At 34.7% G+C, this 125,863-nt stretch overlaps 2 protein-coding genes, 1 long non-coding RNA gene, 2 other non-coding genes and 2 pseudogenes across 6 annotated transcripts in view; 3 read left to right on the top strand and 4 right to left on the bottom strand.

Moving 5' to 3' along the window:
* LOC125061827 (glycerophosphodiester phosphodiesterase GDPD6-like) overlaps window positions 1–2,414 on the bottom strand; it is a 2,721-nt gene extending 307 nt beyond the window's left edge. Inside the window, exons 1-2 of one of the 2 annotated variants that reach the window (XM_047667439.1) lie at window positions 2,260–2,414; window positions 1–951 (exon numbers count right to left, since the gene is read on the bottom strand). The exon at window positions 1–951 is cut by the window's left edge and continues 307 nt beyond it. In XM_047667439.1, the coding sequence (XP_047523395.1) occupies window positions 1–951; window positions 2,260–2,292 (984 nt within the window). In that variant the 5' untranslated portion in view covers window positions 2,293–2,414. The remainder of the gene's footprint in view (window positions 952–2,259) is intronic. The other variant, XM_047667441.1, reaches the window with a different exon arrangement.
* A 12,308-nt stretch (window positions 2,415–14,722) lies between these two features.
* Window positions 14,723–14,835, top strand: LOC125061968 (annotated as a pseudogene).
* Window positions 14,836–15,013: 178 nt separating this feature from the next.
* Window positions 15,014–15,132, top strand: LOC125061969. Its single transcript, XR_007119120.1, has one exon. It is a non-coding gene; the product is annotated as a 5S ribosomal RNA (ribosomal RNA).
* A 17,720-nt stretch (window positions 15,133–32,852) lies between these two features.
* Window positions 32,853–33,697, bottom strand: LOC125061923. Its single transcript, XR_007119107.1, has 2 exons — window positions 33,121–33,697; window positions 32,853–33,056 (listed from the first exon to the last, which is right to left on the bottom strand). It is a non-coding gene; the product is annotated as an uncharacterized LOC125061923 (long non-coding RNA).
* Window positions 33,698–43,373: 9,676 nt separating this feature from the next.
* Trnas-gcu lies at window positions 43,374–43,455 on the top strand. The gene has a single exon. It is a non-coding gene; the product is annotated as a tRNA-Ser (tRNA).
* A 20,418-nt stretch (window positions 43,456–63,873) lies between these two features.
* On the bottom strand, window positions 63,874–102,728 carry LOC125061918 (pair-rule protein odd-paired). Its single transcript, XM_047667559.1, has 3 exons — window positions 102,612–102,728; window positions 96,967–97,729; window positions 63,874–65,130 (listed from the first exon to the last, which is right to left on the bottom strand). Exons 2-3 carry the CDS (start codon window positions 97,652–97,654, stop codon window positions 64,520–64,522), a joined length of 1,299 nt encoding a protein of 432 aa, XP_047523515.1. The 5' UTR covers window positions 97,655–97,729; window positions 102,612–102,728; the 3' UTR covers window positions 63,874–64,519.
* Window positions 74,548–74,667, bottom strand: LOC125061966 (annotated as a pseudogene).
* Window positions 102,729–125,863: the final 23,135 nt, after the last annotated feature.

Here is a 125,863-nt window from a genome sequence, read left to right as displayed (position 1 = left end):
TGGGTGAACTTTTAACCCGGCTGCATGAGCATCTTTCACAAACGTAGTGGCTTCTCCAAGTGTATTATCATCATTCCTAGGTATAACGTATGATTTATCTGGTCCAACAGCGTATGCATATTTGGCAACTTCTACTAGCCCTTCTGGTGTAGACATGTTTCCATATGTAAGATTAGTGCCAAGAATTACTTGATCAGCTGGTTGAGAGCTTTTATCACTTTCGAATAGTTGTAATAAGCGCAGATTTGTAATTTTCTTTAGCTCCTTTAGATTGCCTACTTCAAACGACTGGATATAGGCGGGAGAATCCTGGCTTGTATAACCATTACTGTGGAATGTATCTACTACTAATTGTTCCATCGCCAAACCAAGATTCTTGAAATGACTGCCATGTTTAATCTCAGGATATATACCGACGGATCGTTTTTGTGAGATTTCTATGCTTTTAACTAAATCAATGATTTCCTGGAATGTAGGAACTTCGAATACGCCATCCATGCGCGCATTGCCGGGCCTTATATCTGGAATTCGTTCGATAGCCCTAAGTGTTTTGATTTCTGCAAGTGTAAAGTCTTCAGTAAACCAACCACTTATTTCTGCACCGTCTACAGTTTGAGTTTTATGTCTGTTAGCGAATTCTGGATGTTGTGCCACGTTTGTCGTCAATCCAAGTTCGTTATCGTGTCTCGCGATAAGGGCTCCGTCTTTTGTCATGACTAAATCGGGTTCAACGTAGTCTGCGCCCATTGTAATGGCTAGTGCATATGAACCAAGGGTATGTTCTGGTATATACCCACTGGCACCTCTATGTGCTATGACAGTTGGCAAACATTTGTCGGGATCATTGCTTGATGATGTCCTCGCTATGATAGCCGCAGACGTAGAGACTATAGTTAGTCCTCCAATTATTAATAGAATCCATCCTGTACGCGCGTTTAATTTTATAGTCTTCTGAAAAAAGAAACAAGGCAAATTATAATCTTTCAACTGTATAAAGCTAAGCGTGCGATTCTCAAGGTCTTTAAAACCCGCTTTAAATGCATATGGTCAGGAAACCGGTACATTTTAAATTCAATTCAACTTTTTATTTTTTTATGTTACAGTAGGCAAACGAGCAGGGTCAATTAAGTACCACCACCGCAACTGCAACGCCAAGAACTAGCGGGTATGCTGCAGACCTATTAGGGAATGGTACGCTCTTTTCTTGAACGAGCCTGGCACATGATATAATGGTTGTAGCTCCTTCAAAACATTTTGTAAAAATTGGCGATTGTGACGTAGAGTTTATTGTCAGTTCTCGTCCGTTCAACGCCCTATGTGTTATCTACATGAATAAATGTTATTTTGTTTCTATTTATCAGTTCTAAACTAAAACACCCTACATGAGATATTACTAAGTAGAAAGAAAAATGCCACAAGCAAACATTAAAAATTAAAACTAAATATACACTTAATTAAGAAAGTAATACACAAAACGACAGTAGGAAGTTTGTTGTGAAATATATCAATATTTTTAACCAATATAAAAAGGCATGAAATATATATCAGAATGAACCTAGTAGACTAAAATTACGATGGCTGATGGCGACGTAAAAAAAATATTTTTTTTTAAATGAGAAATAAAGTTCTTTCAACATTATTTTGAGGGCTGATTACAATGAAATAGTATATAGAAATAGTAAAGTCTTACCGGACTTCAAACAAAAAATAATTGTATTTTAATAACGCTCTTATGTTGTGTTGTGTAACGACAGACTGACATACTTTTATGTTAACCCGTTTGAATACTTAAGAGAAAGTACCAAAGATATATGTTTTTATATCCAAATATATCGGATATATTCGGTACGTTTTGCTGGTAATTTTTTCTACTAAACAAAAATTTCTGGTATTTTTTTTTTGAAACACTTATGTTTACTTCAATTTTAGATAAAAAAGTTTATAGTAGTAGTTTTATAGTAGTAGATTTAGTACTATATATGATGTGGTAAATTGTTATATATAAACAAGTATTATTCGCAATTTTAACGAGTCTTATCAATAATACATTGTTACACGTTTTTTTACGTAGAATTTTAATTATGATAAACGTTTATAGAGACATCGTGACGTTAATTTGCAAGAGTTTAACTATACAATTTTTATTATTATTCGTTCTTTTTCCTGTCACAAAACAGTCTGTGTTTGCTCTCGTAAATATAAATAGGAAAACCTATGCGCATAATATAATTGTGTTACTAATAACTTGAATTTACTCACCATTTCAGTTGCAACATCCGATCTTTTTGGCATTTACTATCGCACTATCAAATACTTAAACTGTCAATTCGGTTATTTACAGACGCAAACAAAAGTATTTTGACAGACGACTGTTAAAAGCAAGTGAACAATGGCGACTCAACGAGGAAAAAGGCCAACTAAGTTAACTCTGTTGAAAGAATTTGCGTAATAATGTTCAGATAATTCTTAATGTCATTATTAACTCGTGTTTTATCAATACATTTCCTTTTTTATCTAGTTTGGTTTATAAATTATTATTTTTTATTAATGTTACCTTTTTAAAGGCCGGCAACGCACTCGCGAGCTCTCTGGTATTAAGTGTCCATGGGCGTCGGTTTCACATAGCTTCAAGTGAGCCCGTGCCCGTTTGCCCCCTGTTCTATAAAAACAAATACCTTAGATTTCATTAATTATAAGTTTCGCTTGCTCTTCTACTACTATTATTTTTTTAATGTTTTTTTTATTTTTTGCTTAGTATTATTTATTAATATTATTAATTCTGGTGCGAAAAATTTAAATAAACAATGTCTTGCTTCGGCTGAAAGTTGTTTGTAACATTTTAAATCAATGGGAATTCATTTCATATCGAGAAAATAAAGAGCAAAGGAGACAATTTTACTATTAAATACTTCCCTTTGAACGTGCAGTGGTAGTGTTCGTTTAAAACTACTTTCTATACAAAATCGGGCAACATTTGATGCTGGGAACGGAAAAATTCAATTGAACAATATTTTTCGACTTCGCCATGCCGGACCATAATATTTCGTGGATATTTCCGACTTTCAAAAAAGTAAAATTTCGAAATAAAAAAACCGTAAATACTAGTTTATACTCTGTATATGAATGTCCTATCAATAAAAGTAATAGGTTATAAAATTACTAGTGTTTAATGTTAGAAATTAATCATAATCAGATGATTAACATTATTTTCTTTACCTTTTGCTTTAGCTTTAGCGTTAATTCAACATCTTTTCTATTAAAATATAATTCTGGCAAATGTGAAAAATTGTAAAAGGAAAAAATCATGATAAATTCAACGCTTGTCTATAAGCGCCATATTGTCTTAATTTGAATTAAGAATAATCTCCGGGAACAGATTAACCGCGCATATAGTGAGGGGTACCGGGTTCGATTCCCGGTTCGAGGGCAAGTTTTAATTTAATTTAAAAATTTGTTCTCGGCCTTTGGGAGGGTTGTGCGGTACCGGGCGAGTGCCTTAACCGTACATGGAGGACATGGTCGAATTTACATTTTTTAAAGGCAAAAAGCACGAATTTTAAAAATCTTATACTTGACGCTGGCTAATGCACAAACCGTGCCAGAGCCCTAAAAAAGAGCCGCGCATATTTTCCTTGTTTTTTAATTTGAATTTGAAATAAAATAATGCTAAAATAAAAAGCATTTACCGAACAACTGTACAATTCTTTATTTAACACGCAAGATAATATTATCTATGCTTAACTTGACATTTACAATTTTATGGTTGATAAGTGATCGCTGTGTGACTCAATCTGCGGTGTCTACGTGATAGAGAATATATAGAAAATGAAATAGTTTTGCCCTTGACGAAACTAGGGATTGATTAATACTACGCTGAGCTACTAGGTTTTATTTTCATTATGAAATTAAAAGTTAATAATAACAAAATTTACACAAGACTTCATTACTTACACTGCTAACTTTTACTAATATTATTATTATTTTCTAGCAAGTATTATTACAATCCTTTTCTTTCTTTTTTGTAGCGTCTGAGGCGCAAACTAGCTGCTGTGGTCTCTGGCAGAATGACCAGCGCTGTGGAACATTCTGCTCCTCAGCATAATGCTCAGCCAGGGCCAATTACAACCACAATAACACACATTACACATTTGAAACGAACCGAATGGGAAAAGGTTTTTTTTTATATCTCTCATTATATTTTATATTTTATTTTTTCTTTGATTATTAGTAATTAATGTTATGTCTAAATAATGATTCGTTTTGTAGAGAAAATAATGCTTTTTGAAATCAATAAAACGTAGTCATAGAAAGTATATATTTGAAATGATATAAATCACAATATATCTCCGCCCTGTCCTTCAAGCGACTGACAACCAACCGCGACGACCAAAACGAGGTCCGAGTTTCGCAGAAGTCGCCCTAACGCTAGTCACGGGAAAAAGCCCATTCTGAGTTGAGAGCTGTCAAGGACCTTCAGGCTCTTGCGAAATTCCTTAAAAAAAATCACAATATAAAGTGTTCTCTTTAAAATAAATATAATGTTCTGAAATTTTAGCATGACATAATTTCTTTTTTTTTGTTTTTTTTTTCTAGTAGACTTGTGAAAAAGAGAATGAAAAATTATTTTTTTTGTCTTTGTTTTGTTTCTCATTTCTCAACCATTCAATCACAATGTGCCACGCTATTATTGTATCTCAGTTCGTATGATAGATTTCGTAATTTATTTATGGTTTAAAAAAATGTTATGTGGTGAAACACAAATTGGTGACAATTTTGAATCTCTCCGTCCACCGAGGCGTCGAAACTAAATTAACTATTTGAATTAATTATCATTTTTTAAATTAAATCATAATAATATAAATTATATTTTACAAAAACTAGCTGACCCGGCAAACGTTTGTTTTGCCATACATTATTTCTAGGAAACATATTTTAGTTCAATAAAAAATAAAAATACCTATCTACCATGATAAAAAATAGAGGTTGATCGTAGAGGGGTGACAATTAGAGATTGTATGTATTTTTGTATGATGTACCATAAAAAATTGTCTAAAAATACATTTTTGTGTAGACCCCCCATATCACTTTGGGGGTTGAAAGATAGGTAGTAAAAAATTTTATAAGAATCGGAATAATTCATGGGAACGAACATTGTGACACGAGAATTTTATATATATAGAGATAATCCCTTTGTATTTTCGCATATGTTAGCAAATTATCATAGATTAGTTTAATTTGTGGTTTTGATAATGTAAATAAGTATTATGATAGCTATTATCTGTAGGTGTGTCGGAATTTTATTATTATCGCCGAGAGTAGGCAAGAGACCTACCTACCTACCTACCTAGAGAGTACTGGCAAGGGCCGTGCGATTAGCGTCCAGCGTACAAAGTAAACATTTCTTTGTACGGACTCACTTCAGAAGGAATAACTATTTACCACCACAACTAAGGTATAAAACCCTACTTTCGGTTCTTAACTCTCCTGAAGATAATGACGCTCTTGCGAGCCTTCTGATAATGTGAGTGTCCATGGGCGGCGATATCACTTAACATCAGGTGAGCCGTCTACCCGTTTGCCCCCATATCTATATAAAAAACTACACAGCATTATTTAATTTAAAGTCCTTAACAACATTTTATAATATTTGTTACACATATATAATATTTGTTTTAAAGTTGTATGTATAAATGAAGCACAAATATCTGGTCACCCACACAGGGATGTTCCTAATGGGGGGTAGCGTCTGTATGACCAGACCATATTTAGCCTACCTTTTTAGTAGCTACATACCAACATATGAAATATTTGCATTAGATGGTATAGTAAAAAATCTCCATAAAAGCTTTCCTCAGAGTTAAAAAAAAAAAAAAATATTCGAATTGGTCCAGCTGTCTTCGAGTTGTGCCTAGCAACATATGTATTTACGACGTATTTTTATTTATATAAAAACTAGTAGACTCGACCAAGCGTTGCTGTGGCTAAGGTTTTTGTTACAGATGTTAAATAGTATCTTATGTGAAACGTTGGTACTTTCAACACAGCGCGGCGCCATCTGTTAGAATTGTGATTTGTGACTGTCAAATAATAACAGACAAATAATTAGCAATAAATTAAAATTGCGACTATAATTTGAGATTTAAACTATCCTATCTCTCAAGTTGGATCGAACTGCACATGGTGTGCAAATTTGATTGATATCGGTTCGGTAGTTTAGGAGACCATTGAGGACAAACATTGTGACACGAGATTTATATATATTAAGATTAAATAATAGTAATTAAGAGAGCCTGCTAAAAATTGCATAGCAAAATGACATGGAAGTGTTCTTTAAATCTTACAGGCGTTTAAAAAATAGCAGACTGTCCATGCGAGTCACCTAACAATTAACATCAGAGCCTTCCAATTGTTCTACTTGTTATAAAAAATATCACCTGCCACTGCAAGAAACATCAATTTGACAGTAAGGCGAAATAAAAAATAAATACTTTCTATTTATTTATTTATTAAAATACACCACAGCTGTTTTATTTTCGGTATTTGCGTCGCCAATGTTGTGTGTTTTTTACATAAAAATTATCACTAAAACGCGCGCCAAATACTATTGAATCATAGGGTAATTTAAAACGATTACGACTGGTATTACTCTTAAATAAACGCTTTTATTAAAACTGAACATCCCTTGACAAACACTGCCCCCTGTTGACACACGGATTTGATTTGCTAGGGTTACCGCATCCGAGAATTAAATTTTTTCTTTAATATATCTGAATTTCGTTAAAAAGAACTTAAATATAGTAGTATATATTAAGTACCTTTTTTGATTTTTCGCTGTAAACATACAGAATTCTAAATAGATTTTAAGTTTAAAGCCATTAAATATATATTAATAATGTAGAATATAGTGTATGTTCATCACATTCTGCCAGATATGAAAATCATCTGATGTTAAGTGATACTGTCGCCCATAGATACTTTCAGAGCCTGAGGGCTCGCAAGTGCGTTGCCGGCCTTTTAACAATTGGTACGCTCTTTTCTTGAAGGACCTTAAATCGAATTGGTCCAGAAATACTTCAGTGGGCAGCTGGTTGTGGTCAGGTGATACGGGTGGAATTATGTATTCTGCCTCTACGTCCGATAAAGAAACTTTGATGTAGGTATTAATCCGAACAACTTAGTAAAACAGTTTTAAATTTATGCCTGTGGCAACCCTAAATCTTCCCTATATCCCTTGCAAAGTTCGTTTGTTTTTTCCACCTTCCCTCGCGTCCTATAATCCCAGTAGATGAAATTAAGTTCGTCGTTAATCATTATCGTAAGCTTCGAATACGGAATTAGACATTGATTATGGCAAGGGTGAATTTAGACTTTATTAGCTCCACAGATTTAGTTTATAAAGATTTCATTATTTTTTGGCAAAGGGGGAAGATACAGATTAACGTCTACATTCTTAAATAAAAATAGGCTTTATCCAAGTTATATCACATAATATGGTGCGTAGATGTATGTAAGTAAGGACCTCCTTATATATTATGAAATTGACCTTCTGTCGTTCTAGCCACTTTGACCTCAAATATCTTCTCTTTGGGTAGGAATTCCAACTTCAATTTTTCTCGGAAAAAGTTAATTTTCGCTTATAGCTGTATAAACTTGTGAGCGTTTGGTGGACTAGTGCCTGATGATTACGGCAGATGTCAGCAACTGCAAACCATGATTGAAAAGCTAGCTGTTATACAATTAAGGCTGGTCAATCTCTCTAGGCCACTACTGCTTTACGACAATGCTAGACACACTGCACAACAGACTGCTACCAAATTAGAGGAGCTTTAATTGGAATGTCTAAGACCTCCACCATACTCCTCGGACCTTGCTCCAACAGATTACCATTTTTCTCAAAATTTTGATAACTATTGCAAGGTAAAAAATTCAACTCTGATTGGGCAGTCGAAAACGCCTTCAAAGATTTTATTGTTTCCCGTCCGAATGTTTTTTTTAGTAAAGTGCATAAATAGTAACGGATTGAATATACTCTATTTAAAAATTCAACTTTTTGTTCCTCCTATACAAAACGCCAATTTCATGTGTAAGGACCCAGTATTATCTATGTTTTATAATTATTATTTATTTATTTTGTAAATATATTTCATATTTACAATCAAGTATACCTTATTTACAATTTATTAACCTACAAAGTAATAGTAAAAATTGTTAAAAGGAAATCAAAACAAATTTAAAAAGTTTGGTCCCAGTGGCAGTGTACCTTTAACGTTGAGCCAGGAATGTACCAGCTCTGGGGTCACCGGTACTTTCTACTAGGCGCCAACTTAAATCTTTAATAAGTGCCTGTGCACGTGAACCCCACGGCCCAAGAGTCTCTACTCCAAAGGGTACAAAATCTAAGTTGGAGGAAAGACTCTTATATTTGGGCATCACAGGTTAAGAATCTATGGATTATTTCAAACTCAAACTCAAAATATCTTTATTCAAGTGGGTAACCAAGTACACTTTTGAATTGTCAAGTTAAATTAATTGTAAATTTACATTTACTACCAGTTCGCAAGTCAAGGGCGTAGAGCGGGTAAGAAGAACTGGCAAGAAACTTTCCGCCACTCTTTTTAATCGCTAAGTATTGTCATACAAATTGTTTGAACTGGAGCAAGTCAATCCCAAGGATTAGGATCATTTAAGTATTCCTCAAATTTATAAAACGCTTTATTGATTAATTGCCGTTTAACGAGGGCTTTGAATTTATTTAGTGATAATACTCTAATTTCGCTTGGGAGTTTGTTCTAAAAACGAATACAATTTCCATATAAGGAGTGGTTTAATAATACATGGGTAAGAGCTATATATGTGAATACATTTAAAGAAACTTGCCTGTATCTACTGAGGGATCCAACACGGCTGTAGGTGCCTGCATGTTGCAACACGATGTATTAAAAAAATTGTTACACCATATCAAACTATTTAATCACCTTCCCAGAAGTTATAGATCACTACCGTGTTCACTTTCAAAGGGAAGGTGATACGATTTTTAAAGGCAAGGACTATTTAGACCATACGTTTTAAGAACAATTATAAATAACTGAACTGTATTGATAATAATAATAAGATTTTTTTTTTTTAAGACAATTCACACCAATTGATCAATAGTTGCTAAGCTGGTGAAGCTTGTGTTATGGGTACTAGGCAACGGATACACATACATATTATAGATATATATACATATAAATACATATTTAAACACCCAAGACCTAAGAACAACACCAAATGCTCATCACATCGATGTTCGCCTTAGCCGGGGATCGAACCCGGGACCCATGGATTCGCAGTCAGGGGTACTAACCACTAGACCAATGAGTCGTTATTGGCCAGAATAATAGCCTTTAATTCAGATAAATTTAAATACGTTTCTATTTAAGTTTTCTTTTAGTGTGCTGCTATTTCTTTAATGTGGTCTATCCACCTTCTGCTTACCTTCCACGTTCAATTAACTACCAAGTTATTATGACATAATAATTAATATGATATTTGCATGCGTATTATATGGCTGATTGTGCGTTTTTTTTATAATTAAATAATCTGATTGTACTATCGTTGCAAATGAACGAGTTAACACAAGACTGTTACTAGAATTTAAGTTCTGTTTATTATATTATGGTCCCTTAATGTACATGCCCTTTGGGAGATATCCCCACGGGCTGTAATCGTGTTAAGTGTTGTAAACAAATAAATTGTGGTATTGTAATTGTTTTAAAGCTCCCTCGTGTCTAAACAAATTATTTAATTATTGTTCTATTAAAGTGTTATATTTGGCTTGTGTTTTGCGTTTTGTTTTTATGTGCTTCTCCTACTTCTGATAGATATTAAACGGAATCGAAGCCATTTTAATCGAATATATAAAAATCTCGTGTCACAGTTTTCGTTGCCATACTCCTCCGAAACGGCTTGACCGATTTTGATGAAATTTTTTGTGCTTATCCGGTATCTATGAGAATCGGCCAACATCTATTTTCATCCCCCTAAATGTTAGGGGTAGTCCACCCCTAATTTTTTATTTGATTTTTTAGACAAAATTTTTAATTTCTATTTTTTTATGATACAACATACAAAAATATATACAATCCTCAATTTTCACCCTTCTACGATCAACCCCTATTTTTTATTATAAATGATATACATGGCAAAACGACGTTTGCCCGGTCAGCTAGTATAAGTATAAAAACATAATATATTTTGATGCTACTTGTGTGAACACGCTAGCCTCACCTCCCTTCGGACAAGCGATAGCCGGGGCGGCCGCAGAGCAGGCGGAAAATAATAAACGGATCAACTATAAGTCTTTCCTCCAACTTTGATTTTGTTCCTTTTGGAGTAGATACTGTTGAACCCCACTCAAGTGCATAACTAAAGTTGGTGCCTGATGGATAGTACCGGTGACCCCAGAGCTGGTGCTTTCCTCAACGAATGATTAACGCAATACTGCTGCTGCCAGCATTAAAGGTAGTATTCGCATCGTCCAAGTAAGACCTGGAGCTACAAACACCAGTAGACCGTAACGAACTACAGGATATCTTAACAAAGCACATACTGAACCTAGAACGGTTCTGTGACAAAATTATTAGTAAAGGCAAGAAAAAATTAAAGAACGGGTCCCGCAAGCAATTGCGCCCCGGCTCGCCCATGAATATTTTAAATAATAATATTACCGGTGGAGCCGAGGCGTAACTCGAATGAGTATGATTTTATTTTACTTTATTTTTAGGAAAAAGTCCCTGGATTCTATGGCAGAGGAGTAGGTCGGAAAAAATAATAATTAAAAATAAAACACCATCATACAACACAGTCGAATGTATTACTTAGAAGTTTAGAGTAATTTTAAATTAACAAATAAATAATATATTATTAAATTATTATTAAATTAAATAATATATGTAAAGGGAATAAATTTTTAGTATAAAAGTTTTAGCTTTATTAGATTAACACTTAAGTAATAAAACATACACAGACACACACCCACACACATACACATAATTTACGCATACACACATACCCCATGTGGTTTCCTTATATGCGTATTCCTATAAGTATTGCAATAATGATTGTTTATTCTCACTAGATTTTTCTCTACTATATATTGTATTGTATAAGACCTTCTGTCGATCCGAAGTGGTGGAGGCCTGATGACCTGTAACACAGGTACTCCTTGAGCAGGCATCAGTCTCACACAAACTAGCTTTTTCCCTAAACAGAAGTAAGATAATTAATTATTTATAATAGTATATAACTGTCACTTGTTTATGTCCTAAGTTTTTGTGAGAAATAAATAAAGATTATATTATTATTATATTATATACAATCAAGTATACAGTATTTACAATTTTCTTAACCTAAAAATGTATAAATAATCATTGTTTTTCCCTTTTGTCAATGTTAGAACCTTTATGTAAATATTATGTTCCTATTCCATCTTCGGTGTTTAGTGTAATTGTTTGTCATACATAAATTTTGTTAATAAATAAATTATTATTACTATATGAGTATTTGTGTGACGTGAGGCGAGCTAATTTGTAGTTGCATGTGTGATATGACCCATATTCCCCTGTTGTATGTTACGCTAACCGTAACAAGACACCGTTGGTTGGAATCATTCTTATCAAGACACATTGGTACGTTAAATTTAGTAATGTCTTTCCACCACAGTACTCAGAAAAAAGGAAAACAAAAGTTCGTGCGCAAGTTCATTCTAGATTTTTATCTGTGAAATGTTTAGATTGTCACATAGTCGATGGTTTACTCTTGATGTAATCTATGGTTATTATTCACTGATAGTAGAACAAAATCGAAAATAGTTTTTATCTGTGATAAAATTATCCGATTATAGGTAGTCTGCTTAAAGAAAAAAATTTGTACAGTTATCCGATTTCTGGCATTGTTTTTGGCAAATGCAAATTATAGTGCTTTTCATGAAAGAAGTCCCGCGGCGATTTTTGGAACTAAATTTGACAGTTCGGCAATGTTGTCATTCGTCGATGTTATCAAGTTCGTTTGTTGTGGTAGATTTTTGTGAATTTTTAACTAGCTTAGTGCATTTTAAAGATTGATTACAATGCCAAAAGTTGTAAAAAGTTCGGCCGAGAAATGATATTAAAGGTGAAAGAGTTCTGTGAAGCGGAACATAAGAATCAAGGTGTTTTAATACCACTAAACAATGTTCGGAAGAGAGTTGCCGCCATAACAGGTACTTTTTAGAGTTGCCATTTAATAATTTATTGCTGTATTGATGGGACTTTTATGATATAAATTAGTTTTTGCGACAAAATTGAACAAATACATAACGTGATGAAACTAGGTAAGTGAAATTAAAATACATATTACATAAGCATTATAAACTTAAAGTTATTATTATTTTTAATTGTTCATAATTTAATTGCAGGTGTGTCAGAGAAAACTGTAACAAGAATTACAAACGAAGGTATAACAGCGGCGTGTACTTCGAAAAAAATTGTAAGCCAACAATTATGCAATAAAACTCTGTATTAAAAATTGTATTGCTTTTGTTTAGCCTATTTTCTCATCTTTTCCCTTTAAGTAGGTAGAACACCGCTAATATAAGTAATTAAAAATATACTTTTTACATAACAGAAATATTGTTTCATCGAAGTATGCATAAAATAATATTATTTGATAAATTACATCTCCTAAATGTAAATAAAATAGGTAAATTTCTTACTCATACATGGCAACATTACGTCATGCGATTGCAGCGCCGCGTCTGGGGGACTTCTTTCATGAAAAGGACTATATAGTGCTTTTCATGAAAGAAGTCCCGCGGTGATTATTGGAACTAAATTTGACAGGTCGGCAATGTTGTCATTCGTCGATGTTATCAAGTTCGTTTGTTGTGGTAGATTTTTGTGAATTTTTAAGTAGTTTAGTGCATTTTAAAGATTGATTACAATGCCAAAAGTTGTAAAAAGTTCGGCTCGAGAAATGATATTAAAGGTGAAAGAGTTCTGTGAAGCGGAACATAAGAATCAAGGTGTTTTAATACCACTAAACAATGTTCGGAAGAGAGTTGCCGCCATAACAGGTACTTTTTAGAGTTGCCATTTAATAATTTTTTGCTGTATTGATGGGACTTTTATGATATAAATTCGTTTTTGCGACAAAATTTAACAAATACTTAACGTGATGAAACTAGGTAACTGAAATTAAAACATATATTGCATATTACATAAGGATATAAACTTAAAGTTATTATTATTTTTAATTGTTCATAATTTAATTGCAGGTGTGTCAGAGAAAACTGTAACAAGAATTACAAACGAAGGTATTGCAACAACAGCGGCGTGTACTTCGAAAAAAATTGTAACCCAACAATTATGCAATAAAACTCTGAATAAAAAATTGTATTGCTTTTCTTTACCCTATTTTCTCATCTTTTCCCTGTAAGTAGGTAGAACACCGCTAATATAAGTAAATAAAAATATACTTTTTACATAACAGAAATATTGTTTCATCGAAGTATGCAGAAAATAATATTATTTGATAAATTACATCTGCTAAATGTAAATAAAATAGGTAAATTTTTTACTCATAAATGGCAACATTACGGCATGCGATTGCAGCGCCGCGTCTGGGGGACTTCTTTCATGAAAAGGACTATAGTAATGAATTTGACAGATATAAATGCATCCTCATTGTTGGTATTTTAGGGGGGAAATTAATAAAACTGATGAACGTGAAATGATCTTTCGTCAGAAATCGAATTTTTAAGATATTGACTTATGACTACATTGTTCGTTATCTTTAAGTTCAGATGACTACACTACAAAATAGGAATCATTCTTATCAAATATTTATCTAACCTGTAGATAAAAGATAGACCGCAAGCGTGCCTCATGAATGATTAAACAGTGATACGCAAACACATTTTGTTTAAAATATAAATAACCATTCTTGTAGATTGATATTGTATTAAACATTAATTTATTTATATATGTGTTATGAATATCATATGGTTATGTGTTGGTCGTTATTTAACCCTAATTACATCACTTGCCCCGGAGAACAAAGTCGTAAAAGCAAAACCAATTTTTACACGCTTTTTATTAGCTTCACCTGTATGTATGTATGTAACCAACTCCTTCGGACTCGATTTTGACCCACTTTTAACGGACAGATTTAATTCAAACTTTGCGCACCTGTCAAAGATCGATGACAATGCAATAATCCGAAAAAAAAAATTAACTAAAAAATTAAAAATAGTTAAAAAAAACTAAAAAACAAGCTTTTAAAGCACATCAAACTAAAAAGTGAAAAATAATTCCTAATTTTGGCTGAAAATGGTAATGAACAAAAAATACTGGTATTATTGTGAAAAAGCGTGGGTTGCTCGATACAGAGCGCCTATTTATTTATTTTTTAAATAAAAGAAGGTAATGCTATTACTAGGAAACCTGAAGATGAGTTATGGAATAAAAGGGATAGCGGGGAAGGATTGGAAAATGGTGGCAAGGATAAGAGATACTGGAAGAATTTGGAGGAGACCTTCACTCCATCGGAGGTCGTTTACTAATGTTAAACAGACATGGACTTAATATAATCCTAATTATGTGGTACTCGAATACTAGCTATTGGAACGAAGTTCCTTATCGCGCGTTGTGACAGGGGGCTAGACGGAAAAAATTCTTACAAAAAGTTGTCACGACACTTTTTTGCTATTTGCTATTGTAATACACCGGTTCTCGTCCGATCACCGAAGTTAAGCAACGTCGGGCGAGGTCAGTACTTGGATGGGTGACCGCCTGGGAACACCTCGTGATGATGGCTTTTTTTTGTAGTGATAAGAAACGAAAATTATTTTTGGAATCACTTAACTAAATTAGTCTTGTTGGAACGAAGTTATCGAGCGTTGCGAAAGGGGGCTAGACGGAATAAATTAAGACCAAAAGTTGTAACGACACTTTTTGCTATAGTTGTTATATTTTACATTTTCGATTGAGCTATCGCTAACGTCCATACCACGTTGAATACACCGGTTCTCGTCCGATCACCGAAGTTAAGCAACGTCGGGCGAGGTCAGTACTTGGATGGGTGACCGCCTGGGAACACCTCGTGACGTTGGCTTTTTTTTTTCGTCGTAAGATTGGTGTCGAGAAAATCTATCATACTGTTATGATACCAACTAACATATAAATTAATCGAAAGGAATTTCGTTCCATCCGGGTGACCCTTGACACCTCTAAAGTTTTTTTTATTTACACCGTTTATAACCGAATTCAAGTGACCTACAGTGTATTTTTAACTTAGAGCGTTAGGTGGTTCATCTGTTAAGTGATACATTCTTAATGCCAGAGTAAGTGAAGAATTAGTAGGTTCTTTGGCTGTAGGTAAGATTTAGGGTCTAACTTGAATCAGTGGCGGTATTACCAGTATGATCCCTCAGAAAAAATTACCGATGACTTTCCCCTCTCGCCTGTCATTCTAGATTCGGTGTAGAAAACTTCCATATTTGCAAAATATTCTAGGACAATTGTAGAGGCAAGGGCGGCAAACAGCCTCTACCTTGAATTTTGTTCGTCACTCGAATTGTCCATCCACCACCAAAAATATTAACTAGTCAAAAACTCAAGCCTTAGATTTAACTGTTACTGAGAATCGAACCCGCTATTCCCTTTTCTATCGTGTATTATGCCGCAGTAGGTTTCAGCAGACTAAAGTTTTTTAGGTTCATAATTGCGTACTAAAGAGAATGCAATAAATATTTTTAACTCGAGATAAACCAGAAGTGATTCAGTTAAGTGGATAATAATAGGTGGGATGGTCAACTCGGGCGTGGCAACCACGCCTCAACATGGAATTTTATTTTCACGGACCCTTGGAAATGCAATTAATTATTGAAATGTCAATATTGATTTTATCAAGACTGTTTTTTTTTCGTATGGTTTTGTTCCATATCTTCAAACGGCTAAAGTTTGGGAGCGGATTGGAAAAAGGTTCGGTAGAATACTTTGCTGATAGCGAAATTAGAGAATATTCACTGAATAAATTCAAAGCTATCGTTAAACGTTAATTAATCAATAAAGCTTTTTATAAATTTGACGAATATTTAAATGATCCTAATCCTTGGATTTGCTTCAGTTCAAACGATTTGTATGACTCAAAACTTAGCGATTAAAAAGAGTGGCAAATGTAAATTTAGTATTAATTTTTAATATTTTCTATTGACGTTCATAAGTGTACTTGTTTACCTATATGAATAAAGTTATTTTGAGTTTGAGTTTGATAATTGCAATCACGATGACGTCATCCACCGAAACGCGCTAACGAAGGATTTCCCGTTAAATACAACTTCTGTACCTTAGCCACTTAAAGCCAATTCAGATTAGAGTAGAAAACCCCCTTTATTTGCTTCGTTTTTCGCTTACTCCAGTGGGACTCCGTCCTGCCCTTCAGACGATTGACCACCCCACGAGACGCGTCTCACAGGAGACTCCCATGTACCTACTAGTCGTAGAAGAGTCCATTTCAGGCAGAGCTAGGCTCACGAAAACAGACTATTGAGCTGTCTAGCTACAAGATTTTAAAAAATAGTCTGGAGGCAGTCAGTGGTGAGACTGGTCGAAGATACCTTTTTTTTTATGGCTCTGGCACGGTTTGTGCATTAGCCAGCGTCAAATGTAAGATTTTTTTTATAATTCGTGCTTGCCTTAGAACTTCGACCGTGTCCTCCATGTACGGTTTAGGCACTCGCCCGGTACCGCACAACCCTCCCAAAGGCCGAGTACAAATTTAAATTAAATTAAAACTTGCCCTCGAACCCGGTACCCCTCACCTAGCTGCCACTTAATAAGACAGCTAGGCTATGATGCCCCTGAAGATATCTTTAGGTTGGAGAAACAGTACACCTTCATCCTTAACCAAAAATCAAAAGATTCTAGGTTCAATAAATGAATAGCTATCCGACATAAATTAAATCATTGTTCGGTCAGTGCCGATACAATCAAATCGAACAATACCTATTGATGCCATACACAAAATAATTATCTGTGAAAGCGTGACAGACTAAATTAAAACTAATGTCAAATATGGGTTATTAATTTAATCTTATAGTTCTATATGTATTTTTACTTTACTGCATATGCAGTAAAGAAAATCCGACAGTTTACTGATGAGGACACGGCTAAAATTGTGTATCATAGCTACTTTCATAGCGTTATGTCGTACGGCATTTTATTGTGGGGTGCTGCTGCAGAGGTTCAATCCATATTTGTGCTGCAGAAGCGGGCTGTTCGGGGTATTTGTTGTGTTTCTCCGAGGGAGTCGGTACGGAATAAGTTTAAGGAATTAAATATTATGACACTATCTGGTCAATATATTCTTGAAGCCTTGTTGTATGTCCAAAAAAATATAAACGATTTTAAAACAAATGGTGACTTTCACCAGTATAATACGCGAAATAGAACTAATTTGAGTGTACGACCAACCAGGCTCCAAAAGATAAATCACTCCTTATATGGAAATTGTATTCGTTTTTACAACAAACTCCCAAGCGCAATTAGAGAATTATCACTAAATAAATTCAAAGTCCTCGTTAAACGAAAATTAATCAACAAAGCTTTTTATAAATTTGAGGACTACTTAAATGATCCTAATCCTTGGGATTGAATTGCTCCAGTTCAAACAATTTGTATGACAATACTTGGCGATTAAAAAGAGTGGCGGAAAGTTTCTTGCCAGTTCTTCTTACCCGCTCTACGCCCTTGACTTGCGAACTGGTAGTAAATGTAAATTTACGATTAATTTAACTTGACTATTCAAAAGTGTACTTAGTTACCTACTTGAATAAAGATATTTTTTTGAGTTTGAGTTTTAAATGTACATATACACAAGAAAACAAAACACGATAATATGCTTCAATTTGTGCATTGGCCTTATCGCTTATAAGAGAGCCAAGAGTAATACGGAGAAATAAAACTCGTAATTATGTTTATTATAAAATATTATAAACGAAGAGTATTAGTGTATATTTATTTCAAATTTAAAATAAAATCTTTTTTCTTGTTTCTTATTTACGACGGTAAAAAATAATGCTTCCCAAATTACTGCCAGTTCTCAAATCAATGGCGCAGAACGAGAAGAACTGGCAATACTCCGTCAGTCTTCTAAGTAACCTGGATGTTTTTTATATGTTTGTAAGCACCTGCAACAATTAAATAACCATAATAATAAGTTAATAAATTATATTTATGAACAGTCATTGAATGAATTGTTTCTAAAGGTAATCCAACATTTATTATGTTCCCTTTCGATTTACTTTTGGGCCGTGGGGTTCAAGTGCACAGCTCGATCTTTATCGAGCTGTGCACTACTTTCAGTACAGTTGAGCAGTACTTTCTACCAACTTAAATCTTTATTTAAGTTGGTAGAAAGTACTGGTGACCCCAGAACTGGTGCTTTCCTCTAATAAGTATCGCAATACAGCAAGGAAATGCCAGCATTAAAGGTTTACCACAGGGACCACACTTTTTTAAACTTCATTATTATTTTATGTAGGTTAAGAATATTGTAAATACTGTATAGTTGTTTAATAATAATAATAAAAATTAATAAATAGAAAATTAGAACCAATTTAAAAAGTTTGGTCCCTGTGGCATTGTACCTTTAATGCTGATATCTCGCTGTATTTCGATATTTATTCGTGAGTAGAGTACCTTAAACGCTAAAAATATACATAATTAGATGTCATATTATTAAAAACTAGAACTGGAACTATAAATCAATTTATTATCAATACATCACAATGTTGTCGGGCCCTTAGGGCATAAAATTTAAAGACTCCAAAATACTTCATTATCCGTGACAATCGACTATCAATCATCCAAAAGCTCGCAAAACAATAATCACATTATCATTCTCCCATAATAACTAATGCGTTTTCGAAACGCATAAAGAACCCGCTCTTTGAATGTTTTTTTTAAACCCAGACGAACAATAAAACTATATTTATCAAGTGTATATCGGTTTGACATATTGTTAAAGGCCATCACGCATTCGGAGAACGTTTTTCAACTCGCAACAGTATTATTAGTAGAAGTTTTAAATCTAAATTAAATTTAAACGTAAACTAATATTGCTTACAAATTATTGAACAAATGAAAGTAATGTCTCCTTTCAATAAACTTGCCTTTATGTTCGTCTTCGTTGATAATCATCAACCTTAACAGTTACATACACAATATCTGCACTAGATATAACCTTATAAACAAATATTCACACATGAATGGCGCCAAAGCGCTAATAAAATTGTAATAATCCATAGCCTATAGAATTGCGCGCGCATAGTAAAAAATAGCAATAAAAACTCCTTGGATACTAACGTGGAATTGACAATAATGCTGAATTGTTTTAAATTTCGAATTTTGTGTATAAATTATAGAATCGTTCCGACGTTCATAATTCAAATGTTACGATACCTAAACGATATTCGTTTAATTAATGAACCATTTTGTCTAAACACGTAATTGTCTCGGTTTAATAATACAGACGCCAACGCTATTAATAATGCTTAGAATGAATTTTTCGAATTCCCAAATGTCATCCAACTTATTAACCGACTTCATTTTTTGTTTTGGTTTTATTTGTTTTGAACGGGCGTTTTGGTTTTGGCGCGGTCATTTCGTTTTTGTTTTTTTTTGTTTCATGCCAAGATGAAATATTGTTTACAGATAATTACTTATCCTCTAATAAAGTGTTCTATGGAATCTCTTAATTATTAATATAGGCATTTTACAATAACTTCCGAGTGTTATAGGAATACTTTTAGCTTAGTGGTTGATAGGCGACTCTCATTCGATGGCAGGTCGTGAGTTTGATGCCCGGTAGTTCAGTGTTGAATTAACAGTTGCTTATGGTGAATCAAAATATCCTAAGATTGACATGTAGACCCAAACGCCAACGTGTCAGGCACACAAGGCTGAGTAGTTGTAAAGAAAGGTTGTTGCGGCACTGGTTTTTTAATTGTCTTTTTATCGTATACATAGTAATAAAAGTAAAATAATATTACAAATTTTAGATGGTCATAAACAATTTATTGATTATATGGCTATGGATTCCTTCAGTTAATATATATTGCCAGTATTACCATAGGCTATGGTAACACTGGCAATATATAAATGGTCCAAGGAGATTTTATATTTTTTGCTATAGGTGCGCCATTACAATTTTACATAATGTATGCCGTGTATAACCGTACATAACTTATTAACTAATTTTATCCTTAATTAAGTTTATATCGTAGGTATTCCTGGACCAATTTAAGGCGTCTAAGGATTTCCTTACGATGTTTACCTTAGTACGAACGAGTGTTAAATGCGCACATTGGTGCACAGTTGGGGATCGAACCTACGGACGTACTAAATTTTAGGTATTTATTCTCATAATGCTACAATATTTTTATATCTTCTTAGCTTAACAAAAAGCAAAAAAATATTTTAATTTTATTACTTTATTCCTGTAACATAACAATCAAATATTCAGTATTTACAATTGTCTTAACCTACATAATAAAAATAATTAAAAATGAATAAAAATAAAATTAAAACAAATTTAAAAAGTTTGGAGGCTGTGACAGTCTACCGTTTACATACTTATTTATTTTTTTGTAACATTTATATTTACCATAGTTATCATATATTTTATAAAAGATAACTTGTAACATATACTGTAGATATAGCGTTATGTATGATGTGCTGAACATTAATAAGTTTAATATCTGTTACTAAACCACTTTTAGAAGTTAATTATTCGTTATTACACAGCGTTAATAATTATAATATAAAAAATCTATTCTCAAATAAATTAATAAATGTAGTTTACGAAGCGCGTGATCGATAGACCTGTAGATCGGATCTATAGATCATATCGACGTGAAATGGAATGCGTGAGTAAGACAAAATATAATTAATGATTTCACATCAAAAATCGTTTTGCAGACAACTTGGCGTCTTTAAACAAAGGGCAATTTTTAGAAAAAGGTTCTTTTTTAACACAATTAATCATTCGTGTGCATTCTTATATGTAGATCCTATTGTTGAACATGGACCTGAAAAGCCTTTTGTTAAATTAACACCTGTTTCGCTTAACGGTTATTTATTCACAAGTTCTAAAACAACGTGTATGTATAAAATGACATCACAAATATTACACATACACATCAATTATATTAGTTAGAACATAAGCAAGCTAGCAAGGGCAATTAAACAAGCAACATATAATAACTAAAGCTAAATGAAAACTAACAAACATAAGTTGGAAGAATGTTGTAAAATATATCAATATTTTCATAATTGATAACTAGATCAAGTTGTAAGAGCGAGATAGGCTATTTATTGGAGCATAGTAACAGATTAGCGAGCCGTAGGTACGTATAGATACTTTTACGACGAAAGGAACATTTAGCAAGTAGGTAAATAAGTATGAAAGTTAAATATTTAAACAAATAAACTAGATCAATGAAGTTACGTCGGAGTTTTAGAGTATCTAACTTGGAATAATCCAAATGAGCCTCATACGTTTGCACTTGACCATGCAAGTGTAGACGATTCTTTGTTTTTAAATTATTTTATTATTATTTATTACTTAAGATGTCATTTTTTTTATGATTGGACAAATTCACACCAATTGACCTAGTCCCATGCTAAGCTGGTGAAGCTTGTGTTATGGGTACTTATATATACATATTGAAACACCCAAGACCTAAGCACAACACCAAATGCTCATCGCATCGATGTTTGTCTCAGCCGGGGATCGGACCCGGGACCCATGGATTCGCAGTCAGTGGTACTAACCACTAGACCAATGAGCCGTCGAACATGTGGAACATGGTGTAATGGTTGCAGCACCTTACAAACTTTGTGTAAAACAAAAAAACTTGCGTTAAAAAACGTTCTAAAAATCCTTAATTATTAGAACGAATACTAACACAACTAAAACTCTTATTTAGGAAGGTAAACTAAACATTTATTGCATGGATTATGAATCATGAAAATATGATTTAGTGGAAATGTTACTGTAAAAGCTCGAACTCGACATGAGTTGGTAAATGTAAGAATTTCTGAAAATACGACGATTTTCTCGAGCTTTTAACATTCGAATTCAGTATATGCTAGGTTTTACCACTGTTCGCTAGTAGATGTTGGTTTTAGGAATAAAACAATTATTTACTTTAATTAACTATTAGACAAAACAGGTACATAGTATTATAAAGGTATCATATGATAGTAATACCAACTATAAAAACTAATACCAACTTATTTAAATTGTTTTGGAAAAACACATAACGTATATCTCTGAATATCTCAATCTCTATCATATCTATCTAACTGAATCAGTAGTTCTCTATTTGGAATTTACGAAATACAAATATAATGCTTACATAAGCTTATGACATGTTTTGATTTTCAACATTTACCATGCCATTAATGTAAATCCTAAGATTTACCAACGGAATGATGGTAAGGCCCTTTCTCCACTGCTCCGGTCCGGCGTCGGATACCGGAATGAGTCATGAGAAAAATATCGGAACGCCGGATTGCGCTTCTCCACTATATCCGATCCGACAATAATCGATACTTGTATATTTATCATGCAACACCTATATTTACTAAAACCCAAACACTTTATTTTATTAATAAAACGTTCTAAATTCTGAATATATATTGCCCTGGCTAGTTTATTACTTTTTTTATATTGTCTATCTTAAAATATTGTAATCTACTTAATAAATAGTTCACTACTACTGTAGTATAAAAATATAAATAAATAGCAACATAATTTGGTTTGGTCCAGGTTATCCAGATTCTTTCAAATAAACAAACTATAAATAAACCTGTGAATAATAATTTATAACCTCTTGGATACTTGGACCGATAAAACACCGCGTTCCGATCTAGCAAGTTATCGGATCGTTAAAAACCGGATGCCGGAGTAGTGGAGAAGTACGTAAGTACTGTTGTGAGTTTCTAAATCGGATCGGTAATTAACGTTTGCCGGACCGGAGCAGTGGAGAAACGGCCTAAGAGTTCGAATCGCAAACCTTTTGGGACATTTACCATTAGGAATTGGTAGATCTTAAGTTTTACTGGAATATGTTAGGATTTACTGCAGTTCGAGCTTTTACAGTAACAGAAACATTATTCGCTCCAGATGTTACAGAGCTGCCCATGACGCTCATACATCATAAAATTAATTTTTTTTCATTAAATAAGCATCTCGGTGAAGGTCGTTGTATATCGGGATCTTATACTATCTGACATGGGCATCACTTAACATCAGATGAGCCTCCTGCCTTATTAAAAAAAACTACGTTGTTTTTGTGTCGGCTAACTTTAATTATGTAATAATATCCCTTATTTACAGACGCAAGCGATTGCTAAACAAACGTTTTGTTACTGCATTTTTAATCAAACTTATTAATTATCAAACCTATAAACATACACAAAAGCAAAGTCATAAAGAGTTAATTGAAAAAAAAGTCGAAAAATCAAAAACTATGAATTATGAAACATCTTCCTAGAAGATACAAGCATAAAAAAAGCAAATATGCGACCATTTTTTTCAACTGACAACACCCGACGTCAGGTTTTTGTTGCCCGTTTTGAAAATTAAATTATAGGTTATAATTTTAATATGATAGGTGTGTAATAATTTATCTAGGATTGTGAGATCTTATCGCTTTATGATTGTCTATTAAATCTTTTTATTTTATCTATGCTCAAACGTCACACATGTTAAATGGATAGTTGAAATAAAAATAACCTACGAGTATATTCTAGTACAGTCGATAAATTACATTAACTTTATGTTATTATATTTAATATTAGTACACAACTTCGGTGAAAGCCTCGTAAATAGACTGCTAAATTTTTCTTGCTATCTCTTTCATGTTTTCTTCTCTTCTCTGGTGGTCGTACTCTCCACCACAAACGCGGGCAATGTGACCATATTCACTTTAACTTATTTGAGTTTAACACGTTCGTACATGATCAAGTTGACAAATAATTAAACTGGATTATAAATGGAAAATTAAATGATTACTGTTAATTAAATATACACTGGCGAGACTGACATTTAGATGGAGGGCTTAACATCAGACATTGCTGAAAAGAAACGAGTTCAATAGGCTTAAAAATAAAAATTATAATACCACTTAACCTCTTCAACCAGCTAGCTGTTTGTCAATCGTGTCCAGCTTCAAAGATTACCAGCAGAACTTTATCCTCAACATTCACTTTGGGGGCCTCATAGCCTAGCGGTCTTATTAAGTGGCAGCAAGGTGAGGGGTACCGGGTTCGATTCCCGGTTCGAGGGCACGTTTTAATTTAATTTCAATTTGTTCTTGGCCTTTGGGAGGGTTGTGCGGTACCAGGCGAGTGCCTAAACCGTACATGGGGGACATGGTCGAATTCCTAAGGCAAGAAGTAGGAATCATAAAAATCTTATACTTGACGCTGGCTAATGACTAATAAAATAATTAAAAAAAAAAATCACTTTGACAGCCGCAGGTCGAAGCATCGCCCTACCACTTTTAGGCTGAACTTTTTCATTGGTTGCTCAAAATAAAACCGTCTTTAAAACCAGATTTTTTGTTGGAAGATTTTCTCGTAAATGCAACGGATTCATTTGGAATTCCTTTTAAATTCAGTGTCAGTTCCACTGTTGCTCGAGTCTCTTCTATGAAAACCCGCATTGTAGCTTCCAGCGTGTAATGCGTAGCAGATTGACTCATATAGATCTTGATGGATAGATCAAGTATTACGTATGCAGATTTACTGCAATTCCCCCCCCCCTCTTCTCATCAAAGCAGTAAGCAAAACTCTCAAAAATAACAGTACATAAACGTATTAATCTTTTGTAGGAATCCTCGAAAATGCATTTCGTTTTAAAGCATAGACAATGTGTGGGTAATATGTGTAAAAAAGTATTACTGTCGACGTCATCACCAAATAAGAAAATACCCCCCCCCCCCCATAGTAATATTAAATTTTATCAGATTTCTTATAATCTAATTTTTTACACGCGAATATGATATAAGAACTTACGAATCAACAGCTAACTAGTAGCCCGAAATATCGCGGCACACAAATCCCTAGGGGACTTTTTGTATTGAAGTCGCACGGATGTTTTATGTTGTATAACGCGTAACCCTTCGAATTGTTTTCATTACGCACGGGGGATAATGTTATATTGTTTTTTCGCCAATAGATAACAAATGGTCAATTCAAGATTTATGTGGGAGACGGTACCTGTGACCCCAAAGAGGCTTTTCTCGCTCGTATATCGCAATACTACACAAGCTCTCTACACAAGCAGTGAATAAAATGAGACACACAAAGATAAGAGCCGTTACTAAAGTTACAAACGCTTTAACTTTTGCTCAAAAACTGAAATGGCATTGGGCTGGCCATGTAGCAAGAATGTCTAGCAGAAAGTGGACCAAACGAGTTACACAATGGAAAGGACCACCAGGCAAGAGGCGCAAGGGGAGACCCTTAAACGACTGGGAAGATGATCTCAAACGATCAGCTGGCAAAAACTGGCACTCCATAGCACAGGAACGATAAAAATGGCATCTTTGGAGGAGGCCTTTACCTAAACCGAGGTTAAATAATATATATACATATTATATATAGATAGATAACATAATCTAATATAGATTAGATAATCTAAGCTAACCTACTAACAAAATCAATATTTTTGGTTACTGTAATATAGCAACTACCAACTATTGTAAAACAGGAAATAAGAAGGCTTATTATTATTATTATATCGCAATACAGGAAATTCCACTGCCACAGGGACCAAACTTTTTAAATTATTTTAGGTTTCTATTTATCCATTATTAAAAATACTCGTTTATTTTTCTTCAATGCATGGTGAATGTCATGAAAGTGGCTGAAGCAAGAGAGGTAGAGACTGTAGAAGGTAGAGATCCGTTGTCTCTGCCCTTCGAAAAAAAGGCGTGATAATATCAATAAAAATTCTTTACAATCGTAATTTTAATCAATGGGTCACGGAGAGCGTCTTGCCAATTCTTTCCACGCCCTTGATGCTTGATAAGGGACAGTTATAATATATTTTTCACATTACATAGTATTGTATATATTATATATCCAGTTCTCCATACTGCCTTGCGATTCTGTAACTCACTTTTCGAACTCGCACAGCGGTTTTCGCAGTGGCGGTCGCGCTCAAATCAGTCGTGAAGCAGTCATTTTACGATTTGGCATTCTAATAAACAATAAACTACAAGCTTCCTCCTTATCAGAATGCCAAATGGTAAAATGCCTGAGTTACAGAATCGCAAGGCTGTTTTAATAATTTCACCGAAAATATATTATTAATTTTATTTACAAAGTGGAGGCAAACGGGCAGGAGACTTTCTGATGTTAAGTGATACCGCCGCCCATAGCCACTCACATTGAGGGTTCACAAGTTCATTGCCGATCTTTTAAAAATCGCTCTTTTCTTGAAGGACTCTAAGTAAGTTGTTATAGAGCGCAGTGTACGAGAATGTATTTCACCATGCCTCCTGCTGATAGAGGACAAATCTTTGTTTTTAAGTTATGTTATTAAATTAACTTAAGATGTCATGAGGACCATGGTGTAATGGTTGCAGTTCCTTACAAACATTGTGTAAAACAAAAAACTTGGCGATTAAAAAGAGTGGCGGAGAGTTTATTGCCAGTTCTTCTCTTTCTTTCTACGCCCTTGATTTGAGAACTGGAAGTAAGTCTTAGAAGCATAAATTAGAAGCATTTAATATACATTTCTTTTTTGACGTTCATAAGTGTACATTGTTTATACGTATATGAATAAATGATTTTGATTTGTAGCAACCAAATTACGAAGGGCAGCCTGTGAGTCTACTACCGAGTGCTGAGCGTGCCAGTGAGGGTTTTAGGCCCAACAAACTCTTTAATTTAAGTATTTATACTTAAACTATTTATTTGCCGATTGAAACGGTTAACAGTTTACCAATGATACCATAAAGATAAAAATCGCAAAGTCAAAAAGGCATCGCCGCGTTTTTTCTTCGGTGACAAAAACTAGCGGCAAAAGACGAGATCCCCGTTTGAGATAATGTGAACATAAATAACACTGTTTTCGGCATTTCAAATACACCAAAAACGGATCGTTTTAATTCGATTATACAGTATAATGGGGCATTTGGGGCTGAACATTTAAAGAGGTTTTTATGAACGCGCTAATCTAGTGGTCTACCACTTAAAATTGAGATAGACAGGGCACACACGCAAAGTTGGATGAAGGAAACAGGTAATTCTGTGGTATCCTAGAGTGAGCAGAGGATAGAGGCACAAAAGACGATGGCAAGATGACAGCCGGACCTTGAGGCCATACTGAAGCAAAGGTGATAAATGGAGCAAACAGGTAACCCTGTGGTATCCAAGAGTAACCAGAGGATAGAAGCACAAAAGACGATGGCAAGATGACAGCCGGACCTTGAGGCCATACTGAAGCAAAGGTGATAATGGAGCAAACAGGTAACCCTGTGGTATCCAAGAGTAACCAGAGGATAGAAGCACAAAAGACGATGGCAAGATGACAGCCGGACCTTGAGGCCATACTGAAGCAAAGGTGATAATGGAGCAAACAGGTAACCCTGTGGTATCCAAGAGTAACCAGAGGATAGAAGCACAAAAGACGATGGCAAGATGACAGCCGGACCTTGAGGCCATACTGAAGCAAAGGTGATAAATGGCGCAAACAGGTAACTCTGTGGTATCCAAGAGTAACCAGAGGATAGAAGCACAAAAGACGATGGCAAGATGACAGCCGGACCTTGAGGCCATACTGAAGCAAAGGTGATAATGGAGCAAACAGGTAACCCTGTGGTATCCAAGAGTAACCAGAGGATAGAAGCACAAAAGACGATGGCAAGATGACAGCCGGACCTTGAGGCCATACTGAAGCAAAGGTGATAATGGAGCAAACAGGTAACCCTGTGGTATCCAAGAGTAACCAGAGGATAGAAGCACAAAAGACGATGGCAAGATGACAGCCGGACCTTGAGGCCATACTGAAGCAAAGGTGATAAATGGCGCAAACAGGTAACTCTGTGGTATCCAAGAGTAACCAGAGGATAGAAGCACAAAAGACGATGGCAAGATGACAGCCGGACCTTGAGGCCATACTGAAGCAAAGGTGATAATGGAGCAAACAGGTAACCCTGTGGTATCCAAGAGTAACCAGAGGATAGAAGCACAAAAGACGATGGCAAGATGACAGCCGGACCTTGAGGCCATACTGAAGCAAAGGTGATAATGGAGCAAACAGGTAACCCTGTGGTATCCAAGAGTAACCAGAGGATAGAAGCACAAAAGACGATGGCAAGATGACAGCCGGACCTTGAGGCCATACTGAAGCAAAGGTGATAAATGGCGCAAACAGGTAACTCTGTGGTATCCAAGAGTAACCAGAAGATAGAAGCACAAAAAACTATGGCATCATGACATCCTCGGGCTATACTGGACCCCAGCAGCAATGAATTCTATCATTAGAGAGAGCTGGGGTCTGACAAAGCGATTAAACAGATACAATCTGAGTTCCAAGGTAGATTCTTATTATTGATTCAATTATTTATATCGCTATAAAATTACGTGGTACCCTTATTCTCGTTCGTAGGATATAAAGTTGTGCGGAAGGAGAGTTATACTTAATAAGTATTATTTGCTACGCGTCATTACATTATTATTATTTCGGCCAATGCTCAGTGGTGATGAGCCAATGATTGTGGTAACACAGAATAAAAAGGTTACGTGGCCGTTCACCATCCAGATGGATCAAGTGAAAGACACCTCGTCCTCAAAACTGGGCGCTGTACTAAGAGAGGCACTGGACAGAAACCAGTGGAAAGAGACCACTCCAGATGTTTCCTTGCTGACCACGTCGCTCAGACATGAGCTACTGACAGAAGAGAGATTACATTATATATTTTTTTATCTTTATTACATTGTCTCTGCACAAAGACATAACAATATATATAATAATCTTGATAAGTAATTTAATATTATTATTTACTAATAGGGATATTTAACATAAAATGTCCAATAACACTACTTACAGTCTCTATTAAAGGGAAGACACTCTCTTCTTGTTTACTATTTCTCCACTTACCACTGTTTAGTTTTTGTAAAACAATAAACTTCGCGATTAAAAGAGTGGCGGAGAGTTTATTGCCAGTTCTTTTCGTCCGTTCTACGCCCTCGATTTGAGAACTGGCAGTAAATTAAGAAGCATTTAATATGTATTTCTTTTTTGACGTTTGTTAGACATTGTGTTACCTAAATGAATAACTGATTTTGAATTTAGCACTTAAGAACGTGTACTCACGTTGTCACGTGTTGTCAAGATAACGAAAAAATTTCAGTAACCTCAACTCTCAAGACGGTTCGTGTAGTATATATCTTAACCTTTTGAACTAAAGGCATTCCGTGAATTCGGTTACTAGGCAACGGGCCGCGGGGGGCGTGGCAATCAATACCATCTTGCCCTCACCCACTCACCTTCACCTCGCTTTTGCTTTCAGCGAGAGTATTTGTATAAGATTGCGTTTGTTATTAAAAACAACGGGTAAATATTTATTTCTAACTAGCTGGCCTGGCGAACATCGTACCGCCTAACAGTCTATTCGGGACACCGGTCTAGCTAAAAATAAAAAAAGGAAGTTGATAATACAACAAATACATTATGTCAAAAAATAAAAAATTACATTCCCGGAACCCCTCCACTAACTCTTGAACTTTATGGTATGGTATTAAAGTTCAAATTGCCTTTAAATATTATTACGAATATTTTGTATGGGAATATAGAAAAGTGTTGTTTTTAGACTTTTTTACTCAATTTTTTTTTAATTTTCTCTCCGTAAGAACCAGCCTCGTACGTCAAGGAATATTATAAAAAAAGAATCAGACAAATCGGTCAAGCCATTTTCATGTTATGTCGTGACAACGGAAAACTGGTTTCATTTTTATATATATAGATTAAACTTCAAATTTGTTTTAAGAGTATGTCTCTCTACTCTTAGCTACAGAATATATTTAAAAACTTTGTTAATTCGTTAATTGTTAGATTTTAGATTTTACTACAAAGTATATTTTACTGAAATACAATTATTTATAATACCAATAACCGTTACAAAAAGGGACTCCTTTTTAAACGGTTTTATTTAGCTCACCCCGTTTGTTTTATTCTTGGGTCAAATTTAGTAATTCAAATTTCACCCTCTTCCTGTCAACCGATTAATCTGAAATTTTGTATACACTTTGGATTTTGGTGACAATACAATAAACTAAATAAATAAAATAAAAAAATAAATATTATATAATATTTATTTTTTTATTATATAATATATATATAACATTATATTAAAAACCGTATCTATTTTATTAATTAAATATATATTATATTTATATTATAGAATTGATTTATTTATATAAACTAACTGGCAAGGAACCTTGCAATAATGAAGCACTAAATGAATTAAACAGAATGCGAAATAAAAACTAAAAACTAGAAAATAAAAATAGGTAAAAAAACTTTTTAAGTTAAACGGTTTTATGTTAAACATACATTGCAATGTTTAAGATAAATGTACTAAAAACCAAAAAATAATAAAATAGATACAGTCGTGGGAATTATAAACATATGCATAGACTAGACTAAAATAAAACCGTAGGGCACGTCAATTGTCTACAATCGTTGATTAAAATGTTTGTTTTGTAATGTTAGACTATAATTAGGCAGTTGTTCAACCGACAACGATGGACGTGTGATAAGTAGGGCTAGAATGTGGAAACAAGCTAGCAAGCTCGATTATAAGCGAGTTTTAGGGTTTCATAGTGGTGAGCGAGTAGTACTTTTATCATATGTTTTGTCGATTAAAGACAAACTACGAGCAGTGAAACGATTCCTCGCCAGCCAGCAGTGTGAATGTCCAACGATAAACTAGTTGAAACATCTCTTTTATTTACATGGAGTGTATAACTATTGGAATTTCCATGAGCAAGAAAATAGTAAGTAATTTCAGGACGTCTGCGGGCCAACTGCCTATTTTAACGACGAATTAAACGATTCTTCTATCGCACATTAAGTCGATAATTTGTAGACAATTGACGTGCCCCACGGTTTTATTTTAGTCTAGTCTATGCATATGTTTATAATTCCCACGACTGTATCTATTTTATTATTTTTTGGTTTTTAGTACATTTATCTTAAACATTGCAATGTATGTTTAACATAAAACCGTTTAACTTAAAAAGTTTTTTTACCTATTTTTTTTATATTTCAGTTATTATATTATATTTTTTAAGGTTTTTAGTTGTAGGTTCATTGTAACAACTTGACCTCTTCAGGCCAATTGGAGCAGCGAACATTGAACTCAGTAAGTTAATTAATGTCGTATTAATTTTGTAGGTAAATTGTAGAAACTTTTTGTAAAACGTTACGATGCGGGGCGGGGATTAAATTACGCGTTATTGTTAATATTATTTTCTTACACCACATAATAGTAACTATAGAGTCACTAGGTGGTCTCGAAACATTTTACTATACTTGGGTACAGTAATGTTTTGGGTACTGAATAACGTTACGCCGAGTTACATGGGGGGGGGGGGTCAACAATCTCCAAAAATTGCGTTACGTAACACTTGAACGCTCCCTAACAGTCCATGCACGGTTTAAATATATATTTAGTTCTAGTTGTGTTCCGAAAAAAGTGTCTAATCGGAAAAGCGTTATTATCGCATAAATTGTATGGGGTACGTCTCAGCCAGACTCCACCGATACAGTATTAGCGCACAAAGGTCCGCGTGTCTGATGCAGGCACGGGGGTGAGAATTATGACCTGTCATTATCAGAAATACCTGGATACTAATTTTGGTACTATATTAAAAAACAAATACTTATATTGACATAGTCATTTGAGTATTATAAAGTCTGTTTCACAATGTGTGTATAAAGTACCAAATAGTTTGGAAAATCCAAAAGTGCACGCCTCATAGCGGTCATTCACATTAAAAAAAAAAAAATCATTCGTTTACATTTTATTTTTTTTATTTTTACTTCTTACTACTTACTTAATATAATAAAAAATATATAGTGGCGCCATAACTCTAAGGTGAGGAAAATACACAGTCGTATTTTAGTTTTTTACAAATTATAATTAAACGACAGTACTTAGGCTAATATTAACTAGGAATCAGCCCAGGGTATAACTTTATATAATAAGAAAAAAAGTATTCTGGTACGATAAATTTTTCGACCAATTTCTCTGCCACATAATAATAATAATAATAATAATAAGTCATTTAATCATTTAGGTACAATTTGTACTCTTATGCATGTCAACTCTCCATCTTACAGCGGCACTAGTGCCCACACATTGTCATCGTCTATAAATTCCCGAACAGTGTAATATCCTCCCTTTGTTAGGGTTTTCTTGATGCAAAGCTTAAACTCATGTATCGGAAGTTTGGTTACACGGTCCGGAATCTTGTTAAATATCTGTATACATTTCCCCACAAATGAGTGAGCAGTTTTATTAAGTCTGAAAGCTGGAAAATCAAGTCTATTCCTACTTCTTGTGTTTAAATTGTGACAGTCACTGCGCTTTATAAATTTATTAATGTTTTTATAAACGTACATAATATTTTCATACACATATTGGGAGGCAACTGTTAAAATACCAATCTCTTTAAATAATTCTCTTAGCGAGTCACGCGGTTTTAATTTGTATATAGCGCGTATTGCTCTTTTTTGTAAAACAAAAATATCTTGAATATCGGCCGCTGAGCCCCACAACAATATACCATATGTCATAACACTATGGAAGTAACTGAAGTATACAAGCCTCGCCGTTTCGACATCAGACATCCATCTAATCTTTCTTATCGCAAAAGCAGCCGAACTAAGTCTTGCCGATAGATTTGTAATATGGGGCTTCCATTGCAAACGAGAATCTAGAGTGATCCCTAAAAATACAGTTGAATCAACACATTGAATTATTTCCTCATTAATACTAATGTTTGTACTGACCTGTTTTACGTTAGGCAAAGAAAATCTAATACATTTTGTTTTATTAGAATTTAGTAACAAGTTATTATAAGTAAACCAACACATAACTCGGGAAAGGGCATCATTTACCTCGTCAAAATTTATTGCGTTCCTACTGATTTTAAAAATAAGAGATGTATCATCTGCAAATAATACCGTTTCACATAAGTTATTTATATAAAATGGCAGGTCATTTATGTAGATAAGAAAGAGCAACGGCCCCAATATCGACCCCTGAGGCACACCCATGAGAATAGGAGCTCCTAAAGACTCTGCTTTATTTATAACCACTTTTTGTAATCGGTCACTCAAGTATGAATTTATTATTTTTATTGAGTTTGCTGAGACGCCATAATACTGTAATTTTCCCAATAATGTTTTATGCTCTACACAGTCAAAAGCCTTGGACAGGTCACAGAAGACAGCTAAAGCATCCTGTTTATTTTCCCAGGCATCGAATATTTGCTTCATGAGCTCCACACCCGCATCCGTACTACATCTACCCTTAGTAAAACCGAATTGTCTATCATGAAATAGTTTATTTAATCTAAAATGTGAAAGCAATTGCTTATGAATAATTTTTTCAAATATTTTACTTAGAGTTGGTAAAATTGATATAGGGCGGAAATTCGTGGGGTCCGATTTGTCTCCAGACTTAAATAAAGGAATAATTTTACTATATTTCATGAGATTGGGAAAACCCCCATCATCGATACATCTATTAAAAATAATCGTTAGATAAGGAGAAATATTTCCAATTATTGGTGCTATTACAGCTACTGATATGCCCCATAGATCTTCTGTTTTCTTCTTATTCAACGATCTAAATGCCTTTACAATAGAATCCGTGTTAATTTTATGAAAATCGAATGCACTACTATTTTTATTTGTGCTAGACGTTAAAAGTGAAAGCGCGAATTGCGTAGATGAATTCAGTTTACTAGTGATTCTTGCAGGGATTTCAGAGAAAAAGGACTCCATAGCATTTGCGACCGCTGCATCTTTTTTTATAATTTTGCCATTAATATTAATTTCAAAAGAGCTATCTTTAAATGAAGTTTTACCAGTTTCTTGATTAATAATGTTCCAAGTGGTCTTAATTTTATTGTCCGATTTTTTTATTTTATTACTCAAATAATTTGCCTTTGCTATATTACAAACTTTTTTAAATATTTTTGAATAATTTCTGACATAGTTTATAAGCGACTGCTCAGTAGAAATAGACTTTTCATAATATAGATCATACAATTTTCTTCTACTAACGTAAATACCTGGTGTGGCCCAGTCACAGAATTTCATTTTAGAGTTTAAAGAAACAGTTTTTTGTTTAAATATGCTAGCAAATTCTATGCTTATTTGTTGACATAAATATTCGTATTGCTCATTAGCATCATTTGAATTTTTAAGAAACCTAAGTTTATTCTTAATATTATTTTCAAAAACCTTTAAGCGTTTGTCCGTTATTGGCCTAAAAGTAATTTTTATGTCTTGTTTAACCCTATGGCGCTCAACAATGATTTTTTGTCCACTATGATCTGAATCCACCCAGTTAACAATACATTTTTCATATAAAACGCAATCAGAAAAAATGTTATCCAAGCAGGTAGCTGATAGGGGGGTAATCCTAGTTGGTTCAAAGAAAGAATATTGTAGATTGAACGACCCAAATAAATTAGTAAATCTACTTGTATATGTACTAGAAACTAAAATATTTAAATTGAAATCCCCACAGACAACCATCTTTTTGTTATTTTTACTTATAATATTAAGAACATTTTCCATAGAAGACTCAAACAGATCATAGCTTCCAGAAGGGGGTCTGTATACACACACAATTATAAATTGTTCAAATTCCACACAAGAAATTTCTATCGTTTGTTCAATGGAATGTTTTATTATGTCTAATCTTTCTTTATATTTGATATTGTTTTGTAACATTATTAATGACCCACCTCTAATTGCACATTCCCTAGTAAATGCACTAACAATTTTATAATTTTCAATACAATCTAATAATTCATTTTTTTTTAACCAATGCTCTGTGAGACATAATACATGGATATTCTGACTGTTTAAAAACAAAGAGATTTCTAGATTCTTTCCAGAAAAACCTTGTATATTCTGGTGTACTATTTTAAGGTTGCTAGAGGCCTTCTCTGTTGTCTTATTATTTAATTTAAATATTTAATTTGGGACAAGCATTTATGTGCATCATAGTTAGATTGCTCAATAGGGGCAACTATTTCATGACTAATTTGCTCCAAGGGAGCACTGTCGGAACTCTGCTGCTGTATAAAGGCATTGTCTAACCTAATAATAGAAGACTGCTCAAATAAAGCAGATTTAGCAGCCAAGTTCTTGGCTGAAGTTAGTAAATAAAAGCTTAGCGTTACTGCTAATTGTTTTTTACCAAATTTAGATAGAAACAATCTATCCTTTCTTAAAAAAAAGCTGTTATCAACAAATGACAATTTATTTATGTCAATTATATTTATTTTGTTTGAATAATACGATAAACTATCCAATGTCACATTTAATTTGTATCTTAAATTATTTTCCTTCTGCGTCAAACTCTTACTATAGGGAAATGTAAACATTACAATGTTTTTAACTTCAACACTTTGAAGATGGATACATGGATCCATAAACACAGACTGACGGACGTCCAAGAATGATTGATTTTAATGTTATTATTTACTATGTTAAACAAAATAATTGTTCATAAAAAATACCGTATATTGATAGATTATTTAACTCGATTTTAGTGCACTCATATTATCCTGTAAGTGTTATATTAGTGAGAAAAAAGTCATTCACGTTTCGAAAGACTGGTTTTTTTTACATGTCGAGAGTAGAGCACTGCGAGGCGTGCAATAGCTATGTAACACATAAATTATTTGGAAGATAAATTGTGCTATTTGACATTCATCGGACTCATAACTTATGATGGACTTTATGTGACGAATAGCGCTATCTGACAGTCGTGAAACGCAACAATAGTGTTTATCCTACCAATAAGTAATAAATAGCTAATTTAGAACTTATGTAGAACTTATCTGTACATTGTGAAACAGACCCTTAGTAACATTAAGTCTATCTAACATATAAAATTCTCGTGTCACAATGTTCGTTCCAATACTCCTCCGAAACGGCTCGACTGATTCTTACGAAATGTTTTATGCATATTCAGTAAGTCTGAAAATCGGCTACTATCTTTCAAACCCCTAAATGTTAAGGGTGTTCCACCTAAATTTTATTTTTGAGATAATTTTTTTTTTATGATACAGCATACAAAATTACAAACAACCCTTAATTTTCATCCCTCTACGATCAACCCCTATTTTTTATTAAAATCTTATGACTTGAACTCTGAGGTTTATATAGAGACAATTCACAGAAAAACCTAAAAAGTTTTCATGAACAGTCTCTGGGGTAGCATAGCAAAATGTTCCATGTTGGTATGTACTAAAAAGGTAGGCTAAGTAAAATCACATTAAGAAGAAACGAAGTTCGCGGGGGCAGCTAGTTTTATTATATTTATAAGTATACTCTGACGAATTGAATGTCTCCGCCAAATTCTCTACTTATCCTTGCTACTAACTTGACAATCATTTCCCGCTATCTCTTTTATTTCATCTTCCCACGTTTCTGGTGGGCTTCTTCTCATTTCTCTTCCCACTGGGGCATTCCATGTAAGGACCTTTTTGAACCATCTGCCATAACGCGGGCATATTAATACTTACTATAAATTGAATAACCACTTATAACCACCACCAATATACCACATTCTGGTGCAGAAGTTGTTGATAGTCTATCGAATATATTATCTATATAGGGAACTGATGATTGGGGAAGTTTTAAGTCGAAATTTGGCGCGATCTATGGGTAACATTTAAAAACGATATCAAGAATTCCGTTTTGATATCGTAACTAGTACCGCCTGTGAGTGTGGCGAGAGCTATTCTGACCTGAATCATGTTTTCTTTTCTTGTCCTAAATATGACCACTCTTCCTTATTTATTCTTTAGTATCTCTCTGTTCCCCTTCCTACCAATATTTCTTTACTTCTTCGAGATTTCAATCCCTTCCGTACTTCAAAATCCAATACATTTTTGACATACATGATACAAGAGTCGCACTTAGTCCTACGTCGCGTTACTCTCTAAATCTCTCAAGACCTGTATTCACTTTGCTTAGTGCGAGTGCAAGTGATTAGTAATTGACATTGATTAGTGCAGGTGTGTAGTGCAAGTAGTGTCCAATTATTGTTTAGTGGCTCTGTTAAGTAGATTCAGTTGTCAATAGTTTGGCAGGCACGCTGCGGGTGAGGGGGAAGGGAGGGCGCACGCGACGTCACTACTCGCAGTTCACTCGCAAAAAAATAGAATCACTTTACTACGCCGCCAATTAATCAGTCGCCGTCCACACTTGTATTCTCCTAATCACTAATCAAAGTAAATACATGCCTTCAGATTCAGTGTCGAGATTTACCTTAAACTACTGTGTCAAAACCGAATACATTTTTGAGTCACAAAGTATCGTTACGTGTGATTACATACGAACTAGATATGTCCAATGTGTTTTTTACAAATGGAAGTGATACATAGACATAATATTTATTATAAACGAAAACACACATAAACACACAAAATAACAATACTTAAAGAAAAAATAAAATAAGACGTATCAAAAACAATAAAAATTTGCCATTCGGTTCGCTTCTAGTGTGCAATGTGTGTGTACTGTGGTTGTAATTGGCCCTGGCTCAGCATTATGCTGAGGAGTAGAAAGTTCCACAGCGCTGGTCATTCTGCCAGAGACCACAGCAGCTAGTTTGCGCCTAAGTAGCAAAGAAAAATAATAATACTAAGTAGAAAATAATAATATTAAAGTTGTGAATAATGAAAATCGTGTGTAAGGGTGTATAATAAATAAAATAAAATAAAAAGTTAAAAATTAGTAATACTTAGCGCTGTCATAGCTTACCCTATGATATATTTACCTTGTTCCTAGAATTCCAAACTAAATATTTGTTTAGTCCCATCTAATTAATACAAATTGTCCTTCACCAGAATCATAATAGCCCTGTCTGGCTGATGGGTCACAACCACAAATATATGAACCATAAAACCACGATTACGTTTTATAAACACTACATTTATAACGACTTTATGATTGTATTATTTATTTTATGTAATATATTATCCTGGGACTTTTGATTTTTTCTAAATGCCCCTTTCAAATATTTAAAATTTCTTGCGTTGACCATTAATTTATAGTATTCGGGTAACGTGATCTGTGTGGAGGAGGCTTTTTAGTTTAAGCAATGAATATTAAAATTAGGTTGAGGGGCATCTTTTTGGGATTTGCTGTGAGGGTCATGCAGGGGGTTGTCAAAAGAAATAGGTAGTAGTAGAAATGGTAATCTTTATATATATAATTCTTCTGTGAGTGTGTATGTCACTGAACTTCTCTCAAACGACTGGACCGATTTTGATGAAATTTTTTGTGTGTGTTCAAGGGGATCTGGGAATGGTTTAGATTCACAAATCAGCCCGCCAGATGGCGCTGCAGTCGGTACTTTCATACTTTGCTTTACTAATCGCTTGAAATATCATGCAGGACAACGTCTGTCGGGTCCACTAGTATAGTAAAATAAAGTAAACATTCGGATAACCAATACCATTTATGTAACCTTTGTAACACCTCCGACGACTACATAGTCGGGGAATTATTTGGAAAACGTTATTTAAAAAAAAATAGAAGAGTAGTATTGTTTGTTACTGTATAGTTAAAATGTTTGTCATTAACAATCCTTTAAAATTATCATTATAATTGCCTGTATTTACATTATCAGGATTACATTAAGTACTATAAATATGTTTAACATTACACAATCACCGACGGAGTGAAATACATCCTCCAATTTTGCAATCCATGAATTATCATAATACTAGATAAATTATAATAACTATGAATATTAAAATTATGAACTGGGAGGTCTAAGATTTGCTTCCCAATGAATCAATATTTTAATGAAACATAGGCGTATATATAGCAAATAAATTGTGTTTCATTCTACAATTTAAAATATTTAAAAGGCCAGCAACGCACTTGCGTCAGAAGACAGTAGCATCAGATGAGTCGTCTCGTCAAAAGTCATTTAATCATATAGGTAACACAACGTCAAAAAAAATGTATATGAAATGCTTCTAACTTTACATTTAGTGCCAGTAATCAAGGGCGTAGAACGGAAGAGAAGAACTGGCAATAAACTCTCCGCCACTCTTTCTAATGGCCATGTTTTTTTTACACAACGTTTGTAAGGATTTGCAACCATTACACCATGTTCCACATGACATCTTAAGTAATTAATAATAATAAAATAAATTAAAAATAAAGGCTTGTCCTTTATTGTTCTATAAAAAATGATAATTAACGATCTTTGTCATGTTATTGAAAAATCGTCTATTTTTTATAGTCCATCTGAAAATTATAACAGTTATAAAAAGTCCTCTCCATACTCGTAAAATGTTCTACAGGCTCCAGCGACGCAGGCACAGGCAGTTATGACGCTACGAGCGCGAGCGGGACGCGCACTAAATTTGAATATTTTAATCCTTAATTTAAATTTTTGACATTTTTATTTTATGTTGGTATTCGTGTACTTTAATTTTTGAAGTTATTTGTCATTTGTCGGTTCGGTTATGGCGCCTTGTCTTGGTATCAGCTTATCTGTATAAACAATACGTTGTGCACTAACATACAAGAACCTATCTTTGCCATTTATTGTATATTAGCGACGGGTACAATGCTGATACTAAATTAAAAGTGCTTTAGGGAGATCGCGGACTCCGAAAATCATATGCTGTAAAGGGCCATATAGATCTATGTATATTATATCAACAATGTATTTAAGGTATTTAATTGGATAAAGATTAAATTGCTGTATTGGTAAATATCGCTTCGAAAATTAGCCATTATTTGTCGTAAAAAGTAAATGACAAACAAATGTTATTGTGGGATATCCATAAGAGTTACAGAGTTACCATCGTGGAGTTTTCTGTAGACCTTTTCAATGTATACAATACTTAGTACTAATTATTTTTATAAATCACGTAGGGTTCAGCTTGCGTTTGCAATGTAAGCGGAAAAAATGTACCTAATTATTTACATCACATTAGAAACCTCAGAAAACAGTATTTCTCCAATATTTAATGAATGTAATTATACATATAAATCTTGCTCTTCAATCACTCTATCTATTAAAAATAACCGCATCAAAATCCGTTGCGTAGTTTTAAAGATTTAAGCAAACATAGGGATATAGGGACAGAGAAAGCGACTTTTATACTATGTAGTGATATATACCAACGGCGCTACAACCTTTCAAGTCTGGATCTCAGATTTCTGTATCTTTTTTTCTAATACGCAATGTCATGAAAATGGATGTTAGGTATGTCAGGACCGTAGCAAGAAGATCCGTATGTGGAGGACCTTTACCAGTCTACTGACTGATCCCAGTCGCTGAGATCGAGAAGTTCTATATATCCTCAGAGGCCAGTATAACTGCGTTAGCGTGATTCAGGGCATAACGTCATCGAGGTGATTTGAAAGCGCAGATTGCAGGTGTCGCTACACGCGGCCTGTCTACGGCGTAAATAAATAAATATTTTTAGGTTAGATTATACCGGCGAACTGGTAATAAACATGCATTTTGTAATATAAAATTTGCAGCTACAACCATCTACCTGTATAGTTCAAAATACACTGTAAACTCTATATAGTCTGTGCCTAATGATTATGTTAACGTAAAATTGTAAAAACCGTTAGATTGTAATCTATCTCGCGAGATTATAAACTGTCGAAAGATTGTGAACCTCAGCTTACTGCTTACACTTTAACGTATTATTATTTGGTAGATTGTACTACACTAACTTAGTTATCATTCAAACTTCTTTGGTCAATTACAGATTAATTTTACTTTCCAACAATTTCATATAACTACCGAATAATAATACGTTAAATTGTAAGCAGTAAGCTGAGGTTCACAATCTGTCGACAGTTTATAATCTCGCGAGATAGATTATAATCTAACGGTGTTTACAATTTTACGGTGACAATTATAGTCTTTGCGAAAAGAAAACCGTCGTAAATTTGTTGTCACAGCTAAATATCCTTTTTGTTATGGTATATAATACGTTATTATAGTTCCACAGTAATCCTGAATACTATGAAAAAATATAAAATTTTTGTATATATGTTAACGTAAAATTGTAAAAACCGTTAGATTGTAATCTATCTCGCGAGATTATAAACTGTCGAAAGATTGTGAACCTCAGCGTACTGCTTACAATTTAACGTATTATTATTCGGTAGATTGTACTACACTAACTTAGTTATCATTCAAACTTCTTTGGTCAATTACAGATTAATTTTACTTCCCAACAATTTCATATAACTACCGAATAATAATACCTTAAATTGTAAGCATTTCGTTGAGGTTCACAATCTTTCGACAGTTTACAATATCGCGAGATAAATTACAATCTAACGGTGTTTACAATTTTACGGTGACATATACATAATATTATTTGTTCGCATATTTGCCACGCCGCGGCCGCTCTCTTTCTACACAGAGCATAGTGATACCGTGGGTCCGCGCTTTTTTTGGCGTTAGAGGTATTATACGGAAAGAAAACAATAAGTCGATTAAAGACGTTATATGGAGTTTAATATTTTATTTTAAAATTACTTGGAATTATTGATAAACCCTAATGATCACCAAATAAGAAGGTTAACTAAACGAATGTATTCCCAAGTCGAACCATGACAAGCTAACGTCTGCGATGTCTTAAAACAATATGATTTTTCATTTAACTATTAATAATATAAAATCATAATGTATATTTAATTAATAGTTTTTCTTTAAACCAAATTAACGTATGTAACAATAATTATGAATGGCGCTAAAATTGTGTTTTTTATTCTATATTTAGACGTCATTATAGAAACTATATATAAATTTTATAATAAATGAGTTGTTTTATTAACATATAGTTATTGGAGTATAATCTGTATTACTTATATTAATTAAAATAATACATACTAATATAAAAAGGGTGTGCTTTAACGCGCTAACCTCACTATATATTTCATAATTTCATATTTAAAAAATGTTGGCGAATCCATATGTGAAGTATCCCGTATCTCTATATATTATGATATAGGGATATCATATACTAGTGAATATATGAACGAATTAAAGGGGGTGAAACCCCGAGACCCAAGATATTTTATATTTATTAATACATCGTAGCATGTACAGAATACAATTGACATAATTAAATACAATTGACATGATTAAATAAAAAGGACTGGCGGCCTTACCGGCGCTTTCGAGCGATCTCTTCCAGGCAACCACTGTAATAAAAAAATTAGTTTATAAAATTTTCGAACACAGGTCCAATAGTGTTAGTATATTGACTCAAAAAGCGCTACGGTCTCGGCTGTATTCTATTTCGTGATATTTATTGTTCAAATAAGCCAGTAGGTATGAGTAGGTAATCAGCCTTTTGTCATACATGAAGTTTTAGCTCTTATGCCGGTTGTTAAAATAATAGTCATAAAACATGTTTTTACTATTTAAAAATTATTATGGCGATATTAACCGAGCGATATATAATAAACGCGTGGCTATATCTCAAGGCCAAGAGGCTATTTAATTAACTTATCTTCATAATTATACTATTAGTGACTCGCCATCTGCGGATTAGTAAAATTATGTCAAAATAAATTCTTTATTCAAATTTTTATAATTTGTAGTGTTGCCATAATAAAATGATTTATGTGACATGAGTTGTTGGATGTAAATGTTAACCGTATTATAATTATGTTTATTTCAACTATAAAATGAGTTCTCGAATTTGATAGTTTGAATATTTAATGTATTTAATTAATTAACGTTTCCGTAATAAGTAACAAATTATGTACGTAATTCAAAGAGTTAAAATATTCTATAGACTATAAGCAATAACGTCATCGGACGTTTTAGCGGGAAAACTTTTTTTAAATTTTAATGGCGGCGAAACTAAATTTAGAAGTCCTTTATCCTAAAAATGAATATAATCATATTGATATTAAATACTTATCGTATTATCATATAATTAAACAAGATGACATATCATATAATAGAAAAAAGTATTGTTATAAAAAAATTCAGATCGCTTGCGCAAGACGAGGTGGCCGAGTGGTTAAGGCGTTGGACTGCTAATCCAATGTGCTCTGCACGCGTGGGTTCGAATCCCATCCTCGTCGAAACATTTTAATTTTTTTATTTGTAAATCTTTAATTTTCTTTAAGATTTGAAAATATTTCTAATCATTGTGATTTTTTTGATTAAACTTTGACTTAATTGTTATAAGTTAATAAATTAAAAATTGACTGATCTTATATTATTGTATAAGTTCAAAGCGTAAAAGATATATTCTTAAATAATATAAAAAGAGCCCAACAAAATTCTAAATACTGCCGTAAATAAAATTCATGACATCCCGCAAGCTATTCTATTTCTTATTGGATCTTCTTCTCTTCTTCGGTAAAATCTTTAATCTCTGGACATACTCGTATAAATTTAATCAAACGTTAAAAAGAAAACATAACTCTATCATTTCTCTTAATCAAAATTTTTGTACAACTAAGCCTGGCTCCGCATAGTTGCACCCTTGGTACCTAAAGACCAGGCAGAATAGCGTTGGCCTAGTGGCTTGGACTCTTCTTTCTCTTTAAAACTGACTCATGCGGTGAACTCACCATCGCGAGGATGTGCCTTAGACGCAAACATTTTCTTTCGACATGCACAGAAGACTGACCTATTTGTATATTAAAGACTCTTTGGTCTAGTGGTTAGTACCCCTGACTGCGAATCCATGGGTCCCGGGTTCGATCCCCGCTGAGACGAACTTCGATGTGATGAGCATTTGGTGTTGTGCTTAGGTCTTGGGTGTTTAAATATGTATTTATATGTCTATCTATCTATCATATGTATGTATATTGTATATCCGTTGCCTAGTACCCATAACACAAGCTTCACCAGCTTAGCATGGGACTAGGTCAATTGGTGTGAATTGTCTTTAAAAAAAAAAGAAAAACACAACAGATCTGGGATCGAGAGTTGCATTGGTTTTTTATAAACTCGACATAATTTAACATTACGATCTAGGCTAGCTTAAGACTAAACCAACACTAAACTATATAATTCCATATTAACTCCTTAGCAGAACGAAAAACTAACTAAAATAACTAATAAGTACATATAATCTTAAAAACTACAACATTGATAAAACTTTTTGTATCTCTGCACAAAGACATAATTTATCTAGATTATAGTCTAACTTAAGACTAATTAGTAATTTAATATTAACTTTATTTATTAAAAAGGATATTTAACGTAATAAAGTGTCCAATAACACTAATAAATTTGACGAATATTTAAATGATCTTTGGATTGATTTGCTTGCATTCAAACAATTTGTATGACTCAAAACTTGACGATTAAAAAGAGTGGCAGAGAGTTTCTTGCCCGCTACGCTCTTGGCTTGTGAACTGGTAGTTAATATAAATTTAGAGTCAATTTATAATCATAAGTGTACTTGTTCACCTATATGACTAAAGTTATATTGCATTTGAGTTGAGTTTTTGAAGTGAAACTTCTTTATCGGGGTTGGAAAAAATTTTAGTGTAATATTTTTGCGTTACGCGTCACATTTTTCCGTTACGCGCCATGTTGCTTTTTGAAGTCAAACTTCTTTATCGGCGTTAAAATATGACATATAGTATGTTTTTGACTTTGAAGTTTGACAACGGATTACATTTTCGAAGTCAAACTTCTTTATCGGCGTTAAAATGAACATATAGTATGTTTTTGACTTTGAAGTTTGACAACGGATTACATTTTCGACTTGAAATTTGCTAATCGCAATTTGCAGCAATTAATTTGTAAATTGTATGCTAGGCAGTGTATCAAAATTTACTGTGTTTAAAATTGATGGAGTTTTCGCTCGGTTACTAAATTTTGTGAAATGTAAACAATATATTTCGTATTTCAGTTACCATAAGCCATTAATAACACAAATATATAATAACGACATCAATGATAGTAATAATTATATTACAATTAATGAAATTCTGTAATAATCTTAGTAGTAATAAGGTAAAATGAAATAATTGTATTTGTATTCATGTCTATGATAATAAAAGCCTTTTGTTAAACTTTATCTAATTTAACTTTATTTAACCAATTTCTGTAATGTTGCATATAGTAGATCATTTTTCGAAAAATAAGGTCATAAAGAAGTTTCACTTCTTACGTGTGTACACCTAGTACACACACACATTTTTTTGAACTAGTTTTTTAGTCTCTATTAAAGGAAAAACACTCGGTTCTTGTGTAGTATTTTTCCACTGTATTTTTAAATAATACAATATCTTCCAAACGAAAAATACATATTTTTATAGACTGCTTATAAATAATATATATAGACAATGTTTCGTTATAAGTGAAACTGCGGTTTCACATCACGTGGCGCCACGTGACCGAATCATCCATGCATTGTTGTTTATGAATATTGTTACGTCGGACACGCGCCCGTAACCCCCGAGAATACTTGGTGAGCCCGTTTAATGCTCTGTTAAATATGATCGCGGATTCATTAATGAATTGGAAACTCTTCCGTCACATGAAAGTCAAATCAGAAGTTAATATTATTTTTACAGAACAGGGGGCAAACTGGCAGGAGGATCACCTGATGTTAAGTGATACCGCCGCCCATGGACATTCAAACTGCCAGAAGGCTCGCGAGTCTAGCCGGCCTTTTAAGAATTGGCAACGTACTATTATTACTACTTACTTATTACTTTTGTTTAGTATATTCAGTAATAATTCTAAAAACCAATATCGCGAGCCAGCTGTCCGCGTTAATTTAGTTTTCCAAATCTCGTCGTTAACGATAAAAAAATCGGTATTTACAACATTCTTAACTTACATAGTAATAATAATAATAATTAATAAATAGAAAATTGAAAGAATTTAAAAAGTTTGTTCACTGTGGCAGTATTTCATGCTGGCATTTCCTTGTTGTATTGCGATACTAAGTATTATTATATTATTATTGATATTTAACCCTTCAGTATTGTATTTTTTATATACTATAGTTAAATCAATATTTATAATGGTTTACTATATATATGGTACACATCTTATATGTGCATGCCAAAAGCATCTACACATAAATTATTACTTTAAGTATACATATAAAAATCTGTTCTTAAAAATATATTTTTTTAATTAAAATATTATTTCAGGCATACCAAGCTGGTCTAGAAATGTACGAGTCGCGTACTCAGTATCCTGAGTTCCGTATTACACTAGTTGTGATTCCAGCCACGATCAGTAACAATGTACCTGGTAACGATTTTTCACTGGCAACTGACACCGCTCAACGAATAAGTCTTATTCGTTGAGCGAGGAAAGCACCAGCTTCGGGGTCACCGGTACTACCAACTTAAATCTTTAATTGACTATGCCTTTGAAACCCACAGCCCAAGTAAAGAGTCTCTACTCTAAAGGGAACGTCTCAATTACATTTAAAAATAATATTTTTAAAATAATAAAAAAAATGTACACAGCTGTTTCACATCCGCCATTTTGTCTACAATTTCCAACGTCATTAAGGGTATGTTCCGATATACACTGCGACCACTGTACAGAGTACCGTCAATTTAGTATACTGTGAAACCGTTTCTCTATAGCCAGCTATACTGGTGACAATTTAAAACGGAACGCAGTCCAGTATACTAGTCAGCTTCGTTTTTCGACACAGGTTTCAAATTTTTTTTTTTTTTTTTTTTTATATACATGTGTCTTTACTAAGACATCATGGAACATTACAATCTAGCCTAACTTAAGACTAATAAGTAATTTTAGTCTAACCTAATTTATTACAAAGGATATTTAACATAAGAAAGTGTCCAATAACACTACTTACAGTCTCTATTAAAGGGAAGACACTTTGTTCTTGTGTTCTATTTTTTTTTCAATCACTGTTTAGCACTTAATACTATCGTGCACTAACACTAATTCACTAGTTCAAACGGTTTTGACCTTTTCAATCTTCTCACTAGGCCCGTGGTGTCAAGGAGTTGAATAGCCTCGACATTCACGTGATGGTGGAGCCTATGTTCGTGGGCTCCGGCAGTCTTTTTTATTACTGTGGCGACGTCCTCTACATTAAGGTCCCGATGGAGGTCGTTATTGCGAATATACCAGGGAGCATTGACTATTCCCCTGAGCACTTTGTTTTGGAATCGTTGGATTACTTGGATGTTACTATTACTGGTACAGCCCCACAGCTGGCAACCATAAGTCCATACAGGTTTCAAATGAGTGCATCAAAGTTTTTCAATTCAACAAGAAAAACTATTATTGGAGTATTATCGCATTAAAAAAATCTATATTAATATTAACTGTCAATTGAATTAATACTACAAAGAAAGTAAGTTAGAATTTTAAATGTTTGTTATTAAACTGTAAGTTATATCAGCCGTTAGGCATTCAAGTGGTTTTGATTGATCACGTGATCAAAGCACTGCGAGTACCTTACCTCTAAAACGCCAGTGCTCGCAGTAGAAGTATAGCGGGGATTTGTGACGTCATATATTTCCTAGGACGCTGCGGCTGTATACTGCAGTCCATAGCGGAACAAATTTTTGAACAGTGGGAGCACTATACAGTACTCGCAGTGTATATCGGAACATACCCTTAATTTAAAGATTTGTTTAAATGCTAAATTATGAGTTTGAATTAAGAATAAGAAACTGCCCTTTAAAGATTTCTATAATAACACGAAACGCAAACACAATTGAATTCCCAATACGATTTTTGTTGTCAATAAATTATGACGTGCAATATAAAAATAAGCAATATTCTAAATTCAAAAAATTTTACACAGCTGTTTTACATCCGCCATTTTGTCTAGAATTTCCAAGGTCATGTAATTTAAAGATTTGTTTAAATGCTAAATTATGGCCTGGGATTAATATTTTTATGTCAAACGTGTAAAATTAACTAAGAAAATGCCCTTCAAAATATATAATAACACGAAACGCAAACACAATTGAATTCCCAATACGATTTTTGTTGTCAATAAATTATGACGTGCAATGTAAGCGAAAGGCGATTGGTATCGGAAGTAGGGCGGGACGGCGACGCGTAGAGGGCAACTTCCGGTACTCCTCATAACTCATCATCAGTACACCCCGGGAGGCAAAGAAAAGATTACGGAGGGGATACGCTAAATAAATTTAAAACATAGCTCCCTAAATTACGCGTTTTTACTCGTGTCGTGTCGTAAATCGTTATTCAAGTTGGGTAGCTTGTTTTACAATTGCATAGTGCAGACGACACTTTTGGTTTATTTTAGCTTGTGTATCAATTTTTATTTGTAACTAGCTGGCCTGGCGAACATCGTACCGCCTAACAGTCGATTCTTTATTTTTTTTTAAATACTTATTCTGCTATTCGGGACACCGGTCTAGCTAAGATAAAAAAAAGAAAGTTGATAAGACAACAAATACATTATGTCAAAAAATAAAAATTTACCTTCCCGGAACCCATCCACTAACACTTGAACTTTATGATATGGGATTAAAGTTCAAATTGACTTTTAAGTATTATTACGAATATTATGTATGGGAATATAGAAAAGTGTTGTTTTTAGACATTTTCACTCAATTTTTTTTAATTTTTCTCCGTAAGAACCATCCCCGTACTTCAAGGAATATTATTTTTAAAAAATCTGACAAATCGGTCAAGCCGTTTTCATGTTATGTCGTGACAACGGAAAACGTGTTTCATTTTTATATATATAGACTAAGACAGGTTCGTACCTTAACGGAACACTAGGGCTTTTAATAGTACAAATACTGAAGTATTTCCGAATTGGGCCGTTCAAGTTTAACGTAAGCACTTTTCTTCGACAAACACGTTGCACATCTTGGTGACGTTTTTTAAATAAATACCCTCATGCGCCAAAAGAATCCTATTTGATATTTAATCCGCATTTTTTTTTAAAATCCTAGTAAAATCTTAAATTGGAAACTTTTTATTTTACATTTATGTTTTTTATAATTGTCACGTATTTTAGAATAGATAGCTTGTAACATACAGTATATATATCATTATATGTATATGTTGTGGGGAACTTTAATAATACTCAAGTTAATTTCTGTCTCAATATCTCTAGTACGGTGTTTTTTATTGCCAAACGCGGCGGGTACATTCAGTGAGCATGATGTACTAGACACATAGTATGTTGGAAATAAACATACAGTATTTAAAATTTTCTTGACCTAAATTCTCTGTCTGAATTAAGTATTTCCTTTGCTAAAACGTTAAAACACTTTCACAGTTTTTGGTTATCTAAAGTACAATAAGAAGTGTATTTTCGTGTATGTGCCGATAAAGCCGATGTTTTTAGTGCATTTGTATTCTAAGCACAATTCGGATATTCATTTGTTAAACAAGCTTTTAGTATGAATATTTAAACTGCGTTATATAGAATGATAGAGGCTAAATGAGATTTTAGAAAATAATTAACGAACTACATATATTAACAGACTTTCTGTTCTGTTTTTGTCTGCTTCATGTCAGGTCCTATACTTTAAGAAATACAGTGTAAACTCTTTATAACGAATTTCAAGGGACCGAGCATTTTCTTCGTTATAGAGACTTTTTGTTATGGGGAGAGAAGAGAAAAACACCAAATTTTTATCAATATATTATAAAGTGTGAATTAATGTGTTGTGTTAAAGCAACCAAATTATTTAATTTTTACGTTATAGAGAGTTTTTCGTTATAGCCAATGACATTATAAAGAGTAATACACTGTTTAGTCGTTTTGTAAATATTTTAATCTACTTCTGTTTAGTTCTCTTGATTTTTCTGCGTCCCAGACACAAAAAGTCGACGGCGTGTGTCAGGCACTGGAAGCTGATCACCTACATTCAGAAATCTGAGGCCAAGACCTTTTATTTACCAACCACGTTCAGTTTCTCCAAGTTCTCATGGCCTCTATGCATTGTATGGACGAAGTAGGTATATTATAACACGTATTTTTTTAATTGATTAGGCAATCACGCGTTTATCTAAACGCATAAATATATTCGGTATTGGACTGATCAATTAATTTCATCTCATACCTAATCCGCTAGTCTAATATATAAAATTCTCGTGTCGCGGTGTTTGTAGTTAAAATCCTCCGAAACGGCTTGACCGATTCTCTTGAAATTTTGTGTGCATATTGGGACAACATCTATTTTTCATCCCCCTAAATGTTAAGGGTAGTCCACCCCTAAAAATTTTTTTTAAATTTCAGATAAATTTTTTTTAAAGAAAATACATACAAACCCTAATTTTCACCCCTCTACGATCAACCCCTATTTTTTATTCTAAATGATATACATGGCAAAACAAACGTTTGCCGAGTCAGCTAGTATCTTTATAACATTTATGTTTACCATAGATGTCATACGTACTGAAAGTCTTGAGGGGTGTAGTGTGCAACCCAAGTGAACTCCAAGAACTGCCTTGCGATTCTGTAACTCATAAACAATAAACTACAAGCTCCCACCTTTTCAGAATGCCAAATTATAAAATGACTGCTTCACGACTGATTTGAGAGCGACCGCCGATGCGAAAACCGCTGTGTGAGTTCGAAAAGTGAGTTACAGAATCGCAGGGCTGGGTTTCTTAGTAGCTATGGGATTTGTGCGACGGCAAAGGCCTAGGTCATTTGGGATACCAAGGGCAAGAACCAGTCTGTTGCACAGATCCCCATTATCAAAGACGTTGCGCCTACTGAATGCTGTCTCCGACACTATCGACATATTTATATGTTCGCAGAGTGAATTCACAGTATCGATATTGTGTTATTATGTAGATAGTTGTGTATATTATGTGTTTTTTTTATATAATAGGGGGGCAAACGAGCTTGCGGGACGACCAAAAAGGGCAGTCTGCGCAGCCCATAGACACCCATGTTTAGTGGGTGCGTTGCCGGCCTTTGTTTAACATTATATAATATGTATTTTATTATATTTTATATAATCTCATTCGGTAATATTCTAATTATGAAATGAAACACAGACTTTTAATGGCATATATAATATACATACTTCTTTAAGAAAATTAAATGAAAGCATTATTCTCCTAACAAAACAATGCTTTAAAATATTTTTTTAATTAATAAAGTACAATGTGACCAAGGAGGTTTTAATTCAGTTTAGGTACATAATGTACTCTGTGGTGAGCGCGCTCGCAACGCGCTGCTTCCGAGCCAATAGACCAATAACAGACTTTTTCCATTGGCGCTATTTCGTACATACGAATTTGGGTAATATTTTGTTGGATAAAACTTTAGTAGCAAAAATGTCAAGCAACACCGACGATACTGATGAAAATTTAATTCCACCTGACATTAGCAACAGCTACTAAACTGACGAATATTCTTTTGGCAGAAAATTCAAGAAAATCGTACGACAAATATTACCAAGACTTTATGTCTTGGAAACCTATAGCCATGAGATTAAATAAAGTAGTGTATGCAACTGCATATAATTAGGTATTAAAACACTCGTGTAATCTTATTTTGAACTACACTCATGTTTTAATACCCTCTATTATATGACAGTTGCATAAACTACTATTATAAAATGTTTCCCGACATTATCGTATTGGAGTAGTCTGTAAAGATAATGTATGTATGTATTTGTAAAATATACTGTTGATAGCATTATGTATGATCTTCAATAAATAAATATATTTGGACATTGACGAGTTAATCTTTTTATAAAATATAGAAACTATTAGTAACCAATAAACATTATTCTTGTAAAAAGTTTTTGTAATATCAATCAAAGTCGTAAATATAAATAAAGATTATCAAAAAACTACCGCCGGAGTCGAATAACCGATTCCTTCTATTGTTTATCGGTATTTTTTGCACCTTGCAAGAATATATTAGCAACTTAATACGGGATCAGGGGATTCGATACAGGAATTAATTATGAATTAACCGTTAATCTGATTTTATTTAACCTTAATACGATAACCTTATAACGTTTCACTAATCCAAATAAAGTATTTTTAATAAACTTTATTATAGGTACATAATAATTAGACCCCGTTATCTAACGCTCAGTTTGGGGGCAAGTTAAAATAGTCTTCTAATTTTTGACGTGATAACGTCTTTAAAATCGTTTTAGTCGGGTGACATGTTCAGAAACTTGTGTCACACCAAAACCTCACGAGCGCGATCGCAGGTATAACGAGAGAGAGACGGACCGATCTCCCGTCTCATCTCGAGCGCTGCCAGTCATTCCGTGAATGTATGAAGAAAAATGTATATCATAGTCGAATAAGTAAACTTGTCATTTTACACCCGAAATTTATCATCAAAAGTGTGAATAAAACGATAGATGTAATTTAAAATTTGAAAAAATTGTTATCTTCATTAATCCCTTACTTCCCAAAAACTTATATCACCAATAAGACGTTATCACGTAAACATCTCGATCGTAAACCTACTTTACAAACAACCAATATTTTTTAATAAACTTTATTATACATAATAATTAGACCCCGTTATCTAACGCTCAGTTTGGGGGCAAGTTAAAATAGTCTTCTAATTTTTTTTTTATAAAAAAGGTTTCTTTAACATAAATCATTTATTTTGTCAATCATTCATTTTACATATTATATAATATGTACAGTGAGAAAATGCTAAGCTGCGGTCTGTGTTGTACGTACATATGGCCAATCTTTTACAATCACAATTTGTATCACTCAAAACTTACCTATTAAGGCTGATTTACATTATCTTAGTGTTTAGGAGAGTGCTTTAGTACAACTTGAAAGGCAAGTTCTTTAGCGTAGCGTTTACTAAAGCAAGTAGCGTTAACATGTTTCAACTAAAGTACTATCCTAAAGCACTCTCCTAAACACTAAGATAATGTAAATCGGCCTTTATAAAGAGTGGCGGAAAGTTTCTTGCTAGTTCTTCTTGCCCGCTCTGCGCCCTTGACTTGCGAACTGGTAGTAAATGTAAATTTACAATTAATTTAAATAAAAATAAATAATTATAAAATCTTTAATTTCGTATTTATTTAAAAAATCACTGTAGCTGTTGCGCTCTGTTAAGTTTGAATCAGATCTTTGGATATGTTAGTGAGTGAGTAAAGCAACGTAGTTTTTTATCGATTATATCATTGAAATTGCTCCATCACTTTGCCCCCAAACTGAGCGTAGATAACGGGGTTTAATAATAAAGGATGTTTAGTTACAAAGACAGTCCACTAGCCTCCATAGGATTACTTGTTTCGTGGGCACGTCTCAATTGACATGTATGTCTACATAACACTTATCTATTTATATAAAAATGAAACCTGTTTTCCGTTGTCACGACATAACATGAAAACGGCTTGACCGATTTGGCCAATTCTTTTTTCATAATATTCTTTGAAGTACGAGGATGGATGAGTGAAAAGTATTGAGTGAAAAGGTCTAAAAACAACACTTTTCTATATTCCCATACATAATATTCGTAATAATACTTAAAAGTCAATTTGAACTTTAATACCATATCATAAAGTTCAAGTGTTAGTGGAGGGGTTCCGGGAAGGTAATTTTTTATTTTTTGACATAATGTAATTGTTGTCTTATCAACTTTCTTTTTTTTATCTTACTAGCTATAGCGGTGTCCCGAATAGCAGAATAAGTATTTAAAAAAAATAAAGAATCGACTGTTAGGTGGTACGATGTTCGCCAGGCCAGCTAGTATTTTATAATTAAACTATTGTTGTACAATAATACTTTCCGTTAGCATAGGACAGGTTGAGAAGATGTTAGTACTTGGTTAGATTGGTTAGATGGATGTTGGTATACTGTTAGTGAATGTATAAAGTTTTTAATGAAATAAATAAAAATAAATCAACGCTACAACCTTTTTTTTAGGTCTGGGCCTCAGATTTCTGTATCTGTTTCATGATCATTTGTTGATCTAATCGGCAAGTAGATCAGTCTCCTGTGCTTGATACTCGCAGTCGACTTTTTGGGTTTCAGGCAAGACGGTTCTCTTACGATGTTTTCCTTCACCGTTCGAGCGTTAAATGCGCACATAGAAAGAAAGTCCATTGGTGCACCGCTGAATCGAACCTACGACCTCAAGATGAGATTCGTACGCTGAAGCCACTAGGCCAACACTGTTCAAAGTTTTTTTTAGTCAGTGGTAAATGAAATGACCTCTGATGGAGAAAAAGTATTGGGCGAAGAAAACGGGTTTTTTGGGTTGCTTATATGTAGGTTTACGTTGTGTATGTGAGGTGGTCGGTGTTTGTTTCCAAAAAAGTCTTCATTTTCCTATTAAGTATATTTCATCGTTAAAAGTTTCATTGTACAATTTTGAAGTTGAGTAGCGAGAAGATTTCATATAGGATCCTACTAATATTATAAATACATAATACAATTTGCTCACTCAGACTTTCTTACGCCCGAACCCTATAACCTATCTTAATCCATAATCCACCATCTGAGATAGTAAATTTGACCCAAATGTTGTAACAAGTGTGCCAATAACCAATCGACGGATTGTAATAGCCATCTGTCGATACAAGCTATCCATGGGAGGTCGGATCGGTGCCTGTGGATAGACCTTTGTATGAAAATTACAGTTGACGAAAGCTCGATATCAACAGTTAATTATTTTAACAGATTTTAACTTACACCAGTTTTTTAAATAACTAAAAAACTGTTTGTTATGTTTTAAACATACACATGTATATTTTAATGTTGTTGTACGGTTTTATTTACTTTATTTGGTTTACATTGATTATCAAATATGACTGGAAACTCGGTAAAATGGAACGACAAAGAGCATTTTATCCGTCGCCAAAAATGGATTGTCTTCGTAGGGTTTGGTTATTGAGATGCAGATAGGAGATCGATCGACTGTCACTGTCTGATCTAAGATTGTGGATTGATTATTGGGTTCGGGCGTTAGTTTTATAAGCGTGGCGATTAATTAAATCGTCGGAGTTACGCCCCGAGAGTATAGCAAGACGTAGGCACTATCTTCAACTGTTATACATTGCATTCATTCGTAACATATCAATCTTTCGTTTATATTCTATTTGTACGCGTGTGTTTAATGAAGAGTAAAAATAAAATCCTTTATTTAAAGCGCCCTGAAGACCCAGGAACCTTACAGTATTGAATATCTTAATATATATAAATTACGTGTCACGTTGTTTGTCCGCTATGGACTCCTAAACTACCGAACCGATATCAATCAAATTTGCACACCGTGTGTAGTTTGATCCAACTTAAAAGATAGGAAAGCTTACATCTCAATTTATACCCGCAATATTAATTTAACGCAAATATTTGTTTATTATTTGATACAATTCTAACAGATGGCGCTGTGTTAAAAGTACCAACTTTTCACATAAGCTATCTACCTTCCACATAAGTTCTCCTACCGTTTTCCTTGAATAGTTTACTACTATGTAATAAAACAAAAACCTTAGCCACAGCAACGCTGCCGGTCTGCTAGTAATATATAAAAAAAATCGCATCATATAATATGAAGTTATATTTAAATACAGTTTTATTCATACTTTCGTCGAGTGCCCAATATTTACAGATATGCCATGAATTTGTAAGGGCCTGATAGGGGTTGCAGGGGCGGGGCCAGGTGTCAGTTGCACACTGATCTTATCTGGATAAGGGAGATGGACCCTTCGCAATCAACCGAACAATAGGCGTAGTCCACGCCTGTGTGCGTTATAGGTAGGTAAGTCTGTGTGTTCAATGTGAGTTTAACGTGTTTATTCTTTACAATACAAAAAACTAGGCGCTACAACTTTTGTTTCGTGATTTTTAATAGACAAGCCGATTAGACAACATTTATTACTAACAAAACCACACACACATAAACACACAATATAACAATAATCAAAGAAAAAATATAAAGATATCAAATAATTTTTTTCCCCTTTTTCGGTTGGTTTCAAAGGTTTGCGTGTGTGTTATGGTTGTAATTGGCCCTGGCTAAGCATTATGCTGAGGAGCAGACTGTTCCACAGCGCTGGTCAATTTGCCGGAGAACAGATTAGCCTTCCTGACACTTAGAAGTGTTTTCTCTGAGCGATTGTTAATTGCGCTCATAGAAAGAATGCTTTGTTTGATCAAAGCATTCTTTCTATGAGCGCACCAAGTCAAGGAGATGGCACTATATGAAAGAAAAATCGATTGTTACACAGCTCTTCAAACACACCAGCATCGACGATAATGCCATTATGGTAACACTCAAATTATTGGTTGCGTGTTTTAAAATCTTGAAAGTTTGAACGCTGTCCCAGGAACTACGGCTTCGAATTGAAAAGCATTTTGTGTTGGACAGTGCATTTATTAAGGAATGAAAGAATACTGGACTATACCCTAAATAAATATATATTGTGGTAATTGCAATGCAATCAGTAACGCACAAGACTCGCAACGCAGTTCTTCTACCGTAAAAAGTTATGAGATCCATGTAATACCATCGGTTAATTTATTCAGTACCTACTCAATCTTCTGTCTCAAGTTATTACGTAATTAGCTAACCTAACATCATAGTGATCATATCAATATTACAAATCTTTTTTAAATTGAATGAGAACAACACAACGAATAAGTCTATTATAATAAGTCATACAAAATGGCCTGAACTGCTTCGAGAAAAGGATGGTACGGCCGTGACGCGTTTTGGAAATATTTTTTTAACGTAAGTATTCTTGTGTTAAATGTATTTTTAACTGCATTATTGACCGTTTGATGGCGCCTTTAGCATCTCGAGTCGCATTCGCAATTGGTATAAAGCCCAGGATTAACTTCTAGCGTCAAATATATGATGGATTTTGACACACAGGAGTCAACCAACAGTCTATCACGGGATATGTTTGTATAATTCTTTAACACTTTTTGTATGTAATTAATATATAATTGTTTTATTAGTTTATATATAGTTTATATGAGGGGTATAAAAGCAAAGGCGCTTCAGTCCAACATAGCTTTTTTTTATCTGGTCATACCAAATTGTAGCCCTCGAAAGCAGCGACAATAACTTAAAAACCATTGAGTGCAAATCCGCCTCAATTCCATTAAAATACTCTTCGAAAAAAGCGTTTACATGCAAAACGGCTTAGATCCTAAATTAGTTAGAAGCAAATCCGCCTGTGTCTCAATCGACCAATCAGAAGCCGCTATTTCAAATTTTCTAAGATGGCGATTCTGTTACTTTTTCATAGTAAGGTGTATGTGGCTTGCGTCTTATTATTTTGTGTTTTCGCGATATATTTTGTGTAATGGAAGAAAATATTCAACCTGCTCGTGCAGGACGAGCTAGTAAACGAGTGAGAAATGAAAATCAGTGGCGACGCGTACGAGATAAGGCAAAAAGGTAACTACCAATTCACTAGCATTTCGCCCGTTAGTAGGGTCTGCAGAAGCTTTCTCTAAGGCATTTTTTTGCAATTATTTATTTGTTGTTGTCAATAAGAAAATTACTACGCTTTAGTTGCATGTGACTGTGTGTCCTTTTTAATTTACTATTGGTAATGGTTCTTTTTTCATTTGCTCAAGGTATTCTGCAAAAAGTCTTCCGCAATTACCTGCATGCCAGCATAATAAAAAAGCTATTTATGAATGCAAAAACGTTACTTTGGTTGATGCTAAAAAGTTTCATGATGCTTTCTACTCTAACAAAACTAAACAAACCCAAGATGCTTTTTTGCTAAAATTTTGTCATGTTACTGAAGTTCAACGGCGTCGTCCTAGAACGGGAACACCTGGCGTGTACCTTACACGCCAGGCCAATTACTCGACAAAGTTGTTCATAAAAAAACGGAATTCCAGCACATTACTTCACGTTTGCCAATCATCATTTTTAGGAATATTGCAAATACCACGAAATAGAATCCGTAGAGTAGCAGAAACTTTCAAAAAAACAGGTGGTCTCGTTAAAGAAAATAGAGGTGGAGATCATACATCCCACAAAAATGTCCATAAACTGCAGGAAGTTAAATCCTTTACAGAATCTTTACAGTGCATCGAGTCACATTATTGTCGGTCTACCACAGAAAGAAAATACTTGGATTCGACGTTAAATATAAAAAAACTGTGGCAAATGTACAATGAACAAGCAATTAATACCGTCAAACAATGCTATTTTCGCAGAATTTTCACCACTCAATACAATATTGGGTTTGGTAATCCAAGAACGGATGTTTGTTCCAAATGCACGGAATTAGAAGAGCAAATTAAGAATGAAAAAAACCAATCAGTGAAAGCAAGATATATGATTGAAAAGACCATTCATAAACGCAAAGCAAAAAAATTTTACCAACTACTAAATCAAAGACAAGATGGAATGATAACACTATCATTTGACTGCCAAAAGAACCAGGTTCTTCCAAAACTACCGGATCAAATTACCTATTACAGCAGACAACTTTATATTTATAATTTCGCAGTTGTACTAGCAGTGGAAGGAAAAAGGCTTAACAAAGATACAGTTACTTTATACACGTGGAACGAAAATGAATATAAAAAAGGAGCTAATGAAATTGCTTCTGGAGTTTATCACCGATTGAATTCACTAGATTTTAATGGAATTCAGACGTTGCGATTAGTGGCTGATGGTTGCGGGGCTCAAAATAAAAATTCAATTTTTATTGGAATGTGCTGCGTGTGGTTATGCAATGCCCCTAATAACATAAGAAACATTGAACTTGTTTTTCCAATACCAGGTCACTCTTTTCTACCTGCTGACAGAGTGTTTGGTAATGTTGAAAGGGAGTTAAAAAGGAAGGAAGTAATTGTACAACCAGAGGAGTACCACAATATTTTTAACAAATATGGCCTAGTTGTGCAAATGGAGATGGTTTACGATTGGAAAAATGCTCTGCACGATGTTATTAAGCCGCCTGGTCTATGGCATTTTCAATTCGCTCAAAGTAAGCGGTTTTTTATCAGTAAAAATGGTAATAAGGTGAAAGTAAAAGGTGAACCCCATTATACATCGGACTTTACCCAATACAAATCTATTTTGAAAAGAGGAAAATCTTTTAAAGATGTTCTGCCACTGCCAATTGCAAAAAACAATGTCATCATCAAAAAAGACAAAATCAGTGACGTGAGGAAGTTGTTGGAAAAACATTATGGATCGCAGTGGGAAAGTCATCCAGAACTGGAATATTACAAAAAAATTATTAATGAGGCTATTGATGATGATATTCAAGAAAATGAGCCATCTTGCGATCCACCGACAGTTGATTCAAATATAATGATTTAGAAAAGTTAAGTCCTTAAATAAAAATAAATGATTATTTGAGTAAGTTGTTTTATTTGCAATCAGTACATTCCCTCCATAACATTTTTCGAATTAAATAGTGAGATGCAAATTCGCTTCGATCCCAAGCAATGAAGTGCAAACATACTTCAGTCCAATGTTTAAATGCATATGCACCTAAGTCCTAAATATATTTCTAAATTATGATAAATACAACGGGAATTTCATTATTTTCGATACTGTTATTTAAATGCTCAGTTCTAATTAATGTACCAATAACAGAATCTGGCCAAAATAACAATTTTTTACACCACAGTAGAATATTGCAAATAACTCAGTTTAAGTGTTTTGTGACTGAAGCGCCTTTGCTTTTATACCCCTCATATATAGTTATAGCTTTGTCATTAAATCCAACTTTATATATGTACAACTGTATATATACTAACTGTATGGGAATATAAATTCATAACTTTTTTAATAGGTCAGCCATGTTGCAGTTTACGTATCAAAACATACTTTGCACTATAAGGTATAGATAGGTGCTCAGTTGTGGAACGACGGACGTCGCGGTAATACGGATAGTATTTTGTATTCTGCCTTGACGTCCGAAGTTTTATAAGTTAGTATTTAGAAGTGTTACATACTTGAATGATGTATAATCACATTAAAATCTGCGTAATTCTAAACTGAAACTAGTTTCTTTTTTATTTATTTTAAAGACAATTCACACCAATTGACCTAGTCCCATGCTAAGCTGGTGAAGCTTGTGTTATGGGTACTAGGCAACGGATATACATACATATTATAGATAGACATATAAATACATATTTAAACACCCAAGACAACACAACACCAAATGCTCATCACATCGATGTCTTGTCTCAGCCGGGGATCGAACCCGGGACCCATGGATTCGCAGTCAGTTGTCTGTTATTTCTTTTTTAAATCGGTTAAGTTAGTACTGGCCAATCCCTGTGAGAAGCGATTTATCATCTGTGGACAGAAGTTGAAGGTTACAAGACATCCATCCCGCTCACACATTACATTTTATTACCAGTAAATCATTTATCATTTGTCTCTCTCGTTTCTCAACAATAAATTCTCTTTATGTTTTTATTGATCGGAATCGGTCGCGGGAATCGGTTTATTAATATTTTTTGTGCCCGTGGCTTATGGGTCCTTGGTTGGATTCCTGTCAATAATTTCGAGTCGCAGAAGAGTCTCTCCCGTGTTAGAACAAAGTTTAAGGAAGGTTCTAGGACGTTTAAGTCCCGTCCTAGTCTTGGCCTAGTGGCTTCAGCGTGCGATTCTCATACCTGAGATTATAGGTTCGATCCCCGGCTGTGCACCAATGGACTTTGACTATGTGCGCATTTAACATTTGCTCGAACGGTGAAGGAAAACATCGTGAGGAAACCGACATGTCTTAGACCCAAAAAGTCGACGGCGTGTGTCAGGCAATGGAGGCTGATCACCTACTTGGCTATTAGATTTAAAAATGATCATGAAACAGATTCAGAAATCTGAGGTCAAGACCTAAAGATTTATTTATTTTTTTAAGTCCCGTCACATCGTTTGAGTTAGAGAAGACAGGCATGCCTTATGCCCTACGGGTTCCGGGGCGTAAGCAAAGGAAGTACTGTACTCCTCCCTATAACGCGATTTCCGTCCCCATATAACGCGGTATACCCGACTACGGAGATTTCTCAAGTTTTTGTAACGAGAAATTTATAATGATTTGTTAAGTCCATATTTAGTTTTACGAACCTTTGCGCCTGTTTCAATTGTGTTATAAAATTAAATTAAATAATATGAAATTCGTGTTCGTAGTTTTTGAATTGTTCAAAAAAACTGTTACGAGAACACTCTAACAACGCGATTTCCTATAACGCGGTACAGGTCTATCGCGTTATAGGAGGGATTACTGTACTTAATAAATTCTAACGCCATAGTTTCACACCCTTAATTAATAAATCTTCTACTAGAGCCAGATTCATCTGCGTGATGTTTACAGCATATTAGTAAAGGTATTCGCTAATAAGGATCAAAAATTCTTGCATCATCTTCTTTCAAATAGATCTCCGGCGAAGAGTCAAAACAAGATAAGTTGACGCTGTAAGGTCTGCGGCAGAGGTGATAATAGTCTGGAACAGTCTTATATTTATTTATTTATACGTTCTACAACAATGTGTATGCCTAAAAAAATACAATAAAATATGACATCACAAATTTAACACACATACACATAAATTACATTAGAAACATAACACTTTCTTGACTATCCAATGAGATTCAATTCAAAACATTTATAATATTAATAGGCCTTCTAAGTGGACTGACGACATCGTCAAGGAGGTTGGCTCCCAGTTGGTACATAGATACTTAATAAATTCTACTACTTACAATTTTATAATTAAACTACTGTTGCACAAGAAGAATATTTTTTTAGCATAGGACAGGTTGAGAAGATGTTGTTTCAGCAGCAGAATGTAAAGAGAGTTTCATAATACAGCGCAATTTAAGATTCTGACGCGCACCACCTCTTTGTGGAACCAGCTGCCAGTACCCCAGCCGATACGAGTTAGGGGCATTCAAAAAATACGCCCAAGCCCACTGGTAAGTCCATGGGCGGCGTCAACACTTTATTTTTGCCTCTTGTCTCATAAAAAGACGTGTCAATAGCAAGGCATAGCTAGTAATGTAGTAATTCGTGATTTTTGTCTATACGAAAGATTTGTATATATTATGTATGTTTCGAAAACAGTTTTAAAATTCTTTCATCGTTACAAAACATCCAGGCGCGTTCAGACTTCTAGTCTTGGTTAGACTTGTTTTAAAGTGTGTTATTAGTGTGCTATTATGTGTGTTGGATCTCTTATAACCTGTAGACAATATATTTACGAACTTGGTATTTTGATAGTTAATATAAGAAAATAAAAATAAAATATGTTTATTACGGAATATAAGATACAGGTATCACTTATTCCACGTCATTAAATTAGAATCGGTAGACATCCCTACTCATCGGCAAAGAAGACAGAGGGTGTAGGCCGAGAGAAAAAGGCGGAGTAAAAAACTCTCGGTACTCTATACTAGAAGCTGTTCTGACTGTAAAACAGCATCCAAAATTATTCAAAACATTTAATGAAACTTGCCTGTATCTGTGCCACGATGTATTTTGTATTGTTACGCCATGACTATCAAACTATTTAATCACCTTCCCAGAAGTTATAGATCACTGCCGGGTTCACTTTTAAGGGGAAGGTGATTCGATTTTCTTTATAATGTGGGGTTTTTAGTTTTGACAATTTTAATTAACTTAACAGTTCTTATTATTAAAATATAAATATAAAAATCAGTGTCGCTTCAACTTTATTAGGTCTGGGTATTTATGTATCTGTTTCATTGTTATATGTCAATCTAATAGTCAGGCAATCAGGCGTGCCTGACACACGCCGTCGTTTTTGGGTCAACGGCAAGCATCAGAAGCAATGTTTTCCTTCACCGTTCGAGCGAATGTTAAATGCGCAAATAGAAAGAAATTTGCACAGCCGGGGTTCGAACCGACGGACGTCAGGGATGAGAGCACGCGAATGGCACTAGGCCAACACTGCTGTTCTTATTATTTAATGGCTAATTGTGCGGTTTTTTATAATTAATCTACCTGAATGTACCGCACCTACGACTTTCTTCGCAAACAAACTGTTTTATTATTATTCAGTCAGGAAGGAAACCTTATTTATTTAAATACGCATTTATATTGAATAAATTTTAATTCTGCTATATACATGGCTGTAGAAAAGGTCTTATATAACTTATAATACATATATCAGTCTAGATCGGCTCGTGTAAAAATAGATAAAATACATATTCATTTGTATTTAGTCTAAAAAGCCCCAAATTTTTGTAGATTAGGACATTCAAACCATGAGGCTTTACAGCGGTAATCAGAGACGTTTTAATAAGTGTGTGGACACGTTTGCCTCGTCTCACCTCCCTCTCAAAAAGCTGGGACGGCCGCAGAGCAGGCGGAAATAATAAACTGCTCAAATATAAGTCTTTCCTCCAACTTCGATTTTGTTCCCTTAAGAGTAGAGACTCAATTGGGCCGTGGGGTTCATTAAAGATTTAAGTTGGCGCCTGGTAGATAGTGCCGGTGACCCCAGAGCTGGTGCTTTTTTCGGTCAATGGATAAGTATCGCAATACAGCGAGGAAATGCTGCCAGCGTTAAAAGGACCAAACTTTTTAAATTTGTTTTAATTTTCTTTTTATGAATTTTTAATTATTATTATATAAGAAAATTGAAAATACTGTATATTTGGAACTAGATTAGTACCTAACTAATTTATTTGAAATGAAATATCCCATTTTTTTATTTAAGGTAGCGTGACTTGGCTTACGTATAGTGCACTAATTTAGGTTTAATTACCGACTCTGAGTAGCGCTGTTTATGACCAAATTAGCGAAAACATAATTTACAAGTCAATTGCTTACCACTATTATCACTGGGCTATTCTAATAATTTACAAAAATAATGCGTAAACATTGGAACTTTGGCCTTAAATAGAAATGTGCTATATATATCCATAGTTATCAAGAATAAAATGTGTCAAACAGAACAATCAAACCCCCTTTGGGGTAACTGTAAATTTTTAAGTACAATCACTGTCAAACTTGACACTTGCGAATACCTGACATCTTATTATGTCATTGTTTAGCTGTGTTTTGTTTCAACATACCACACAGATGTCTATTGTCAATGTCAAACCCTTTTACAAACGGACGGTTATTTGGCCACAATAGTCATGAATATAAGCGTATTTCAAGCAAAGACGCGCTTAGTAAACTTTCATTCAGCCTTAGTAAGCTTTAGGCGGATTGAAAGAGGCACGAAAATTTAGGATGAACGGCGAATGATAGTTCCCTAAGCGCGATGAGGTCAGTAGGCCGCTGCCGCCCCAGAATGGTGCATTAGGTGGTGATGGTGGTACGACTCTTGGGAAGGACACCACCATTCAGGCACACCGTGGGGCACAGGTGGAGCCGGCTGCTGGAACTGGCCCCAGTGACCTGTGAAACCTAGTTTGTTCTCCATAATACCGTTACCACCTATATTCGTTAAATGTGGCTGATGGTGCGGTGGAGGTCTATCATAGGTTTTTTGGTCGTGGGGATTTAAGTATTTATCGTTAAGGCTTTCTAGTTTGTCCGTGATGGTGGGGTGGTGTTGTGGATGGTGCGGCGCTGGTGGAATTGGTGGTGGTGGAACGGGGACTGGCGGGCTCGCTGCGCCCGCGGTTACACTAACGCTTCCAGCTGAAGAAGAGTCGTCTCCATCACTGTCGTAGCGTGGTGAGGCATCTCCTGCTGCACCATGGACCTTCATATGCTTGCGGAGGGATGACGGATGGGTGTACGATTTGTCACAACCATGGACTCGGCAGTTGTATGGCTTGTCTGATGTATGGACGTGCGAGTGTTTCTTACGATCCGATGAATTGGCGAACCTCCTGTCGCAACCGGCGTACTCGCATTTGAACGGCTTTTCACCTGTTGACAAACAATCAAATTAATACCGAAGAATATGATTGATAAATCATTCAAATTTTATAAAATTTATTTCGATGTAATACATAAATTTATTTCGAAAAGAAGTCCGTAATCTTTTTTTGAGTGATTCAGTCTATTATTGTCCTTAAAATTTTAAAAACAATTGACAGGTATATATTATGAAGTCTGGACTTCATATATTACTATTCCTACAACTTCAAACGAGGGGACCATTTAAAATTTATTTAATTATATTTATCGAGTAATTTTAAAAGGACCGGAAAATATTTTCAAATTATCGAGAAATTAAAATTAGAAGTTTCAAATTATCGAGAGTCGACTGTATAATAATTGTATAATTTTTCAGTGTTACATGTAATTTTATTATTGTTGATTTCATTTCTTTGTTTAAGTTTTTTCCTTACTAGGGTTACCTAAATCGCTTATTAGGCCGCTAATAATATATGTTATTTATTTTTTCTAACACAAGAAAGTTTAAATAAAAAAATACTAAAGATTTTTCGTTAACATCGCTTTAACCAGTACAATATTAGTTCTTAAAGAAATTGTCCCATCAATAACTCCGTAATATATCGGCAGCGAATGCCCAATCGTAATAAATAACCAGATTTGCTCGTTGTTTATAGTTTACGAGGGTAAATAAATAATAACAATTGCACGGTGTACTTAACAGGGACATAAATCATTCATAAGAAGACTTTTGTCACATTGTCGTGACAGACCTGTATATACGGGTTGAACGAAATTCATCTTAAATAATATAACAAAAGGTGGAAATTACGTTGCACGCTTTATGATGTGATGATTACAATGAACAATGATGTTAATGCGTTTCTTTATTCACCAGTTTACCCTTTCTTTGGTTGAAATTTCGTTGGAGATATATTGATTTACAGTGGTGCCTTCATATATTAGTGCCCTAATAAGTGTTTTGTGACCAAGATTTGTGATACAAGGAATCGCAGTTCGCACACTACACAGTACACTAACATTCTCCCATCTAGAGTAGACCTCAGCCCTGCGATTCTGTAACTCACTTTTCGAACTCACACAGCGGTTTTCGCATCGGCGGTCGCTCTGAAATCAGTCGTGAAGCAGTCATTTTATGATTTGGCATTCTAATAAACAATAAACTACAAGCTCCCACCTTTTCAGAATGCCAAATCATAAAATGACTGCTTCACGACTGATTTCAGAGCGACCGCCTTTGTGAAAACCGCTGTGTGAGTTCGAAAAGTGAGTTACAGAATCGCAGGGCAGTTTCCTTGTTTCCTCGTTTTTGAAGCATTTTTGATAAGTTGGGTTCGCATTTTTTGCTACACATTTACAAAACTATCACATTTATTTTTATAACCTTGGGTCCGAAGAAGAAGATGTCTATTGATAAAGCGTGAAATCATTTTCTTATTTAAAAAACAACAGAGGTGGTGTTTTCTGTGCTGGAACGGATTAATGGCATTTCAATTAACTAATTTATTTATAATATTAATAAATTAGTTAAAATCAGTATATAATAAAATGAAAAGGAGGTCAACTTCAAATGGGGAGAATTGCTTTGAGATAGTAAAGTGTCCAGTGTTAGCTAAGTTTAAGGGCAAAATACAGAACACCTTTTGAATTGTAACCCTACTCTTTCAAACGCTGGATTTTAGCCAATCCCCGTTAACCACAATTTCGGCTTGCAAGATCTTTTGACATAGATACTCCAGCAGGATCACAACTGTTGCTAAGAGCTGAGGTTTTCCTCAGTTTGCATTGCACCATTGTATCTACTGGTTTCGAATCTAGGAGTGGAATTACCAACTGGAGTGCAGATCCCCGCAATTTGAGTTGCTCTTCAATTCACATGTTAAGAATATGGGCCATGCCTAAAGTGACCATTTATTCTTTGACTCAAAATGGGACATAGGTTTAATTTAGCTCAAATAATAAGTAGTCAATTAAAAAAAAACACTTAAAAGTTACTGACAAAAAATTTAGTTGGCTTAAAAGTTAAGAATCACGAAATATAGGTATCCAAAATGATACACATATAAGGAAACCACATGGGGTATGTGTGTATGCGTAAATTGTGTGTGTGTGTCTGTGTGTTTAAGTGTTTACGTGAGTGTGTGTCTATGTATTTTTTATTTATGAATGAAACTCTTGGCATGATTTTTTTATATTCTGCTGCTCAAATTGCCGCGCAGTTTCTGAAAACGGTCCCACGGTCAAAAACGGGACGTGTGGTCACGTTGGCCATGCCTAAGAATTGACCAGCCTTGCGATTCTGTAACTCACACAGCGGTTTTAGTATCGGCATTCTAAAAAGGTGGGAGCTTGTAGTTTATTGTTTATTAGAATGCCAAATCATAAAATGACTGCTTCACGACTGATTTCAGAGCGACCGCCGATGCGAAAACCGCTGTGTGAGTTCGAAAAGTGAGTTACAGAATCGCAGGCCTGTTCATGACCAGACCAGTCATGAACGCGGATTTCATTCACTGTCGTCATTTGTTTCGATGCGCCTTTAAAACCCTCAATATTTGCAGTATACCTGGCATTACAATGCAACATACTGTAATAAGGGTAATTCGAGCATATTTTGATACATTGACACATACTCCACACGCATTGTGAATCTCTTCACGGTTCGGATGGAAGAATGGAAACAAGTAGTTTGCCAAGGTGACGGACACAATTCTTTGTGTACAAATAAACCTATCGGCCCATAATCCCGCATTGTGTTTGGAGATCGCTGAACAGATGCTAATCTCAAGTGTCTGTTTAAGAAATACTTTTTTGAGGTTTACCGCGATTTTGGGTTTGTATTGTGCTTATGGAGGCTTAACTGAAGTAATAAAAGGTTATTGTGTTTATTTGTTGGCTTAAGGACCTGATACAGTTATCACGTGAAGACGAACACCAAAGTTTTGTACGGAAGGAAATTCGATTGGATCTATAAATTAAATAAATAATAGTTTAAAAAAACGAATAAAAAATGGTAATGAACAAAGATACTGGTTTTTTCGTGAAAAATCGTGGGTTGCTCGATATACGAAAAATATAGCACAGAGCGCCATTTTCAGCCTAAATTAGGAATTATTTTTCACTTTTTAGTTTGATGTGCTTTAAAAGCGTGTTTTATTAGTTTTTTTAAACTATTATTTATTTTATTTTTTTCGGATTATTGCATTGTCATCTTTGACAGGTGCGCAAAGTTTGAATTAAATCTGTCCGTTAAAAGTGGGTCAAAATCGAGTCCGAAGGAGTCGGTTACATACATACATACATACAGGTGAAGCTAATATAAAGCGTCTAAAAAGGTGTCGCTACAAGCTGAATCTTGATCATTTTCTTAATAGGCAAGTAGGTAAGAAATAATCATATTAAAGATAGGTAGGCTAGGCTTAGTTAGGCAGAACGGAACAGAAATAATAAGCGTCTAACTTCGGAAATTAAGTCCACAATGCATATATAATACATACATACATACAAATACAAAAGGATTTTTTTGACATATCGTATCGGCCTATGATTGACGAAATTTGATTCGATCTATAAATTAAAATGGTGTCGCTACAAGCCTTTGATATCTGTGTTTCTTGATAATTTTCTTAATATGCAAGTAGGTAATCAGCCGTAACACACCGTCGATTTAGAGTCCTTCATCGTTGGAGTACGTTTAGGCAGAAAAGTCCATTAGTCTGGGTTTGAACCTTAGACCTTTGGGATGAGAGTCGAACCATCAAGCCAACATATTACAATTCATTACCATAAAAACATCCCATCCCATGATATAGTGAGAACTGCATTTCACTATGTATAGCAACTAGCCGTTTCGCGCCCGCTTTGCTGGACGAATTAAAATAAATTTTATGTTTCATTATTTTATTTTTTTTCATATTTTTATTATTTTTCTTTTTAACTTCCCGCTAAGAAAATTGAAATATTTCGAAAATCGAGTTTTTAACAGATGTTGACGTTTTGCGGTTCTAGGAAGCCTCTTTTGTTTTTATTAGCGGGAAAAATTTTCATAAAAGTAAAACAGAAATAAAAAAATGAAGGAACGTTAGAATTAAAAAAATAAGCCATAGGAAAAATTTCGCATCGAATGGTGGTAGTTTCATGTCGATACGATCAGTGGTTTAAGCGTGAAAGAGCCTCAAACGAACACCATTTTCTTTTTATATATATAAAGATATAGAAGATAAAATTTAAGTTAATACTTGGAAAGTTAATTATGCCGATACTAATGTAGTACTGGAGTGGAACACGTCTGCTCCTCAGAATGCTGAGCCAGGGCCAGTTACAACCACAACACACACATTACACACTTAAAATGTGTGTTCCTTATTCCTTTTTTTCTTTCTATAATTTAATTATTATTAGTATTTTGAGTGTTTCTGTGTATTTCGTTAGTAATAAATGTTATGTCTATGTCTATGAAATTAAGTTTTAATGCCCATTCTCAAGTTCCAGGACAAACACCACCGCGCCGCGCACCACCACTATGTGGAACCAGCTGCCCACTGAAGTATTTCCCAACTAATTAGACTTAGGGTCCTTCAAGAAAAGAGCGTTCCAATTCTTAAAAGGCCGGCAACGCACTCGCGAGCCCTCTGGCATTTACAGTGCCCATGGGCGGCGGTATCACTTAACATCAGGTGAGCCTCCTGCCAGTTTGCCCCCCGTTCTATAAAAAAAAACACATTGTCCTAGGAAAAACGTCTATACTTCATCAGTCAATAATTATCGATAAAATTAGATAATAATAGTTTAATAACGTACTTTAAGGTAAGGATATAATAACTAACTATAAATTATATTTAACTCGTTTTATACAAATAAAAATAAAATTTTTGAAGTTGAAAAGGTTTATCGGCGAGATCTTCTGGTCTTGGAAGGTTTTATTAACACGATCCCGGTCAAAATACTGGTTTATAAAAAACAAAAATGCCGTTTGGCGACCGAAAGGCCAAAACATGTGTCGTCCGTCTAATTACTAATCGTTTCATCTCTAACAAAAAATTAACGACAAATTCTATCCAATGCGATCGGTTATCTGCGCACGCGCCGCCGACACGGTGGCCTAAACGACGTATCTGTCACTTGGGAAGAAATTAAGTGATATGATTTTTTTTCTATCTGACAATTAACAAACAGCGTGTGAGCGGGTACACATGAACTTTTTAAATTTATTTCGGTTTTTTTTATAAGAAAAAGAAAGAAAATCTATATCCTATTCCCTAGAAAAAGGTGGATAGGAGATATAGAAGGATTAGCAGGAAGCGAATAGAGACTTCTGGAGAAGGAGGGTGAATCCGATGAATGGTACTGAAGTAAGGATAACAAACGAGTAACAAGAAAAATATTATGGCTTTATTATTATATTATGAATTCTACAAAAGTATTCTACTTATTCTTTACAAGAATAATTTATTTTATAAATAATATTCGTCTAATTGCGGAAATTGAGTCCAAAAATCCATTTGTACATATCCATATTTTGTACAATCCAAATACAAATGGATTTTTTTTCGACATACGGTATCGGCATATATATATTGATGTCTTCTAAAAAACGGTAGTACATTGCTCTATCGTCAATAGTTTCCGCAGCGTACGGGATTAACGAATTTTTAATGACACTATTGTAATTTTGAGCAGTGTTGGCCTAGTGGCTTCAGCGTGCGACTCTCATACCAGAGGTCGTAGGTTCGATCCCCGGCTGTGCACCAATGGACTTTCTATGTGCGCATTTAACATTTGCTCGAACGGTGAAGAAAATATCGTGAGGAAACCGACATGTCTTAGACCCAAAAAGTCGACGGCGAGTGTCAGGCACTGCAGGCTGATCACCTACTTGCCTATTTGATTTAAAAATGATCATGAAACAGATTCAGAAATCTGAGGCCAAGACCTAAAGAGGTTGTAGCGCCACTCATTTATTTGTTTATTATTGTAATTTCATACAGAACTCTCACTTTTTTTAGATAGTATACTATAGCCTCTACCCGGGGATAGATAGATAGATAGCTTCCCAACGTGAATGAATTTTGTAAATCTGACTAGTGGTTTCAATGCAAACAAACAATAAGGTTCTTCAAGATAATATCTCTATATATATAAAATTCTCGTGTCACAATGTTCGTTCCTATACTCCTCCGAAACGGCTCGACCGATTCTTATGAATTTTTTTATGCATATTCAGTAAGTTTGAGAATCGGCTACTATCTTTCAAACCCCTAAGTGATAAGGGGTGTCCACCCCAAATTTTTTTTTTGTTTTAGATTTTTAATGGTTTTTATGATACACTAGCAAACTCGGCGAACTCCGTTTCGCCACCAGATGGCTTCATTTTATGTAACATTTCGTTTGGTGATCCCACTTTTCTGTTGAAATTTTTCCCGAATTTTCTTTGCTATAAACCTCACGGAGCCCGAGACTTTTCCAACGAATGCAAAACCGTGGAAATCAGTTCGTGCGTTCTGGAGTTATAGCGCCAGGAAGGAAAACCCGACTTATTTTTATATAATAGATTATACAACCCCTAACTTTCCCCCTCTACGATTAACCCTAAAACAACTAAAACAATGTTTCTTAGAAATATTATACATGGCAAAACAAAGTTTGTCGGGTCAGCTGGTTAGTAGGTAGGTAGTAGTAGTACCTATATATAAAGATTTACGAGAAACCAAAAAGAACAAGGCGAGAATATGCATCGTGAATTCGTTGGATGCCACGTTGGGACCGGGGTCAGATGTTTATCTTAAACGGCTGTATCACACAGAACCCAATCGAGACACTTTTTTGTTTGGGGCATATGGGTGATGGCTCAGTGGTTAGGGGCCGCTCAAGTACGTAAGCACTAGGGGGGAGGGTCTTTGATTTTATTATTTGGTGATTACATTAACAGTAATTATTTACTTTTTCACACATTGTCTATTATATGCTTGAAAACGAAATGCATTTTCGAGGATTGCTACAAAAAATAATAAGTTTATATACTATTATTTTTACTTTTGCTGACAAGAGGAAGGGAAATTATTTACTTTTTTATACATATTACCCACACATTGTCTATGCTTGAAAACGAAATGCATTTTCGAGGATTCCTATAAAATAATACGTTTATGTACTATTATTTTTACGTTTGCTGACAAGAGGTAGGGATAATTATTTACTTTTTTTACACATATTACCCTCACATTGTCTATGCTTGAAAACGAAATGTGTTTTAGAGGATTCCTTCAAAAAATTAATTCGTTTATGTACTATTATTTTTACTTTTGCTGACAAGAGGAGAGGAGAGGGGGGATAAATTTCAGTAAATCTGCTAACGCGCTGCTAAGCGTTCAAGTATTACGTCACGCAATTTTTGGAGATTCTTGACCCCCCTCCCCCTCATAACGCGCCGTAACGTTTTTCTGTACCCAATAGTAAAACGTTTCGTGACAACCTACACCTGTTTGTACCTTAAACTTACCATTATGTGGTGTAAAGACGAAAATAATATTAACAATAACGCGTAATTCTATCCCCGCCCCGCACCGTAACGTTTTACGAAAGGACCCCCTCCCCCCCAAAATTCGTTACGTAATACTTGAACGTTCCCTTAGCTACTTATTTTTTTAATACATAGGACCCCTACACAGTAGCATCAGGCACTTAAGTTTCACCATACAATTAAGATCAAAAGTTTGGCACATCGCCCTAAAATAAATGGTGTATTATATTACTTCTTAAGTGCTGTTGTGAAAACACACGTTTTCAAAATAGCAATGTAAGATGACGCGGCCTTTGCTCCCAAATTGTTTAAGTTTAAAAATAAACGTCTTGAAAACAGGATGCTGTAACCATGGCTACAGTGGCGTGTCTACTCTCATACTTCAACTGATGAGAGAGATGGTGTCGGTTGGAGAAAGAAGACTTAGGGAGTCTTTTTATGTAACAGGAGGCAAAAAGGCGAGAGGCTCATCTGATGTTAAGTGATACCGCCGCCCATGGACACTCATATTGCGACAAGGCTCGCAAGTTTAAGAATTGATACACTTTTGATTATTATTACTTCGATTGTTATCCGATATAGCCGGATTAACGCGATAGGACGCATTCTTTGTTGCTAAAGTATTTTAAACATATACTGAAAGTGTTACACTAATATTATAAAATTAGGAAACTAAAAATGTGTATAATGCAGCAGTGTTGGCCTAGTTGCTTGCGGCTCTCACCCGTGAGGTCGTAGGATCGATCCCCGGCTGTGCAACAATGGACTTTCTATGTGCGCATTTAACATTCGTTCGAACGGTGAAGGGAAACATCGTGATGATGGCTTGCCTTAGACCAAAAAGTCGACGGCGTGTGTCAGGCACAGGAGGCTGATCACCTACTTGCCTATTAGATTGTATTGACAAATACCTTACTACATATTATTATTTAAAGAACGGGTAGGATAACTCTCTCAATGCCAGAGGGCTCGCGAGTGCGTTGCCGGCCTTCTAAGAATTAATACGCTATTTTTTAAGGACCAGACAGTGGGCAGCTGGTTCCACAAACCATAAACTGCCTTATAAAACGCTCAGTTGTGGAACGGCGGACCTCGAGGTGATACGGGTGGAATTTCGTATTCTGCCTCGACGTCAGAAACTAAAACATAACCCATCAACAATATCTTAATTTAAAACTAATAAGCATTGTTTAAACTTAATAGCTACAGTTTATTTCAGTTAATTCAATCTCCGATAGCAGTTAATAGGCCGCCGATGACTGGCGAGTTTTACAATCGAGTATTTAAAAACACGATCTTGTTTTGACCTAATCATAGCTGACCTTTGCTCTATGAAAACATTCATCTATACTAGAGTTTTGTTGATTTAAAAAAAATGTTTTAACTATTAATGAAAAATTTTTCTTTAAGCAGAAGCGAAAAGAACCTTTTAGGAGCTTTCGTGAAACACGTCACGGCAGAATACGAAATTCCACCCTTATCAACTGACCGTGTTCCACAACTGAGCGTTTTTAAAGGCACTATGCTACCACTATGTGCAACCAGCTGCCCACTGAAGTATTTCCATACCAATTCGTCTTAGGGTCCTTAAAGAAAAGAGCGTACCAATTCTTAAAAGGCCGGCAACGCACTCGCGAGCCCTCTGGCATTGAGTGTCCATGGGCAGCGGTATCACTTAACATCAGATGAGCCTCCTGCCCGTTTGCCCCCTGTTCATTAAAAAAAAATACAAATCTTTTAGTTTTTAAATTGATTAGAAAAATCAGGCTTTTAATTTTTTATTTTATCCACAACGAATAAGTATACCTATATATATGATTTAATAAAAAAAACTTTAGAGGTGTCAAGGGACACCCGGATTGAACGAAATTCCTTTCGATTAATTTATATGTTTAGACGAAAAAAAAAGCCAACATCACGAGGTGTTCCCAGGCGGTCACCCATCCAAGTACTGACCTCGCCCGACGTTGCTTAACTTCGGTGATCGGACGAGAACCGGTGTATTACAATAGCAAAAAAGTGTCGTGACAACTTTTCGTAAGAATTTTTTCCGTCTAGCCCCCTTTCACAACGCGCGATAAGGAACTTCGTTCCAATAAATTAAAAACAAAGATTCTATCAGCAGGAGGCATGGTGAAATAGGAACTTGCGAGCTTTCTGGCAATGTGTGTCTATGGGCGGCGGCCTCCTGCCCGTTTGCCCCCTGTTCTATTTAAAATACGCGATTTATTTCTATCAGAATTGTTCGTCTATCTATCTTTATTATACACATTTATTTATACAGTTAATTAGTTCATAAATAATTCATTTCAAAATTATATGGATACATTTTAAAAAACCTCCGCAAAAGATAATAGTCACCGCACCTTTAAAATAAATCGCGCTACAACCTTTTTAGGTCTGGGCCTGATATTTCTGAATCTGTTTCATGATTTGTCAGTCTAATGGGCAGGTGATCAGCCTCCTGTGCCTGATACACGCCGTCATTTTTTTGGGTCTAGAAAGCCGGTTTCCTCACGATGTTTTCCTTCACCGTTCGAGCGAATGTTAAATGCGCACTTAGAGAGACAATCCATTGTTTTACAGCCGGAGATCGAACCTACGAGCTCAGGAATGAGAGTCCCACACTAAAGCTACTATCACTGGACAGTAATACTTGCCTGTAGTAATATAATATAAACACCGCTTTTATTGTGGTTGATTCATTAATTTATTCCTTGGTAGCTTGCTTATGTTCTAATATAATTGATGTGTATGTGTGTAAAATTTGTGATATCATATTTTCTTGTATAACATACGCAAACACGCCATTTTGGAACTTAACAACTAAAATAAATAAAGAAAAATATTGTTGCCCTTCTTTACATTTAATTATGTTCAATTTTTATATTGTTATACAACGAAGTGTTGGTAGATAGATAAAATAAATATATACATAGACTATTAAAGATAAGTTTGCGAAGTATTAATTGTATTGTAAATACATCAGCTGAAAGTCGCCTGAGCAAAAAAAATAATTGAAATCAATACAACAGTATAATACATTTAAACAGCTTCAAGAATTCCAAGAAAGTTAATGATTTATGATCTTCCTATACATTTAAAATTAGATCTTAATTTTTTCTTTAACACAAAAAGGCACCCAACAACCGTGTGACAAGGTGCTTTATGTGAAACGATTATGAGTTCGAGGTTCGAATCTCGATAAATATCTGCCATCTCACACAAAGGGTACAATAAAAGTATAATAGGGGCCGCAAACTGCGCGGTCATTGCGCCAAAATATACGATTTTACATATTATATGTTAAATATGAAAAGTTATTTGCGTTCCCTTGACAATCTAATTCTTGAAACACCTACTCATAAAACTGAATTCTATCACTCTTCTACTGTGCAAAGTATCCTGCTTTGGAACTCCTTACCTCTTGATATCAGACAAACTCAGTCTTTAAATTTATTTAAGAATCTTCTTTTTGAGCATTTATCTTCTGCCTCGTATTAACTACTTATCTATATATATATAAGAAAAATGGTCTTCGTTTGAAGCCCCTTCAAGCCTAAACAACTGATCGTATCGACATGAAACTACTGCCATTCGATGCGAAATTTTTCCAAGATGGCATTTCATTTATGGCTATTTATTTTTTAATGTCCAACGTTCCTTCATTTTTTATTGCTGTTTTACTTTTATGAAAATTTATACATACGGACTTCACCGCGGAAACATTCGGGGAGGCTTCCTAGAACCTCAAAACGTCAACATCTGTTAACAACTCGATTTTCGAAAATTTTCAATTTTCTAAGCGGGAAGTTAATAGAAGAATAAATAAAAATATGAAAAAAAAATTATAATGAGACGTAAAATTTTATTTATTTCCTATTTTAATTCGCCCAGCAAAGCGGGCGGGAAACGGCTAGTATATATATACCTATATTAATTGTGACTCATTAACCCTAGGATTAGCATTTACATTTTTGATTACATTATTATAATTTTTAATTGAATTTCAGTTTATTTTAGTTTTAGTCAGTGTTACTTTATGTTTTTTTTTGTTAATTATTTATGCACTTCTTGTACTTTACCCACAGTAAGTGTTTCTTTTTGTTTTTCCATACTAGAATTGCCTGGAAGTTGCTTAATAACTTATGTAACCTTTTTTATATGTATGTTTATGGTAACTAAGTGTAAAGACATATGTACTCGTATATTATAATATAAGCTTTTACCTTTATCCTATTCATAAGTGTCTAAATATAAATGCGACAAAACTTTCTTTACTAATATTATAAAGAGGAATTGTTTTGAATTATTTCACCATTAGAGCCCTATGAACATAAGTTTTTTTTAATTAAAGGTGTGAAAAAGACATAATATTCGTAAATCGCCTATGCTGCGGAAGCTATTGACAATTTAGTAAAGGGATGAACTACAGTTTTGTAGAAGACATCAATATCTGCAAGTGATACCATATGTCTAAAGTTTGCGTGTCTATAGTTTATTTTTTAGACAATTTTATTTTTTTATGATACAACATACAAAAATACATACAAACCCCTAATTTTCACTTCTATACGATCAACCCCTATTTTTTATTATAGTAGATTGTTATTTTTATTGAACTAAAAGTATGTTTCCTAGAAATAATATACATGGCAAAACAACGTTTGCCGGGTCAGCTAGTAATTTTATAAATACATTTTACAAAGTTTAATCGTCTACACACAATTATAAAGCGAAATTGAAATTTCTTCAAGAAACCATTTTCCTCACAATGATAAAGTATCGTACTTGACCGGCAAAATACTAAATTGAACTGCCACTTCGAGCGGAGTTTTCAAATCACTATTTGTCCCGCTCTAACACGTGAACATTTACACGTCTCCCCAAGATATCTTTTCTCTTTGTCTGTCTCTGGACGGCAGATATATTTTTGGCGCCTATTTCATAGATTTAAAAGGTGTCTTCTGTGCCTAACCAGTGATTGTTCGTGAATAAATACTTCGTTTGGTAGTGGAATTTAAAAAACGGAAACTAACAAAGTTCTATATGAATTTTCTTGCCATCATTATGATTTTGACATCAGGCGATAAGTTTTACTTTATTTGGCTTAATCACGCTATGTTTCGAAAGGCTACTATGCCTTTTAGGTCTGGGCCTCAGATTTCTCAATCTATTTCATGACGATTTTTTAAATCTAATAGGCAAGTAGGTAATCAAGGTAATCTTTTGTTCACACACCATCAACTTTTTGGGTCTAAGGCACGGTTTCCTCACGATATTTTCCTTCACCGTTCGAGCGAATGAATGCGCACATAGAAAGAAAGTCCATTGGTGCACAGCAGGGTATCGAACCTACGAACTCAGAAAGACGCATGCTGAAGCTACTAGGCTAACACTTGCTTAAATATTACACCAAACATTATGAATTTATCCGTTCATAGACTTTTAAAAATACAAATCGAGTTATTCAATTTCATTAATACCTGCATTTTGTATTCTAATAAATTAATTACGATGATAAATTCTAAGTAAACTAGTTGGTTACAAAACAAAACATCTGAGCGCTCGTCAATCTGCTTGTCAGCCGTTTTGACAGCTAACCTGCATCATCGCTTGACAGATAAAAAATATTGTATATCTATAAATCTTTTTATATAATCTGTAAGATAGGCATAGATTGTATTTGGTCCGATTTGGGTAATCAAATTCAAATTTGCAGTAATAGGGCTATCTATATATTGAGAACATTATATTGTTTAAAAACATTATAGACAAAGACATAACATTTATTACAAACGAAACATACACAGAAACACACAAAATAATAATAGTACATACTAATAAAAAAAAAACAAAAAAAAAACGATGCGTGTACTTATATACGCGCGTAAGAAGTTATACTCCTTTGGCATTATTAAAAATAGTTTTTGATTGCATGCAATAATTAATTTTCAATTAAATAATCAAAGACTGGAAAAGGAGTCATTATAGTCAATAAAGTTCAGTTAACATTTGAAAAATGTAATAAATAAATATTATTATTCTCTTACATTAAGTGTAACATAAATTCTATTATTATTCGAATTTTGTTTTTAAATTATGTCCAATGCCGTAGCATCTTCCGTGGGCAACATCATTCTGTTAATTTTGTGTCACGGTGCGCGCGCATCGTAAAATTTCACTGTCATCAATTGAACGCGCCTAAAGAAGTATAACTTCAAAAAATGTTTTGAAGGAACAAGATACATTTTAAGTGTGTTATGTGTGTGTGTTGTGGTATAAATATATATATATATAAATATATATATATATGTATATAAATTGCAGTAAATCTGCTTACGTAATACTTAAACGGCCCCATATGTATATGTAAGTCAGTCAAATTAAATAACAATTAATTTGCTGATAGTTTTATTGCAACAAAAATGATAATTAAAACGGCTATATAATATAGCTTTTATTGACTACGCTTCGGGCAATTTGTGTTTTATTCGCATTAAGACAAATTCGATGGCCACCTATCAACACCCACGCGGGGTCAAATTTCAGCCCCTGGGCATGTTTGGGACAAACCAATTTATTACGAATATTAATTTTTATTATTTGTTAACCTTTTATTTTAAATACACATATAATATTACTTATTATACTTATGAAGATGCAACTTTAAAATATCACTTATATAATAATAAAATAATATACATTGAAATAAATAACTAAACTTAACATAAACTAAAATATATCATTAAAAGGAGTCCCTGTAGGCAAGGTTCCGAAGATACTGGCAGCGTTCACCCTTTGAATTGCTAGACTAATTCTTTGTCCGAGGTAGCTGCCAGATCTTCGGTCTCCTGTGATGTCGACTAACCTTTTTGAAATTTCTTTAAAAAGCCTTATAGCGCTAGGACCCCACGGACCAAGGGTCTTGACACCGAAAATCATATTCTGAGCCTAGACCCCTGTACTTGCATGCTTTATTTTTTTCAGCCGCTTCACAAGCCGCACCAGCTCTGTAGTTGGTTCCATGTAGATGGGAAGGGGCCAGCGTGTCTGTACAGGTTGCATCCCATACCAGTACCCGGCCCATCTTCCATGGAATCAAACTCATACCGTCTCTTGCAATACCACTCGGCTCAAGTCGACTTGGCACGTTGACGGTGGCAAGGAAACGGCGTATGATATCGTTAATATACTTATTATATTAAGATGTAAGTGTTTACGTAATAAAACTGAACAATACAGTTTGAGTAACAGCCTTTCATCTCTCTCTCTCTCTAGTATTTACGCTATGATGAAAAGAGACAGTACTTTAGTTAAAACGGCTCAATAGGACTTTGAATAAGATTTTGCGAGATTTGTGAGTCCCATATGTCAAAAATACACTTAGAATTAAGTTTCTAAATATCAGTATGTTATGATTAAACGTATAGCCATGTTAATAATAAAGTCTGGACACTAAAAATTGCCGAGTTATGTTGTGTTAATCTTCGTTTTGTACTGTAATATAACAAAAACCCGTTTATAATAAATAAATTTGCTTGTTCAATATATGATTTATTTTCCGTTAAACAAAATCGAAACTTTATCTTATAAAACGGTTTGAATCGTTTATTTTTTACCGTGTAAACATTTCGATTGTTATCCGAATCTTGTCTCGAAGCCTCCATCAGAACTTTTTGGTGTTGGTGTAAAATGCGTGGAATGTAATTTTGAACGTTTACCTTTTTGCTTGTGCGACCTTTTCCAATGTGTAGAAGTATATTACAGTCGAATAAATTTAAAAATTCTGTACAAGTAGCATTTTGAAAGATTAAAATTACTCTAATTAATTTGAAAGTAGAATTCTATACAAGTAGTAATTTAAAAAATAAAAATAAATTTTGAAAATAGAATTCTGTACAAGTAGCATTTTGAAAGATTAAAATTACTCTAATTAATTTGAAAATAGAATTCTGTACAAGTAGTAATTTAAAAAATAAAAATAAATTTTGTTAATAGAATTCTGTACAAGTAGTAATTTAATAGATAAAAAATAAATTACGAATTAATTTGAAAATAAATTCTGTACTAGTATCATTTGCACTCTTATATTAATTTCAGAATAGAATTCTGTACAACTAGCACTTTGCACTCTTATATTAATTTGAAAATAGAATTGTGTACAAGTAGTAATTTAATACGGAACTTTAGTCGACGCTGTGGGGCCGCAAGGGTTAAAACTTCTGTTTACTGAAATATCTGGACTTTAGTTGGTAGTCCATATATCTCTTTATAACGCCAGAAAATGTCTAATCTTTGTGTTCCCAATGTATCAGAACAACTTTTTCAACAACAACAACAACGGATCGATAACTTTTGGGGCCGCAAGGGTTAAAACTTCTGTATACTGAAATATCTGGACTTTAGTTGGTAGTCTATATAACAACTCTTTATAACGTCAGAAAATGTCTAATCTCTGTGTTCCCAATGTATGAGAACAACTTTAACAACAACAACAACAACGGATCGATAACTTTTGATATATCGACGAATTTCTCGAGGTAATTGTTGCCAGGTAAATTACTTTTATATTTCGTGTGGTGAATATTATCCAATTATCCATATAGAAGTCTAGCAAAGGCATGCCATACATATTGATAGGACTGAGGTGTCGGCGAAAAAACATTTGAATGATTCAGTGGGACCCTCCGCTGTACACGACTTAGGAATTTAGCGCTGTTCAAAGAACAAAATTTTTTCCCTCACAAACAAGGTGTCTAGAAAAGTTATGGACTTGATGGTAAACCGTTTTTTATGAAAGCTGGATCGCCGAGAGCAACAGGCCTGCGCTCCTACGTTCGTATCACTAATTTTTCTGTGAATATCGAACTAAAAATCAAAGAAATTTATTTATTTATTAACTTCGTTGCAAGTGTACCGAAATTAAAATATTTAAATAAATTGACAGCAACTGGCGGCCTCTTCGCTTTCGAGCGATCTCTTCCAGGCAACCACTGTGAGAAAAAAAATTGATGAAAAGAATATTTAAGTTCGCGTCCATTTGACAACTTGGCCGGTGTAGCAAGTCCTGGGGCATCGGAACTTATGTAAGGCGAGCCTTAAACTTAAAATAATTATAGTTTATGTAAATATATAAAAAGTCGTGTTAATTACACTTATAACTCCAGAGTCCAGATCAGCTGGACCGATGTTAGTTATCTCTTTTTTTGGTAGATTCTTCTCCGCTCCGAATAGCAGAATAAGTAATAAAATATCGGATAAGTTATCGAATAACAATAAATTAATTAATTTTACGAATGCAAACACCATGTGGTGCCATCTGTTGACGAAATAAGAAAGTCAAAGTCCATCAAATATTATATCTTTAAATGTCACGAAATGGAGCAATATGGCGGTTTTTGGCATCCAAACCTCTAATACTAACGAAATAAAACATTTCTGTATTTGCAAAAAAGTTGTATTAATATTGTTACCTTAATGAAATCCTAAATTAAGTTTAACTAAATTAACACGATATTATTAGACTGTTAAGCGGAACGAAGTCCGCCGTGTCAGCTAGCCCTCAATAAACATGTTTTCGAAATCTCCTTCAATTGGGGCGTCGATTCAGAAATCCCATCGCCATATACTATTTAAGCACCCCCAAATAGGGCTTTTACCCATTAATTATAATGGGTAAAATTCAGGGTAAACAGCATGTTGGTAGAAGGAAGAAATCATGGGTTCACAACGTTAGGGACGTGTGGAAGAGTTACTGGATCTGGCACAGGACAAGAGACTGACGGCCAACCGAGAGAAGCACTAAAAGAAGAAAATGGGCTTAGGGCAGATCAGAGCTCTTCTTGAACCACGGCATGTTTAAATAACGAAGAAAAATCTCTCAAAATGTATGCCTATAGATACTAGCTGACCCGGCAAACGTCGTTTTGCCATGTTTATCATTTATAATAAAAAATAGGGGTTAATTGTAGAGGGGTGAAAATTGGGGGTTGTATTTATTTTTTTAATGCTGTATCATTAAAAAAATTATGTAAAAAAAAAAAATTAGGGGTGTACTACCCTTAACATTTAGGGGGATGAAAAAAAGATGTCCGATTCTCAGTTATACCCAATATGCACACAAATTTCATGAGAATCGGTCAAGCCGTTTCGGAGGAGTTTAACCACAAACACCGTGACACGAGAATTTTATATATTAGATTAAGACGATGTAAATTACGAATATTATAAAAATAAATGGAAATATTTTCGAACACTTTATGATCAGAGCAGGGCATAAATTTATTAATCCAAAATAAGGTACATGATATTTTATACGCTCCGGTAGAATGAAAAAGCGAGTATTTATGCCGTATGGTGGGATGCACCAGAGAAAAGTTCACCCAGCTCTCTGCTACTCAGAGATGCCTGGTCTGAGTCCAGTCCCACGTACCCCGTACTGAATCCTTTTTATGTTTATCCATATTACGGCGTTTGTAATCAAAATGTCACAATATTTAGAGTCCAATTTACAGAGTAATCCCACTCTGATATCCTTTTTAGGTCTAAGCCTCATATATCTATTTCATGATCATTTGTCAATCTAATAGGCAAGTAGCTGATCAGCTTTTTGTGGTTTCCTGACGATGTTTTACCGTTCGAGCGAATTTCAAATGCACGTAGAAAGTCCATTAGTGCACAGCCGGGGATCGAACCTACGACCTCAGGGATGAGAGTCGCACACTAAATTCACTAGGCCAACACTGCTCTCAAGAATCTCATATTATATTAAAATACTAGCGGACCCGACAGACGTTGTCCTGCATGATATATCAAGCGATTAGGATATTAAACAAAGTATGAAAGTACAGACTGCAGCGCTATCTGTCGGGCTGATTTGTGATATTAAACCATCATGAACGTCACCCAAACGCATATAAAAAATTTAATCAAAACGGTCCAGCCGTTTAAGAGGAGTTAAGTGACATACACACGTACGTAATTCATTTTGTTTTCTCACAAAAACTTAGTACATAAACAAGTGACAGTTATATACTATTATAAAATAAATAATTGTCTCTCTTCTTTTTAGGGAAAGTGCTTATTTGTGTGAGACTGATGCCTGCTAAAGGTAAGAGTACCTGCGTTACAGGTCATCAGGCCTCCACCACTTCGGATCGACAGAAGGTCTTAAAAAGTAGAGAAAAATTTAGTGAGAATTATCAAATATTACGACATAGGCTATATATATATAAATACGTTGCGTAATTTTTTATTTACTTAATTTCTTTAATTGTTTCGTAGTCTTATAAATTCATAAATGTTAATTATATTCTTCCTATCTCCTTAAGGTATTTATGGATTATAAGTGAAGATTTGTAATTAGTACTGATTTTATTTTATTGTAATCATAATTTACCTTCTGGTAAAATATATTTTTTTTTAAAAGACAATTCACACCAATTGACCTAGTCCCATGCTAAGCTGGTGAAGCTTGTGTTATGGGTACTAGGCAACGGATATACATACATATTATAGATAGATAGACATATAAATAAGCACAACACCAAACGCTCATCACATCGATGTTCGTCTCAGCCGGGGATCGATCGGGGACCCATGGATTCGCAGTCAGGGGTACTAACCACTAGACCAATGGGTCGTCATTCTAAAGTCAGTCAAAGTAAATCTTCCTAAAATGCAATAAATAAGTAATAATATAAGGGTTAAAATTAAAGTAAGAGAAATTTATGAAGAAAGGTTTTAGACATTATTCTAATATAAATCTTGAATTGTAATCTTAAAACGTCAACAAAAAGTTATCCCATAAAGATTTGAGTTATCTTGGTTCTATCGATTCATTATTCATTAAGCGATGCGGGTGGTTGATATAAGCGCATTATTTTTGTAAAAACATTATTGACATTCACATAATAATGAGGTAAATAGCCGTAATTAAAGTTTTTGCTGATAATGAGAAAACGGTTTGATTTTAATAGTTTTTACTCATACGTATAGCATGTGGCGTTATCGTCTTACGCCCGAACCCAAACCTATCTAAATCCATAATCCACCATATAAGATAGTAAACTTAATCCAAATGTTGTAACAAGTGTGCAAATAACCAATCGACGGATTGTAATAATATGTCGAGTGTCGATACAAGCTATCCATGGGAAGTCGTATCCTTGTCTGTGGATAGACCTTTGTATGAAAATGACAGATTTTAACTTACACCAGTTTTTTAAATAATTAATAAAACTGTTTGTTATGCTTTAAACATACAATGTATATTTTAATGTTATTTGTACGGTTTTATTTACTTTATTTGGTTTACATTGATTATCAAATATGAGTGAAAACTCGGTAAAATAGAACGATAAAGAGCATTTTATCCGTCGCCAAAAATGGATTGTCTTCGTAGAGTTTGGTTATTGGGATGAAGATAGGAGATCAATCGACTGTCACAGTCTGATCTCTGATTGTTTTCAATCTGAGATTGTGGATTGATTATTAGGTTCGGCATTTAATGGCTCCAGAACTCCAGAACTAAAATCCCGTTGATGAAAGTAAAATAAAAACAATGCAAAGTTTGGCCACAGCCAATATTTTCCTAGGCCATATTATCCTACCACGGTTAAATTTTTAAGATTTGGCAATACTTAAAAAAACGTTTTCAATTTTTGTTTGCTAGTATAACCTTAAATGTATAATTGTTGATTACTATTACGTTCTAAGAACTGATTTAACCAATAAAAACTGATTGATCTCAAAACAAAATAAAAATAAATCAGTGGCGCTACAACCTCGTTAGGTCTTGGCCTCAGATTTCTGAATCTGTTTCATGATCATTTTTTTAAATCTAATAGGCAAGTAGGTGGTCAGTCTCCAGTGCCTGACACACGCCATCGACTTTTTGGTTCTAAGACATGTCGGTTTCCTCACAGACATCCTTCACCGTTCGAGCAAATGTTAAATGCGCACATAGAAAGAAAGTCCATTGGTCCACAGCCGGGGATCGAACCTACGACCTCAGGTATGGACTCGCACGCTGAAGCCACTAGGCCAACACTGCTCTATTAATAAAACATTTCCAAAAAAGCTTATGTTAAGCTGTTCCCAAAGTTGGAATATACTTGTTGTATATGTATGTCTATGATTTTATTATGAGAAACATAAAAACGAAAGAACACGTTAGAAGTCCGGTCAAACTGAAAATCCTTTTTGAAAATGAACGGTATTGCATATAAAATGCCTGCATGTTGCACCGCGCTATACTCGAAGAATAGTTACGCCATGGCTGTGAGAATATTTAATCACCTTCCTAAAAATTATAGATCACTGCCAAGTAATGTTTTCAAGGGGAAGGTGATTAGATTTTTAAAGTCAAGGTGCTTTTACAGCGTAACCGAGTATTTAGAATATAAGTTTAACAATTACTCATAAATGACTTCTTATTATGACATTTGCATGCCTGTTATTGTACGGCTGATTGTGCGGACTTTTCTTGTTGTTGTTTTTATTTTATTTTGTACCACTATCATGGCAAATAAAGGATTTATTATTATTATTGTGTTAATATTTTTTAATTAACAATGTGTCGGGCATCCGGACGAGAAATAAAGCAAAGTTAAATCTTATTTTTAAATACAAGCACAAATTTAACAGAACATTGGCATAATATATTGGCAATCGCAAAAAATAAAGCCCCTCAACTCAGCGGGACATCGCGTAGACACAGTTTTGCGTGAATGATAATTTTCGTAGTCTGTTCCTTTCGAGAGAATTTTTTATTCGAATAAAACCTTCTTGAATATGCTATAGGCTTTTCTTTGTGCTTTTAAATAATTAAGAAAGTTAGACATATAGATTATACTATAGAGTAAACAAAAATCCAGAAATTATGTTATTAAAATATTTATTGATCAATATATTTTTGAAGTGAAACTTCTTTATCGGCGTTGGAAAAAAAATTACCGTCACATTTTTCGGTTACGCGTCACATTTATCCGTTGCGCGCGTCGCGCATCTTTTTCTTGTCCTTACTACGGTTGATTCGAAGAGATTCGAAGCCATTAAAAACGAAAATATATAATAACGATAACAATGATAGTAATAATTCTAATACAATTAATGACATTCTGTAATAATCTTAGAAGTAATTAGGTAAAATGAAATAATTGTATTATTTGTATTCATGTGTATGTTAATAAAAGCCTTTTTTTTAAACTTTATCTAATTTAACTTTATTTAACCAATTTCTCTGAAGTTGCATATAGTAGATCATTTTTCGAAAAATAAGGTCATAAAGAAGTTTCACTTACGTGTGTACACTAGTACACGCACACATTTTTTTATTTATTAAATATATTTACTAACATAGGCTTTTCATCTATGTACCTGATAACCACAAAAATAATTACTTAAAACCAAATACTGACAAAGTAAAAAAGAAATATAAGAGTCCCCAACTTCGATTTTATTCCCTTTGGAGTAGACACTCTTGGGCCGTGAGATTCAAGTCCACATTTAAAGATTTAAGTTTGCGCCTGTAGTACCGGTGACCTCGGAGCTGGTGCTTTCCTCGCTCAACGAATAAGTATCACAATACAGCGAAGAAATGCTGCTTTAAAGGTACACTGCCACAGGAACCAATAATTTTAAATTTGTTTTAATTTTCTAATTATTTTAAATTATTAAATAGGTAGGTATATATGTATATATAATTTATGTTAGCTGTAGATACGAATATTAATTTCTATCTTTAACTTTGTAACAATTTTCAAACTTTAACAATACATTATAATCACTATGTAGGTTAAGAAAATTGTAAATACTGTATAATATTTATTTAATTTTAATAATTCTGAAAGGTAACAATGTATCATGATAAATTGTAATTGCGGAGTTCAGCCTCCCATATTTATGTTGACAACCCTTATGATTCGACAATATCTTGATTCTTAAAATGAATGTGAAATAAATTTATAACCAAACACAGACTCTTGTCAGCTTGACAATGAACCAGAAAGTAAGTAGCTTATCGATGAAGTAATACTACTAACAGTGGTATTCAGGATCATTAAAGGTTCAAGCATTTTAGAACCTATTGGTAATTATTCGTTATCTAATCGGACATTGCGTCATCATTATAATTACGGGATGTTTATTTTTCAGCTCTGAGTAAGGGTTTTTGACATGCGAAAATATTTTTTTTTTGTTTCCCACAGTAATTGTTAGTTGTTATGAAAAGCCCATTTTCTTATTTAATTAAATGCTTTTTTGATGAAGAGCACGTTGCAGGACGAACATTTTGTAAAAAACCTTGGCGATTTAAAAGAGAGACTTAGTTTGCCACTTATCTTCGTACACCCTTGATTTGTGAACTTCAATTTAGAAGCATTACTTTTGTTACTGACTCAAACTCAAAAATATCTTTATTCATATAGGTAAACAAGTACACTTATGAAGCGTCAGAAAGAAGTTAAATTAATTGTAAATTTACATTTACTGCCAGTTCGAAGTTTCTTGCCAGTTGGCAAGAAACTTTCCGCCACTCTTTTAAATCGACAAGTATAGAGTCACAAATTGTTTGAACTGGAGCAAATCAATCCCAAGGCTTAGGATCATTAAAGTATTCCTCAAATTTATAAAAAGCTTTATTGATTAATTTTCGTTTAACGAGGGCTTTGATTTATTATTGAGGTTTATAAGTGTACATTGTTACCTATAAATGATATTTCGGCTTAAATTATCTACGATCAACTCACCAACTCATCAACTGTGCAGTCAGTATGAGCTCGGCTTATAAAATCGTATGAAAGCCTCCACTCTGAATCGTACCACTATTAGAAGTGATGAGAAAATTCGTGGAAAGTGAAATGAATGCCACGTACGTATCGCATATATATCGAATTCCAAGAGCGGAGCTACCAATGTGTTTTTACGCGCGCTCCAGAGGCCTGTTCGCACAGTTTGAGCGTTAGTGAATTTCCGAAACATCAACTTTTTGCCCACAAATCAGGTGACAGAATCTCAGTCATTTACTAATGGCACGTATTGTCATGTAAATCTTTACATGGCTCGCATTACATGAGGGATATTTGAAAGTAAACCGCTTATCTTTGAGGGTATTTGTGTAGCAGGGGATGTATTGACAAGCTTCGCCACGCCCATGAAGTTAAACGTTTTTGCTATGCGTATTCCTTACTACTTAATTAACATATAGTTATATTAAGCGCTTGAGACTGTTAATATTAGTGCAATTAATTAATTAATCGCGTTACAGGTCTGTCACAGGGACCAAACATTTTAAATTTGTTTATTTTTTTTTTATTATTCAGATATTTATTTACAATACAATTTTCTTAACTTACAAAGTAATCATATTTTTTTCTATTAATTTTTATTATTACTATGGAGTTTAAGAAAATTGTAAATACTGTATTTGATTGTATTATTTAGTTTTTAATAAACGATATAAAGATTTTTTGAGTAAATTCTTTTGTTTTCCGGAATTTGTACCTGTATTATTGATCTAAGGACTTAATTATTTGTTAGTATAGTTATTAAGTGTCTGCATTGGTAATATCTATCGAAATATAGGCAATTAATTACAGTAGGTAATTTAAACAAATGTAGTCATTTCAAAGATTGGATCTATATTTTGGTTTGTAGCTACTAAAAAGGTAGGCTAAGTAATAATCATATTAAACCGAAACAAAGTCCACGGCAGCTATTTTCCTAGCATGGTAGGTAACTAATACTGCCTGTATTTAGTAATATGTATGAAAATATAGTATATTTTATATTAATTTAATAAATGAATATGATACAATGAAGCTACTAAGCCGATCCCCTCACGCACACATGTATCTATTTTATTGTTAGCAGTATTTTTTATACAATTTATCAATCCGGCGCAGATGGCCGACGGTTCTCATAAAGTCTTTTGAAAAGCACCCGACTGTTGTATGGTTACAACATTATCATATGTGGGATTAAAATTTTCTTTATTGTATGTGGATTTTTAAAATGTGAATACAAATTTATTATATATAAGTGACAACATTACACATACTTTATATTTTTAATGGAACGTCAGCACTTTTTTATAAATTTACGTGTTTAATTAAATCTATTTAATTTAAGGAAAATTTGAAAATGAAAATAAATAAATTACTGGCGCGAACCCTTTTAGGTCTGGGCCTCAGATCTCTATCTGTTTCTTAATTATTATATATCTAATCGGCAAGTAGGTGATCTCCTGTGTTACACACACGCCGTCGACTTTTTCGGTCTAAGCCAGTTTCCTCACGATGTTTTCCTTCACCGTTCGAGCGATTGTTAAATGTGCTCATAGAAGATCCATTGGTGCACAACCGGGGATCGAATCTACGACCTCAGGGATGAGTGTCGCACGCTGAAGCCACTAGGCCAACACTGTTGAAATTAAATTATATCTTGGCCAATTTAATATTATTCTACCATAAAATAGTTATAAATATCCAAGAACAATCATTAAAAAATATCTATCATAGATAAAATCTAATTTAGTTTATTACGCGTGAAAAATACTTGTTTAGACTTGCACTCGACGGGTACACAATACCCCAACCACAAGTTCTGAAGGGTTCAAGAGTTGTTTGCAAAATATTTTGAATGCACCATTTTATACGGCGTATTAGGTTCTGCGTTTGATAGGGTCTTCCAAATCATATCAGCATTGTGCTCCCCTCTCGTATCTTTTAATGATGTGGAAACTATACATACGCTTAGTTTCATCAGTATTTAATAGGAAAATAGCAAAAAATATTTGACAACGCAATATTTTAAAACATAAACATACATAGGTACTATGAAAATAAACCAAAATTAAATAAACATGGAAATTTGAATCAATGATTGTCATTTCAATGAATGGAGAGGAGATAAGAGACACAAGAACCGTTCATGAAAGACATGATGGAGACACATCTCCACACTTGGTCAATGTGGAGATGTTTATCTTATGACATAATTAATATCTATATATATAAAAATGAAACCCGTTTTCCGTTGTCACGACATAACATGAAAACGGCTTGACCAATTTGGCCAATTCTTTTTTTAAAATATTCTTTGAAGTACAAGGATGGTTCTTACGGAGAGAAAAATTAAAAAAATTGAGTGAAAAAGTCTAAAAACAACACTTTTCTATATTCCCATACATAATATTCGTAATAATACTTAAAAGTCAATTTGAACTTTAATACCATATCATAAAGTTCAAGTATTAGTGGAGGGGTTCCGGGAAGGTAAATTTTCATTTTTTGACATAATGTATTTGTTGTCTTATCAACTTTCTTTGTTTTATCTAGCTAGACCGGTGTCACGAATAGCAGAATAAGTATTTAAAAAAAATAAAGAATCGACTGTTAGGCGGTACGATGTTCGCCAGGCCAGCTAGTTGTAGATAAAAGAAAATGACGTAGCAATTAAAATGACACATGAAACTGGATTAAAAAACGTTTGAAAGATGGGACGGGCCTTGCTATGGGTTGCTACGATTACAACTCCCTCGGACAAGCGCAAAAGCTGGCGCGGCCGCAGAGCAAGCGAAAAAAAAACAGCTCAAATATAAGTCTTTCCTCCAACTTTGATTTTGTTCCCTCTGAAGTTGACTCTTGGGCCGTGAGGTTCAAGTGCACAGCTAATTAAAGATTTAAGTTATTGTCTGTTGTACCGGTGACCCCAGAGCTGGTGCTTTCCTCGCTCAACGAATAAGTATAGCAATACAGCTAGGAAATGCCAGTACTAAAGGTCTGCCATAGGGACCACACTTTTTTAAATTTTTATTACTATGAAGGTTAAGAATATTGTAAATACTGCATATTTGTGTATAAGACAATAATTAACTATATACTGTTAAATACATTACGTTAATTATACATGTTTCACACAATTTTGACGTAAAAATTTACATCACAACGATTTGTCATTCAATCGTTGTCAGCGAGTACGTCAATTTGACAGTTAACTATTTGATATTATGAGGGCATTGAACTGTTGCCATATTAATTATGGACGTGATATTTGCATAATTCCTCTGGTTTTTACATGGAAAGTTCACACAGCAACGATCAAACGCAATTTTAATAATAATTAATATTTTGAAATGAAAATTTTGCTATGGAATGTCCCAGGCAGGTATTATTTAATAAGATAATCCTTAGGTTAAGTTTCTTGTAGTGTGGTTCACTGTCAAGCATATTAATTTAATAGACTTTTATTGTAAAATTATTAAAGTTACTGAATTGTCGCAATTTATTTATAAGTCCAATAACCACACATTGTAATCGATTTTCCTTTAGCTTTTTAATGTAATTTTTTGGTTTAATTTTTTTGTATTTCCTCGTTTCCGTGTCATTGTTTTATAAATAATCAAATTGGCAACCTATTATAAAAAAATAAAAAAGCAATACTGAAAACCCTTACACATTATATTAGAACATAGAAATTACATACAAAAATGGTGACAACTAATTGGAATGTTTTTATCGTCCAATTAATTAAGATAATATTAACTCACATTCGCTAGCCGGCGGGGTTTCAACGCGCGCCAGAGCGCTCGCGGCATTTTCCCACAATAACTGCCGTCTTTTTGACAAGAATACATTATTTTTCAAGTAAGAAACGGTTTTCTATGATTTTGTGACTTTGATCACCTAATTAACATAATTCGTTTAAATAGAATATCCGGGAAATAAGTAATAATAAAGAGAATGGTTGGCACAACTTGAACAAGAACATCTAATAGAAAAGAATGGAAGCAGCTGGAAGAGGCTTATGTGTCACAGGACACGCTGATTACCAACACCGGCTCACATGATGTATTAGATTAAGTTAGGTTATGTAACGTAAATAAGTGTTTATATATATTATTTTAATTATTAAAACTTCGTTGCATTAACATAAATAAAAATTGAACACAATTAAATGAACAGGAGGTCAACTGGCGGCCTTGTCGCTTTCGAGCGATCTCTTCCAGGCAACCACAGTGAAATTTGTTTATTAAATTAGATAAGGTAAGCAAGAAGTGCAAAAATACTTAATACATATAGTAAATAGTTATTAAGACAAAACTCAACTAAAACAAAGGATACATGAAAAGTAAAAAGGGCACATGAAACACGACAATTATATTGGATATTAATAAAAGCTTAATAATAATATCCGGGTTTATTTTACAAATCCTGTCATGTTCCTTCATATTTAAGAAAGCGTATAAGTTTCCCAAATACCTACTTTTCTTTAAAGAGTCCTCTTTGAACCCGCATTAAACAAAAGTGTTAGTGATTTATCTTAAAAAGATCGAAATCTTTATAAATTGAAATGTTACTGTGAAGCAATAGCAAATAAATTGGGCTACCAACTTCCAAATACAGTATTATGTTACATTTGAAACTGGTTTATAAAAATATCAGTTTCACGGAAGGCTCATCTCGACAATATGCTAAAATATTTTAGATTCCTGATCGAAAAAAACTCTACGGATGTAAACGAGAAAGCATGTTCTGTTCCGAAGAAGGATCAGTCATTGATGGAAATCCCCTAAGGTAAGATTCAGAACTGGCTGATCAATAGATCTGCCCGATCGTGTGGTAGTCTTCTAGGGGTCATGATGAAAGATTTAGCAGCGTGACGTGTATACCAAAAACATTTTGGATATTTCTGTAGCCAATTTTTTATCTCTAGCTGTTGGCCTGAATGGTCTTAACAGCTCACCTCTTAGAAGACCGTAGTTCTACCGAAAATGGACTTTTCCCGCGACAGGTTAGCACAAGGGTGTTCTGTAAGACTATAACTTTAATTGAGCATACAATAAATTGCGCGTTTAACAAAAAAAGGTTATAAAAACTCCTTGGTGACACGTGGAGTTTACATTTTATTTAAATCGTAAAGAATACCATAGAGCAATCATGTTATTACTTTTTATATTTCGATATTCTTCCTTTTTTAAAGTATACCACAGAGTATACAATAAATTCCGCGTCTTAGTAAAAAAAGTTATGAAAACTCCTTGGAGTGGAGTTGACATTTGATTTGTATCGAAAAGAATTCCATAGATAAATGATGTTATTTCTTTTTAAATTACGATACCTCTTTGACCATTTGAAATTTAAATAAAGAATCAGAGGTTATAGCAAATCGTTTGAAAAATAACGATAATAAAAACGGAACGCGGTCGTTGAGTTATATATTATGAAAACGTCTAGTTTTTTTATTACGACGTTTAAATTCTCATTACAATAACTAAGCTGTGAAATTTCTAAGACACTTAAGTAAAATTTATAGTCGTTCATAAAACAATTCTCCAAACTTCACCACAAAAGCATTTTTTCTATCGAATCGGGACAATAGTATACGCAACAGAGGATGACCGGAAAAAAATCGACAATGCAGATGGTCGCCAATTCTAGGGAATGAGACAACGAACTGTAGGGCTACTCTGTAAAGACTTTCATTGCCTAAATATATTCAAAGATGTGGAATAAACCACAACTTTTCATACCACATCACTCATTTTCATTTCCCAAGTCAAAATCATTTTCAATCTTTATTTATTTGTTTTTTTGTAAATTTTTGAAACTTATATATATATTTTATTGGCTATATTTTAAGAGTAACTGTTTGTTATTATATACAATTTATGTTAGCTGTAGGATTACGAAAAAAAAGGGTGCGTGTACTTATGTACGCGCGTAAGAAGTTATACTTCTTTGGCATTATTAAAAATAGTTTTTGATTGCATGCAAATAATTAATTACAATTAAATAATCAAAGACTGGAGTCATTATAGTCAATAAAGTTCAGTTTACATTTGAAAAATTAAATAAATAAACATTTATTATTATTCTCTTACATTAAGTGTAACATAAATTCTATTATTATTCGAATGTTGTTTTTAAATTATGTCCAATGCCGTATCATCATCCGTGGGCAACTTCATTCTGTTAATTTTGTGTCACGGTGCGCGCGCATCGTAAAATTTCACTCTCATCAATTTTTCATAACGTGCCTAAAGAAGTATAGCTTCAATAAATAATTTTCAGTACTGTTAAAATGCCAAAATTCACACAATTTCGAGACTATCCCAATACCATAGCCATTGTAATTGCAGGGTAAGCCCGCAGGACGTTTTAATTTATGACACACTTTTAACAGCATACAATACGACGTGTTCTAGGATAATAAATCGAAATGTACCGAGAAACGGACGCACAAGTTGACAGACAGCTTTCTATAGATTTCAAGACGGACCACATGGATGAGGGGCATTACAATTTAATGAGATATGAAATGCGGAAATATTCGTTTCGACAACTCCCGTATGGGTTACAAGTTCCTATCCATTAAATTGTTTCAATAACAACAAATATATATTATATAGTAAATATTTCGGATGGAAGCTTATCAATACGCGCGCGCACTAAAGCGCAGCATACAAATCTACAGGTGTGATGGAACGATGTATGATAGGGAAGAAAAGAAGAGACAAAATAAAGATGAAAGATGTTACAATACAAATAAATAATCTAAAGTGGAAATGGATGGGGCACATGGCAAGAGGAACAGAAAAGTGGAGCCAAAAACTACTAAACTGGTGCCCATAGAACAGCAAACGAAAAAGAGGAAGATAACTTAGAAGGTGGATATACCAAATTAAAGAAATAGCAGGCAGGGCAGAGAGTGTCACAGTGCAGAAAGGATTTGAAGAAGGCGATTGCCAAAAAAAGGCTCTCAGATACCTAAAAGTAAATTCAAATAGAAACGTCTTTAAAAGTATTTGAATTATTATTATTATTTAGATTTCGGGAATACCGTATTACAAAACTAGGGTAGACCGAGAAAAATTATATACCTAAACCTTCCTCATGAATGATTCTAGATATTGGTGAAAACCGCATGAAATTCCGTACAATAGTTTTTGAGTATCGCGAACACAGACGAGGCGGATGACTTGATTTATATAATTATTATATTCTATTTCACTGTATGTATATAAAATACAGTGAAAAGCCAGCATTTACGGCGTCACAACCAAACTTTGTAAATTCGTTTTATTTTTCTATTCAGTTATTATTATTACTATGTAGGTTAACATAGTGAATACTGTATATTTGTGTGTTTGAAAATATTATTAAGCATTCTTCAACTATTCTCTAGAACAGAATATTTACCATTGTAGAAATAATTATATTATAAATATTATTTACAGTTTTGGGAGAATATTTAGACCATAAGTTTTGACAACAATTATAATTAACTGTTCTTATTATTATGACATCATGATAATTAATATGGCTGACAGTACGGGTTTTTTATAATTAATCAATCTGCATAAACCATTTTCGAATTAGACTCGAAATTAGACTGAATTATTATTAACTTTAATGTTTTGTGTCAGAAAATAATGTAGCTATTCCAAAGTTATCGCAATAATAAATAAATAAATTATAATGAAATGTTAATAATGTCATTAAAATAACTTACAGCATTTTGGTTTATAATGGTGTCTTGTGGGCGTTATTACCATTCTACTTTAATGAACTATAAAACATTTTAAAGTTGGGTTTGAGTCAGATAATAATACATGATTTTTAAAACTCAAGGTCAAGCTCAGCTAATGTGTAGTGACAAATGCCCATGGACACATTACTCCTGGCGAATGTCCTCCCTAGGACCAACTTCAAATACCCCTAAATATTGACAAAGATGCCCCTAAAGTTTCTGTGTGTGTGTACGGTTTGAGAAGTAACTTCAAATGTGCATCCAACATACATTCAAGTAATATAAAAATAGTATAAAATTCCCTCTAAAAAACCCCATGACATCTGGATTATAATTTGGGGGGAAAACCCCAAGTTGGCATCTCTTGATGTCACAGGCTGTGCAACTAACAATATAATCTAATATATAAAATTCTCGTGTGTTTCACGGTGTTTGTGAAATTCAACTCCTCCCAAATGGCTCAACCGAAATTTTTAGAGCATATCGGTTAGGTCTGCGAATCGAACAACGTCTATTTTTCATCCCTCTAAATTTTTATTTTATTTTTCAGACAATTTTTTTTTGTTTTTGTAAAATACATTCAACCCTTAATTTTCACCCCTCTGTGATCGACTCCTATTTTTCAATTGTTAAGTTAAAACTGATGTCTTGAAAAATTCACAGAAAAACCTACAAAGTCTCTGGGGTAGCATAGCGAAATGTTCCATGTTGGTATGTATCAAAAAGGTTAAGTAAAATCACATTAAGAAGAAACAAAGTTCGCGGGGGCGGCTAGTATAATATAATCTTACCTGTATGCGTCCTCTTATGTATCTTGAGGTTTTCTGATCTCGCGAACACTTTACCGCAACCGGGAAACGGGCACGGGAAGGGCTTTTCGCCCGTGTGCACTCGAATGTGATTCACTAGTTTGTATTTCGCCTTGAACGGCCTCCCGTTCCGCGCACAACCCTGCCAGAAACACGCATGCGTTGTGCACTCTGGACCACCAACGTGTTCCACTGTCAGATGCGTCACGATTTCGTGCATACTTGAGAATAGCTTATTGCATAGTTTTCTAGGGGGAGGCTGGTCTGGGTCCAGCCATTGGCATCGCATGTCACGTCTTGGTGGGGCTCTGACGTAGCGTAGAAAGGCGTGTGGCTGATGGGCGTGGGGCATCAACGGTGGTGCGCTCTGGTAGTGCACATCGTTCCGCCAATCCCAGCTCTGTTCTAGGGGCTGTTGCGGGAAGAGTTCTCCGCACCCGCCATATTCTCTTAAGTATCCTGGCTGGTAGGAGTGCAACGGGTAGTGTTGGTAGTGCGTGGGATGCGGAGGGTGTGGTGCTGCAGCTCTATGCTGAGCAGCGACTCCGCATGCGGGTTCAGGGGACATCTTGAGGCCGTACGAAGCCAGGTGTGCGTGGTTTGTCTCCAGGAAGGCGTTCATGGCGGGCGCTGCCGACGCCGGCGCATAGCCCCAATCGCCCGCCACCATCCACGCGGCGGGACTTCCCGCTGTTGATTACGTTGAAGATCCTCCACCAGTTCTCTTCTACAGCTCCAATATCACCTGCAAAAAAAAAACATTATTACAGCGTATACCATCACCTATGACGATGTCTATGGACTTTGCTTTGTCTATTAAAAAAATAGATGCAGATCTTAGGGTGACTGACCCCTTCGTAACGCCACAAGATATGCGATATATATCGTGATTTAAGTTGAAGTTTTTAAGGGCATGAATATTAATTAATTAGTTAACTTTTACCGAGTTATACATAATAATCTATCACTTTAACTAATTGGTTATATGGGTTATATATTTATAAAGTAATTTAAAATACTTCGTTAAACTAAGAAAATCAATAGTTCCATATCGGCATTGTTAAAAAAACAACACCGTGACAAATTCAAAGCCATTTCTCAAAACAACATTCGAGCCACACGGGCATCGAATAAAAAAAGTTTTAGACATTAAATTAAACTGTGGATAAATTTATAGGACATTTTTATATGCCTGAGACAAAAATTCCATTTCTGTGTATATTTAATTTTGTTACGAACCCTTTATAGCATAGTAGTAAAAACAGGCTTTTATGCTATTTATAAACGCTTGAGTTTGATTTGCTCCTAGTTTTTGCGTCTCTATAAGGGATATCCAACCTGGATCTTTCTCTCTGGATTTACATCGCATAGTTGAAAAGTTAAAGATTAAAGTATTATCCATATGATATCAAAAAGGTTAGTCGACATCACAGGAGACCGAAGATCTGGCAGCTACCTCGGACAAAGAATTAGTCTAGCGATTCAAAGGGACTCCTTTTAATAATATATTTTAGTTTATGTTAAGGTTAGTTATTTATTTCAATGTATAATGTATAGAATTTATTAAATATAGCCTTAGTAAATGTATATTGAAATATATTAATCCGGCGACATTACAAAACAAAAATAGAAAATTTATGTATTAATAAGTTCAAAATTTCCTGCCAATAATGGCGAACTGCGATGTCAAAAAGCTAATATAACTGTCAATCAAAAAACATTCATTCAACTCAACATAATCGTATTATTCGAAAACAACTCTGTTTAGCACTTTACGCCCGGCCGATATTACCTGGCCCTTAAACAATGCCAAAGATATGCATCTAATCTTTATCTGTAGACGCCCCATAGACTCACAAAGCAACGGGTTGACAGTTCTCCACAGACAAATAGGATTATTAAAAATCTGACGTTTTGAAGTTTTCCTATTTTTTTTGCAGCTGCAAAGTATTAACTTTAATCACATTAGGAACATAAAGACGTAAATGAAAGCCTTAAATCTCTCTATGCGATTTTTCGCTTGACGGCGCTAAATAAGACAGAATTTTTTCGTCTGTTACATTTTTTGTGTTTAGTCTCTGGATAAGATTGTTAAAGGGGTGGGAGTGATTACAGTTAATTTAAATTTTTAACAGTTGATTTGACGTTATATGTATTTTATATAAAACTTGAACGGTCATAAACATGTTTGTTTCGCGCTATCTATTGCCGAAGTTGATGTTTGCAATGCGCTGGATATTAAATATATAATAACTAGCAGACTCGGCCCAGCGTTGCTGTGGTTAAGGTTTTTGTTATATTACTTAGTAGTAAACTATTCAAAGGAAACGGCTGGAAAACAATAGTCATGGGGATCACCATGTTTTTTCGGTGGCTATGCCATTAAATTGTAGCTTATGTGAAACGTTGGTACTTTCAACACAGCGCCATCTGTTAGAATTGTGTCAAATAATAAACAAATAATTTGCAATAAAATTACATTGCGGGTATAAATTGAGATGTAAGCTATGCTATCTTTTAAGTTGGATGAAACTACACACGGTGTGCAAATTTGATTGATATCGGTTCGGTAGTTTAGGAGTACATAGCGGACAAACAACGTGACACGTAATTTTTATAAATTAAGATGATGTATGATCATGATTTCCTGTTTATACAACCTTGTGTTCGTCCAAATTTTGCTGTGTTGGCTGAAGCCAGTAGTTTAGCGTTCTCATCTTTGAGGTCGGAGGTTCAATTCCCGAATGTGCACCAATGGACTTTCTGTCTATGTGCGGTTTAGCTCGAACCGGTGACAACCGACATGTCTAAGACCCAAAAAGTCGATGGGTCTAAGACATGTCGGTTTCCTCACGATGTTTTCCTTCACCGTTCGAGCAAATGTTAAATGCGCACATAGAAAGAAAGTCCATTGGGATCGAACCTACGACGTCAGGTATGAGAGTCATTTGATCTCAGCTAAGGTAAAAATTAATTAAGGTGTTTTTTAACTTGATTTATTGTGACATAAAATATATACAAATATAGCCATATAATAAATCCGGATTTTTCATTAAACCTAAATTAGTCTTTACAAAAAAAAAACTATTAAAAAATCGTTTGTAAAGTAAACGCTAGTAAGTATTTTAGTTCAAACGTTATTATAATATTTTATATAAATATAAATACAGCGTGATAATGATGCTATAAAGGTATCTATAGGTAGGTACACAGAGACCAAACTTTTTAAATTTGTTTTAATTTTTATTATTAGGTACTATGTAGGTTAAAATATACCTACTGTATATTTAGTTGTTATGTTTAGGTTTTAATAAACGATAGTGTGAAATTTTATTATAATAAATAATAATTTTATATTTCCAGTAGAATAAATTATAGAATATCGGACAAAAGTATAAACTCACAGTATTTAATAAGATTAGTCAATTTTTATGACAAATATCATACATTAATACAGCTAATATAATCGCATCTACACCATAACATACTGAAAGCATATCATATATGTATATATAATCAGGAATTACTTAGTTTGAATTGAAATTTTTATTTATCGCGGCTATAAGAAATAACTAATAATAATAGAGTGTTGGCCTAGTGGCTTTAGCGTTCAACTCATATCCCTGGAGTCGTAGGTTCGATCCCCGGCTGTGCACATTTCTTTCTATGTGCGCATTTAACATTCGCTCGATCGGTGAAGGAAACATCGTGAGAAAACCGGCAATTTTTTGGGTCGACGGTGTGATCTCTGTGAATCTGAAGCCCAGACCTAATTGGTAGCCTGGTATATATATATTAAAACGCGGGTGACACCACAGAGCATAGTGATAGCTATAGATTATAGATTACGCTAACCGTCAGTTCAATATTGACTTGTAAACAATATTTGTTAATTAGTCTAAACGCTTTGAAATAGTAATTAGGCTCCTACTTGCCCGTGTTATGTGTGACTGTTACTCTTCCATTGTATATGGTTCATTAAAGATATATAAGGGATATATACAAATCATTTAAGAGTAGATAGATAGTACCGGTGACCCCAGAGCTGGTGCTATTTCAACTAATAAGTATCGCAATACAACTGCCTGGTCTGCCACAAGGACCAAACTTTTTAAAATTTATTTTTATATTAACTAATTTTATATTTTGAAAGAAATAGTTTTAATATTAAATGTAATTAAGCAAAAAATGATTGTGTGTGCGTGGCTCATGCCAATGTTTTAAATGTTTGCCTGAATATATATAATTTGTTGATTAAAGATTTAAGCAGCAGATAATGACATTATCATAAATATAATCGGTTTTTGAAAGATCGGTAAGTACCCGATTAAAATAATACAAAATGTTTGTTCCTAACTTCCTATTTCACCGGTATCCGAAGAACTTATATCGTCATGATCGTAGAACAATGTCGGATTTGAAAAAAATCCAAAATCCACTTTCTATCATATTTGGATACTACATAGACTAAATATTACGGCTACATCAAAATTCCATGTGTTTTAAGTTTCAAATTAATCAGTCGGTAAAGTGACGGATTTGATAGAAACATGTAATATTTCTAGAAAACTGTGCAATTTAATGTTATTACTTTTATTTTGTTTCAAAACAAACCCTTTTGTTTGCTTGAATTCCAATTTTCATAATAAAAGAATATGAATTAAAAAAGTAATGACAGAAAACTAACATGATTAGATATATAATAAAATTATAGTAATAAAGTAAAGTTTACTAATTGTCAGATCTTCGACTATGACTATTATTGGCTATAGGCAAGATATAATATATGTAGTTTTTACAGGAAATTTAACACTTCTCAAATCAATTTACAATTAATGCTATTATTATGAGCGACATTTTGTGGATTTAATTAATATATTAGTTAAACGCTTAAAACACTGCACTATTTCTTAATATTTTCACTTTAATTATTATCAATTAAACCTTTTTCGAGATTTCCTTTATATTTTCTTTCCAGTTTTCACTGGTATAACCATCCGTCGGCAAACATTCCTTTGCCGGAAAAACTATTAGGTATTTCATTTTTACGTTTTTTTTAGTAATACTCCACGTACAAAAAAGCATACAGAAGTATTTGTTGTTGTTTCTGTTCTATTGTTTATGCTACAAATAACAAAACTATACGTCAAGTATCCAAATTAACGGCGGCAAATTTTGACGTGACCGAAGTCGATTGGTAACGCAAAATGTAGATAAAGTAAAATAAATTTAATAAATATGATTTTTTAATTAATAACGGTATAAATAATATTTGTAATGTATTAAATATTATTCCTATTACGTTAAAAACCTCTTTAAATTATGTTTCAACCCTTTTTTATTTATTTATACGATAAGTTCAGTTAACGCAAATATATTTCCAATAGATGGCGTTTTATGGAAATATGCAATTATTTATTTAAAAAAAAACAATGTTTAGTTTACGTACGTACGTTCTCAATGATTTTAAGCCAAGAAGGACTAATGACTAAAGGATTCGTATAGTTATGTATAAAATAATCATAATATCAAAGAGTCATTTGTAAGATATGGAAGTGATTGCTGAAAAACATTCGTATGAAAAAAAATGAATTTTTTTAAATTTAAAATCGATTTCTAAGACTTACATATGAACTAGAAATCCGTTTAAAACACCCTAAACACAAAACACAGTCCAAAATATATCACAATCACGAAATATCACGAAAGCTCACAACATGAAGCCACCAGCTCTGCTGACAATCGCAGCATGACTGCGGACGCCCGCGTTGCCACCCCAAAAACTCCTAAGAAATCTAACCGGAAGGGGCGGGACGGGGTGGTTTGACGAAAGTAGAGTCGTCTCGCTCTAACACATGTAATGAAAAGAGAGGTGCAAAGGCTTTTTGTAAGAAAGAGCCGGGAAATATTCGTGTACTTTCTTGTGAGGGAAAACATGTGTTATTCTTAATCTAATAGGTATCACGCTGGGTTAATACTATTGTTTTTAAGAGTTCTTTCATAAATATAGCTACATTAATTTAATACATAATAAATTACTTAGTAATAGACTTAAATTTAACTATTTAAATTATTAATAATTTAAATTTCCTATTATAACTGATATACCAGATTGCTGTGTAATAAAAAAACGCGTTTAGGTTATTTAAATTTTTGGGAACTAACGAACGAAAATTGATTACAGTAATTTATTAAATTAAATTCGTAAAATTTCACCGAACATTTTTCATACAATTCATACAAAGCACGCGTCGACAATTAATAAAATAAAACTAATTGTCTTAATTAAATTCCATTGTTCGGTTTTCAAATATGGAACACGCCCCGCGGTCCGATTGGCCGCAACCGCCTCACGTAACAGGGCGTGGCCACTCCCGCGCACTCGACACAAATGATTTAACCCCTAAATTACATCAAATACACGTGAATGCTATAATAAAAATATATAAAATACTTCTGTCGTTATAGCCCTTTTTCCATACACGCCCATTTACGTGCGTGATTGAACACTTTCCGTGCGCTTTTTGCTATTGCGACCGGATTGCGATCTCTTTTTATTGATTCAATCGCATTAATCGCTATCTCATTGTTGAAACTGTCTTAATGAAGGAAAAAATCTTGAATGGGAATACGCCCCCTACCAGGTATTGAATGTTTATAGAAGTCGTGTGTGGTCGCGTGGTGAGATAATGAGAGGAATCTTCATGACAGGAAATTGTTAGGAAAAACTGAATGTCGAACGCGTGCTGTGTTTGTGGAAAGCGTTTTAAATATTTGTACCGTTAATGCAAAAAGGTTTTCACACGATTCTCAACCCTCGCACGAATCCCGGCTGGGCATCAATGGATGTTCTTTAAATGGCACTTGCGAAGGAAGAACTAGTCGTAGGGTAAGATTTAATACTTGCAGCAGTTGAAGGAATAAACGTTCTGTACGAGAGGAGAAAAAAATAGTAAACACCAATCTCCTGCTTCCAGCACTGATGAAGGATCTGAAGGAGTCTAATCAAGCCACTGAGACCTCCGGTAGAACGCGGAAGCTGCCTCCTGCTGTCATGTAGGAATGCCCTTTTTGGGTATTACTATGAATAGCAGAGATTGAGATGTGGATACTTATTCTTCTTCTTGAAGTGCCTCTCCACTACTGGAGATTGGCGGTCAGCTCGTCATACTTCTTATTTTTCACCAAGCGCATCAGCTGTTCTACGCTGGCCACTCGCATCCTTTCTCTAATATTGCGGAGCCACGACTTCCTCCTTCTGCCAGCGCATCTTTTGCCCTCGACCTTGCCCATCATGATTACACTTCCCTGCAACTTTCGACAGCAGTCCCCATAGACATTTCCACCTGGATATAATAAATAAGATTAGAGCCATGACTCATGGGCCCATAGCCCATAAAAGTGACTTGTGATGCAGCCATTTGCAAGAGAAAAATATCAATGTTCTTGTGAAGGTCAAAATTTAAATAGAGTATCATACTTTTTTTTATAGAATATGCAAACGTGCAGGATAGCTTGCCTAGTGGTATGTGATACCGCCGCCTATGGATATTCTCAATGCCAGAGGGCTCGCGAGTGTGTTGCCGGCCTATTAATAATTGGTTCGCTCTTTTCTTGATACTTGGCACAGTCGGGGATCGAACCTACGACCTCAGGTATGAGAGTCGCACGCTAAAGCCATTAGGCCAACACTGCTTCAGAAATATTAGATTATTTAATATTTTAATGATCCTAATCCTTGGGATTGATTTGCTTCAGTTCAAACAATTTGTATGACTCAAAACTTGGCGATTATAAAGAGTGGCGGAGAGTTTCTTGCCAGTTCTTGCCCACTCTACCGCTAGACTACCGATCTGGTAGTAAATGTAAATTTAAAATCAATTTAACATCTTTCAATGACGTTCATAATTGTACTTGTTTACCTACCTATATGAATAAAATTATTTTGAGTTGAGTTTGAAATACCTAATACCTTGGATGTCGCGGATTGGAGGTTGTTCCAGCCTATTTCATTAAGTTAATTTATCAACCTTTTATTTATGGCTAGAAGTGCGAGCCTTGATCCGCCAAAGATCTGCAGAACTCCAACATCTGCAGACATTCCAAAATGGCAGCAGTTATCTCGCTAATCACAAAGCGACTTCTAAGCCTCAACAGAACTAATCTCAAAATAATCATAGAGCAATTACGGGCCACTGTCTCCTTAATAAACATCTCTTTGTCCTAGGCGCGACAGACAGCCCCAAGTGCAGAGGTTATTTTAGCGTAAATTAATCAGTCACCCACGTAGTCCTGTAATGTGAGGCTGTGGCTAACAGCGTACAGAAATCTTCAGAGCAGTGAGGTCACTCCGTGAAGCCTGCAAAGTGCCCAGGATACTTCTGTGCTTCTGGAAGGAGCTGGGCTTAGTTAGGTAGCCTTTACGCACAACGGACCTAGTGAGAGGCTAAGTTCTTGTCTTCCGTTCTACCCCCTTGATTTGAGAACTGGCAGTAAATGTAAAATTAGAAGTATTTAATAGCGGCCTTCACACGTGCAGTTCGGAATGGCATTTCTGGAACTGCGCACCAATCTGCAGATAAATCTGTGCAGACTAGACCGCGCGCTGATCTGTGCTTCTACTTTACGCTTCAATTGTAATAACAGTTTGAACTGCAGTTCAAACTGTCTATTTCGCTTTCCTGCAGATAAAACTGTACGTATAAATGCTTTTCGAGAGTTTAGATCGCAGTATGGAATGGCGCGTGGAATTTCAACCAATTTTAAAAGTTTTCTTTCAGTTTTCGTTGTAGATACACGTCTAGTGATCGCGTTAGCTGGTTTTGTGGTTGGTTTTAATAATCTAAAAAGGAGACGCGTATGGGTTAAGAAATATAGACGAAAATTTGGACATTTACCCATGTTAAAAGAAATACGAGAAAACTATGCAGAAGATTTTAAAAATTACCTAAGGATGGACGGCGATAATTTTGATTGCTTATTGGAACTTATCCGTCTATAAGCAAGATACAGTTATGTGTGAAGGCCGCTGTAGGTATATTTCTTTTTTGACGTTCATAAGTGTACATTGTGTTACCTACATGAATAAATGATTTTTGACTTTGACTTCGAATAAGTGCGGATACTGAGTCCACTTTTACGGCTAGAATTTGTCTAATGATTCGGATGACAAAACGCAATTCTTTTAAAATAGCCAACGGGTCCCTGCAGATTAAAAATAACGTAATTATTTACTGGGTGTTTTTCGAGTGATGTAAGCAACAAATTACCATGAACAATGCCACCGCAGGACACCGCTATTGAACGAAATGCCAGATGGTGTTCAGCCCTTCAGACTAAAGAATTAAATTTTAATAGATGTTATTAATAACTAAAAAGATTCTTTAATTTAGACATAGGAAAAATAGTGATTCAACGAAGTTTTAATACACTATTTTAATTAAAAGTATTTCATTGTTTACTGTGAAATTAAATTTACGCTGTGATGAAAAGTAATGTAGAAAAATATGTTTTTCCAATAAATATAAAATAATTAAAGCTGCGACCGTATTATAATTTAATAATTATATATTAACGAATTAAACATAAAAATAAAATAATATACATTGAAATAAATAACTAAACTTAACATAAACTAAAATATATCATTAAAAGGAGTCCCTTTAGGCAAGGTTCCGAAGATACTGGCAGCGTCCCTTTGAATAGCTAGACTAATTCTTTGTCCGAGGTAGCTGCCAGCTCTTCGGTCTGCTGTGATGTCGACTAACCTTTTTGCTATGTCCTTAAAAATTATAGCGCTAGGACCCCACGGACCAAGGGTCTCGACATCGAATGGGACAAAATCATATTCGGAGCCTAGACTGTATTTGGATGCTAAAAAGCTAAACTTTTTCAGCCGCTTCAAAGTTTACTATTTTCTGGAGTAAAATATATGTATGACTTCTTGAATTCTTTCTGTATCGCTTTAAACCGTGGCAAAGACGAAACATCTTGAGAAACTTACAATGATAACTATCATTTAGCCGAATCTAATTCGTTTTGAATCGTCGGCAAAAAGTCGTCGGCGATGTCAGAGAACCGATATCAATAGTCATGGTTAGCTGACAGGTTGGGAATTAATTAATTCAGGTACTGTTAAGGGCGAAAGGTTGAATCGTGTTATTAATCGAAAGACACTTTCGAATGTATAGTACCAATGTTGGTTACATGCATGCAACAAAAGATAGTAAGTACATTAGCGGTTTTAGACTAGCGTATTTTTCTGACCGTATACGGTAAGCATAAGCTTTTAAAAACCGGACGCGCGTAAACTGGCATATTTCGGCGTGTTACGGCGTAAAGGCCGATTTACATTATCTTAGTGTTTAGGAGAGTGCTTTAGTACAACTTGAAAGGCAAGTTCTTTAGCGTAGCGTTTACATGTTTCAACTAAAGTACCTACTATCCTAAAGCACTCTGCTAAACACTAAGATAATGTAAATCGGCCTTTACGCTCGAACTGCCCTGCGATTCTGTAACTTACTTTTCGAACTCACACACTTTTAGAACTAACTTTCTGAAAAGGTGGAAGCTTGGAGTTTATTGTTAATTAGAATGCCAAATCATAAAATGACTGCTTCACGACTGATTTCAGAGCGACCGCCGATGCGAAAACCGCTGTGTGAGTTCGAAAAGTGAGTTACAGAATCGCAAGGCTGGTAGTGGCGTCGTGTCAGTGTCAACATGGATTCTGACATTGCTATTTCCGTTACTCATTCACCATCGACTGAGAAAAAAGATTCTGGGTGTCATCGATGGTTGCATCAAGACAGAGGAACGGTCACTTTAATACACTGCATAGAACTGCGAACTTATACGAGCGTAGAAGCTCGTCAACGCTCCGCTGATGATGAAACTCAGCTGCTGGTATTAGTCCGAACAACTCCTCTGAACGCTCTTCATGGTAAATGCGGTAGAAGTTGCAAAGAGATCCCACATCTCCACGCAACGCCAAGGCCAATGTCTTGGTAGAATAACGCGACCCCAAGTTTCCCCAACAGTTGCGTAATTGGTGGGAGGGGTTTAGTGAGTCCAACACTCTGTGCAGAAAAATCTACAAATTATTTAATATCTCTTGCCTTTAGATGAAAGTAATCATGAGTAGACGTAGAAACGTGAGGCAAAATCGTTTTTTTTTTTTTTTAATTTTTAAAGACAATTCACACCAATTGACCTAGTCCCATGCTAAGCTGGTGAAGCTTGTGTTATGGGTACTAGGCAACGGATATACATACATATTATATATAGATAGACATGTAAATACATATTTAAACACCCAAGACCTAAGCACAACACCAAATGCTCATCACATTGATGTTCGTCTCAGCCGGGGATCGAACCCGGGACCCATGGATTCGCAGTCAGGGGTACTAACCACTAGACCAATGAGTCGTCAAATTTAATGACTAATACACGGTCATAAGCACGCTGATTAAAATAGTACAAATTAAATTACAACAAGGAGTCTGCGTATAAGCAAAGGTATCATCGCAGGCTCCTGCTGTGGCTTCGGCGTACACAAGGAGCAGAACGTACACGCATGCACCGCGTGCATTTACATCTCACGATAACGACGTAATAAAATTTTCACTGGCATCTCATCCGCCACAATTTTCCAATACTTCCCCGCTATGCCTATTACTCAATCGTCATATATATACTAAATTATATACCTTGTAATACTTACTAATTTTGCTACTAAAAGTAAAGTCTGTAAAGTCGGTTTACTGACGATAGTTGAACGTGACACGAATCGCTCACTCAAGTAGGAAAGAGACAGATGTCGAACGCTGAAGAGCGCGGAGTCCGATTGTGCCTCTCTGTCGCTTCGCGCTCTCGCTTGCACTTCAAGCCTTAAATGGAACGCCTCAGAGCGAGGTAACGCCGCATGAGTCATGTTTTTTCGTGCGTGCAGCTGGCTCCATCGAATTATAAGACGTTGTCACGTCAAAAATATATTTCTCAGTCTTCCCAAACCACAAATATCGCTCTAATGCGGAACTGATTCCATATAGTGGTGCGCGGCAAAAATTGCTTTAAAAATGCTCAGTCGTGAAACGAAGGACGTCGAGGTGATACGCGTGGTATTTATGATAAAAGTTAGCTGCTGCTTAATCCGAAAAACTCCTCTGAACATTCTAGAAAATACGGTAGAAGATCCAGAGATCCCACATCTCTACGCAACGCCAACGGATGAAGCCGCTCCGAGTTTTTATCCCTATATAAATACGATACGATAGTCGTTGTCGTGTCGTATAATGAATGGAGCATAATAAATAATTAAATGCACCATTTGCTCGGAAGTAAATTGAGCAATTTATTCACGTCGTCGCCCGCGCATCATGCGATTTAATGAGTGGATCAGTCGAGCATCGGTGCGAATTATTAATTAAAATTGGCCTTTTTTATATTAGCTTATGTTTAAATTAGTATTTTAATGTCTGCAGATTATAGGTGAATGGATAAAAGCTAATAAAAATTAAATTTTTAATGTTGTTACTTTGGAGTGGAGTTTACCTGTATTCAAAACAATTTTATAATATATAATTAAAGGATTTGAAATAATAATACTGTCCCTACGTTTAGTAACGGACCGTTGTTATAACGCCTAGTTAGAGGGTTTTAGTATGTAGTTTCATTCACGTCTGACAGTTTTGGAACCAGCTGCCCACTGAAGTATTTCCGAACCAATTCGACGTTGAGTCCTTCAAGAAAAGATCATATCAATTCTTAAAATGCAATAGCAAGCCTTCTGGCATTGAGAGTGTCCATGGGCGGTATTACTTAACATTAGGTGAGCCACCTGCCCGTTTGGCCTCTATTCTATAAAAAAAATCTCATCCTTTCCTATGCTGAAACGGTAAGTATTCTTATTGTGCAACAATAGTTTAATTATAATGTGGGTGTTATGTAGAAATTATTTGATCAAGTTACAAGTTACAAGTCAAATATAGTTGTCATGACGACTAAGTCGTCATGACGACTATATTTGTTTGCAACGAACCTTGAGGGAAATACCAGATAATTTTGAAGCTCGAGTGGTATTCGGGGGATTATTTTTCCGACCCAAATGTCGGCCAATAGAATTGCACCATGAGACGAAATGTACAGTTAACAAATAAGAATTTCATAATGAATAAAACAACTACTTAATACTTTTCTTGAAGCAACGACCAGAGAAAATTTTCACAAAAAATTTTCAGTATAATACCATGTAGGTTGTACCACGTGACGTCGAATGGTGCAATTCTATTGGCCGATATTTGGGTCGGAAAAATAATCCCCCGAATACCACTCGAGCTTCAAAATTATCTGGTATTTCCCTCAAGGTTCGTTGCAAACAAATATAGTCGTCATGACGACTTAGTCGTCATGACAACTATATTAATTGTTTGCAACGAACCTATCGGGAAATACCCGATAATTTTGAAGCTCTTGTGGTATTACATATGACAATTTTATATTATATTCTGTTTATAATTCGATATACCATGTTTCGTAAATTGGAAAAAAAATCTTAAATTACCGCCAGATTTTAATTATATACAGGTTGCTATATTATATGCCTATTAGCTATAATAACAGTGATATATAAACGTACTCTAAACTCAAAAAACTCTGGCTTGTGTTTTGTTTTTTATTTATGACCGAAAAATGAGAATTCATTTGTGTTTTATTTTATATGTACACAAAAATAATGAAGCTTTTAGTTCATTCAAGCATTTATATAAAGTAACACTGAAAAATGATACCATTACCAATCTTAATTTAAAACAATACAAATAAAGTTAAATTTCTTTAGAATATTGTCTTTAGGAGCACGTAAGTTATAAACTCTACGGCATGTTATTTCATTACATATCTGTGGTCATGTGTTTCATTACAAACAATATGTTCAAAGGAATTTCGTTCAAAAACTATCTATTATTTACGTATCAAAGATCGATTATAATATCACAATAGATGTAATTAATAGTTGGAAATCAACAGATCTCTGCCACATGCCGCAGCAAAAACGAAATGGAAATGAAACGATTCGAAACGCACAGCGTACAAAACGTTGACGATTGCCTCTTTTTGCTTTAACTCGTATTTTCAATGATTTGCGGTATCGATTGTGGATAATTAATTAATTTTTTCTATTATAAGAACTTTCGATTAGATTTTATTATATATTTATTATAGTCCTAAAACAACATATATGCTTAATATTTAAATTTAAATAACTAACCTTAAAATACAGTAAATAAAATATATTATTAAAAGGAGTCCCTTTAGGCAAGGTTTCGAAGATTCTGGCAGCGTTCCCCCTTTGAATAGCTAGACTAAATCTTTGTCCGAGGTAACTGCCAGCTCTTCGATCTCCTGTGAGTCGACTAACCTTTTTGCTATTTCCTTATAAAGCCTTATAGCGCTAGGACCCCACAGATCTAGGGTCTCGACACCGAATAGGACAAAATCATATTCGACCGACCATTAGCCTAGACCGTATTTGGATGCTTTAGCTTTTTCAGCCACATCACAAGCCGCACCAGCTCTGTTGTTGGTTCCATGTAGATGGGAAGAGGCTAGTGTGTCTGAACAGGTTGCATTCCATACCAGCACCCGGGCCCTCTCTCATGGAATCGAAATATGTATGCTTAAATATGTACAAGAAAATATCACTGCAAATTACACACACACGTCAATTATGATAGGACATAAACATTTCAGAAACTAAACAGAAGCTTGAGCATATCACTGTTAATTTGACGGCTCATTGGTCTAGTGGTTAGTACCCCTGACTGCAAATCCATGGGTCCCGGGTTCGATCCCCGGCTGAGACAAACATCGATGTGATGAGCATTTGGTGTTGTGCTTAGGTCTTGGGTGTTTAAATATGTATTTATATGTCTATCTATCTATCTATAATATGTATGTATATCCGTTGCCTAGTACCCATAACACAAGCTTCACCAGCTTAGCATGGGACTAGGACAATTGGTGTGAATTGTCCAATAAATTTTTTTTAATAATATAAGTATGTATAAGTATAATAAGATTGATCTTATATCTCTGTAAAATCAAATCAAATTCTTTGATAACTTAACTAAATTTTCTTATGGGCTTCTTTTCTATTACAAGAACTTTAAATTGTAAATTATATAATAAACTAGCGGACTCGACAGACGTTGTCCTGCATGAAAATTCAAGCGATTAGGATATTAAACAAAGTATGCCAGTACCGACTTCAGCGCCATCTGCCGGGCTGATTCCAGGGCGCCAGATAAATTTGTTCAATCTCAAACTCAAACTCAAAATATCTTTATTCAAGTGGGTAACCAAGTACACTTTTGAATCGTCAATTTAAATTAATCGTAAATTTACATTTACTACCAATTCGCAAGTCAAGGGCGTAGAGCGGGTAAGAAGAACTGGCAAGAAACTTTCCGCCACTCTTTTTAATCGCCAAGTATTGTCATACAAATTGTTTGAACTGGAGCAAATCAATCCCAAGGATTAGGATCATTTAAGTAGATAGTCCACAAATTTATAAAAAGCTTTGTTGATTAATTTTCGTTTAACGAGGGCTTTGAATTTATTTAGTGATCATTCTCTAATTTCGCTTGTGAGTTTGTTGTAAAAACGAATATAATTTCCATATAAGGAGTGGTTTATCTTTTGGAGCCTAGTTGGTCGTACACTCAAGTTAGTTCTATTTCGCGTATTATACTTGTGAAAGTCACCATTTGTTTTAAAATCGTTTATATTTTTTTGGACATACAACAAGGCTTCAAGAATATATTGACCAGATAGTGTCATAATATTTATTTCCTTAAACTTATTCCGTACCGACTCCCTCGGAGAAACACAACAAATACCCCGAACAGCCCGCTTCTGTAGCACAAATATGGATTGAACCTCTGCAGCAGCACCCCACAGTAAAATGCCGTACGACATAACGCTATGAAAGTAGCTATGATACACAATTTTAGCCGTGTCCTTATCAGTAAACTGTCGGATTTTCTTTACTGCATATGCTGCAGAGCTCAGCCTATTCGAAAGAGTCTCTATGTGTGGGCCCCATTGGAGTTTACTATCTATTGTTATGCCTAGAAAAACAGTTTTGTCAACAAAGTTTAGTTCACTGTCCTTAATTTTCAGGTTACCAATATCTCGCTTTACGCTAGTAGTTGTAAATCTAATACATTTTGTTTTATTCTCATTAAGCAGTAAGTTATTTATATTAAACCAGTTAACTATACGAGAGATAGAATTGTTTACATCGTCCAATAACGTTATTCCTATTCACTTTAAATAGAAGTGAAGTGTCATCAGCAAACAATACCATCTCATGAACTTCGTTGACAAAGAATGGGAGGTCATTTATGTTAATCAGAAATAAGAAATTTGGTTCAAATCGGTCCAGCCGTTTAAGAGCAGTTCAGTGACATACACGTACAGTAGAATATAAAAAGATAAAAAAGCCTTTTATTTCTTGCAAAATCAATGTAAACAATCCTATTTTAATTTTTATCTGTATTAAGTAATATCTATTTCCTAATTTCCCCTCGGCAGGATTTCCAGGAACCTCTGTCATAGGTGAGTTGCATCCAGCTCGAGCCAGCCGTTTTAAGTACATAATTAAAGGTACAGAAAACAAAAAAAACATTAGGGGGGTTAATTTTGGTGTTTATACGTATATACGTAATATTACATCTAACTTAAATTTATGGTGCCAAGCAATCACATTCCAGGTTGACTAAAATATATTATTTTCCGATATTAGTGTAAACAATTAATAAATTATAAAGCGCGGAACATTCTAGGTTCTTATCCGTTCTCCATATAGATTATTTCCGCAGACTATCCCAAGGTTTTCCTTTTAAAAATTATAGTATATGGTCGTAATAATAAAAATACATGGGCGAAAGTACAGCTAGTAATAGGGAGTGCCACCGACGCCCACAAAAACCGATCAAAGTCACCGCGCCGCGTCAGATCGGACGCGACGAATCGAAATTTTGAAAATAGCTTAAAAAAGTACTCACGGAAAGCTATACCGCGACAAATGGGCCGTTTGACGGTGCGATTATTTAAATTTGTGGCTTAAAAAAAGTCGGTGACAATTTGAATACTGTTATCAAAGAGTTGTGAGAATCAGTTTTTGTTTCTTCATTTCAAATACCTTTCGTGTGATTTACGATTTAAGTAATTTCATTAAGATTCCACTTTGTGGAATCAGCCTTGCGATTCTGTAACTCACTTTTCGAACTCACACAGCGGTTTTCGCATCGTCGGTCGCTCTCAAATCAGTCGTGAAGCAGTCATTTTATGATTTGGCATTCTGCAAAGGTGGGAGCTTGTAGTTTATTGTTTATCGGATATTACGATGACCGACGATGCGAAAACCGCTGTGTGAGTTCGAAAAGTAAGTTACAGAATCGCAGGGCAGCTGCCCACTGAAGTATTTCCGAACCAATTCGACTTAGGGTCCTTCAAGAAAAGAGCGTACCAATTCTTAAAAGGCCGGCAACGCACTCTCGAGCCCTCTTGCATTGAGAGTGTCCATGGACGGCGCTATCACTTAACACCAGGTAAGCCTCCTGCAAGTTTGCCCCCCATTCTATAAAAAAAAATTAAGAACATTCACTTACATCAGAAAATACAGTACAGCTCCTTATAACACGGTACTCTTATAACGCATTTTCATATTACGCGATTTCAGTCCCTCGTAAGAGTCTTATTTTTATTATCGGGTTTATAGTTATTATTATATTTTAGGTTTATTTATTATAAGCCATCTCAAAGAAAGAGGTTATGATACCCCTCTTACGAATTTTCAGCAGTTAAAATCGACTCTCTGCAAGTCAAGTCAAGTCAAATCATTTATTTCAAAGAAAGATGATTCTAGTTGCCCCTTCCAAAAGGTTGTTTCGTGTGGAGAAGAATGAGCAGGAAACTCCACACTTACTCCTTTAATAGGTATAGGTTTTACAATATTTTGTATACATTCGTGAAATAATTATATGTGAAGACAATGTACTCCTAGAATAAAACTACTATACTAAATTCAAGAAAATATGACAAAAATTTAACACACATACACATTAATTATATTACAACATAAGCACTACTATCAAAGGAAAAAAATTAACAAACAACCAAAAATAAAAACTAAAAATTAAAAATAACTTAAACTAAAAAGATAACAAATTAAGTAAAAATAACAATAATCAACACTAAATGAAAACTAAAACCTCACGAAGAGCATGATAAACAAAGTTACGGTAAGTGGTAAAATATATGACAACTCATTGGTCTAGTGGTTAGTACCCCTGAATCCATGGGTCCCGGGTTCGAACCCCGGCTGAGACGAACATCGATGTAATGAGCATTTGGTGTTGTGCTTAGGTCTTGGGTGTTTAAATATGTACATATTTATGTGTCTATCTATCTATAATATGTATGTATATCCGTTGCCTAGTACCCATAACACAAGCTTCACCAGCTTAGCATGGGACTCGGTCAATTGGTGTGAATTGTCATTATTAAAAAAAACAATATTTTCATCGATGTTAGTAATCAAGTTGTAAGAGCGAGATAGCCTATTCACTGAACCATTCAAAGTAGCAGATAGGCGAAAAAAATATCTCTATAGATACTGATTTCAGAGAATGGTTACAAATTAGTTATTGCGATCATGAATATGCGATCAAAATAGCGATATAGCAAAATTATCAATTACAACGTTATTCAAAATTCAATGGAGTTGATTGGCGAGATCTTGATAGACTCCCTTGTGTACTTTCCTAATCAATAAATCAGTGAAATTGTCTGAACTTTTATTAATAATATTATTTGACTGTTTAATTCGATGTACCTATTCATAAAACTCCTATTCATAAAACTGAATTCAATCACTCCTCCTTTACTGTGCAAAGTATTCTGCTATGGAATTCTCTTCCAATTGACATTAGACGGGCTCAGTCCTTAAATTTATTGAAAAAGCTTCTTCTTGATCATTTTCTTTCTGCCTCGTAATTAGCTGCCTCTGCTTATATATATTAATTATTGTTGACTCTGATAACCTTTTGATTGTATTTTAAATTTTTGTCTATACATACTTTTATTTATTATTATTGTTATTTTCCTTTAGACTTTACTTTTTTTAGATATAGTAACGGGTTATTTTGAGTTTTTTTTTGTTAATAATTTTTACAATTCTTGTACTCTCTACCCTCTGTCGGTGTTTCTTTTTCATTATTCCACATTAGGGTTGCCTGGAAGAAATTGCTTGTTAGCGATAAGGCCGCCCGTTGCCTTATAACTTTTTGTAACATGTTTTTTGTACTTTTGTTATGTGTATGTTTGTGAATAAGGTAATAAGTAAAGCATAAATAAATAAATAAATAAATACCTTCAAGATAAGGTAAAGTCAGATCTTAGGGTGAGATTCTGAAGCTTCCTGGAGTATTGAATGTTTCAAACAATTATTTATGTTTAAAAAGTTTGGTCCCTGTGGCAGTGTACCTTTAAAGCATTTCCACGCTGTATTGCGATACTTATTCGAGGAATAACCAGCTCTGGGGTCACCGGTACTGCTACGCGACAACTTAAATCTTTAATTAGCAGTGCACTTGATCCCTACGGCCCAAGAGTACTCCAAAGGGCACAAAAACCAAATTGGAGGAAATACTTTTATATTTGAGCCGTTTATAGTTCCGCATTAAATTAAAATTTATAATAAAATATATTCTTTGTACATATATATTTCATAATAACCAATATATTGGGGGCCTCATAGCCTAGCGGTCTTATTAAGTGGCAGCTAGGGTACCGGGTTCGATTCCCGGTTCGAGGGCAAGTTTTAATTTAATTTAAATTTGGTCTTGGCCTTTGGGAGGGTTGTGCGGTACCGGGCGAGTGCCTAAACCGTACATGGAGGACATGGTCGAATTTCTAAGGCAAAAAGCACGAATTATAAAAAAAATCTCATACTTGACGCTGGCTAATGCACAAACCGTGCCAGAGCCATAATAAAAAAAAACAATATATTCTTCAATAGCGTCTTTGGTTTAAAGCTATGATCATTATATATATATATAAAAAAGGGTGCGTGTACTTATGTACGCGCGTCAGAAGTTATACTTCTTTGGCATTATTAAAAATAATTTTTGATTGCATGCAAATAATTAATTACAATTAAATAATCAAAGACTGGAAAAGGAGTCATTATAGTCAATTAAGTTCAGTTTACATTTGAAAAATTAAATATGATTTATTATTATTCTCTTACATTAAGTGTAACATAAATTCTATTTAGTTTAAAGTATATATTGCCGACTTTTAACTCTTTAATCTACGCTGCCACGTGTCTCGTACATGTTTATGAAGTAATATCCTTCGAATTTTTCCAATAAAAACTCATTTAAGTAAATTACATTTGTAGTTCAACCCTTATAGTAATATTGGTTTGTGTAGAGGCACTTATGGCCCAGCCGCGTTTTTCCCGAGGTTATGGGCACCCCCGCAGAGCTCCGCGGGACTCCGGCCGCCCCACTTAACGCAATTTATTACGACCCTTAATAAATAAATAAATAACCGTGGAAAATTCGATGAAATATAACCACAACGCGTGCCTATGTACCGTGGATATATGTGTGGTTTCGCTCTGCTAAGCTCTTTTCTCTGGAGCTTCAATACATAGAGAACAAGTATACGAGGCATGCCTTTTAAGTTCTGTCGTTTCCATATTTCCCGGCAATTTTGAATTTGGACCTATACTATATTTGAATGTGTTTACATTTTGAATCTCAAAACAGTTAAAAGTATTAGGGTTAATGCTATTGTTTAGTCACAGCGTCGATTTGAATCTGTCAAGTTACGTACGAAAATGAATCTTTCTAAGGAAAATGTTCGTGCAATAATTTTCTACAACTTTAGAAGAGGCCTGACACGGCTTCAGTGTTTTGAAGAGCTGATATCTGTGTTCAGTGATGAAGCCCCATGTCTGCGGACTGTCGAACGCTGGTATTTAGAATTCCAGCGTGGATATACTAGTGTTAGTGACAAATCTCGCGAAGGACGCCCAAAATCCGCCTTCACTGAAGAAAACATCATTGCTGTGAGACAACTAATTCTCGAAGATCGTCATGTGACGTATCGAGAGATAGAGGCTCTATTAGGCATCTCAGGGACAACCATTCAGAAGATCTTGCATGAAGCGCTTGGTCTGAGAAAGCTAGTTTGCCGTTGGATACCGCATCTGCTTTCCGACGATCACAAGGCGGCCCGCGTCAGATGGTGTAAGAAAACTCTGCAAAGGTTCAACCGAAGAGAGTCAAATCACGTCTACGACATCATCAGTGATGACGAATCTTGGATCTATGCCTACGATCCTGATTCCATACAACAATCTACAATCTGGGTCTTTCAAGACGAGCCAAAGCCGACTAAACTCGTTCGTTCTCGAAGCACTTCGAAGATGATGGTGGCGACGATCGTTGGAAAAACCGGCCATGTTGCGACTACTGCACTTGAAGATCGTAGAACGGTTAACGCAGAGTGGTATACCACAGTTTGTTTACCACAAGTCATCGCCAAACTTCGAAAATCTAACTTAAAGCGACGCATCATCCTGCACCACGACAACGCAAGCTCACACAGCGCTCGTCAAACAATTCAGTATTTGAAGCAGGAAAAAGTAGAAATTCTTGACCATCCTCCATACAGTCCTGACCTAAGCCCTAACGATTTCTTTACATTTCCAAAAATTAAGAAAAGTCTTCGTGGTCAAAGGTCCAGTCCGGTGAAGAAGCAGTCGACGCTTTCAAATCAGCCATTTTGAACACCTCCACTTTAGAGTGGAATTAATGTTATAATAACTGGTTTGAGCGAATGGAAAAGTGTATTAAGCTACGTGGTGAATACTTTGAAAAATAATAAAAAGTACTATAAGGTTCTAGTTGTGTTTTTTTCTGCAAACGACAAAACTTAAAAGGCATGCCTCGTATCAGCAGGATCGGTCGTATTTAAGATGTTTTATTTATTTTAAAAAGGCACACTAACTTAACACATACAAACACTTACAGGAAATATGTAAGTGTATAATATGTAGATTAGATTAAGAATTTCAAATATGCAATTTAAAAAGTTATTATATTTCTACTTTGCAATTGTTATTATTGGTGACGGATCAACAGTGGCTGCAGCATTTTACGCCTGAAGACATGGAAAATGTCATGGATCTGCTTCGCACGTTCAGTTTCGCGGTCATCTGGAAGGAAAGGTTAAATTAGCCTCCAAAAAGCTTGGTGTGCTCAGCAAGGCGAGACGGTACTTCACTCCGGGCCACCGCTTGCATCTATATAAAGCGCAAATTCGGCCCCACATGGAGTACTGCTCTCAGCTCTGGGCGGGAGCTCCCCAGTACCAGCTCCTTCCACTTGACCGTATTCAACGAAGAGCGGTTCGAATCGTCGACGACCAGTCACTTTCCGTGCGGCTTGATCCCTTGGCGTTGCGTAGAGATGTGGGATCTCTCTGCATCTTCTACCGCATTTACCATGGAGAGTGTTCAGAGGAGTTGTTCGGTCTAATACCTGCAGCTGAGTTTCATCATCAGACGTCAAGGCAAAATACAAAATACCATCCGTATCACCTCGACGTCCGTCGTTCCACAACAGAGCGTTTTTAAGGCAGTTTTTGCCACGCACCACCACTATGTGGAACCAGCTGCCCACAGAAGTATTTCCGAACCAATCGTACTTAGGGTCCTTCAAGAAAAGAGCGTACTTGCGAGCCTTCTGGCATTGTGAGTGTCCATGGGTGGCGGTATCACTTAACATCAGGTGAGCCTCCTGCCCGTTTGCCTCCTATTACATAAAAAAAAATGTACTCAAAGCGTCGTTTACTGCAGATAGAGATCTGTTTAGACTGATGTGTTTCTTGTGTATTAATGCTTAATTCATAGAAATTTATTATTATGATGCCGTGCCGTGCCTAATGCACGTCTCATTTCTTCTTTATATTTTTTTTATGTTACAGGAAGCAGACGGGAAAGGCTCATCTGATGTTAAGTGATACCGCCGCCCATGGACATTCGCACTGCCAGAAGGCTCGCAAGCGCGCTGCCGGCCTTTTAAAAATTGGTACTCTTTTCTTGAAGGACCCTAAGTCGAATTGGTTCGGAAATACTTCAGTGGGCAGCTGGTTCCACAAAGTGGTGGTGCGCGGCAAAAACTGTGATAAAAATCTGTCAGTTGTGGAACGAACGAATTTCGTATTCTGTCTTGACCGATGATGAAACTTTTTTTTTTATAGAGCAGGGGGCAAACGGGCAGGAGGCTCACCTGATGTTAAGTGATACCGCCGCCCATGGACACTCTCAATGCCATACAGCTCGCGAGTGTGTTGCCGGCCTTTTAAGAATTGGTACGCTCTTTTCTTGAAGGTCTCTAAGTCGAATTGGTTTGGAAATACTTCAGTGGGCAGCTGATTCCACATAGTAGTGGTGCGCGGCAAAAACTGTTTTAAAAATCGCTCAGTTGTGGAACGAACGACTTTTGTATTCTGCCTTGACCGATGATGAAACTTTTTTTTTTATAGAACAGGGGGCTCACATGATGTTAAGTGATACCGCCGCCCATGGACACTCTCAATGCCCGAGGGCTCGCAAGTGCGTTGCCGGCTAAGGGCATGACTTAGCACGTGGTATTAATCCGAACAACTCCTCTCAACACTGTCCACTTCCACAATGTTGGCTTTGTTCTTTGTTGTGTTGTACTACCGAATTACGCAAGCGTTCCCAACATCGTTTATTAAAAAGATTTATTCCCATAAAAACTTAGGATTCACGTAATTATAATTCATCGCTTTGTTTCTAATTTACGGTTATCACAAATTATGTAGAAATAATACTTCGGAGCGGCGCAATGGGGGGCCGCAGTTTTAATTAAACGTTAAGTTATTGTTGAACTTTATTAATTTCTGCTCCTGCTCCCGTATTCTAATAAAAATCTAGGGACGTCTATCAGTTCGCGGCTTCGGCTAATCTCAGAGTTGGGTAAACTGGTTCTGACGCGCAGAAAGAAATGCCAGTGGAAGTTTTCAGTATGACCTGTCATATTGTTGGAATTAAATTAGAAACATAGAACAGGGGCCTCATAGCCTAGCGGTCTTATTAAGTGGCAGCTAGGTGAGGGGTACCGGGTTCGATTCCCGGTTCGAGGGCAAGTTTTAATTTAATTTAAATTTGTTCTCGGCCTTTAGGAGGGTTGTGCGGTACCGGGCGAGTGCTTAAACCGTAGATGGAGGGCACGGTCGAATTTCTAAGGCAAGCAGTGAGTATGCTACCTAAGAAAGGAGACTGTGAAGGTTTAGAACGTAGCAATACGTTCTAGGCCGAGGATGGCAAATTACAAGTGCGATTTATACAAAAATCTTAGACTTGACGCTGGCTAATGCACAAACCGTGCCAGAGCCATCAAAAAAACATAGAACAGGAGACTTATCTGATAGACCCGAAGAAATCGCAGAGAGCGATTGAGACCGATTGAGAGAGAGTGAGAAGGGCGATTATAGAAATTCTATTTTTATAATTAAAATTTCGTAAAGAGAATTTATGAAATACTAGCAAACTCGGCGAACTCCGTTTCGCCACCAGATGGCTTCGTTTTATGTAACATTTCGTTAGGTGATCCCGCTTTTCTGTTGACATTTTTCCTGAATTTCTTTGCTATAAACCTCACGGAGCCCGAGACCTTTCCAACGAATGCAAAACCGTGGAAATCGGTTCGTGCGTTCTGGAGTTATAGCGTCAGGAAGGAAAACCCGACTTATTTTTATATAGTAGATTAGTATTTTATATTTTATGCAAAATAGTTTATTCAAATCTCAAATGACGAATTGTAAATTAAAATGCCACGTGTTTCTATTACCGAAGAAATAAATTTAAAAATTAAATTTATTATTTGTATTTAAATATTTTAATGACAATTAAATTCTTAACTTATCTTCCTTTTTCCCTCCTTCTAAGTCTTGGAAATCTAAAGTTTTATGAACAAGATTTAAAAATTAGTTTGCCAAAGAAGTTTCACTATGACATGTGTACTTTGTACGCACGGATTTTTTTATTAGTGTTAGAATGTAAAAGTTATTTAGGTCAATACTAATAAAAAATTTCTCACAGGTATCGTATTGATTCACGACCCCATGAGCTAAGAGAATGGTGATTATTTCGTAAATCACAGTCATTATGACGACAAAAGAATTGAGGGGCTGCTTATAGGGGGATTTTGAGATTTCTTAAAAGCAACAACACTAAGGGAAACAATTATTGTTTTGATGACGCGATTTAACGTTCGACAATTGTTCACGAAATAAGTTTGTGTTCGTCACTGTGAAATAAATTCGCGTTTATATCCGTTTTTTATTTTCTTAATAAAGTTACCACATACTGCTATATCTACCGTTGTTACAGGCTATCTTTAGGTAAACATAAATGTTTTAAAAAATTAAAAAACTAGCAATTTTTTGTTTTTTTTATATTACAAGAGGCAGACGGGTAGGAGGCTCTCCTGATGTTAAGTGATACCGCCCATGGACACTCGCACTGCCAGAAGGCTCGCAAGCGCGCTGGCGGCCTTTTAAGAATTGGTACGCTCTTTTCTTGAAGGACCCTAGGTAACACAATGTAGGTACACTTATGAACATCAAAAAACAAATACACATTAATTTTTTTTTTTAAAGACAATTCAAAATAAAAAAAATAAAAAAACATTAAATGCTCCTAATTTTACATTTATTTGCCAGTAGTCAAATCAAGGGCGTAGAACAGAAGAGAAGAACTGGCCATAACTCTCCGCCACTCTTTTTAGTCGTATTCGATTTTGTTTAATCGCAGGTTCTACTGTTATCAGCAAACAACTCAGGCATTTTGTATGATTATCTGCACGTCTTATTGAAATCCGATTTTCATTATTAAACAAAAATACCACTTAACAATTAATTCAAACGTGAGAAGATTTAACCGTTCGCAACTTCAGGGGAAAGGAGCATATTCTTTGATTTTACGCAACAATCGAATAATTATATGCCTGAACAATGAGTTGAATGCGCTAAAAATATTAGTCAAGAGTCAAACGAAAGAAAATCGTCAGGGGTCCTTGTTTCCGTTCGGTTTCATATTACGAATTGTTTCGGTGGGGCGACGTCGCGCGTCGATTTCTTTGTTCGCGTAGCAAGTGCGCAAAAGCACTTAAAACATCTTATAATGAGGGCAATATCCAAGTATCGCTCTTAAGGCAGCGAGATGACGCATTTCTAGTTGCTGAACATTTGTGATGTCGAAACAAAGCTACAAAATAATCCATCAAAATATTTACCGACGACATTTTCTCATTTTAAAACTACGAACGTTTATCGAAAGGTTTTGTGTTTATTGATAATACACAATAATACATATTTTAATTTTTTATTGGCAATAGAGCGCATCTCTCTTATCCAAAAATATTGCAAGTATTTCTTCTACTATGAGTTAGTTTATAATCAACTTACTTAATTTACATTATTAACACACTTAATTTTAAAAACAATATAAGAATAAAAACAATAACTAACCATAAAATATGATAACTAAAATATATTATTAAAATGAGTCCCTTTAGGCAAGGTTCCGAAGATACTGGCAGCAACCCCCTTTGAATTGCTAGACTAACTCTTTGTCCGAGGTAGCTGCCAGCTCTTCGGTCTTCTGTGATGTCGACTAACCTTTTTGCTATTTCCTTAATAAGCCTTATAGCGCTAGGACGCCACAGATCAAGGGTCTCGACACCGAATAGGACAAAATCACATTCATTAGCTTTTTCTGCCGCATCAAAAGCCGCACCAGCTCTTCGGTCTCCTGTGACGTCGACTAACCTTTTTAATATTTCCTTAAAAAATATTTTAGTTAGAAACATACCTTCATACATATATACCTACAAGTCGCACGCTCTCGAATGTTAAAATCCCGTACACATCTTAGTTAATAATGAATTCTGTATCGCGCTATATGGTTTTGACACCTTTGAAATGCGGGGATCCTCTGCATCTTCTACCGCATGGAGAGTGTTCAGAGGAGTTGTTCCGACCTGCAGCTGACATCATCGGATGTCGAAGCAGCATACGAAATACCACGCGTATCGCAAACGCCGCGCACACCACCATGCGGAGCCAGCTGCCCACTGAAGAATGTCCCAACCAATTTGCCTTAGAGTCCTTCAAGATAAGAACGTATCAATTTTTAAAAAGGCCGGCAACACACTTGTGAGCCTTCTGGCAACGTGTACATAGGCACCACATAACACCGAATTAGCCTACCTCCCAGGATTTTTTTTTCTACCTTGTGTGCTTCTGCTCCTCCTATAGGCACCAAATTCCGCTATTCCATTTCCCATCCATCCATTCCTATGATTGATTAATACTAGATCTATGTACTTAATTCTGTCTGAGAGGTACTGGTCCATTGCTCATTAGCATACCTCTTATTTTCTGGACAAAATCAAATTGGTTGCTGACTTTTTGCTGTAACATATTTTTGTTATTATTATTATATATTTTTTTTTTAAATTTATAAATGCTACAAATGTAATTATTATTTTTTTTTTTTTATCTCACACTGTTTTGTTGTGTTTTTTAATATTTTTATTACACTTTAATGTTAATATTCTACGGTTTCGATATTTGTAAATATGTGAGGAACATGTATACTAACTTTTTTTAGTATAGTAGTTTATTCTAAGAGTACATTGTCTTCACATATAATTATTTAACAAATGTAACAAATATTGTAAACCTATTTTAAAAGAGTAAGTGTGGAGTTTCTTGCCCATTCTTCTCCACACGTAACTACCTTTTGGAAGGGGCAACTAGAATCTTCTATATATATATATATAAATATTTTTTTTTGACGTTCAAAAGTGCCATTTTAGATGGTCTAATTGAAATAAATGCTTTGACTTTGACTTTGCACTTTAGAGAACTCTCCTGTAGCTACTCAAGCTGAAATCGCATATGTTCTTTCAAATGAACGTAAATAGTTTTTGGAATTACCCCATTCTTTGAATGTCGCGTGCGTGAGAGCATCTCAATGGGCATCTTATGTGTGCATTTACCAAGTGCTTCCGAACCAGTGATCTGGTTTAAATGGTACTTGAACCAATGAATACCGTACATTATATATTTAAATGTAATTCAATATAAGAACGCCATTTTGAAGTGAACTATGATATATTTATAGCAAAAAGAAGATACGAGGTTACATATTACCTTAGCAGTTGAACATAGTGGAACCAGCTGCCCACTGAAGTATTTCCGAACCAATTCGGCTTAGGGTCCTTCAAGAAAAGAGCGTATCAATTCTTAAAAGGCTGACAACGCAATTGCGAGGCGTTGAGAGTGTCCATGGGCGCTCACTTAACATCAATGAGTCTCCTGCCCGTTTGCTCCCTGTTCTATAAACAAAAAAAAAACAACTAAATGTCTATAGTATTGTCTTTTATTGACATAAGCTTTACACATTTAAAGAAAAAACTTTTTAACCGGATTAAAGTTATGTATTATTATAAATTTACAATTATTTAACATAATTTTAAATTTATCCGACGTTTCGCGTGCTTTACAGCGTGCGTGGTCACGGTGACTGAAGTCAAAACGTGTTAGATGTCAAAAAAACTAAATGTCTAATTGAAAATAATCTCAAACCTGGCCCAATATGCTGATGCGCAACTCCTAGATCTGAAATTCAAGCACATCCACTGCTGGAAGGAAGATACTGCCCATGCAGTCTGTTCTACCCCTCGAAAATTTCCTCCAATCT

Source organism: Pieris napi, chromosome 24, assembly GCF_905475465.1.
Source record: "Pieris napi chromosome 24, ilPieNapi1.2, whole genome shotgun sequence".
NCBI lineage: Eukaryota > Metazoa > Arthropoda > Insecta > Lepidoptera > Pieridae > Pieris > Pieris napi.
This window is presented reverse-complemented; position numbering and strand designations above follow the sequence as displayed.

Excerpts from the sequence above, each read along its gene's own strand:
- LOC125061918 (XM_047667559.1), bottom strand. The coding sequence starts at position 97,654 with ATGGTGGCGGGCGATTGGGGCTATGCGCCGGCGTCGGCAGCGCCCGCC. Across the intron at positions 65,131-96,966 it reads ACATAAGAGGACGCATACAG|GTGAAAAGCCGTTCAAATGC; the intron begins GTAAGATTATAT and ends GTTTGTCAACAG.